General features: G+C 41.2%; 1 protein-coding gene across 2 annotated transcripts; it reads left to right on the top strand.

The window, feature by feature from the left end:
- The first annotated feature begins 3,757 nt into the window (after window positions 1-3,757).
- On the top strand, window positions 3,758-117,264 carry NRP1 (neuropilin 1). Of its 2 annotated transcripts, none has more exons than XM_064505803.1 (18): window positions 3,758-3,936; window positions 4,123-4,577; window positions 7,850-8,024; window positions 48,667-48,848; window positions 53,497-53,724; window positions 61,494-61,649; window positions 64,302-64,468; window positions 81,928-82,083; window positions 85,879-86,023; window positions 87,659-87,990; window positions 92,460-92,604; window positions 95,514-95,618; window positions 98,784-98,843; window positions 105,782-105,919; window positions 109,323-109,594; window positions 110,085-110,178; window positions 112,192-112,248; window positions 113,496-117,264. In XM_064505803.1, the coding sequence occupies exons 2-18, from the start codon at window positions 4,511-4,513 to the stop codon at window positions 113,783-113,785; spliced, it is 2,769 nt and encodes a 922-aa protein (XP_064361873.1). In that variant the 5' UTR covers window positions 3,758-3,936; window positions 4,123-4,510; the 3' UTR covers window positions 113,786-117,264. The 2 variants fall into 2 exon arrangements, with proteins under 2 accessions (XP_064361873.1, XP_064361874.1); XM_064505804.1 differs by having other exon boundaries at window positions 95,514-95,597.
- Window positions 117,265-144,179: the final 26,915 nt, after the last annotated feature.

Genomic DNA, 144,179 nt, shown 5'->3' on the forward strand with positions numbered 1-144,179 from the left:
GCAGTTCAGTACAGTAAGCAACAGGAAGCCAAGCAGTGATTCACATAGCCAAAGCAACAGGAGAGGAGAGGAGATGACACATAAACCTAATTTTGGAGAGATTCTTGGGAAAGATAAAAGAAAAGAAAAACATTAAGGAAAAGGTTATAAATGGGTACCTATATATGAACTATATAGGACTATTTATGAAAATATTAGCTGTTGTCAAGCAAATGTATTTCTGTTTCTCCAGTAAATATTGGTAGGAAGTCTCAGTTTTCAGGAATTTAATATTATGGATGGGTTTAATTTGTTGTGTTTCTTCTTCAAAATAATGCCACATAAAGGTGTCTCCAGCCATGGATTAATCATTTGCCAAACAATTTTTAATTAAATGCATTACTGTGCTATGTGAGAGCATAAAGGAGTAAACATCAAAGTTGTTCTGTTCAGCTATTGTTAAAATGGGAAAACTGTCTTTTCCTTTGGAATTTTAAGTTTTATATTACATGATTTAGCCCACAGCAAATATTTTTTATGGCTGAATTATAAACTTCTTGAGAAACAGGTTTTCTAACAGAAGTACAAACAGTCTTCAAAAAAGCATTATAAGCACCAAGTCAAATCATGAAGCAAAGATGCACCTGAACCCAAACCCCAGAGCTAGCCACTCCATTAACTTTTACATACACTGGATTCAGATTCAGTCTTTGTAACACTAATTCATCCTTGACATAAAATCACATTACTGATGTGAAAATGGAGAGCTGAACAAATGTGTAAGCAGTTGCAGCATCAGGACCCAAAATACCATGACTAAAACGTGAGAAGTGGATTATAAAAAAAGACTTCTGAATGTTTCACTTGATGCCAGTTTATATTCCAGATGATTAAAGATTAAACATTTTCAGATAAATATATGTAAACCAAGGATAGAATGTCTTCACTCATCATTTCAGTGCAGTTCATACATGGGCAGAAACATGTGCCTATGTCTGTGAACCAGAGAGAAAACGGTGGGTAGAAAAAACAGACTAATACCATTTACATTACGATAGGAAAGGACATTAATATAGCAGACTCTGGTATATTTTCTAGGCCTTAGCAGAAAAAGGCCCTACAGAAAAAAATCTCAGTGTCAAACCCAAAATGTCCACACAGCGCTGAGGAAAGGCAGAAATCCTGCTTCACAGGCTGCCTTAGCCACAACAGAGGCTATTCCTGCTAAACTGTCTTTGCAGCCTCACGCACATATCTCTGTGTAAGAGGAGGAAGCAGTGATCTTTTAGACCTAAGCATTTTGAAATAAACCTTGGTATATGGATTAGTGGCTACAAGGCAGGTTGAGCTGATAAGAGCAGCCTTCGTCATTAGACTTGACTATATTATATCATACCATCTTCATTTAATGTAAATGTTCTAGATTTAACTATTTAGTTTTTCTTTCAGAGAACTGAATTCTTTTAAAATACACTATCTAATAATATATTGTGCCTAGATCTACAGAAAATAACTTGCTAATCTGATAGGAAAACAAATGGGGAAAAAAAAACACTTTTTTTGTTTGGAGCGTACAACTGGGAATGGGTATATGCTCTCTTCAGATTCCTATCTGATAGGGCAGTGCTAATCCCAAAATGAGACAGCCATCATTTTCACATGGTAGCTTTAATTTTTTAATATACATACCCTCTGAGTATCTGCTTAATAGTTTTCAGTTACAAAATTAAACTTTGCTTCTGAGACTGAGTTTTTAAAACAAACATGTATGTACACACTCGTGCAAACCCTCCGATAAGCTACCATTAGTAGGCAATTTCTGAATTCAAAAATAGATATACTTTATTTAAATAGCAGTATTGTGCCTCAGTCAGGCTCAGGCTGGAATGTGCTCCAGGACAGTACCAATTTATCTCAAGGACTGTCCAGCAGCATAAGAGTTTTAATAAGCAGACAGCACTGTTACTTCTCCCCTTCCCCCTTGTTCTGGGAATTTCACTAAAAGAAAAAAAATAAAGGGGGCTTAATGTGCTACCCATAAAATATACATCCCAATCAATCAAGAAAATGCATCAGTGTTGTATATGATGATCCAGAGACTGCCTAAAGACAGGGAAGTGAGACTGAACCCAATAACTCAGCCTGACTAGCTGCAGCCAGCCCGACTCCCGGCCGAGGATCACGGCCTGCCCACAGACACCGGCACGGGCAGGGCAGAGGCTGAGGGGAGAGAAGAATGATGGGCACAGAGAATATGAGAGGATCAAACTGTGCTTTAGTGCATGATATTACAGAACTGCAATCATGGAAGAGAACGGGAATGTCTGGCAAAAACTCAGAAAGTAGGGATAAGAGAGTGTGCAGCATGAAACTGGCAGACAGATTTCCTAGGGACTTAGTATCCAGACTTCAGCTGACCTTAAAGTCAGGGCTTCAAAAGGGCAGTGAGGGAGAGTGCGAGTGGAAGGCTTAGACTCCAGGCGGGAGACAAAGGGATGGAGGGGGCCGAATCTGTGTATGATTTCTGAACACAGATGTAACACATTTGTAGTTAATCTGTGCGGCTGCAGACTTACAACTATGTTTGAAAATTATTTCAGACATAGTTACATCTTCGGAGTGGACAGGGATTTACAGCTCTGGCTTCTCCAGGAACATGACCCTGCCCCCTAGCAAAGCCCAGCTTTTCTCCCTCTGATCCTTCAGAAAGTCTCCTCGTGGAGCGGGTCCAAACTCCGCTGTGAGCGAGGAGAGTGGCTGACATCCACCGTTGGCCATAGGTCATTTTCCTAGCGCAAACCCGTCTTTTGGGACCATTTAATGCCATGTTTCAGCTTTCAGCTTCAGAGCTCTTCCTCTAGCCCCTACCCCAGGGACTGGATCAGCAGCCCCCCGGACGCAGAGGGAGCTCCGAGCGCTCCACGTAGGAGCAGCAGCCAGGTGGTAGCTCCCTGGGCGAAGGGGCACCCCGCAGCGCAGGGCGCAGGGCAGGAGGGGACAGGCCCTCGCGCTGGCGCGCACCAGGCCACCCAAGGGAGCAGAGGGATTTAGAGACCGCCGTGTCGCCCCTGTCCCCCGGGCGGCATGGGCATCGCTCAGAAGGAGACACGCACTCCTCAGAGGGGGCTTCAGGCCATGCAGCCTCCCTGGGGTCAGAGCGGGCCAGGGGAGCCCGGCTGCCCCTCGGGCCCCTCCGGAGGCGGCGTGGGAGATGGACAGACTGCGGGGGGCCAAGCGCAGAGGGAAGCAGCAGGGGACAGGAAGGAGAGGCAGGGTGGGCTAAAGGGGGCGGCAGCAGGGGCAGGTGGCAGAGGGTGTGGGGAGGCTCCCCCGGGGCTGCAGGGATGCAAGGGGGTCACCGCTGCCCGGCCCCGCCAGCGAGGTCGGCAGCCCCCGCGCTGGCAGGACACGGTGCTGTCCCACGGGGGGACACGCGTGGGCCGAGTGCCCCCGGGCACGCACGCACTTGCGGGGAGGAAAGGGAAAGGAGCGGGCCGGGGCCGGGGCCGGGGCCGGGCAGTGCGGGGCAGCGCGGCGGGGTGCGCGGGCGCGCAGGACCCGCGGCGGCTCCGGGCGCAGGTGGGCGCCGCCCGCGCCGCCGGCTCTACCTGCCGCCGGGAGCGGGCTGCGGGGGAGGCCGGCCCTCGGCCCCCGCGCCCCGGAGCGCCCCCGGCCGCGGCCTGGCTTCAGGGCCGGGGCGCGCGGTGCGTGTTTGTTTGTTGATCCTTCGGCGCTGGCGCTGTCTTGGGGGGCTGAGGAGGAGGAGAAGGAGGAGGGCGGGGAGGGGGAGGGGACTGGGGCTTGGTAGACGGCGGCTCCTCTGCCTCTCTTATTGCCGCTGAGTTGCGCTCCTCTTCCTCAGGCTGTGAGCAGGAGCCGCCCGGGCGCTTCCCCCTTCGCGGCCGGCCCGAGTCCCCGCGGCGGCGGCGGGCGGCGCGCTCGCTCCCGCCGGGGCAGGTGAGTGCGGGCTGCCGGCACCGGGCGGGGGAGCGGCGGCCCCGCGGGCAGCCGAGCCGCGCCGGGCCGCGCCGAGCCGAGCCGCCGGAGCAGCGCGGGGCGGGCGGGGGGACGCAGTTCGCAAAACTCCTGCGCCCGGCTCGGCCCCGCTCACCGCCGCTCTCTCTCCTTCTCTCCTCTCCGCAGAGCACCCCCGCCCCGTGCCCGAGCCCTCCCGGCAGAGCGCGTCCGAGGTGCCGGCAGCCCCGAGGATTTTTGTCTGTCTTGTTTGTGTGTTTGTTTTTTTTTTTTTTCCTCGTTTTCATTTGGCTTTCTAGTCTCGCTGGGAATGGTAGGGGCAGTGGCGCCTGGAGAAGGAACAAGTGTGGGGAAAGGGAGAGGGAGCCGGAGCTAAATGACAGGATGCGGGCGACTTGAGGCGCAAAACGAGAAGCCAGCCTCTCTCTGCCACGGGGACTGCCCTTGCGGACCGCGCTTTCTGCTCCCAACTCCAGCTGGAGGATTTAAGACCTAGGAAGAGTTGTGTGTGGAGGGCATTTTTTTTTTCCTCCTTTCCCTGCGCTCGGAAGGCAAGATGGATTGGGGACTTCTGCTGCACTGTGCAGCCCTCACCTTCACCCTCGCCAGGGCTCTGCGAAGCGGTGAGTGTCACAGGGGACGTCGGGTCTCAGCGCAGGCAAGCAGTTTCAGCGCTGGGGCTGCGGGGCTCTGAGAGCGGAGGGCGGACAATGGGGCACGGCAGACAATGGGGCACGGCAAACAATGGGGCACGGCAGACAGTGGGGCCGGCACCGACCCGAGCCCGGCTGCGGGGAACTTTCTGCCCAAGGACCGAGGCGGCGCGGTCCTCGCCCGAGTTCCGCCCGCCCTGGCGTTGCCTCCCGACTTTATTTTCCGCTCTTTGGGGCTGTTGTACAAAGCAGGCTGCTCGTTCTCACAAGATCAGAATAGCCAATTATCTTAATAATGTTTCCTCCCATAGGCAATTAAATAAGTCTCGCCTCCGAAATCTGAAAGATAATGAACACTTGAAGGGAAAGGCTTTTTCTCCCTCCTTTCTTTTTCCAAAGGGCAGGATTCAGAGTATCATGCCTTTTGCTAGCTGTGCGTGTACCTGCGGGCAGCCTTCAGACGGAGATCTCTCTAGCCTACCCCTTTCCAAAGTGTGCAGTTTACGTGCAACTTGCACGGTGCCAAGAGAGAAGCTGAGCCTCTGTGCGAAGGCTCAAGGCTCCCTCCTAATAGCGAATTCCCATAACAGATGACTGATCTAGCTAGTTTACTATCAGGCAGCCCTTGAAAACACAGCTAATTAAAAGCAACGTGCTCCTCCTTCCCCGAACAATGCCAGGGCACCGTGAATATTTCACTGCACGGTGCATTTTTAAAGAAGGTCTAATTGTGGGGCTGTTTGACGTTTAGCTCTCGTTCCCGAAACAGCTCGTGCGAGTTTTCCTTTCCCGACAAATCCTGAGCAATTATTATTAACTAATTATCAAATATTTACTTTTGCCTGACTGGGTTTTTAATCAAAGTAATTAAAAGAAGAGAGCAGGCTCCACTTACGCTGGTATATTGTTTTAATAAGAGACCGCAAGTGGAGCGTCTTGGAAGAGCGCGCATTAAAATCGCGTGTTTTATGATGGAAGTTAATCTCTTGTCCAATATATTTTGAGGAAGCTGCTTGATTTGCTAAGGACGAGCCGCCTTCTCCGGTGATGGGGCGCAGGAGCGAGGGCGTTACCAGGCGAGCGCCGAGCCGGGCTGGGGGCTGCTGGGCGAGCTGCCCCGGCCCCCCCGGGCCCCGGGTGCGGAGCCGCCAGAGCCCAGCACTGCTGCTGGCCCTGCGCCCCTCTGAGCATGGAGGGGGCACCCCGCGGTCTTCTCGGTCATCTTCTCCCCCTTAAAAGAAGAGGAGTAGGGCGGGCCGCTGGGCAGAAGCACCACCTTGAGCGGGTAATGTGGTGGCCCTCCTGGAGTCACCAAGGCCATTAACCTCCCCTGTAACCTACCAGACCTACTAATACCACCTTCACCTACAGCCAGTACTAGTGTCTGCCAAATTAATTCATTAACCTCATTTAGAACTAATGGTCCAAAGTCATTAGAAACTGCTCTTCTTAATCAAGTGTGAGGGAGATTGCGCAGAGCCAGGGAGTCTAGCAGAGCGCATTATCTTATTACACTGTCACTTTCCCAGAAGTCGCAGATTAAGGAGCGCTGGTGGTAGCGAGTCCACCTCAGCATCCGCTGAAGTGACTCTGTCAAGTGACTAGAAGCAGCACTGCTTTATTTCAGGCGTTTAACAGATGCCAGACTCTGCCATGTTGTTTGCAGGGCTGGAGGGGACTTAATGAGGCAGGATCACTTTCCGAGGGTGCTTACCCAGGGAGGAAAAGGCAAGGTTCCCTGCGAGCCCCAGCCAGGCGGATTAGAAAGATCACCAGTGACAGCTTTTGAGCTTTCAGCTGCAACGCCTTTTGTTCTGGTCAGAGGAAAACAGCCTGTTTTACAAAGGCAAAGCGGAAATAAATAATAAGATAACCATTCCCAGCAACATGCTTAGCAATATCTGCCTTTTGACCAGACAGCAGAATGCGTATCATCCCCTTCCCTTCTAATTTATGGCAAATAATCCCTGTTAAGGTGTGCAGCTTTATGCATTTTTGATGTGTACTTCCTCTTTCATTTCCATTTGACCTGGTTTTCCTACAATAAAATTCCGTATATTTATAAATTCATGCTGAGAGCAAGGAATGCCATTTTGCTTCCATAGAGAATGTATTAGACACAGCATTGCAGTCTGTACATACAGTTATTGGGATATAGTAGTATATAAGCTTGCTTTTTAGTGCAGACATTCTTCCTGTCTGTAGTTTACTGTCATATTTTATTGCTGAAAATTAAACAATCAATGTGTGAAGAAAGTTTTTCTCCCTGAAGATCTACAGAAAGAAATCCATAGTAGTAAAAAAGTGATAACACAAACCTGCACTGGACTGTGAAGTGAGTGATCATGCAGGTTAGATTTCTTGCCTCTTTTTATTTTTCCAATAAACCTTAAAATACAACCCTGACAACCCTGGCCAGAGGAGCAAGAGGCAGCATACCAAATTTCACACTCACACTTGGTGATTCTGGAAACTTTTCCAACTATTTTGCTATTAGAAAAAAACCTTTGTTGTTGTTGGGGGGAGGGACAGAGGGAAGAGGAAAGGATGTTGTTCTGCTCCATTACTTTGATGCAGTCTCCAAGCATGAACAAACTTCCTTGAAGGAATAAATAGTGGATGATTTCTGCTTCACTAAAACCACTTTGTTCTCTGCTAGCCTGGGTTGGAAGAGCACAGATAATTTCGACCTGCCTAGATTTATGGACTGATAAAACAAAAGGAGGGTCTGCTGCAACCGAGCTGGGATCCCTGAAGACAATCCCAGTGCGCAGTGACACAGACCAGGCTTATCGCAGAGCTGGGCAGGGGGTCAGGCAGCATCCTTTTAGCTCCCTCCCCACACACACACTTTACTTAAAACTTGTTACCTAAGGAGATTATACTTTTTGGAGATAATTGAGACTGAGACACCCTTCTGAGCTGTTAGCGCTGTTGCAGCAGGCAAGGTTTTAACGCTGCACGGGGCGGTCTTTGCCCAGGGGAGCTGTTTAAAGGGGCATTGTTCAGAAGTGGGGTATCCTTTATGACCCACATGTGGATTTAGGCATGGGCAGGCATCTTTCCTTCGGATAATGCAGCAGAGATGCCTTTGGGCTAAAGGTGTAACAACGCAGACAGTTTGCGTAAAGGCGCCTGCAAAACCCCAGCGCCTCCCCAGCCGCTGCCTCGCTCCCCGCTGCCGGCCGAGAGCGGGTGCGCGGCGGGAGCTGAGGAGGGCAATGTGTGTGCTTCCTTTGCAGACAAATGCGGCGACACTATCAAAATCTTAAACCCCGGGTACCTCACCTCTCCGGGCTACCCCCAGTCCTACCACCCAAGCCAGAAGTGCGAGTGGCTGATCCAGGCCCCGGAGCCCTACCAGAGGATCATGATCAACTTCAACCCCCACTTCGACCTGGAGGACCGCGACTGCAAGTGAGTGCGGGCGCCGCGCGCTGCGGAGCGCCACGGCGACACCTGGCGGAGCGCCGCGGAGCCGCCCGGCGCAGCGCCGCCGCCTCCGCCGCCGCCGTCGGGCAGCGCCGGGCCCCGCGCCGGCCCTCGGGGGTCCCGGCGGGGCCGCTGCGGCGGGCGCTGTGCTGGGCCGAGGGCAGGCGGCGTTGGGCCAGGGTAGCGGAGCGTCCTTCGGGGGGAGGAAAACAACGTCGTGGTGACTTTTTGCTCTTTCCGAAGTGCGTTCGGGTTATGTTTGCACTATGGGAGAGGCAAGCGGCTGTTGACACGCGTTACGGGAGTGTGATTAGGGCAAGGTTTTGGCCGTGCGAAGCACCTCTGCATGCTTGTTTGACAGCTTGCCTTCTTAAGCAAGTCTAGAGCTTTCAAAATAAAACCACTCCCCTTCCTTTTGTGCCCCACAGCTGAGCGGCCTGTGACAGACATGGGCAATTTATAAATCGCCAGCTTCTCTTAATGCGGAGTTAGTCTGACGTTTACTCTGGCCCATTATGGGGCAGGGGACTGCAGGTCTGGTGGTCATGTTCCCCCGCTTTTCCCTTTGCAGCTGATTCATAGCTGGTAACTCGTTGTTCCCCTCCCTCCTCCGCTCTACTGTACTGCCCTGAGGGGAGATGGGGACAGCCAAGGCCCTCTGCTCCCCGATACTTGCTCTCCTGTTGACCACCTATTTCCAACAGTGGGAAAGGGAGTCAAAGCTTCCCAGAAGCTGTTCTCCACTTCTCCCCAAGTCTTTGATTGGAAACCACATAGCTTGCACGTGGCAACATGCGGTCAGATCATTCCCCTCTTCAGCATACCCTCTAAATTCAGCCTACTTGTTTCATGAAGAAAGTATTTTAATGATTCATTTTTTAAAAATTGCTTGAGTATCATGAGTTTTTCACCCCCTTTTGACAAATGCAAGAGAGAGTCATTGTTCATTGATGCTGCCAGTCTCAAGGTCTTCTCTGCATGGCGAAAAGAGATTAAACTCAATAGTCATTGATATCTGACATTTCATGGAAGCAGCCAGCATTTTACAGGATTTGGCCCTGTAGAATGATGGTCAGCATCATCAGGAATGGTTGTAACAGACCACGAGGATTAGAGGGCTGGACTTAGACAAAGAGAACGATTGCACTCAAGCGTTTAATTTTTACCATGCTCATCTTTGTTCCTATTTTTTACCAAATTGATTCGTAGATCATAAATATTGATTTCCCTTAAAATGAAATTCTTTAATGGTGGAGTGTGATGCCTGGTTGCTATTTTGTTGTTTTTATAATCTCTTGTGTATCAGCATTTCAGTACCATAGTCGAGTGATAATGTAGGAAAACCGTATGCTCATAAAACTAAACTGGCTCTTTGTGAAAATGAGTTTTTACCGCGGTGTTGGAGCTGTGGCTCATATTCACACCATATGCTCACAAGCTGACTTCCCATTCTTTAATTTTTTATTTATTGTACTTGGGCAATGATTCACTTCCCTGTATCTTCTTGATATAGGCTTTGCTTTCTTTCTGCAGGACAGTGCTAATGCTTAAAAGTGTTTGTATCTCTCTCTTTCTTTACCTGTTACATAGAGATTAGGAAATTAAATCAAGCATATTTAAGTGTCAACCCTTTTTGTTCCTTGCTAGCATACAGGCTTTCCAAGGCTGTAAAACCAACACATTCTTTGACAGCGGTTAAGTGGTGTACAGCATACAATTATTTAAAGAACAAGTAATCTTTGTGGTGTAGGGCTGTACTAAACAATGCTAGACTCAGCTGAACTGGGTGCGGGGAAGGGGTCGCCTCCCTCCCGTCATCACTCCCATCTCGATACTCATTGTGCACTGTCCACGCTGCAGTATTTCTTCCTTTGAAAGGGGGCCCGCTGCCATGGCGGGATGGCAGAGGTGGAAGGAAGTCTCCAGACAGGGTTGTTTGCATTGTCTTTGCGGTGTGTGATCGTGATGACTTTACTATTGTTTGGTCTGCGCTGAAATGCAAATCTTCTAGGCTATTATGAATTACTCAGCTGCTACTTCGCTTATATTTAAAATTACTCTTTTTAACTTGAGAGGCATTGTGTTTGTGCCAAAAACCTTAGGACCAGAATAATAGAAAATGATTTCAGCAGCAGGAATTTGTCAACAAACTCTGTGGTTTGAAATTTCACTGTCTACTTGGGAAATTCACATTCCTTGTACCAAGTATTGGGTACAACAGGAGACTAATGTAATAAAACATATCATGCATCTTTTTGGTTTTGCAATACTAAGTACATTTTGATTTCCTAATATATTTAGTTTATTAGAAGCTCTGTATGCAATCTAGAAATGTGCAATTTAGGTTATGCTTCAGCTTATTGAAAGGTATAGCACTGGAAATTAATAAGTAGTTAAACATGAAATGCAGATAGAAAATGAGAGATATGGGAATACATGTCTGGGAACGAATACTGCCCTGTACAATTATAGTGGACTAGAGGAGAAGATTAGCTTTCTGGCCTAGCTCCCAAAATCCTTTCTCTAACAAGAGTTGCTGTTCTTTGCATCCTATACCTTAATTAGCACTGAAAAGACTTTGGAAAGGTTCTCTTCTTGTTTTGTAGTGCCAACAAGAAAAACAAGAAACTTTACCTAACTTTCATGTATATTACTGTATATATAGGACTAGATGTATTGAAATGTAAAACTGCTAAAAATGTAAGGAAAATCAAAAGTAGAAAGCATTAGCTCTCCTGAAGCTGCACTCAGTCTCTTCGTACGTTAAGGTTTTGGTTTCATATCAAAAATATCCCATTGCATATAAAAAGCATAGCATATACTTATTATGCTATGCTTTAGCTGATAAATATTTCTCAAGTGACTTCTAATAAATTTCAGATATGTATGATTTTCTGATGATCAGAAACATTTGACTTGTTTTAAATTTCAAGCAAACGTGGTGAAATTTCCTGTTTCTCTGGAGAAATTCCAGAGGACTCAACTTTCACACTTTTGAAGAATAAAGATACCCAAATAATTAAAATTATGTCCACACAAGCTAGGTTCATCTAATGGAAAACGTTCTAGCCAGAACTACTGAACCAACATAATGGAAATACTGGGTCTCAGCAGGAGCTATACAGTCATGTCAACCACAGATTGTTATCAAGGACATTAATACATAATGAAAAATATACTCTCTCTTTTAACTTTTAACTTTAATGAGAGTCATGCCTCCTCTTGAGGAGGCAAAGAAACAGAAATTGGGCTTGCATTCTAAGAGAAAAGTAGTTTCTGTTTGATATTTTGTCTTTTCTCAAGCAAGCCCAACAGCCACGCATTTTTGAGTGATGGACATGGTTAAAATGAAGAGAAGAGACAAAACATATGGCTACATATGACTTAAAATGCTCCAGTATTTGTTGCATGTGGTAAATGCTTTTCAGCACTTAGTGCAAGCTGTACAAGTCTCGTGTTGCCGAAGTATCCTACTGTGTAAGTGTAGCCATCTTGAATCTTGTAAAACTTTATACCTAGATAATAAACAAGAATGTCACTGATACAGTACTTTGAATTTATGGAACTTTTCCGGTTTCCCAGCAATGCACACTATCAGCATGATAATTTATAATGGTTTGTGACAAATGTTGCTGAGCAAAGAGGTGTGTGGTTACATTCAGATCAGATGTCATTATCTAGGGAGCAATAAAAATTTCACAGACACTAGGTTAAAAACATTAAGAAAATGAATGTGAAGCTTCAGAAGAAAAGGGCTTAAGAAAGGTGGAGGGTTGGGTGGAGAAAGCCCAATAGTGGTTTCCTTACTGACAAATTATTGACTTTGTTGCCAGACTTAACTGTATTGTTTTACAAGGTTTTCGTAGATATACCACACAGTACAATTGTTTTATTGGCCATCATTTATAGATGTAGAGAGTAAATATCATCCTTGCTTGACAATTATAGAGTGTATACACATTGCTGTCAAATCACTATGAATGGAAAAATTGCCCATTTTGGAAATATTCAAGTTGCAGAAGGAAAGATGTCATAGATAATTATTCTTTATATTGTGTTTACCAGAGATTAGTTGCACTAATGAGATTAGGGCTGTATAGAAACTGCAGTCAGTCATATCATACAGAGCAAAAAAATACCTATTTTTGTTTGTACAGAAGAATACAGCTCCTCCACATCCTGAAGTCTGGAAGGGAGCATAGGTGTCAAGACAAGCTTTCATTTACATTCATCTAAATCCTGGTTGCTATTCTTTCACGCAGCAAACTCTGCTTTCTGCAGGCTTTGTGCTTTGTGTTTCCCTCTCACAGAGTCAGTTTGCACCCGCTGGGTTCAGCTCACAGGAGGAACCTGGGGTGGCACCAAGCCTCTGCGGCAGCGCTGGCGCTGCACGTGCCCCAGCCACGAAGCAAGAGGAGAGCCACGTGCGAAGGAAATCGCTGGGCTGCCCATCAATCCCGGCCTGGCAGAGAGGCTCTTTGAACTGCTAATGTCTGCACAAATTATAACTGCTTTCAGGCTGCCCGAAGGTGCAGCTAGAGTCTGGCTGTGGGTTTACCAGCCCTGACCTGCTCCCACAAACGGTACGAATGGCTGCTCAGGTGTAACACAAGGCCTGGGCCTGGTACAGCCCTGTTGCCATTGAAAGCAAGGGGAGTTTTGCCCTCCGCTTGCACAGAAGCACAGTCTGTTACTCTTTACGGCTGTGAGGAAGGCCAGAACACAGGCCTGGTAAAACTGTTTTATAGCTGTATCCGTCATTTTGATGGCAAGTGTCAATCAGAGCTTCCTAATCCCCTCTCCCTCAGCTGGGGTTGAGCTCAGTAGGCAGTCGGGTGAATGCAGCGAAAAATGTGAGTGAAGCCACAGAGCTGGCAAAGGAATAAATTAATTCACCACTGCCTGACGCCGGAGAGGCAGGAAGCATCTTTGACCAGGGTTAAACTCAGAAGAAAACTCTGAATGAGCCAGGGCCTGTGAGCCTTCAAGCAGAAATATGGCAGTAATAGCCTGGTCTGGCACCAGTGTTGGGCTTTCAGCAGTTTGCCTCAAAACAAGGTGCCTGGAACAGGTGTGAATGCCCCCTCTTCCTCTGCTGGGGGCAGCTGAAATAATGCCCACATTTATACCTTCGTTTTGGTTTGGAAAAACCTAAATCACCCACCCCACATACCCTGAGCTATCTCATAAGTCCTTCTCGTGGGAGATGGGCGAACACTTGAACTGCCCCGGTGGGGAAGCCCCCGCGCTCTGCTGTGAGCAGCGCTGCCCCACGGAGGGGACCTTCTCAGCCGCTTGCCTCTCCAGCGCCTCTGTCCCTAAATGGGCACGTCTAGCAAGTTGGGATCATTAAGGGATTATCTGGAGTACTATCAGGATTGAGGGAATCATCCTTCATTTTGACCCCCAAAATAAGAAACAAGTTGTTTAGAAATATTTTAGGAAGAGAGTTGTTGCAGTGGATTTGGGGAATATGTGGTATCTCTTGGCTTCTGGGTGTGCTTTTAGAGCACTTCTCTGCCTAATATTAAGCGTGTGAAAGTGTTTCTGAGTGAATGTGCTGTTAAACTCCAGACAGTCCTGTTGGTGACCAGGGCTATCTGATACTCTCTGCAAGGCTATAGGAAATGGTGCCAAGGAGCGGAGTCAGTCCAGGACCTGCTCAGGATCAGGGAGGCAAGAAACACTTGTTGCAGTAGACATGAAGCGTAACTGAGGACGGAGCTGTTGCCTCCTACACACACACACACATACACACTCACATACAAATAATGCTTTTCCTTAGCTTAAAGGTTCTGGATCATAAAAATATACACAAGTCTTTGCTCTTTGCTACAGGTTTCAATGGGCATTTGCAAACAAGTATCAGATGCAAGTATCTAAAGATAGTTCTGTCATTTTATTGTGCTTTAGAGACTAAATACAAATTGAAAGAAGTTGAAAATTATATTGTTTTTCTGATTACACAGTGTCATAAACAGACTCTTTTGTTTTTTATCCAAGCAGTTAACTCCTGTGAAAGTCTCTACTGTCTAACTGTTTCATGGTTCTTTCTTTTAGAGTAATGGTTTGACTTTGAGTTTTCTCGGGAAAAGGTATCAGGGAAGGGATGACAGAACTGGTTGTTGCTAGACAGTCTGTGCTCTCCTGTGCTAGGAGAGGTGTTTGGTGCAGGGCCCATTTTCCATCCTATGTATGTGGGTGTATTCCCTGCCACTGTAGAGCTTTGACCTTGATTTGTTTCTCTGTACACTAGTGCATTAAAATTATAACAGTAATCATATCAGTATATATGCAGGTGTTTATATTAATCTAGATAGTTAAGTGAACTGTGAGGAAAATTCTATCTGGAGGTGCTACAACCAGATGCCCTTCAGACAGTAAAAATTTTGAGGGTGAAATATGGATTCCCACAGGCCTAATCCTTCAGCTTTTCAATGAGCACAAATAAGCAAATTCAGAACAGAGGGCTGAGCCCTTTCTAAACTGAAACCCAAGGTCCTTGGCATTAGCCCCAGGAAACACTCAGTATGCTTTCAGTGGACCCTGCTCTGCGCACCTCTCCCCCCACCATCCCCTGTGTTAACATAATTAAAACAAAGACCTATGTGTTACTGAAAATTAGTTTCTTAATTATAGCTTCTTGCAAGCTATAACATTTGATCATAACTTGATAATTAAGATACAGAGACTTTTATATAGTTGATGTAAAACCAAGTTCAATTATTTTCTTTTGTAGTTTTTCCAAAGAATGAAATTATGCCTGAAAACAGGGGACACTTGCACTCACATGTATATGTCGAAACTTATATCATACTCAGAAACTTGGATATAGGCATATCTGTTCTATGCACAACTCTAAGTCTGTACATAGGTACTCATATTTATACTTATAGTATAGATTTGTTAGTTTATGTAGAAGTTCCTAAAGTAAATCTACTAATTAACGTGCTAATACCCATCTTAAGGCTGATAATTAGGTATAAAGAGAACATGAGACAGGATTAGCGTTCAGATCATGTTCCAAATGCCTCTTAATTGGGTGTTTATAATCAATCCTGATTGCAAGAGGCAGTGGTTTGGCAGTATAAAGAATGAAAACGGCTTAGCCCTACTATTTTCCTGTTAGTTGACTTGGCCGTAGTATTTAGGTCAGGATCCAGTGTCAAACAAGGTAATTTTGTCAGCTATGGCGATCCTTCTAAAACACATAAAAATCTTTTCTAATGATATTTTTTCAAGTTAAAAATTCTCTCAAACTGGTGAGTTATTTTTATGCGGAATCTTATAAAGTGTTTTCAAGTGAACCACAGAACAGACTTTGTTCTCCTGGCCTCCATCCACCACTGACTTCTGAAATCAGGTCTGAGTTCACTGTGGGTCTTTCATTGCATTGACCTTGGCACTTTTCTCACCAAGCCACAGTTTTCCATCACAAAGCCACACAGCTTGGTATAATGATTATTTCTTTATCCCAAGTAACCAAACAATTTTTTAAACAGGGTGATAGATTTCCCTCTTGTGCTATGGGAAGCAAGCACCTGGTCATTTCCAAATAGAATTTTAATGAACTTCCTGAAGGAGATTTGAGAGAAGTTTAATAAGTCACCTGCCAACTTTTTGGGAGCATAGGTCATTTGCTTTTCTGTAGGAATTCAAAAAAATGTGAGACTAACCCTTCCCCCCCACCAAGTCCTAAACTTCCATGGAGGAAACTGATTTTCATGGACAATATCAAAGGTTTTGAAAAACACAACCTCAAAAAATCAAATTTCTGATCATTTCTCCCACATAAGAAGCCACAAGCTTCTGCGAAGCTCTGTGAGGCACAAGGCTTGTTGTGAACTGTGTGAGATTTATAATAATTCATTTAAACAGAAAAGGATTGTGCATATTTAGGCTCATCTTGCATGTTAATAGCATTACAAAATAGCATTACAAATATTTTACGTAATGCTATAAAATGAAGAATTTAGATGGCTGAAAAGGACCATTGAGAAAACACATGCATGTATAGAAGGGGCACCCATCTGACGTGGTGATCTCTTCCAGAAGAAACTATGCGCATCACAGCACTACAATAACCAGCTTTTGTACCGGAGGAGCCGGGCTGGTTATCCGCTGCCTTCCCAGCTGCCGGGGAGCTGCAGTGGTGACAGCCCCCAGTTTAATGCAGACACAGAGCCCTGGCACTGCCGTGGAGACCGGGTTCATCCCTTCCCAGCGCTGGGGCCCCGTTGCAGAGCAGCACAGCACCCCGCTCCATGCGGCTGCCCCGCTGCTTCGTGCGTTGGAAAAGAAGATACAGCTACCACTTTTTTCTTTCTTTCTTTTTTAGAGGCACTTCTTTTTAGATTCAAAGTTGAGAATCTAGGGAAAAAGAGAGGTCTGTTCACACCCGTGTGATTACTCTGCCTCAAGCTTTGAGAAATGCTTTTTTACAGCCAAGCTTTTGCTCATCTTATTCACATAAACAGTCCCATTGAAGTCAATTAAAACAACAGACTCGCTTGTGTAGGGCTAACACTGCTTGAAAGCTAAGACATACGTTTATGACACTATACAAATTAATAGTTACTTTTTATAACAATGGATTTCAGATGCTTGCAGCCTAATTTACAATGCACTAGAAAATTCAGCTTCAATTCTTTTTGTCCCATCAGTTCATACATCACCATAAATAACTTTTCTTTTCTTCTCCAGAGTCTTAGTTCATAACAGTAAGGGTTTGGGACAAATTGCCAAGTGCATGCGTTAGAATTAAAGTTCGTGTCATTGTAGGATCTTGTGCCAATCTGTCATTAAGCCAGACAACTTCTACTGACTTTCTTCTGATGTATTCATCTGTAACAAGGGAAGCAGATCAGCAATTTAGAAAAGCTTTAACTTGATCACCATGCAGAAATGTAGGCTACACTTCCTATTTCCATAGTGATCACGCCACTTTGCCAGATGCAAAATGGGAGGGTTACATCCCTCATGCTAAAAACCCTTCTTAGGGAAATCCTAGGCTGTCGCTCCATTTGAGCAGCTTTAGTTAAGTCTGGAAAAAATATGCAAAGGTAGCTCTTAAATAAAAGCGCTTTCTTTTTTTTTTTTTTTTCTGCTTCACAGCCATCTCCATAATTTGTTTTGGAGACAGAGGCATAAGATGTATTAACATGGCAGGCATATGTTCTGATTGCTGATTGCTTTTTAACATTCCCAGAGGACCCCTGAGACTTTGTGTCACGATTCTATAAACTTTATCTCTTTGTATATTCATATGTGGGCTCAATTCCCAAACTTCTTTATATGCATTTACAGCAGACAATTTAGGTTCATCTCCTTGTATTTCAGATGGCAACCAGTTAAAACAGATACGCATTTAAGCCACTCCATATAGTCTAACATTATTCTAATACTTTTCAAAAGTTTTCTGTTTGGTGTTAAATAGCATGTGCGTTATACAATGAAGCAAGTGAAGACAGCTCCACTGCTGTTGTGAGTGTTGCACCTGCTAATAGCTTCAACAACATAAAATATTATAGACATATTGTGTTATGTTCCCTACTGGTTTCCATATTTATTCATCCTCCACAGTTGTACTAGAAGATGGCCTTCACATTGTCTTCTTTATCTCACCTCTCTGACATGATTTTCAAGTTTCTTATTACTCTTGAACAGTGTAGCTAACAGTACCCAAATAGGCTCTCATTCTTCCCATCCTAGGATTTCATTATTCGGGAAACCAGTGCTCTTCAGTCTTTCCCACTCAAATAGCTCTCCCCCAGCCAAACTTAAACTTGCTGCCAATAGCCAGTCTCACATTTCCCAAGCAATCAGCCTTCCTCTGCTGCCTATTTCATTTTTACCTGGTATTTTTTTTGCTTGCTATTAACTGTACTTGTGTGCTCCTTGAAACTTGAATCTTTGTCTTCCAAAGCCTTGTCTTCATGCACTGATTTTTGTATGATTTAACTATTTAAATTAGCGGTTTGACTGTGTATAGTTAACACAATTCAGCAACCACAGGGGGATACATTTATTCTTGTATAAAGATGCCTTATGTCAGTACTTTTGCAGAAATAAACCTTGCTATTGTCAGCAGTTTGTAGTAGGGACTGTACTGCTTTATCTGTAACAGTTTCTAAACTGGCATAGTTAAAGTGGCCATAAAAAAATGTATAGACCTACTTCTGTGTTGTATAACCAGTCACAAATGCTTGTAGAGGTTTTTGGATAGTGTATTAGCTCATTTTTTTTAGCAAAAATTAATGACATTGCTTTACTGCTTGCAAGTAATTGCTTGCATATGTACATATAAATATAAAAATACAAATATATATATACACACATATACATATATATATATATGCATGCATGTAGTCTATTTCTCTCCATCTGGGAGGACTTACCGACATGTCCATTTTCTCCTAGCTTTTAGTCTTCAAAGAAAAGCTTAGGCAAAGTACCTAAGCAAAGCAGTTCCTCTGGCTACTGTAACTTGCACTCCCCAGGGAGGTTTTTTTTTTTTTTTTTTAATTTGCCTCACTAGGCAGATAGATAAATTACTGTGGCATGAACTTCAAGCACCTTGCTTACTCCATGGAAATTGTCCATATGCACACTCTCACCCTGTGATATTTCATATCGTGTGCAAAGTAGTTTATCCATTTTCTTAGTTATTCCTCCCTCCAACCCTCCAACACCACAAAGTACAAACATTCACATAGATGTAGCCACAGCTCAGCTGATGCTTTGAAATTAAACTCTGAGTGCTCTAAAAATAACTATCTGATCACCAGGTAATTCTGGATGTCCCCATATGCTCAGCATAGAAAGGAGGCATATCCTTCCTTGCTGTAGGAATACATGTCCCAGCTTCAGCTCTTTCTCATCTGAAAGATTTTGGATTATTTCAATTTAAATAGGAAGGAAGGTGTATTTCATCAGCCAGATTCTTGATTTGTCCAAAGATCATTCTACTGAAGTTAGTGGAGCTACAGTGATTTATATCAGCCTAGAAATCTACAGTATTGTAGCTCAAGTTGCGTCAACTCAGAGCGAAGGCAGTTAAAGTTTAGCCGTTCAATGAGATCAGACTTTAATACTTATTGCAGAATGTGTAGGATCTTCTTAAAAATAGGTGGAATAAAGACCAAAGTCCTTGTGTCATGTATACAAATCTTTCTTTCCACTAACAGCTTTAAAGAAGTATACAGGATTGGGTGCTAGGGCGCTGTGTCTGTGTTCGTGGTGCTGACAGTCTCACACTGTCACATGATCATGGGCAAGTAATCATCTTTTTTGAGCCTCAGTTTCCTTAGAGTGGATAATATTTCCCTGCTTTGAAAATATACTAAAGATGCATTTGTTAATCTTTGTAAAGTCCTTGGAGACTTCTGGGTGGAAATGTAATGCAGCGTAATAGTTATTTGCCATTGTTCTGCATTTGTTCATTTGCTAGCTGTTAATTTTTTTTAACAATACACCACTGAGTAAAAAATGCATGTGGCAATCTATTGACTTTCAGCGAGAAGTGTTATCCAAACAAAAATAAAGAATAGGACCTGTGCTCACCAGGGACTTTTTATCCATGATGAGAAGAATCTATAACAGACACAGCACTAACTCAAAACTGAACACCAAATAGCATCCAAATGCAAGCAATTTCAAATGTGCGCTTATTGTCGGTATGAAACCAGGCCATTCTGCAAATGCAGTGTCCCCCAAGGAGTAGTGAACCTAACAGCAGCAACACTAATGGCTGTCTTCTCATGTGCAGCCAGGGAAAGGAGCACTTTAGAGCTGCCTTGGGCAGCTTTTAAGTTATTCGTTCTTAACTGACTTCTATAAAGCTGTTATTGTGTGGAAGCAGATGACACAAAGATTTGGGGCCTGCTCTGTCTGTGCAGGAAGCGTTGCCCAACTTTGCACATAGGGTAAAACTCTGCCCCCACTGAAGTCGAGGGGAAATTCCACCCCACCACCGTGGGACTCGGGCTGAACAAAACGCTTTTAGGCTCCAGAAGACCCTTGTGAAGAGCAGTCTTCAGATGCTAGTGTATCTCATAGCATTTTTCTCAGTTTGGATATTACTTTCTTTCCTGTATAGACAGTGCATGTGGGGCAGCCAGGAAACCCATGCTTTTTCAAATGCATTTGTACTGCTTAAACAATGATGAAATGCAACAAATATCCATTTTTTTGTTGTCAGAGTACTGCATGAAGTACTGGGCTAGGTCATCTACCTGGTTTCTTAAGCTGCTTTCAGAACATTTGGGGCTGTTTTGTGGTTTGCTTGTTCCATCTGATGCCTGCTCCTTCCCTATCTCCTTTCTTTAGGTGACATAAAAGCTTACAGTCTCCTAGGGAAAACACAGTAGTTCTCTTTCTCAATATTCTCAACTCCAAGTTTTGCAAATCATAAGCTAGGCCTCAAAGAAATTGCAAAGCTATATAAAAATCATTGTATCTCAAAAACTACTGTTGATTTCTCTTTTATTTTCATTCTTGTACATTTTGGGGATTTCCTCTATGATGATAATAGCTAGAAAATTCCTCCATCTCAAATAAGGAATTTGGAAATACCATGGTATCTGCAGCTGATGCTTTAAAACCTCCCACCAAATTTCATGACACTGGTGATGAAAATAATGACAGCTGCCCATTCTGGATTCTTGCTAAAGTCCCAAATTCTGATGTTTCTGTCCTCAGGCAGAGTCCTGAACCTCCAGCTGAAGTGATAGATTTATAGCAGAAAAATAGACTCGAAAGAAAATTGAAGTATTAATTTCTATTGATTTCACTGCTTGGCTATTCTTCTTCACCCCTCATTGCATGATCAAAACTTACTGAAAGCAAAATTCATCCTGCAAAAAAATTCCCTCTCAGTTTACTACCCTTTTGTCTTACTCTCTGTACAATAACCTAAGTGTTCTGTTGTTATGGAAGCTAAGTGTTTGTATGGCTTCAAACCAACTTAGACCAGTTAGAGAAACGAAAAGAAAGCCATTAAATACAACAACATCACTTTTGGCTCAGGAAAACCCAGATCTGCAAATCACTGGCATGTTTTAGGAAAAGCTCCCTACAGCTGCTGGAGGGATCTTACACTCCCCCCCCGTCATCCCTTGGCAGGCGGCGCTGGAGACGAGCTAGGTGGACTGGCACCGAAAGACTTTCTCGTGCCATGATCTTTTAAATATTGTGCCAGTTTATGTTTTCAGGGAATTTTACTCTTTCAGATATTACAGAAAAAGTTGTGCAAGCAACATTTACTTTAAGGGTCCAATCCTCCACTTAAGTATAGCATTTTTATGCTGGTGTGTTTCCAGTGAAGTCAATGAAGCTGTAAATGGCTGCTTTGTATTTGTATTTGCATTACAGGCCAAATCCTTCACTGGTGCAAGCTGCTGTGGTTACATTTACTGCACTGGAGCTAATGTGATGTGCACAAGCTGAGAAGTGGCTTTAAAAGCAAGGTTGTTCGAAGGACAAAATTAATTTTCAAAACATTTTTATAAAGTCAAGGAAATCTTAATGTCTTTATTCTGTTATTACTTTAAAATAATAATCCTGAACTGACCTGGGAGCTATTACTCAGTTAGCGCTGGCCCCTTGGAAGGTTTCAACTTGTCAAATTTAGCCATTTTTTGAATGCACAGAGGAAGTCATTAAGACACATCAGGCAGCTGATTGCTATTAAATTCTGTGGAGAGTTCTGTGTAAAAATCAATGCCATAACAGGGCTACAAGAATCTAAGAGGCAGGAAAAGCATTTATTTACCCTCTGGTAAGTCAAAAATGGATTAATAGATTTTGTGAAACCTCAAAAAATATCACCTTTGAGCTCGGGGCCAAACGTAAGCCTCTCTGACAAAATAATACAGCTCAGAAAGCTAGAAGCATGTGAAAATAGGATTATAATGGAACTGTCACTGCTGAAACCTCAAATATATGTTTCTGTACCAGAGAAATCTCGCACTTCTACACGTATACCCGTGCACATGCTCATTATTGTAGTCCAAGAAACACCTTTTTTGCTATATTTACACTAAGGAACCTGGAGGGAAAATGCCTTTTTAGCAAAGTATGATCTTGTACAGCTCTTGCCAGAAAAGTGCTACGAGAATTTTCCAGATGAGTTCAGTCTCAGTATCAGCAAAAGCATTACTTAGGTGGCTGGGTTTTTTTGCATGTGAGGGAAATGTACTGAAAAATGTCACGCGGTTTACTACTAGATGAAATTTTTTTCAGAAAAATAGTTCCTCATGGGAAAAACTAGTTTAACTTATACTAGGAAGTTCTACTGTAAACATTTATTAAATAAAACAGGCAAAGACCATTGTCTGGCTCCGAGGTCAATTGGCATGGGATGGCCTACATCCAAACAGGCTGACTGTCTTCCCCCAAAAATGGAGTGGCTCCATTCGATTCAATTTTTGGCATGAATTTCATTCAATTTTTTGATGGGAAAATGTTGAAACATCTTTTTAATTTGATTTCTTTCCTTTGTTTCTTGTATTAAAACACAATTTTACTGAATTGTATTAAATTTTGCTTCATAATATCATAGAATCGTTTGGATTGGAAGGGACCTGAGGAGATCATCTAGTTCAACTTCCTGCTCACGGAGTTGCATTTCATGTAATAGAAAAGCTAAAATGAAGCAATCCATGTAAAACAAAACATTTCAGACATTATCGTTCCAAATTAAGCTGTTTCAGAATCTGTATTTCATGGCATATCCAAGCTTTTCTATTTGCATACAGACTAGTTTCTCACCACATTTCCTTGATAATTTTAAAACTTTATCTTTCATGTTTTTAATAAAAAAACTCTCCTATTTTTCCATTTTAAAATGCATAGAAATATTAAGTAGGGTTTTTTTAAATTATTTAACAACCTGCCTATTATGCATGCATTTTTGCAAGTGCTGAACGGGAATATACCCCACTCCAAGAAATACGCAGTCTGTGAAAAGATGAAGTATCTACACATCAGATCATAAGGCTGGCCACCACAGCTACACCTTTATTATTAAAATGAATGGCATCAGGTCACGGACCCCAGTTCTGGCCTGGGATCCTCCATACTGCTAAATTACTAGCATGGTGCCTGGCACGTTTTGGCGGGCACCAAGTGGCTTTCCTGGCTGATGCCGGGGAGCTGAGCCAGAAGGGACGTGACGGCCCCTGCCACGTGCCCTCGCCTCCCTCCTCGCCGAGGCTGTGGCGGTCCCACGTCTCCCCCCCCCCCCCCCCGTCCCAGGGAGCCTTGGCGTAGGGTCTGGAGGGGCTGAAGTGAGGGGGCAGATTGTGGGCTGTGTCCCCAGCACAGCGCTGGGGACATAGGCTGCTGCGCTCTCATTATAGCCGCGGAAAATCCACTCTTCTTGCATGGATAATTTGGAAGTTATGAATCAGCCTGTTGTTTTTATTTCTGCAGAGCACAGACAAGAGCTCTGTAAAATTAGGCTGCTGCCTGTCTGTCAGGCAGCTGAGGTTTTTTACCCTGCAGCCTCTTTTAATGTGCATTCTTGGCCAGTTCTGCAGAGAAGTGGTCACAACCGGGCACACGGACGTTAGAGCAGATTTCATCCACTAGTCATTTCGCCAGGGACTTTGCTTGCGCGTCACCCTGTGTTTGATGCAGCCATTAAGCATCCTGACCCTGTAACAGGAAAACTGATTGGGTGAACGAGTCAAAAGGCACTGTAAGAGTATGTTCTTGGATCATCTGTATTTGAACAGAGATTAATATTTTCTTGCAGTGTATCTGCTTTTCCCAGGTGTTAAGTAGGCCATTTGCTGTCTGCTGCTTCATAGGGTTTTTTAAAGTAGGTGTTAAAGGCTATTCCAGCCTGACTGTACAAGGTTTAAAGACAGTTATCTGCAGAATAATGCCTATGTCTCCCAAATAATTAGCAATTATCTGTCAAAAAAGCTTCTGAACTGACTACAGTAAGAAAAACACTTTTCATCTTCGGCTTTTTCATCTCCCCCTTCCCCCTTCCTGCTCCCCTCCTCCCGCCTCACTTTCCCGTTGCATTTTCTGAGCAGGCTTTGCCAAAGGAAACGCGGATGAAAGTAACTTTTAGTGGCTGAGCAGTTCCCTCCCGTCACCTCCTCCCCATCCACCCCCTAGATTGCGACAGACATCTGCCTTTGTACACACCATGTCAGAGTCCAGCAGAGACATTTTATGTTCATTGTTTCTCCAAAATAAATAAAAGCAGCACAGACGATACGAACTGGCTGTAGACATCCCATTGCTAATAATGGAGCTATGGTGGTAATTGCTAATAATGATGCAGTGTTTCAGCATGGGAACACTGTTCTAGCTGTAATGTGGATCTGGCCTGAATAAAGTGACACAGATGGTAACATTATTGCATATTTCTTCGTAGGGGAAGTTGAACATTTTACTGTGGGAAAAAAACCCACTCCTACATCTCCTTCCAGTTATTTCTTTAATATTAGCAATACTGGCATGCTTGAGCCATGAACTATGTCAGTGGCACCTAAGGAGCTTGAAGAGGCTTCTGTGAAGTAAGAAGCAATTTTGCCACTTAAAGCAGGAAATGCTTAGATGCTGTTTGACAGAATTGCGTTTGCCTCCCTTGGCAGGGCTGACCCATTCTGATCACACGCAACGGCCAAGCAGCAAACAGCCAATCTGCAGTAAATCAGAGTTTAAACATCTCTGCAGTTGCTCTCTGAAAGCCCGGTTCTGGAGCCCGTTCTCATCAACCGGCGCTCCCACATCTGCGCCTGAGCCCGCGAGGGCCACGTGGCCGCTCGGCGGGCTGCAGCGGCAGGAGTACACGCGCTGCGACCCGGCTCCCAGTCCTGCTGCCTTTGGTGCCTACGACGTACGTGCTCCTCTGGGAGCGCCCGGCGTCTTCCATGCTTACGTACGCATCCACTTCAGCACCCTGCTGAGCCAAAAACAGTGGAAATGCACTGCTACTTTGGCCTGGCTGCAACGTGTTTCCTCTGAAAAGTGTTTGTAGAACGGTGGCAGCACGTCAAAGATAAGAGAGGCAGGAATCAGTTGTATTTGCCAAGTGTCTGCCTTTGTTGGCTCTGTCCACAAGGAGAGCGCCCCTCACTTTTGAACTCTCCGAACTTGCCGTGTGTTCAGCCACAAAAATCGCTAGCTCGCCCGGACCGTGAGTGACAGAGAGGGAGCTGTCCTTCCTGGAAAATTAGGTCACAGCGTTAGATCAAAGTCCGAATATGCCATTTTACACCACGTGGGTGTACTGACCAGCCAAGTTTTGAGTCCCGAGCACAGGTGTCTACTAACTGTGTTGTACGCATATGAAAGTTTGGGCCAGAGGCCAAACTTACGGGCCAAATGCCATCTATTCCCCCAACATTACACCTTTCTCATCCACCCTTGTAACTTCACTACCAGTATAACTTCCAGAAGAATTTCAGTTCTCTGCTGATGTCTAAAGCTTTCCTGCCTCTCTGTCCCTGTGCTGTGGTCCATTGCCATTGTCTCTCTTCATCTGGCAACTGAAAACTGAGCTTAATGAGGCAAGGCATGCTTTTAAACTGTTAAGAATGATCCACAAAAGAGGGTTCTTCCTGGCAAAAGAAGTGCTGCACAGTGTTAGTTACCACGTGGGAGGAACCTGTAGCAGAGTGCAGTGTTAACATGTGTAAGAAATAAACAGTGAATTTACAGGGGAATTGCCTTGTAGCTACAAGGGTAAGGCATGAGGAGACCTGGTAAGTAAGTGTTCATTAGAAATGATTATTTAAAAAATAGTGTGCAAGTGCAGAAAGAGTGGGAAACATGTCACCTAATTATGCCTTCTAAAAGCTAGGTGTCTGCTCGAACCTGGATATCTGGGGTTCTCCTATGGCTTATGGGGAGAGAGATACTCCAGCAAGAATACCATCCTAACTGATCGACAGGATAAATCAGACTTTTGAGGTGCTTCTCTCTCTCCTCAAGACTACCAAGGGTACCTAGCTTAGAGTGTCTGCACAACTTTAGATAACTACCATAAGGTGAGATAAATTCCACCACAAATCCTCAGAAATAGCTGCCTCAACTGGACAGGAAAGCTGGCAGACTTAGATAGCTACAGAAGCTCATTTCTGTCATGGTGCAGACAGAGCTGATTGCCAGTATTGGCTCATGTCAGGAAGGTAAAAAAGTCCTGTGACTGTTAGAAAATTGCTTGCCATGTGCTAAGCTTAAAGCACAGTGAGCATTATAATCTGGTTACAAATAAAAGTGAAAACAGAAAACAAGCACAAGAACTTTATGTTCTGTTTATGGAGAAGTAAACATTTTCTGCAAGAACTGAAACTATTCTTTTAACATATACCACTTGTTGATATGCTTACAGTGCAAAAGTGCCTTTGCCTGAGCAGTGCTGCCCTGTAACCTCTGAGATCCAGCCGGCCACCGGGGCTTGATTCAGAGCCTTTCTCAATCTCGCCGTGCCAAGGTGAAGGACCTCTGCTGCTTGCCAAAGGGGGTTCAGAGTCACTCCTGCAGAGCGTGCCCGCCCCTCAGCAGCTAGAGATCTGCTGTAGCAAAAAAGACACTAATAGAGCATCAGGATATGAACAGCAGCCATGTAGTGGAAGGGAATGGAAAGGAAAATACTGGGTATAAGAAGCACATACAACATAGACTGCCTGATTCAAAAAACACAATTCATTCACTCTATCTTCCTCAGTCTTCACTCAGAGCAAATGACTACCAAAACATATGCTTAAGCCCTATTTAACACATGCTTAAAAGCCCACTTAATTTAATGGGGCTAACAGGTGCTTACAATTAGGCACATGCCTAATAACGTGACTGTACTGATGCCCGAATCTTCGTGCTTCCACACACAAACAAGACTGTTCCTATTAGGATGGGACATCGCATGCTAGGACTTGTAATCTCAGCAGACCACACTGCTTGGAAGGCGCTAGAAAATGCTTCCATTCAGAAGGCTATTCATATGCTTCCATTTAGGTCTGAGCTCCAGCTTCTTCTTAATCAGGGTCAAAGTAATGACCCTGTCTTAGACCGAGTTATGAAGCCTAAATCCTGAAGTTTCTCTTGCTGCAAAACTCCCACAGACTTGAAACATGCAAATTGGATGCAATTCATAGGCTCCTGGCATGTTGTCAGGGCAGCCGCCTTAGCTTTTGGATGTGTTTTGCTAAACTCCAGTAAGTAGTGCTATAGTTTAAAATTCAGGAAAAATAGAAGACACTGTATTTTCTTTTACAAATTAATTTCTTACTAGCTACTCTATGTAGCTAAAATAGGGTGGACTTCAGCAGCAGTACGTTAAGCAGCGATGATACCAGCATTGTCTTTTGCTGAGGCTTTTGCAAAGCTAAGGATGCAATGCTAATCTAGAGTTGTTTCTCTTTTCCCTCAGATAATATTTTTATTGAGCAAGAAGCGGATGCTGGAATGGTCTTTTGATCAGCTAAAAACAACAGTGTCTCTAAGGGAATCTTTCCTGTTTATTGTATGTTGCTGCATTTGAAAAGTGCTAGCCTACAGTAGAGCTAGACTTCTTAACGCACAAGAAGCAGGGCAAAACAGGATGAGGCCAAAATGGGAACTGTATATCACAGGAACTCAGAAAGGCAGGAAGTAGCAAAAGAAGTAGAAATTCTTGATTAAAAGTATAATTGTACCAGCTTGTGCAAGAGGATAATGACTTTAAAATGTCGGCCTTTGTGCCTGTTCATAATGATAAAGCTATTAAACCGTATATACTGTTCTTAATTCCATTTCTCATGGCAAGTCATTTAGGATCCACATCTATTTTGTCCACTAAAATCTAAGTATTTCTTGAGCAGTATATTCAAACCGTAGATTAAAAGCAGTGCTAAGTAGAGCAGTGCCAGCCAGGGCTGCTGCACAGTAGTTTAAAACATTTCAAAGATTCTGTTTTAAGCTCCTACTTTAAGGGATTAAAATATCAGCCATAAAAATTCACTTCCAGGATGAAAGTCAGATGAAGAGTGAATATTTAAACATAATTTCTTAATAGAAAAGGGCATCATTTTTGTATTTCAGAATTTTTATGTGTAAAAAAGCATGAGGTCTTTAAACTTTTTTTTGCAGATGTATAACTGAAAAATAGTTCTATTTCAAAAATAAACCCAGTAAGAAATTTACTCTTAAAGCAAACAATCGCTTTGTTGTTTCAGAAAATGAATTATAACAGAGATGGCCACAACCAAGTTATTAAGTTTAAAACCTGCTGCTGCACAGTTGAGCTTGGTCCAGCTCTCTGTGTTGATAGTGAACAAATCCATTTGCTTCAGTGGTAATTAGATCAAATGCTAACTTCCTCATAAGGAAGTTAGTTTCTGGAAGAAAAACTGGGAGCTCAGTTTTGCAATGACAACATTTAATAAAATGTCTGCCTTTAACTTCAGTAAAGCTGCCTTCAAAGGTTCAAAGACAAACTTTCTGCTGGTGTCACCGCAGGTACTTCAGTCTTCCCCGACCGCCTGGTCAGCCTGTCAGTGCTTCTGCACCCATGCTGTAGAGTGATGGTGCTTCCAGGCTGAAGCTGAAAATAACATATTTTGTAATTATAGGCACATGCCAACAGCAAAGCTACAGCATGAATTGCCATTACCAAATAGTTCAATGTTTCAGGGGGAAAAAAGTGTTAGTGGAGAATTCTGCAGCAGCTTCCTCAAGTCCTACCCAGCAGGTGATATTTATGGACTGTTTGTAAGATTTCCACATATGGCATTCTAAGGAGGTTTGTAACTTTTATATTCTGCTATCTAGTTTGTTTATTTTACAAAAATACCGCTCCAAAGGTCAGCCATGTAGTGTCTGTCTCATCAGCTCTAGGCCTAGGGAAAAAATACTGAATGTAATCTCAGCATGGAGTAGTTAAACAAATGTGCTTTTAAACATGGTAGAGATGTTTGTGTCTTGTTCTCATATATCCTAGGCCCTGTGTCTCTTGGCTTTAAGCATCATTTAAATGAGAGCACTGTTTTGCACCTCTTTCACATTGAAATGATGTATTTGTGTTCTTTTGTGTGGAAACGTCTGTACGTTTTCAGCAGCATTCAATTCATGTGAAAGCAGACAGGAGCCAACCAAGGAGACAAAGAATATGTGAAAATGAGTGAATAATGCTGAAGTGATCATGATGCATCTATTCTTCTTTTCAAAGTCTTCAGAAGAAACACTCCTTTCCTTTTCCAGCTTCCCAGTGGCCCAAGGAAGCTCATTTCAACCCACTGCTAGCCTGACACACTGCTCTCGGTGTTGGGTTTCCACCTCTGAACCTCCTCTGTTGCATCTGATTCAGGTATCAAGGTCTACCCCAGACTTACTCTCTGACCTTTCTCCTTACCTGATAGCAAAATACCTTCTCTTCTTCTGACCGTATCTGATACATATACCTGAATAGTTTCTAAGTAAAGAACTGCAGGTGAAATTCAAGTAATGAAAATGCTGCTACTCTGGTCTGTAGAATTCATTTTGTGGGTGCAAACCAGGCCTGTGCACAACTTTATGAAAATCGTATCCCAAATGTCACTGTAGCTGGGAGTTATTCATACCACAAACAAAGTTTTATTTCCTGCAGACGACCAGTGATAAAATTTCAACAATTGATTGAATAGCTGAATCTCTGATTAGCATAAGTGATATGAATAGGGGGTAGCTCACCAGGTAATATTATATATACAATAGCTGATTTGTGATATATGTGTATAATCAATTGCAAATTATGTGCCTTTCAAACATCTGCTGTAGTTTATTGTGAGTCTATTACACGATATCTAATATCAGCTATCCAGTAAGACATTACAAGTAAGAAATCTATCACCTCTGTTCTGGCAGCAGGCCTTCTAATTTAAACAGAGGCAATCTATCTTCTTTGTTACATCAAGCCTATGGATTTGGGGATCTGAGGCTTTCTGCTGAACCATCACGAAAATACCTTCGCAATATTTTCATTTCTACCATAATAAGCCTCCTTTCTGACAAAGCAGCTAGACGGTATCCAAAAATGGACACAGCTTTAAAACATGCATCAGTTCAAAGCCATGAAAAAGTGTTACTAGAAAAATAATATGTTTTCAAGTCAAAATCACACCATTATTTTCAGCAGCTGATAATATCGCAAGGACTGTTACTTTCAGGAATAGTATCCAGGAATACAGATACACTTTGCTCTTAAGAGTCTAACGTATGCACTTGGGAAGCAGGATACATGGTTGCATGCAGAATGCATAGGCTAATGTGTGTTTTCTGATCGTATGCAAGTTTTGTCAAATCACCGCAAATTGCACATTCCCCGTCCTTCACTGGAGGAGCAACACTGGCAACTTCATCTCAGCTGCAAGTTATGAGGCAGCTATTAGATGTACCTAGTGCTACATGTTTATAGGCACACTAAGGAGGACCTGTGTTTTCACTGCCAAGGCACGTTTTTTGTGCCTGAGAATATGTTGTTTCATCAACGAAACCTGCACGCCGCCAGCCCCTCCACTGCCAAGGTCGGCGGCATTTCGCGGCACGCCCCGGAGGAAAGCCTGGCTGCCGAGCAGAGGGCTTCCCGCGGTCCCTGTGGCGTACGGCATCTGCCCCGGGCCCGCACGCAGGACGGCTGCGGCTCGGTTCCCTTGGAGCTCCTAGGCGAAGCCGCATGGCAGGCTGTCGTGGTCGCAGTTTTTCCCTTTATTTCTCACCCTGGAAAAAGTCCTGTTATCTCTGTGAGAATATAACTTATGCAGAGACCGTGGGATCAGGACCACGAGTTACTCTGTAAAGCCTAATTAACCCTGGGATTCATTTCCACAATACAGAACTGAGGCCAAGAATATAGGTACCTTTAAGAAAGAAAATGAAGGATTTGCAATGAAGATATAGAGCATCCACAATTACATTTCATATGATGCAAAATAATTAAGGCATATATGCCATAGTGGTTCATGGCACACTCCAGGCTCTAACAGATGGGGATACGATGAAATTTCCCCATGGGAAAGTGATTTTGTAATTGTAGAGGTGGGTGTATTCCATTTACTTCTGTATTTATTTTAACTGTGTATTTAGATTTGTATAAACATTAAGAAAAAGCATCAATCTATAACCTCTGGGTATTTTTACCATTTCTTTAAAATACAGAAGTAATTGCTGCATACTTCTTAAGGAATAAAAGGAAAAAAAAATTAAAACCCTCATTTTTCCCCACCCACACATTTCTCTGTGCTCACTTCGCATATCCCAACCCTCAGGTTGCCCCTCCCTCTGCAAAAGCCTGGGAAAAGATTCACAAGCACATGTGAAAAATGATAGTTTCACATGGCTATACTAGGTTCACATCCTTATTATGTAAATGAGTGGTTTTGGTTTAGGCGTCTCTTTTGTGGGTTTTGTGCAGATGGTTAAATACTTAAGCACAGTGGGCCAAATTGTTCCTACTGGAATTTCACTGGCTTTGGCCAAGCTACACCAGGAATCCAAAGAGGCCACGGAACCAAAATCTACTTTTGCTTATAATGAAAGAGCCAAACGGGTAATGGGATTGCGGCACGGCAGCAGAAAGAAAAATGGGACCACGTGAGCCGATTTCCCTTGGTCTGTTCATTAATTAATTACGAAGCTGGTGAGCAATAGCTCTGACAAACCGTGCCTTGCTCCTGTGCTCTGCACTTCCTCCAGACAGGTAAACGCCGAGCCGTGTGTGTTGCAGACTGATTAATTAGCCCCAGCAAGTTGTAAAATCTTTAGGAAGCAAGCGGTGTCTGTTTTCTTTTGCACAGGATGCCAAGAGATGTATTTAAAGCGTGAGAGTCAAAGGTCAGTTTGACATCACGTACTCTAAGAAAGAGCCCTCACTTGGATTCCTGTTTCGTATTAGAAATATTGCTTGGGCGCAGTGAAACTATTGTGCTCGAGAAGAGAAGGAGTGGGATTAATCTGCAGCAAGTAAAATCTTGGTTAAATATTATGAAAAATGTTGGAAGTAGGAGATCACTTAAGCAAAGTAACAGGCTGTCAAGGGAGACAGTCAAGGCTAGAAGTGACACTTTTCTATCAGAGATGGTTTGGAGGATAATTAGTAGGTACTGCTCCGTGCCGGGGGGAGGGGCGCGCCGCTCCGCTAGAGGTCTCTGCCAAACCCGAGGAGCCTGCGAAGCTAGCAGCCACGCTGAGGTTTAACGCGTACGTACAGATAAAATGGAGCACTCCGCAAAGAGCGTTCCAGCCTCTTCTCAGCCTGTGTCACACATTCTAAATGTAAATTGAATGCAAATCCTTTGAGCTGCTCCCTACAAACCAGTTTACAATCTCCTACACTAAATCTGACCCATTGGAAATATAAGGGGCCATAATAATGGTGCATATAATTCTTGCAAAGCTAACTGGGTTACAACAGTGAAAAGGTCTGCTCCAATCTCTGTGATTTCCTATGCTCGTTTCATATTTATTTTCACAAATTTCTTATTAATATACCTACATTTTGAACCAGTTTCTTCCACTGTCCAAGTTAATGACAGTATTCATGTTGCCTATAGTGAGAAAATGCATAAGCTGGATGTGTGGCTGAAGTTCTAAGTATTCTGTTAAGGTTTTTATCTTCAGATTGTTCAGGCTTATCCGCTTGCACTGAAACAGTGATAACAGCACTTCTTTCTTTCTGTCTTTGCTCTGGAAGGATAAAATTTGTCATGTCCTAGCATTATATCCACATGGAGCAAATTGCAAAACAAATGCATTGCCCCTAAATTATTTGGGGGGACAGTGGGTGCTAAATTCATTTTCAAAATCAGGTGACAGGAGGTTAAATCTCAGTCCCTAATTCATGCCAGCAAAATTGGCAAATCATATTAACAAAGTGCCAAGGAATTATTGCCTTGATAATAACCGAAAATTTGAAGCTGGCAGTTTTATAGGTTGGCCTGTGTCTAAAAAGCCGATTCTTTTCAAAACACTTTCGTAAAGGTTGTTTTCCACCATTTCCAATGGAATGGTGCTTCATAAAACTACCCATTCATTTTGCCCACTAATAGGGGTTTTGGCAAAATGAAGTGGGGCATCGGCAACATGAAATTTAATCCCTAGCCTTCCATCTACTGCACCCTACGCACCCGGGGCACAACCCCGGGAACCAGAAGAAAGAGATCAAAAGGCTTTAAAAATGTCAGCCAACAGGATCTTATTTAAATTATTAGGTGAGATGCCCTCTTTCTTTTAACAATAGCAAAACATATCACATAGCCTGTTTTCCTCTCTCCCTTTTATGCTGTTCTTGACAGGCTGGTGCAAATCGTGTGTAGAAATTGTATTTCTGCTTTCCAGCATCACTATGGACAACATCTGAAAACATGAGCATGCCTTTGTAAAACTTAATGTAATATTCAAAGGTATCTGAATCATGTAGAAGCTGAAGGATTTGTAACAGGTTCTTAACCAGTATTGACTGAAATAAAACTAATTTGATGAAAAGCCAGAAACCTGCCTTAGGTGAGGCTGATAAGCACTTAGGGAATATAAGAAGGCTTATCTGTAATTCTGTTAAGTGATTCAACTTAAAGAATTGCGCATTTCTCATTCACATACACATGCGAAGAGGGTTTTTTGAGTTTACAATCATTGAAATTGTTAAAACCATATAAGAAAAGATTTTTTGTTGTTATTATGTTGGCTTAATTGCAGAAAGATAGATACTCTCCCAACTTGATGTCATACTACAGAACTATAACACCTTTCTCTAAAGCTCAGTGTCCAAGCTCTGTGCTGCTAAACCCTTGTTCACGTGAATAGTCTCACTGATGTCAACAAAACTAGGGCTGTACAGTCTAATTCTTGTTGTTATTATGGTGGCTTCTTACCACACCTAGGGATTTATATGCAAGACTCTTAATGCCTTTGGGTATTAAGTGTGTAATCCCTGCAGTCTAGACAAGGTTATATACCTGAGTATTTCTGGGTTATAAAAAAATATTATTGCTTGTTATCATGTGCTTATTAGAGTGGGATTTCGTGTAGTGTCAAGAGTAGCACAATGCCATATTTCACTACAGACATTTTGAAGTGAAGACTCACGAAAACTACATAGTATTGTAAGTCTCTTTGTTCTTGCTACTCATAGTCCATACAAAAAGAAAAAAATTGTAAGCCAAGCCTAAAAAGGGTTAGGAGCAAGAATGCAGTACTGTCAACTATCTTTAACTATTTACAAAAGACACACTAAATCATAGGACGAATAATGGTATCACTAGTATTATAGCCATCTCAATTCATCTGATGCTTTCAAACTCTTTCAAGGAAATATCAATATCTGATTTTCCAGACTGGGAAGCTGAGGCACGGGAAAGTTATCTGACACTCAGGTTCATTGGATAATGATGGCAGAGAAATAGAGCCAGTGTCTTCAGCGTCCCAGTCCAGTGCTCTGCCCACTTTCTCCCATCATTTGCCAACCATGACGACACACCTAAATGATCTAAATAAGCCCTGTAGTACTGAGGGCTATCTAGGTTCACTGTGCTGATGGCATGTGAAGGATGAAATCTCAACAGCCTCTTTAGTCTCCCAACCCTATGGTTCCTTGGCTACTGTGTGAGGAGCACAGAGCTGTAATGACACAAGAAGCTGATCGGTGCCTGAGCAGGTGACCCATGTGTGGCATGGCATTCCTGCACCTTTCTTTTCCAGCACACCTGCCTTCCAGGCTGAGGGGATCTCTCAAAAGCTGGATGACTCTCATTTTCCAAACTGCTGCATGTCAGACAGCCATGTCCAAGCTGCAATCAAAAACATGACTGAGGCATGCATTAGGATGCCAAAACTTTATCCAGTTAGATAATGGCAAAGCTGTGGTGGCATGGGTTTTATTGCCCTAGGTGGGAACATGGCACATGGAACAAAGTATATGACATTGTTAGTACCTCAGGTAGTTAAACAAAACTAGTTCAGGCATGTGTCCCTGTGCTGTAATCACATCTCTAAATGCAAGAATAGCAACTTTTGGTAGAAGTTATCACTGCTCTAAGCATCACCATTAATGAGAAATACTGTGATCTTCCCAGAGCATAATGCTACAAAGAAACCTTGCTCAGATTCTTTCCAGCTGATATATCCTTTTGTTGCTGGTATAGGAGGCTCTCCCATGATCCTTGTCCCTGTGGGAAAGAGACAATCCTTCACTGATTCTTCTCTTCTCCCCCTGCTAGTTCTGATTTTTGTGCGTTCCCATGTGGAATTTTCCCAAGGGAAGGGACAAAATTTTGAAATATTTCTCAGAGTTGTCTGACTGATGTGATTCCTCAATTAGACATGTGGCAATCATGTAAGGCAGGAGAAAGATACTTCACGGTAGCTGTTTTAGGAGAAACGTGCAGTAAATGAGGAAAAGCTGAAATATGGGATGTTATATGCCAAATACGTGAAAATTCAATTCACTGGATCTGTTTCAGGAATCTGTTCATCTCAACATGTGTTGTTACTGTGAGTCAGGCAGAATTTTCCTTCAGTAATATTCTGTTAGTCTCTTAACATCCTTTTGTGCCAAAAGAAAGACAGACAGACTGACTTTACAGTGCCTGTGAGACCAAATTCAGGTTAAAGCTAATGAAGAATGTATACATTTAATTTGTTAAAGGGGTTTTCTGCATGTTTCAGGAAAGAGGGGGGATTATTACCATTTCACCCCTGTAATAAAAAACAGGATCCTGTATCTTAGAAATGTTTACAATGTAACAAAATGAGGTTATGTTACATTGTAAAATTTTAAAGGGAACTATGCAATGACACCTAGGCTCAATGGCATGAAACACATGAGCTGTTCCAACTGGAGGGAGTTGTATGTAAAAAACAATGAAAATAATGTTTCAGTCTGAGAAAAATAAGTGTTTTTAGCAAAATGTTCAAGCTCCCTCCCAACTACACATCCTCCCTCCGCCAAGTACAAACCCTTTTATTCAGAAGAGGGAATGACCATAGCGCATATGTCATCTGGCTCAAGGGCACGTAGGTCGCTATTTTTTACAGTCATGATATTTTGGCACTGAGAAGGCAAAACAACAGGTTTCCCTTTAATTAACATGCCGCGAGGTTTCGGACAGTGCCCGGCTGTACCCCTAGCGGAGGGGGGATGCTGCAGAGCCGCGCACTGCGGCCAGCCGTGCACCCCAGGCGCTGCACGGCCTCAGACGCGGCACAGGGAGGGCTCTGCAGCAGCAGCGTGGAGCCCGCGCTGCCGAAAGGAGTCCCTCATCCCTGTTGTGCAAGCCAGACATCTCCGTGAGCCAGCTCAGAGGACTTCGAGTGAGGAAAGGGATGGGGCATTATCTCATTTCCTTCCCAGACTTCCTACTACTGTTTTGGGCAATTTATACCTTGAAGAATGCCTAAAGCAAACAAACCTTGTTCTCTCCAGTGTGCCAAAAACTGTCTTTTCCATTATTAGATTGCAAAGGAAAACATAGAATATCTGGCTCAGATTCCCTTCACGTACAAGAGAATCTGGCCCAAATATATTTTGCAGCTTGTCTGTCTGGGTTAGCGTGTTGTTTGCTGTGAGCGAAGGAGAGGAAAGAATCAATGCTTAATACCACAGAGCCTTGCAGAGATTCTTACATGCTTATCACTACTAAGTAGACAAACAAAAGTAAAAGCATTAATAGATACCTGACTAGAAGTATAAATGAAACAAAAGCTATCAAATCAGGATTTTATCCATTTAATTACAGAGTAGGTGTTTTTGTCAGCCGTGTAGTGGTTTATTGCCTTTCAAGGCTTATTTATTGTAATCAATTAATGAAGACTTAGAGCACCATTCTCTTATGGGTAACACAAGAAATGAAGCTGCAACATTGTTCCTGTTTGTAATTCATTGAGTTCCTACAGGTCCCCTTGGTATTTGAGTTAATACATTATTATAACTACCTGTCACAGTGTCCCTTTCCCTGGGTAGAAAGCAAGGACAGAAGCCTGATCCATGAAATGCAGAAGACAACAATTCTTCATCATTATCCCCTGGCTTTTTGGACTCAGTAACAGCCCATTCCTGAACACTGTGTAGCTTTCTAGATGACATATCTAGAAGCAGCCAGGACAAGGATGGAGAGAGTGTTTCCAGGAGAACATTACTGTTGTCCCCCAAAGCAGCAATGTGCAAGTGTGTTAGTCCTGAATTAGGTTTTGCATTGCACTGATTCCAAAGGCAGGGGTCATCTCACAGCCCTGCAACTCCAAACAGGATTTGACTTTCCCTAACTATAGATCCAAATGCTCAGCAGATTTAAGAGAGTATATCCCGAGCAGTTACACTGTAGAAGGAGGAAAAGGAAGGGGAAAGAAAGACAAACTCTGTCCAATCTAATGAATTCTTCCTTGACATATGTGCAACTCCCACTGGTGATTTGAGCTGGTGTGTTTATGCAGTACGGTCTCAATTATTGAAGTCCATGAGCTGTGTTTGTGAGTTTGTGTTGTGTGTATGTTCATTATTCTGCTTGCCTTCACAAATAAGCATTTAGTATGAGAAGCTATGCAAAATGCCTTCGTTGACACTTCTGAATTCTGGCAAGTTTTCAACTTTTTTGTTTTAAAATAGCGTAGGCCAATCCACCTCTGATGCAACTCCACTAAACTCTAAATTTATACGAGGGATGATGCTGGTCTGCTGTGTACGTTTTCCTGTCTGTAAGTCATTAACACATGCCTTTCTTTCTAAGAAAGACTTTTATGAGAGGTGGATCACTGGGGTGGGTTTTTTGCATGCCTCAATTGCCCCATGCTCCAGCCATAACAATGCAGTTTCACTACGCTCTGGGTCATATAGCTGACCTCAGCTAACAAGCTGTTCCTGTTTTTAGGCTACTGGGAATGTTTATTGGCCACTGTTTTCCTCCATTCTAAACACATAGTTATTTCTCAAGGCCTATATAAATCATAAGGTCACAAAACTCATAAAAACTGTGACATTCTCTGTGATACAGGTTATAAATGAACTAACTTCAGGCTTAGCAGCTTTAAACGTCTTTGGTATATTTTATCATAATAGAAATACATTCAATGAAGTTAAATATACTTTTTAGTTCAATGATACAATAAAATGGTAATAAAATTGCTCAATGGGACAAACTTTTATATACTGATGTTTCAAATTGGAACAGTTTAACTGTGAGCTCCATTACAAGCACAATGTACTGTAATTTTGTACTAAACTGAGCTTAAGAGAAATAGCGATCTGTTTGTAATAACTGTTAAGTATCCACGTACTTTGTAAGAAAATGATGTTGAGGATGCTATTGAATTTGTCAGTGTAGATTTCGAGAGCATTAACTTATGGGGAGGTCTGTACTAACATGCCGGATTGACACACTGATGTGTGCAAAACCCAAGTACAGCTGTGAGGATAAACACTAAGTTATCAATAGGGGTTTTATTCATGAGGTTTCTACTAAGATTGCCCAACATATTGATAGATAAGGATTGGTAGCAGCTACTATAGTTGAGGTTGCATAATGCTTTCCACTCTTAATTCCCTGTTCCCATTTGTTTTAGTTGTTTTGAATGTAACATCTTCCAGGCTGAAAGTTTCCCAAGCTTTTTATCTGCTTGAGAATAAACTTCTTTGGAAAGACGGAACTAAAATGATTCACGTCTTCTTTAGTATAAAGAATACAAATATATACACACAGAGACGAGCACACATACATGTCTACGCATGTTCCCATTATAAAATAGAAGAAAGAGAACCGTGGGACTTTTTCAGGCAGCTCTTCAGCCACACTTACTGGGAATGGAAGCCTGAGATTTGGAAGCACCCTCCTTGCACTGCTCTTTTGAAATATCACTTAGATGCCACAAAGCCGTGGCTTCTTGAAAGTTGCGTCTATGTGCATTACTTATGCTGCTTCGGGGCTGTTTGCTGAAATGGCGATGTACACAACCAAGCGATTCTGTGCAGGGATACTGGTCTGCCAGCAAACGCACAGGCATGCATGTCAGTGCACTGCCTCCAAACTACAAACGCTTCTTAGTAAGCTCACTGTGCCTTGGGTGCTGGAGAGGGCTTCTAGGTGCTCTGGTCAGATGCTTTGTCTTTCCAGGTTTATATTATGTGAAAGAAGTAAGGAGAGATGGTTTTCATCTCTTAAGTTATACAACAGATTGCTGAAGATCTTCTCAGCATTATGACAGTATTTAGCTAATAATTCCACACGTTTCGAACACTCTAGGGCTTTGTTTCCAAACCAGCAAGGTCCTGAAAGTTTTGATCTTCTTTTTATAATTCAAACTTATTTTTCTTTGATGATAACTTAAGAAAGTCTGTGTCTCCTCATAGAAACAAGAAAAAGCTTTAATATGCGTACATGATTAAGCACTTACAAGTCAAAATGTCAGCAGCGAAGTTGTATGTTCTCCAAAAACTCTGCTTCTTTGTAAGGGTGCAGTACACTATAGACTAGTTGTGTGATTACATATGATTTTTATACACAGCTTCAGCAAAAATCAATGCCCTCATTTACGTGTCACACCTTTTAGGCAACAAGACACATAGGAATCATTTATATCTATGTAATGTGTATACAAAAACACTGATCCCACAGTAGATTTTTCACATGGCCAATGATCTGCCCAAAAGGAATGTGATGCAAAAATCAGGACAGAGGGAACAATGCTGAGAAATATTGAGTTTTGAGTGGCTAACGCTGCATCCTTAATACTCTTTTAATATAGTTCCTAAATGGAAATAACTGAATAAATACCCATCATTTTACTGCATTTACAGAGCTTCAGGACATGGTTGCCATGGAAGAAAATTGCATAACTTGTGTTCTAAAGCTGATATGTATGTCTGCAATTTCCTTTCTCCTTTAGCCTCTTTTAGTTTCATTAATTATGGGTGTTTCTCAGAGAGGCTATAGACAGCTCACAAGGGACAAATATTTGAGTTTCAAAAGCATGGAACTTACTTTACCTTCTGAACTTTCACAGTTTCTGTGAAAAGCTAATGTCTACCTAATACTTTTAAAAGTCAAGTTCCTAAGGTTATGATTAATATACCACATAGATCCCAACAGGATAATTACAAATTAATCCGAAGTTCAAAACTCCCAGATGGAGCGCTATAAGGTTGCCATCACTTTAAAGGATTCCTTTTCTGTTTTCAGGGAAAGAAAAAGAAATCACGAAAGATTCCGGTCTTGGCTGGGTGCAGCCCCTTCTCTGTTCTTTAGGTATTCAGGGACGCAAAGCTGGAGGTTCCATAACTTACCAATTAAGATGGCTTTTTAGTGAATTCAGCAGTACATGCTAACAGTGCTAATCCAACCACAAATCATTAAACTAGTTAGGCACATAAAAACAATGCTTAATGGATATAGTGGCATACGGAGAGCGTCTGACTCCTTGCAGCAGCAGGAGCACATATGTATGCATGAGTATCTTTATGTAAGTCTACTTCTCTTACAGAAATCACGCAAATGTATTTGATTTTTAACAACTGTACTGCGTGAGACTTTGCAGCCCCTTCTCACAGTCACTCTGCCTTAAGAAAACTTCCAAGTTTCAAGCCGCTGTTTTATCCAAAACACATAGAAACTGCTAGGAATCTTTCTGTTATTTCAGGAAGAGCTGGATCAGGCTCTTCCATTTAAAGCACTTTTTATCTGGCTCTCTAGGCTTTGTGCTTGGCTGTTTGTAGAATTTCTGGAAGACTGTTGGCATTCGGTCTCTTCTTTCCCTCTCTACGTACGCACAGTGATAATGACAACTTTACCTCAGAGAAATGGTGCAAAGCTTCACTTATAAACAAATTGGCATATCTGGATGAAGTTGCTCAACTAACAAGAAGTTTTCTGATTGATGGACCTCTCTGGAGAGGTCAAAAAAAACAAAAACAAGGCTATATAATTGAGTTCTTCTGAACTGTTTTTTAATGAAATTTGGAAATATATTTTTTGGCTTGCAAGAGCCTACTCATATGCAAGATGACCATCCGTGCTATCTTCTCTCTCTGTCTTATCACTTACAGTATCTTCCAAATCTAACTATGTCTCCTTAGTGGCTTAACACCAAAGTAAGGCATAGCCCTCATACCTGAAATATTACATATACATAAAATATAAAGCTGGAAGTATAGGGAGTGATAAGGAAATTAGTTAAAAAGAAAGAAATGGATTTTTTCCCAGTTTCTTAAGCATTTAACTTGTTCAAGGTAGATAAAGTAACTATGAAACAATGAGTAAAAATTAGACTGCATTTTGTTTTGTGAAGAACACTGGAAAGTTGGCAAGAGGTAACATTTTGCAGTGAAATAGGGAGGTGAACAAGTTGTAAATGACTGTAATATCTTCCAGATGGCATATTTTACTTGGGAACTGAGTTTAGAGTAATTAGAGGCATGTGAATTTCCTATAAATACTAAACTTCACCAGTTTGACACTAGAAAGCTCCATCGTCTCTGAAGTCTTTAAACTGCTAAGTGTTTCTTTTTCCCCCACTTAAAGTGGAAGACATGGATTTATAAATTTGTCTTATTTGACAGACAGAAACCTTTTTCCATGAAAAGATAGTATTCTTCTATGCCAGAAAGCTATGAACTGAAGTTCCCCACTAAGGAGGCTTAAAATTGATAGTTTCTTCCCAGAAGAGGTTTTCATTTTTATTTACTGGGATCATTATATTATAATTTATTGCACTACCTGGCAAACAATGAAATCTATGGAGTTTGCCCTAACTTCAAGATTAAATCTTCTCATTGGTAAAATGTTTTTTTGCAGACAGATAGGCTGAATAACTTAGCAGATGAATTTTGCTTTTACTTCCCGTAGGACATTGAAATACTCAAATGGCAAAACCTGGTCCACAGCTTCTGATTCTCCCTCATTTTCTACATGACATTATTACATTCATTCCTGGGGTGAATCCTGATGTTCACATTTCTGTTGAAGAATTTTCCAGGTTTTATTTGATGTAAATAGAACAGGACTAAGTAAATACAAGGAAAAATATTCTGTCATCACTCACCCTATTTATCAGTGTAAACTGGCTTAGATCCATTGACATAAAGGGGCTAATCTCATTTGCAGCAGCTAAAGATCTGTCTACTGTTCTCAGTGGAGCAGTATAGATAAAAGTGTAGATGTAATCTTGCTTGTTTAGTTTAGATGTTCAGTTCTGCCTGTCCCTGGTATTCAAAACCCATAAGCCAAATGACCAGAAGAATGTGATAAGATGAAGAATAATCAGATTTTTAAACAGTAGTGATTATTTTTATTACTTCTCAGTTTTGCACTTTTACCTTTGGTCCAGGTCTTTCAGTTCTCTCTGCCTTGCAGACAATTAAAAGCTTAATATTTAAATGAAAGATCAAATCGTGAAGTATTAGACGATTCCAGAAACCAGTGTAATAGCAAAACTATTGGTAGCATTAGTCGCAATCAACTGGTTACAGTGAGTAACTGTAGATCTTCTTCAATGTCTTTGTTACATCTTTTCTCTTTTTCACTACAGCCTTGTCTTCGTACAATAGACCCTCACTAGTTCATTCTTAATGGAGAGACACTAATGGCATTAGTAAATTACTGAACAGTGGCCAAATCCCAATGGCCTTATTCCCAGAAATCTCTTAGGTTGACAGGACCTTTGTATGAGTAACTTCAGTGAGTTTTGGCCCTGGGTGAAGACCATAAAAACAGCGGCTTCTGGCTCACAAAAGACTAATGGAAACAAAAGACCCCCAGACTGACAGGGATTTCAATAAGCTACAAATCGTTAATCAATTGCAAATTACTTAATTAAATACCCATTACTTTAGAGAACTGTGGGGTTCAGATGATACGCCGCCTCTCTGAGGGTGCTTGATTCACCACGAATCCTGCCCAAGCAGAGCCAGCGTGACGGGTTCCTGCCATAGGCGCTCCTTCCCACCTCCATCCTTCTCACGGAGATTACGCTGCCTCTGCGGTGCCTGTTCAACTGTGTGAGCATCCACACTCTGAGAAGTGTTCTGCTGAGTGTTTTAATAGATTTAAAAAAGAAAGAAAAAACATAAAAAATGTGTTGCCTTCACTCATCCTGTCAAATGCATGTCCGCGCAAATGGTTGATTCGAGAGGATGGAGGAGGCTGAGACCTCCGTTGGGAAGCCAGAGGTGGGTGTTGGGAATGAGCAGCTAGGCAGGAGTTCGTCATGCAGGATGATATGACACTGTGCACACCTTGCATCCCAGTGGAAAGGGCTAAAAAAGCAATTAAATCCTTTTTTCCCTGAAATCCCCAAGCTATTCGGTGCTCAGGGAATTCTTATGTTCCCCTTCAGACTGGTCATTTGTCCCAGCTACAGCAGGGACCCAGGATCCTCTGAGAGCCCCATGCTGTCTTAATCACCATCAAAGTGTGCTTTCGGCTGCAGTAGGACTTTGGCACCTCGGGGACTGTGTGCCAGGCATGCCCCTGTGGCTGGCGTGAGAGGCGGTGTATCCCCGGACACCGCTCTGAGAGTCCCCTCTGCCTGGGAAGCCTGGCGTGAACCATGCGGGAGGCTGCTGCCCTTCCAGAGCCCGTGGGGCAGGCAAGCGGGTGGGGAAACGGAGTCTCTGGAGAGCAGCCAGGCTGTGTGAGGGCTCTGAGGGAGAAAAATCTGACAGACACTGAGGTTAAGGGCAGAAAAGCAACCTATTTGGGGTTATGCTTAATTTTTTTTTAACAGCATGTACTTGTTTTTCTTGTTGCTAATAAGCTGGGATTAAGGTTGGTATCCCTTGAGTGCCTGCAGTTCTTAAGCTCTTAGCTCTGGGATACAGACTGCCTTGTGTCACAACCGCTGCAGTAAATCCCATACTGCTAACCATCGCTCACTAATGGGGCACAAATCCACAATGCAGAACAACTCGAAACTCTTTGTTTAGATTTCCTGTTGAAATGCCTTCTGTTTGGCTGAAACGGAGTCGTGCAAGGAATAAAAAAATTCTTTATGTCCAGGCAAAAGAAACAGACATACCAAGAAACAAATTCTCAGAACCACAGATAGTCAGAGCAGGGTGGATAATTGTAGCAGGGAGAGTTTTAGCAGCCTGGTGGAAGTGGAATCGGAGAGGTGAGAGAAACAGAGAGGTGCAAACTCCTTCCAGCTCTTAGCAGCTGAATAACCAAAATACCCATAACCAGCCTATAGATGCATGCAACAGTCAGCTGCAGACAAATATGGCATGTTCAGATGTGAATTATAGTTGTATAGGTTTCACTGATTGTTTCGTGATATAAAATGGCAGATATTTAGATTTCAGTTGTGTTCTGCTGTGTCCTGCAAAGGAATGCAGTATATATTCAAGGCGTAAGATCTTGCTGCCTTAATGACAGGAAAATCTGTAGAAGCTGAGCATGCCTTGGTACAGTGGTGGACTTCAACAGAAGGCAATGCTTTGGAGCAGTTTCACTTTATTTTATATATAGCATGCCATGGTGCATTTCACGGGTCGCCAGCATATTCAGAACTCAAACCAGACATAAGCACTGTAATCACCTACTAGAAACTGGAAATGAAGAATTCACCAAAATCAGTATCTTGCAGCTGTTTATGTTTTTCGTTGCCCAGTGCTCTTTTTTATAGGTATAACTTGGCCTTCTCCTTGAAGCCATAGCTTAACGCTTTCCAAAAAAAGAACAAGCTTTTTGCAATTCCTTCAAGAACTCATAGAGGAATTCTAGATTCACTGATCATTCCAATGGGAATTTTTCCCAGACATTGTTTTACTGAACCATAAAATCAGGACTGTCTAGTAATAACATGTTCAGGCACTGGCAGGGGGGAGTGCAAGATCTCTGCAGAGCTTGTCAGCAAGCTTCCACTCGAGAGAGCCACGTACAAGCCTCACGCACCGCAGAGTGCTCTGCTGCAGCGCTAGCAGAAAGCAAACAGAACTGGGATATCCAGAGAGACTCAGACAAGCGAAAAGAGAATGTTTTTTGCATCATGGTATGTTGCCTTAGCGTAGTGACTCCAAGAAATATCCGCTGATTACCCACTGTTATGGGCAGGCCTTTCCTATTTTCGCGCGTGAACTCATGCTCGGCTCTTTCACCTGCAACTTGAACTAATGGTTAGCGCCACGTTTATATTTACATCTCCGTGCCATAAACCCTAAAGGACTATAATATTACAAGAAATATTTGCCACACCATTGGCAGCAGTAACCGAGCAAAGAATTGCCAAGTGGGAAATCCAAATTTGCAAACTCAGTATTCTGGGCCGTGCGCCAAGGCTGTCTGGGCACTGCAGAGGTGACACATCCAGTCTCCTCGCAGGGGTGCCAGCATGCCAACTGCGTCCCTGGCACGGCACCTTCTCCTGACAAACTTATGGGGGAGAGCTGGTACCAAGTCCAGAGGGAAAGGCAAGCTGCTTTCTGAGCTTCCTTGGCAGCATCTCCAGTTTTGAGTTGTGGCTGTACTTCCTCCTATTTACAAGAACAGTTGTTTGTGATATACTACAGTCTCTGGTAAGATTTTGAAAAGTGCAAAAATGACAGCAGGACTTTGGTTTTCAAATATAAACTAGTAAAATCCAGAGTAATTTGATTTCCCTAAGAAAAAGACACCGTACCCACTTACTGCAGTCCAGATATCGTATGTGGTTGCCAGCATGGGAGAATCCAAATCTGCTTGTTAGTTGCCAAGTAAAAGATGTGATCCGTAGACTATGAAGATTGTAGGGCTGATTTCTGAACTTTTCCTTTTTCAAATCTTGCTTCATACCTCTTGTCTCACAGCTAAACTTCTTTTCTGTCTGTATATATATTTTTCAAAGCAAAAGGAAAAAAATAGAAAAAATCCTTCCATCTTCAATAGGTCTATATGAGCCGTAACTTGAAGACCCATTAGAAGACAGCCTTTTAGTTACCAAATTGTGTCATTTTCAACTGCACAGCAGCCAAAAAAACCTGCTGTAAATTACAATTCTGTCATTATAAGGGACAAAGGAAAGATGCAGGCAGGCTATAGATATAGAGGAGGAAACTCAGGAAAGTGATAGAATTTAATTTGAATATTTTTTGCAGAATATTACTTCATATAATAGCAGAATTGGTACTTACTGGTCAATGATTTTTTTGGCTGTATACAAGAGATGTAGTAAGACCATAGAAAATTGTTTATTTTTTAAAGAGTAGCAGAAGAAAAATGCTGAATTCACACCCTTGTTTTTCCCTTTATACAGGTATTAAAAAGTCATGTTAAAAATTGATTAGCATTTTTATTAAAATTGTTTATATCATTTAATAATTCAGAAGTAGGGTTCTTCTTGATACTCATTTGAAAATTCAGCTATTGTTGAGGCTTGAGCAATGAATGGTTACTGCGAAACTGGTGAAGTAGTAACATGAGAGACAAGAGCAAAGGCTGTCTTTCAGATTCTGGAAGGGGCTTAAATGTCTGAATCCTACTAGTTTCGGATGATGTAAAACACACAAATAACCTTAAGCATCTGCTCTTGAACTAGAAGAAAATTCTTTGAATGAGAGTGTTTAAAATGCTCTGGTTTTATGTGATTACTCCTTCTCTTTAATGATCATTAATTATTTGGAGAAAGGTTGTCTTGTTAAAAACTCTTAACACTCATTTTTTTCCCCTAAAGTCTGAAAACTGGCAGCCTGCATCCTTGAATATATGCAATAGGTCTTCTGGGGAACATAGCACTGATGTTCTTAAGCACATTTCGAAAGGCATAAAATGAAAGAAAAACAATTCTTTTAACAAATCCCCTCCCAACTTTCAGATCCTTTTTTATATATATCAGAAAAGACTTATAGAAAGGACAGAGATCTAATTAAAAAAATAATGAGCTACTTCAAGCATCTGTAAAATTATCTCAGAAATGAACAATTCCTCTTTTATTTCCATCAACTTGAAATGGAACAGTGAAGCTAAGTAGTTGAGCAATTGCTACTAGAAAAATCAAGTACATAAGAGGAAATGCAGTTAACACAATATTTCACATATGTTAATGCTTACAGTTCCATCAGTGTCAGCTTTATTTTCTACTTGATATACACCAAAGCTGGCATACAATTTTAACTGATGAGGTAATGTCATTTTTAATTTAAAGAGCCTTAAGCCGTCCACTTTAACTAGTGATATCATCTTTGCATTTGTCTCACGGGACTTCATGTAAACATAAGTAATGTGCCCTAGACAGTTTGGAATAGGGTTGTTAAAGATGACATTGGTCATCATGAAGACATTTTTTTCCTTTGATCTCTTTAAAAATGTCAGATACACTTAACTGTACTGTCAATTTTAGCTCTTCCTTGTATATTGATATTCTCAGGACATTTCAGTGAACAGAACAGTAGAATAAAAGTCTAAACAAATTAATGGCAACATTTTAATGTCAGCTGTAGTAGGATAATTTAAAGTAAATGAGACTGTCCGACTAACAGCTACTTGTTAAATAAAACGGCAGCGTGGCTGAAGCACAAAGAAATATGGGCAGAGAAAAGCCTTTCATTGCAGTCAGAAAGAGACCCACAGCAGAACCCAGACTCCAAATGCCACCACATTTTAGGAAAAGATGTATCCCTTTCTACAAATTGTATCTGTCCTTCTTCCTGTCCAGGGTCGAGTAAAATCATCTGCTGATAAACTTTAAAGACAGACCTGTCTCTGCACCTGCAGGTTGCGCCTCTCCTTGACTGTCGTTCTCATTTGTATTCGCTGGGCTGGCTCAGTGCGCCAAGCTGCTGGGCGCTCCTTCCTCCTCCCAGAATCGAATCTGTGAGACCAGACCCTGCACGCGGGCATTCCTGGTCACACAGCTGAGGAGCTTTAACATGACTCTTGCTCCCAGGCAAGCTTTTACTGCCCATCATTATTGCACATTCCTACTTTTTCTTATAAATTCCTTAAGACTCAAGCAAGTAACCAGAGGATGATTTAGCCCAGATTATCAACAATCAAACCCTGTACAAGTATGATGAATATCATAGTGTGGTTCAAATACCTAAACTAAGGTGATTTGTAATGGAATAAGTTTTGTCTAAGGAAAATAAAGTGCTGTGATTGATGTGTGGTTTTCGAGATTTGCTCAAAACTATTTGCTCAACTAACAGGGAAAATGAGAGATTTTTCTAGCATTGATCTGAAACACAGTGAGGTTTGAACAAAATCTAATGTTTAGGGATGTATTTGTTATTCTGTGGACATATGTTTGGAGGACAGCATATGGAAATCAAAGTATTGTTCATAGAGAGCTCCAGCCAAAGACACATTTTTGAATTCATAACAGAACTTCACAGTTTGAAAAGAATGCTGTGCATTATGTATTGATAACAACACTACACAGACAAAGGAACACAATTTAATAATACGGAATTGTGCTCGTGAGATTTCCTTTTTTTTGTTAATTGGTTACTTTAGCTGACATTGTCTGCAAGCATAATGGACACCATTCTTCCTAATAGTTCCATGTTGCCAGATGATGTCTACAGACATAATGTAGTCCATTTTAATTATTTCATTTTGCTTACATCTTTCAGCATAATGCATTTTCCAAGCAAGCTAGCATTTTTCTTGATTATCTATGTTGTGTTATGGTTTCTAAATTAATTAGGTCTCCTTCTTTCCTGGAAGTTAAAAGTTTCTTCCTTCCATTTATCTACCAGGTATGATTATGTTGAAGTGATTGATGGAGATAATGCTGAAGGACGCTTATGGGGAAAGTACTGTGGAAAAATTGCTCCTCCTCCTTTAGTGTCTTCGGGACCATATCTTTTTATTAAATTCGTTTCCGACTATGAAACTCATGGAGCAGGATTTTCTATCCGTTACGAAGTTTTCAAAAGAGGTGAGAAACAATTATTATCATATAGTTCATAACCTGTAATTTTTTTACTTCCATCAAAACGTTCACCATTATTCTCGGGAAGGGGGGGAATGCAAGAAATTGGTTGAAGGTGAAAGTTTCATCGCTCTTGTCATTCCAGTGTGGGGCATGTACTCAATGGGTGTAAATCATTACAGATCCAATGAGTCCACTGCAGCTGAGGATTGACTCCTCTGGGTGTAATGTGATAGTCTTCATCAGCTGTTTGCTTAGACCTTCTTAACACCATTAGCTTTCCTTCTTTGTGATAATAATTCTGGTACGATTTAATGTTACTGCCTTAACAGCACTGTAACCTTTTGAGTCCCTGACTTATTTTGGTTAGTGCTTTGCTCGGCATTGCCAAGAGATAGCTGTGGGCTCAGAAAGGACCTGAGTACACATGGGCAGCAGATGATGGAAGCATCAGATTGCTGCTGCTTTCACAGATGGTATTTGGGAGGTAAGGGAGAGGGGAAGCCCACGCTGTTTGTAAGCATGTCCTGCTGGATGCTTGCACCAGGGGTTCGGTACAGCCTGGTGAGCACAGATAGCTGTATGCTGAGCAGAGAAAGCCCAGCCAAGACAGACTGAGCAGACCTACAGACAGCCTCCCTTCAATAACTCTCTGAGTCAAAAGCTAGAAGGGTGGTAGTGAGATCTTTTTTTTTGGCATATACCTTCCCTATAACTGAATAGAGATAAATAATTCAGATATTTAAAGCTGGAGAATATTGGACCAAAATGAGATAAAAATAAAAAGACAATATGCTTTACTTCCTAGAAACAAATATTGCTTTCAACATCAATGTTTACGGTCATCTTTTCAAAGCAGTTCAAAACTCCAAATTTCAAATGCAAAACACTCACAGACGGTGCCACATTTTCAGGACCAGTTCAGCTCCTTTTCATGTACCCAAATCAGAGCCGGATTTTCAGCTGTGTTCAGCACACACGCTTGGTGGCAGCTGTACTGTTAATGAGGAGGGGCACAGTAGTGAAGTCTCTGTTCTATTGCATGCTATCGCTGCTCTGCACACTGCTAATTGGGGCCAGAGACCTCTTGTTCACCATCTTCCCTGTCTGTAAATCCACTCTTGGCTCCCAGAAATTCTTTTGGTGACCCTCAGGGTCACATTTTTTGAAAGAATTTAACATCCGAATGACACCAAGCTTTCCTGAAAAATGTCTCTATTTACTTCTGTGTCTTTTAGAAGCTACATTCTTGTGTTCTGAAGTTTCTCAATGCTTGTATATATAGTACCATTTTTCATAAAGACCAAGGCTGAAATGCAACAACAAGTGGAAGAATGGCCCATGAAACAATCTATTTTAACAAGTGAGCCCTTTCAAGAAAAAAGCTTTTATTTATTTCTAATAGTGTGGTGGCAACTCTGACGGAGGTGTTGTGTTTATTTCCTTATGTGGTCATTTACATCTCTCAGTGATACACATTAACCATGTTAAGATGGCATTATGAATGTGATTTTACACACACAGAAGTCAGGAAACTCAAAATTGTGGCTCCCAGAGCAACTTTCACTCTAGTTCATTCCACATAAACTGTATATTAAGGCAGGAAAGTTATCACCAGGTACAGCATTGGAAAATACTATATGCACACAAAGGGTACAAGGTATGGTTGCTGTGGGAACACAGTCATTTTTACATTTGAGTTAATGCATATATGCTGTTAGAAATTTGCATTTTAATTTCTGTACCAAACAGAGCTGACTAGTTTACCCTTTTATGCAGAGGAAGCTAAGACACTCACAGCAGACTAATATGCCATGTTTTAGCATATTCACATTCTAGTTGATCATTTCCCAGATAGGAAAAGAAGTATTAAAAGATCCTAGTCCGAAGGTCCTGTGGTACTAAGCCTAAGGCTAAGTTGCATTCAAACACACAGTATATTTTTGTCAACTATTCCTGTGAGGCCATTCCTTAGTTTTTGAAAAGAAAAGCTGCATTACTCTCCCTGTATCCTAAGGTGAATTTTAAACCTGATGCTCATTGGGCTGCATGCCGCGGAAACTGTGAGGCGGGACTGGCACATGTAAGGACCATGATAAGTGTAGTATGGGTTTGAGAGTAGGAGTTGCCTTTATTTCTCATCCAGCTTCTTAACCAGAGAGACACTGAAGAAGAAGCTGAGTTCCAGACTAAAAACATGAGATCCATATCACCTAATGTTTAGCCCATTTGAAATATTTGTCATTTTGGCTCTGGCAGCCAGCCTGCCTTAGGGTGGTTGAACAGCCTCATGACTACAAGAGGATGTAGATGATTAACATTCTATATTCCTAACCTTAGATGGACTTAATTAATGGTTTAAATGGAAATAAAAGACATTGTCAAACAGGAAGACAAAAGATTTTCTGGCTCAGTGACACCTCCTGCAGAGATCAAATGAAATTATCTCCAAAATCATCTCTTTCTCTTTCTTTTGCTCCTTCTTTTGCTTACCCTCCCTCTTTCCCCAGCCTATCTCTCTTTCTATATTTCATACACACACAGGCATGCAATTTCTCCATGTCAGAAGTATCTACTTTGATGGGCCTCTTTTATGCCAGAACTCCATGGAGTTCCTTGTAGCCTCAGAGTTTATTTAATTCCCATAGTTTCTTCACAGTGTTAATAAAGGGTCAAAATCTGTGGAGGGCATTTTAGTGAGGGAACTCATCTGAAAATTAGTTTTTGTTTCTTGCACCAAACTGGCTTGAATGTGTTTAAGACAAAGCAAGGTGGTACTGAGATGTCATGGGTGAGCGTAGGGAGCCCGACAATCCTGTGGTCACAGAGCCAGGGTTTCGTTGTATTTAATAAAGCAGTAATGATCCTGGCTTACATTTTATATTGCATCTATTATTGGATTCCAAGAGGAGTACAGAGCACTTCATGCTATGAATGGCATACTCCGAGGTTATTTTATCCCGGAACAGCAGCTACTGGTGGGAGTGAGGAGAAGCAACCAGAATATAACTCTCCCAAATATGACAAGGAGACAAGGGAATGACAGAGAAGAGAAATATCTGGCTAACATGTAAGGGGGAGATTTAATTATAGGCAAAATGCAATTTCCCAAATTGGAACGGGTCAGGATATGTGCCCATTAATATCTACCTCTTCCAAAATATGCTGTGAAGTGTTCTGAATATTAATTTGATAGCTCAAACATTTCCTATCAGTGTCTGCTGAAGGACAAAAATACCTGAATTAACTAGATTCCTTCAGATCTCTCTCTCTCACATACTGAATTTACTTGGGAGGCGGCCAAATATGTGGGGGGTAATATGTTTGGCACATTCACAAGGAAAACATTTTCTATGGTGCAAGAAGAGTATTCATATATGCAGCAAACCAGACTGTTTTCCATCAATGAGCTGTGTTAAGCATTGGAAATCCTCTAAGGCTCCTGACTACGGTCTCTAAGGAAGCTGGGCATCCTCATCTAAATTGAAAGCTACCACACAGACTCATAGCCCAGCACAGGCCTGTTGCAACCAGACTCTTGCCTGTATCATTCTCCTACACCATGTCTGAAGAATTTCATCTGAGCCATCCCTACCCAAGCTCCCCAGCCAGCTGGTATCCACTAATGCCCCAAATCCTGTAACTCACTTTCCGTTAAATTGGGAGTGTCAAAAGTCAGAGAGAGGGAGGTACCTAAGCTGACCCAGGGGGAGGAGGTGTGGGCAGTGCCTGCGGCTTGCTCCGAGCACACCTGCAGATGTGGAATCCAAGGAGAGGATTCCTGAGGGACCTAAATAAAGGAGAAATGTGATCTGTCAACAAGAGATAGACTCTGGTTTTAGACCCCTGTATTCGCAAATGCGCATCCAGTGATCTGGCCTTTTATACCCTTGCTTCTCCACTGCCACTTCCCTGCTTGACCAAGAGCAGTGTTTGGAGGATCACATTATGCTGTGATGGGGACATTGGAGAAAGTTAGTGTGTCAACATTGGCATTAGGTGACTTCTAGCAACATTGCCTGTAATCACACAGTTTATCATGCCTGCACTAACAGCAACATTTTACTGGTGCACCTGTGTCAACACCACTCAGAGTGAGTCACTCACCCTTGGTACATGTACGAATTACCTTTCACATTTAGTTTGTCAAGGAGGCATAGGTCACATCTGGCAGAGTTACTGAGTCAGTGCTCCAGGAATCTGAAACCACTACTCCCTCTACTGAATTCACTCACCCGCTTTCCTAAAATGTTCTATTTCACCAATAAAAGCCTGTCAGCCATAAGATTTAAAGATTTGAGCTTGAAGGGGCTATAATTATTTCTCTAGGGCTCTGTTGAGATTTCTGCAGCTTACGTTTTCATTGTTCCCACATGACTTTGTATTTGTCATAATTTTTTCTAGAGCTGGTACAAGTTTTCATATTGTTCCATACAAATTGAAAAGTGGAGATCACACAGTATATGTGAATTGTGCTTTAATATCTGACTAGGAACAAGCTGGCTGAGTGATTAATACAGCTATTAGAATGAAGTGTTTCATTGGAAAGCCACCTTTGCTGCTAGAAAGACAATATGACCAAATTCATTTTCCAGCTAACTACTTTTCTTAGTAGCATAGTGTTAACTTAGGTATTTTCCTCTTTCTCCTACAGGACCTGAATGTTCCAGAAACTTTACTTCATCAAGTGGAGTGATAAAGTCTCCTGGGTTCCCTGAAAAATATCCCAATAGCCTTGAATGCACTTATATTATCTTTGCACCAAAGATGTCAGAGATTATACTGGAATTTGAAAGCTTTGAACTAGAACCTGATTCGAATACTCCAGGGGGAGCGTTCTGTCGCTATGACCGATTGGAAATCTGGGATGGATTCCCCGATGGTAAGAGAAAAATGGGCTGTGGTATGCATAGCCATTACTTTGTAGTGGGCTGCAGAAGGCATAGTCTCATTTTTTCAAATGTCATAGTAGAGAGGTCCTTGTTTGGTTTATGTGAGATGAGTTGAATTAATGGGAGAAATACATTGTAAATTCATTCAGTAAAGCATATTACAGTGTGAGTGATTTTTTTTAATGAAATATGCTTAATTTTGAACAGTTGGTTTGGGCGAAGAATCTGCTTTTAGAGGTAATATGTGATGGACCTATGCTAAAATAAACTACTTTTGGAAGTCTTATAAAGGTCCCCCAGACTTCTGAAGGCAATACATGCGTGTTGTCCAGTAGTTTGCTGCAACCTGGTTTGGGTTTACTAGATTAGCCCAAACTGGACTTTAGGTAGAACTCCTCTAGCTTGAGGAGGAACCAGGCTGGAGCCAAGCTGTGAAAGCAGAGAATTTCTTTACCAGAGAAAATGTGGCATCTGTACAATTGAAATCATAATCACTACATGATCACCTGGCTCAATGAACAGTCCTGCAGTTAGCCATGCAGCTAACTTAGGCGCACTGCAGGGTTCCTCTTACAGTAGTATAAGCACATCCAAAGGTCTTATCTTAATGTGTTAATTTATAATCTCTGCTGATTAGCTGGGCACCCGTGCCAGGCTGCCAGTTGGGTACCCTTCTAGAACTTACTTCTTTGCCATTTCAGTAATTTTCCACTTAGTTGTTGACCCCACTTGACCTTGTGTTTAAATTCACTAAGTGCCTAGCTAGATACTATCTACATCAATGGAGTCAGTGAGCCCTCATTTCACCCAACACCCAGTCTCGTATCCCTATTTTACACTGAAACTGATGCACACAATAGCCACATGACTTCTCCACTTTTTCATGTATGTCAATGGGTCTGCAATATCCAAGTTCCCTCCAGTTAGGGCCGTCTAGCATTTCTCAAAAGACATTGGCTAGACAGGCTGAGGGTCCAGCCCACGAGGCGCTGTTAAAGCTGAGTACCTAACCTTTAGGATGCCAAAATATCTGTTTGAACTGTACAAGCAGCAATGTTAAGCAATTGCTCTTGATGCCTTTTTTCAGTGTCTCCATGTATGCTGCAAGCTGATAAAGAGATGCATCTTGTGGATCTTCTTCTTTCTTTTGTAACTTGTAGCAAAACCGAACAAGCCAGGATTGATGTTGTTTGTGTTGAGCACTAATTACAGCTATTTCAGTTTTCCACTGGTGCGATAGACCATTTTAATAGATATTTTCTTTGCTTTTATGAAAAGCAGTGGCAGTTTCTTCAAACTGCTAATCCTATATTAATATTTCATTTAAATGAAAACATATAACTTTAGGAACATACTTTAATAACACATTTAAACTTGCCTATTTTCCTAGATTAATCCACAAGATCACTCCAATTAAAGCTTTTATCGATGCAGCAGTAAATAGGTATCTGCTTTTTTACATGTTTGTTTTTTTCCTTCCGTTTTAGGTTTAATAGTTTATCATGGCTCTTTTAGCACTCCAGTAAATAGTGAAGAAAGAGTAGTAGAAAGATGATTTAGTATTTAATTCCTCAGTTAGGAAAACTGTATTGTAACAATACAGTAATGATGTCTGGAACATTTAATAATAGGTTTATTTGCATATAGGCCAAATCTTTCCAAGCTAAATTCCCGGAGAACTTGGATTTAAACTGACATGTGAAAAAATGACTCAATCAATCAATTTATGTGTAATATTATCAGAAAGAAATGCATTATTGTTAGCGTCAGAGGGTTTCAAAGTGGTAATTTTTTGGTTCAGGAAAATGACTGAGCCATACCAAAGAATAATTAACAACATGCATTATCAGCCTTCCAGTTCCCTCACAAACTATCCAAACCCAAACTGATCCTGACATCCGGTATGTTTACACATTCGTAAATAGTCATCCAATTCTGCAGACTAGAAAGAAATGTTTCCTTAGACACAAACCGTTGGAGCTTGTGGCAGTCCTAGGAAAATGTTTGATACGTGATTCACTGTAGGATGATTCTGTAGCCAGAAGTTTCTCTCTCTTGCTTAACTTAGCACTATAAGGGCAGAGAGGACGTCATTGCTTCTCCATAAATATATCACAGGATGAATACTAGAGAGGGAGAAGAACTATTTCAACTGAAGAGCAAAGTTGACACAGGAAACTGAAGATAGAAATTAAAATAAGCTTCTAGATCTCTGAAAGAGAGAATCCAGATAATCTTACAAAAAAGGAGAAAGAAGCCAAAATAAATCTAATTTGCCTACAGATGAAAGTAGTACGTTTCTGAAAAAGATTAGATATTATGGTTGCCTTTGACAAAGGGACACTTACCCAGACCTTTGTCCCTATTTTCCTTTAGTCTGTGAAAAATATTTTGAGGCTATAATGTCTGTGAAAAATATTTTGAGGCTAAAATCTATATTATTAACTAAAACAAGACTAGAGCATCTGTCTGTGGTTGTCTGTACTTCTTCATTGCCAGCACATTTCCTGGCACTGTTTTAGCCCACGTCAACCTGCACTTTCCCAAGCAATTCCTAAGCACAGTTTGGAGGAGTGCAGTTGGCGCTTTGGACATGGCCATTCTGCTTTAGAGGGCAGAGCCATATGGAAGTGAGCTGTGTCATGCTGTTTGTCTGGTCCAAAGAATGGTCCCTGGCCACTGGCCACAGTGTTTCATTTAGTGATATAGACATAGCAATAAAAAATTAATCTATTTTGCTTTGTTATACTGCACTACTGCTTACATGCCCAGTTATGTTAGATGTTAAATGATCCATTTTGCCACATTTCATTTAAACATAGAATAAAACAAGGATTGCTAGTACTAAGGATATGGTAGATGTCTGGATTTAGCAGTAAATCAGTGCACAAAAAGAAGTTTTATATTTTGTTTTGGTTTACTATAAACTATTACTTTTAAAATGTTTGAAAAAAATATATATAACCTTCCATTAAAATCCGCAGCTCCGCAGCTGCACAGCTGTGGTTTGCAGGGATGATGCTGAGCACGGTGAATGGTTTGGCAGAGAGCAGTTGTAGCTGCAACCAGGACAGGATTACCTGGGCAGTCCCCTGGTGCTCTCACCCAGAGCCAAGTGCCAGGCGCCATGGTTTGAGCCAGGCACTGCAAGTCCCACTGTCCTCAGCAGAGGAGAACAACACTTCCTCGCTGATCTATCTTAGCCATCCGGTTTAGGATGCAGCGAATGGTCCTCTGAAGGTGCTGATCTCATTGACTATAATGGGAGCTCTGGGTCACTAACTCTGTAACATCTATAACTTTAGATGCCTAAATTAGAGCAGATGAATCTCACCATATGTGTAAAAAGTTTTTATGGTAGAATATGATCAGCTACAGGCACTAGAGATCAGCAGGAACTGAATTTGCTGTTTTCAAGAAAATGTGCACTTGTGAAGTATTTCTTTTCCCTTCCTTGCCCCCAAAAAGCAAAAAAAAATGTATTTTCTCTTAAATGAAGTTTCAAAATGGTATTTAAAATGAAATGTCAAAATCAGTATGCCTCCACTTACATTTTGCTTCTTCCTAATTGACATTTTCCTGATGGAAAACAATCTTCTGTTGGAAGATTTGCCAGCAACTCCAATGATCATTTGTGAAGAAGTTAATCCTGAAATGCTCCTTCACAGTCATGGAGTCCCTCAGTCTACCTAGTTATCCTTTTAGTGGATTGAATCTGGCAAGTGCTGGGTACTTGCATCTTGATTTTACAAAACACGTCCTTATCTTTGAAGCATGTGAGTAGTTACATGGACTTCAAAAGGAACTCTCCGGGGACACTTCTGTGTCTGAAGTTAAGCAATAGTCTAAGTGTTTTGCTGGTTCATGAGGGGAATGGTAGGCATGTTGTTCAGGAAGGCCTCAAACCGGCACTTTGTTTCTGCATTAACTGCATGCCAAAGGCACCCTTTGGTCTCTTCTTTCAAACGCAGCAATAAGTGAAACAGGCCCTGTTGGAGATTATTTGGGAACTACAGGTGCATTCTGCATATATTGTGCAGAAACAGGATGAGGCTTTGAAGAAGATAGCAGGTGGAGTTGGAACAGGGGAATAAGTAGATCACAGAACAGAAATGTATGATTTTGCATGAATAAATGAGACACCAAAAACATCTTTGCCCAAGGCACAAATATACCTCAGCCAGCCTTGGCTGAGAACAGTCCATTGATGACTTTGAAGAAAAATAGCCCACTCAAACCCAGGACTAGCTTAAGTGATGAATTGCACATATTCATCATGCAGCTTTCTTTGAAGCTCTATAGATCGTCTACTAGGGGCTAAAAAGTAATTTAAAGAAGTTTACATATGGTTTGAGAACAGCAGGCTAAGCATTATTGTTCTGGTCAATACCAGAAGAGCTTGCACTGAATTACAGAACAAAAAAGAACACTTTACTTTGGTTGTTAACATCAATGCAAATGAAAGTTGCTATTAATCTAGGTGTTTTTCTCCTGTGTTGTGTTTGTCTGCTACCCTCTTGTGAGAAACTATTAAGGCATAAGAATATATACAAGCTCAGATTAAGTGACTACTGGGCTAGGACAGAATTCATTTTGCAATTCTTTTCTCTTTAGCATCCTTAATTGTATGCAAATGTTTTGTCAATAAGAATCACACTGCTTTGAAAATACTGTTTACAATACACCAACACACTTTTATAGACCAGCTTTAAAATTCAGTGAAATGCCTAGTTAATGTAACACTTCTTTTAATATTTTAGAAGTCTGTTATACTGTTTTTCCTTGCTTATGTTTTTTTAAACTGAATTACAAAAGCTAAGATTTCAGCTGGATGGGCAAATATGTATTCCAACAAGTATCGCAATTGCCTGACAATAAATTTACTCTTTAGTCAGAAGGGCAAACACTAGATTAGTAATACATTATATTTTTTATGCCATCAGTTGTCAGGAGCAAAAGAGGAGAGGAATTAGTAAGGATAAGGTTTCTGTTTAGTCTTAAACCACAAGCCATATTCTGTAGATATTATAAATCAGATTCTGTAATCTTGACCTGTGCATACTCAAAATAGTCCAAGGATTTATTCTAGCTCTCAAATAGATTCTGTGTTTTGCAAAAAGTTTGCCATACAGGTTTCTTAGTTGCCCCTCCATCCTTTAACTTGAAAGGAACTCAGTTTGCCACTGTACATGCTATGCCAGTGGAGAGAGGAGGCAAGATCCCAGAAAGAGCTGGAGCATGGGCAGTCAAGCAGAGTTGGCTGGCTCAGAGAAGCGTCCCTGTTGCGTGGTGCTGGAGCTGACCCTGAGCGAGGCCATTTCCAAGTGACTCCTGTTCGGAGCAGGCCTCCCTGGGGGAAGCCGACAAAGTGACGTGATGGTCTGCCCATAAGGCTGCAAAGAGCTTTCTAGGCCTAATCACATTTCAGTACCTGCTCGTCTAGAATTCCCATTTTGACCCATATATAGTCTTTTATAGCAGTGTGAGAATTTATGAAATTCCCCCCTCAATTCATAAAGAAGAAGGGTCAGGAAGACACTACAAAAAAACAGCGTCAGAGTCTACTCAGGCAGCCAGCGGTATAATCCCCTGGATTATTGCTCAGACAGTGTCTCCCACACTGCATTTATTTGGTGCGGTGACACCTGAAACAGCAGATAATTTATTACCATTCAAAAGTTTTTGAGACTTAAATGGAAAAGGAGAACTTTAAGTGTGTTAGCTATTTATATAAGACGAATAAGAATCTCTATTTCATCCAGTTCTGCTCAGATCAATACCACATTAGCTCAGTAGGCTAAGGTTTACATGTTGTGCAAAAAAATTCAGTACCTCTTTGTGTCGTGTTCGCAAAGCTTTTGGCTCTTACATCTACACAAGCCGGTAAAGGGAAGAGGACCATGATAGCAGGGGCAATCTTTAGGAGGCTGAAATGCAGAATCATTAAATGTATCTTAAAAATTATAAACCAGTGAGTCATGGGGAATCTTAAAGCCCGTCTGCTTTAAACAAAGTTCCCTTCTGTCTGCTGTTTCAAAGAGGCCTTCCCTGCAGCAAATGGGAGGAGGGAGGCTCGGCGTGCCGTAGCGTGGTGGCCTCATCCTCGTCTCTTGCAGTTCAGAGCAAGATCAGTGGCTCTAACAGTGAGAGGCCATCATGGGAAAGAGCAGGGTCAGAGCTGTGCGCACATCCAAAATTAAAAAAAATACAGCTGGGGCAATTGGAGCCTGAAGGGGGGGCGTTATTTTATATTTTTGAAAAGACAGTAACGCTAACACTCCAGAATGACGACTTTCTCACTTCAGATAATAGAACCATAAAGCTTTAATGATTTCCAGGATAAGAAAGAATCCAGCTCATATCCTCTGTAGGGTGTTTCATTCCAGCAATACTGCATTGAACAGCCCTGCTGAAAAAGGGTTGAACTGGCAGGTATTTTAAATGCCATGGGATTGCCAAGGCAACTGAGGACTAACTGTGGCCAGAACATGGATAGAAAAATGTATGCTGGCAGAAAGAGCTATATCATCTGATCTTCTTATTTCTGGCAACACTGGGGTCTTGCAGAAATGTGTAGCTTATATAATAAAGCTATTCCAAGTTGGAACTGTTTTATTTGTTGGAAAAGGCCAATAAATGACTACAAAATTATGTTAGCTGAGGATTTTCTTTGAACTGTGAATAATTAGGATATATAAACATTTTATATTTTAAACTGAAAGTTAAACTGACTTCCTAGAGAAATGATGAGGTGTTAATTTAAGCCTGAAAAGCCAGTGGTTTAAGCATTAGAATGATGTCTTATGATTAGCGTTATGATTGACTCTTTGCATGGGTTTTAGCATTATCTGTTCTTATTGTTTGTAAGCACAGATGTATCACTATTCAACAGCCTAGGGACCTATCTGTAGGGAATGCTTAAGTGCTAGAAGGCCACATATGTTGGTTCTGAATTGAGTAGCTTAATTAAGGGAACAGATTATCTCACTGCACAGGCAATCCAGAAAAATATCAGGAACTGATTTATATATTATTAAGAGGCAGAGAGATCATGTGTGTGTGTATGTGTGTGTGTCCTGTGAAATGGAGATATACTTAAGAAATCCTTGCTCTTTTTAATGGATTAAGATTTTCCTCAAGAATTCTTTTACAGTATTCTTGAATACTGAGCATATGGGAGAAAGATCCATGAGGATGTGCTGAAAGCCTAAATAGGAGGGTATAAAGAGCTGTTGCTCATTGCGTCAATATGAACGCAAAAACATTTTTCTAAATTTGCTATGAAACTAACAGATTATCTGCAGCATTGGGCATAAATCCTGAAAGGTGCTGTTTGAACTCCTATTCCCAGAGCTAAGGGTGTTCAGCATCTTGTAAGCTTGCAGGTAAATTGGACCATTCAATGTCCTTATCATAATTAGGTGCTTCAATCGCACTTTGGAAAACACTTCTGCTGTTTTATACATGTAATTTTGTGCATCATTGCTCACTCTGTGCGCTTTAAAAGATATCTTTTGAAAATCTAGTTCTTTACCTCTTCGGAGGTTTGTGGAGTGCTACCTGTAATGTAGAAATGAGACTTCCATGGTAGGATAAGCAATTTATTGTTCATTGCTAAGTTATTGGTGAGACTGTGATTTTAAACTGTTGTAGAGGCTTGCTATTTCCTGCTGAGGGCATCTCTTTAGAAGGCTATTGTAGTGGCATCTATTGTTGCGGGAGAAGATGTGGTTTACTACTATATTTTGTCTCTTTTCAGTTGGCCCGCACATAGGGCGTTATTGTGGGCAGAACAACCCAGGCCGCGTTCGCTCATCAACAGGGATTCTTTCAATGGTATTTTACACCGACAGTGCGATAGCAAAAGAGGGTTTCTCAGCAAACTACAGTGTGTCACAGGGCAGCGTATCAGAAGGTCAGTATTTATCCATCCTGCAGAGCTTCTTGTAAAATATTCTCTGTTATGTCTTCTTGCACACCAGGTAGCACATGAAACTTTAAAGAAACCTTAAATAAATAAGATGGTTGGGGAGGGCTGGTTTTGTTTTTCTTTTTCCTTTTTTTTCTTTTCTCAAAGAACAGCTACCCTTTGAAAATCAATGCAAAAAGCAGATTTCTCCTCACAGTTCTATTTCTCAGTATTAACAGGAAGTTGGAAGAATTATTGTGAAAAACTGTGCTGACCAAGGAAACCAGGAATGCAGACCAACTGAACAGTTGCATTAAAACAATGAAATATGGACAATGAATGCACTATCCAAAGCTTTCTTTTATTACATGGAATAAGCTTTGATGATTGATTTTTTGAGTAAAAAGAACACATTTAATATACACGGTCTTGTTAAACCATTTCATAAGCCATTTAAGCTCTGTTCTCTGTCTCTGATTTTTTCTCCCAGTTGCCTCATTTTCATGCTTACCCTTTGGACAGAGAATGAAACCAAGTGAGGGAGGAGCAGGGGGAAAACGGGCAGTGTTATGCCATGCCCTTGCCGATTTCCTTGCTTTGCTTGATGATGAAACACTTGGACCTTGAACCAAACTCTCTCCTTTTTGTGACTTACTGTACAGATTCAGATTTGCCCAGATTTAATATACGTGTTTAGTCAAAGGAGGCTAACCAGAGAAAAATCAGTAAATTGAAATTATCCCTCCCTCTTTCCCACCTCTCCTCTGCACTCTTCTCTCCAAAACCTTGTAAGCACATAGGCTGGAGGAGGGAATGGGATGTACCCCAGCCTGTATGGATGGGAAGTATCCTCCTCCCTCTCTCACAGACCGTACCTCTGCCTAGTTTGGCTTCTCCGTAGGAGCTGCTGCTCCTGCCCCTTCAGCAGCTAGCACAGGCAATGCGGGTCCCCATGGCCACCTGCTGCACAGCCATCCTCCCTCTGTGCTGCAGAAGCAACATGTTGGAGCCAATATTAATAGTATCTGCTATGCTGGAATGCCTCCAGCTCTTAAATAGGGGCCTACAGAACAAGAGAGGCTAGTGCATGTGCACACAAATTCCCTCAGCAGTGAAACTTGTTTTAACTGATAACATTTTCTATGATCATTTTCTTAAAGAGAGGAGTGATTCTTCTCACTTAGTTTCAGCCACCTTTGGTCTTTGTGTTGTTAGTACAGAGACAGTCCCCTCCAGAGGATAACTCAACCTATCTCAGACACCTGAAAGGCCTCCAGAGGTACCTGTCTCTCTCACTAGCCTATAGGGGAGGCCCACATTTCTAGCTCAGACTGGACACCTACTTTTAGGTTGGTTTTAGATGTTATGACTCGCACCTAGCAAGTCCTGAGTCCTTCATAGTGGCTTATGGCTCTCCTTCTGATTCCAAGCAGAAGTTTATTTACTTTGAGTCTTACCCTAAAGTAGCTCAGCTTAGATCCCAAGGACCCTAGTACATTGAAGCAGTCGAGAAATGGGTGAAAGGGTAGTACACTGTGGGAAATGCAGTTTCACCAGCAAGCTTGGTAATTCCCTTACGGGGCAGCCTAGCTACAACTCCTATGAGGCACCCTGATAGCACTTCTGTATAGAAATTTTTGGTTCCACTTTAAAAGTTTTCAAGCATATTTTTTCAGAATATTTTAATTTTCATTGAAAAATCAAAACTTCACTTATTAAAAGCTCCTTGGCCAACTCATATTAGTCTTTTAATTCATTACCTTAAACTCTTAGTGAAGGCAATTTATACTAACATATACTGGAATATGGAGTGCCCAGACTGAAGTGTAGGTACATGTCCTTTCCTTCTGTCCCTGCAGTGGGGGTGGTAAACCTCTGACAGAGGGGTGCATGAGTGGCATTCGTTGCTTCAACAGGAGTTGGAGCTTTAACTTTTTGTAGGCATGAGAGAAGAATTTAATCTCCATGCCCTCTCAGCCTTTGGACTCAGTATATTGACTAGATTGTCAATTGATTCTGAATTATCTAGGCAATTTTTGTGTCAATAAAATGAGATTAGATGGGGCTGATCAATTCAATTAAAATACAGCACGTTACAGAAGAGACAGTAATTCCCTTAGGTCAACATTCATCTGGCCTGGATTCAAATTTTTTTGGTTTATTTCCTTCCAGTGTCCCGGATCCAGAGAGAATAGCTGGATTTTTAATAGTATTTTTAAAATATTTTATACTTGTTTGTACTACAATAAATAGTTTTAAAACAAAAATTATTTTGTTGAGTCATCTGGTTTGTCTTTCCCACTTCTGTGCAGAATTATAGGTTGAACATACATTGTTTTATATTATGAATCCACAGAAATGCCTGTGCTACCCTAGAAAAGAGAATTCTATTGTCCTATATTGAAATGGCTACAATGCTGGGCTAAAAATATTGGTATAGCATTATTATTGCAGGAATTGCCATGGCAACTCGAATGACAGTATTAAGAATGACACCCTAAGCCCAATAGTGCCTCACTTAGAGTTGCTAAAGAATTCAAAGTCACATAAAAATAAATTCTTTAGATATTCATATTCAAAGCAGGAAAACGTTCTCATTATTCAAAGTCTAAATCAGAAAGCTGACCACGGTAATGATGGTAATTTATTTTTCTTCAGATTTCCAGTGCATGGAACCACTAGGTATGGAGTCAGGAGAAATTCACTCTGACCAAATCACTGTCTCCTCCCAGTACAGCACTATCTGGTCTTCAGAAAGGTCCCGACTAAATTACCCTGAAAATGGATGGACCCCAGGGGAAGATTCTGTCAGAGAATGGATACAGGTAAAAAGATAATGTTTTAAAGATATTATTAATAATACTCTGCGGAGTTCGTTGAATGTGGAGAAGGCAACAGAAAGAACAAAATAATACAGTTAAAGGACTTCTACATAATCTAAGAATCATTGCAAGTGAATAGCTCACATTCCCTATTAGACACACACACAAAGGCTGACTCCCAAAGGTATAAAAAAAGAAAAGGTCAGGAAGATTAATTCTTCTGCTTCCCACGTCTATTGTTTTTTCAGTCTTCTGGGCACAAATAACAGAGATTTTGGTTCAGTGGAAAAGTCAATATTAGTTTAACATGCACTTAAAGTGGAATGTCCCAGTAAACTGAGCATGTGCTATGTCTCAAGCTGATTATAGTTAAGCATTAATATGTGGCATGGTGTTTTAATGCACTCAGATTTCACCTTAGAAGACCTAAGTCCCTTCTAGAATATGTTGCACATGAAATGAGTTTACTGGTCTCTGTCTAGTGGCTGTTCTTCCATATCATTAAACATAACATTCTTCACCAAGATTGGCTGTCTTGGCTTTGTTCTGTTAGTACAGCAGAAATCTGCAAACACTTGTGTCCATGAGGAGACTGCTTGAGTTCAGTGGGTCTACTTAGGCTTGTTGTCTGCTATTTGTTATCAGGCCTGTAGCTTAATTATGTACCCATGATTCCTGAACAGATTGGAATTATTCATATGAATTACTGTTTGCAAATAACAATTTATCCTAACAGCATAATTAATTAATTTCATTAGGTGAAAAAACAGAGATTTATCTTAACTATGTAGGTTGACTCACACTTCTTAATTGTAATGTAGATTCTATTTGTATTGGCAAAAACTGGGAGAAACTCTTGAGCACATTAGATAAATAATACTAATACTGAAAACTCATTCATATATTTAAACATTCCTTCTGCTTCTGTTGCTTTCTATAGGAAATTACTAACTGACGTATAAAAACAATGCATCATTAGCCGTCAATAAGAATGGTCACATTGGTGTTTCCTGTGAGGTTTGCTGCCTGCAAGAAAGCTTAAAAACATGTTGAGTAGTAGTTAGCAAAGGGAAGAAAGAGGGGGAAATCTTTCATTTCTGATCCTTTGCACACAATGGGACTCTCAGGTGTCCTGCTTAGGGGCCCCTACACATCCTGAGCTCTTGGCAACTTGATAATCATGGTCAAGGACCTAATCAGGCTCCAGAGTGGCAAAAAAAATCTGTTGATCCTTTTCCCTTACTTAGGAATAAATGTAAAAATTTCCCCAGCCTCATCTAAGTGCTAGGCTTGTTATTAATCATTGCCGTTTGAAACCTGTGGAATGCACGTGGAAAATGGGTGGAATGCATCAGAATCAAGTTCCATGTGTTTCAGCTGGTCATATGGCTGCCACTTTTTCTTTATTTCCGTCTTTCCTGCAGTCACTTATGCATTTATTACTAGATAATTAAAACAAGAGAGCCAGTCAAATCTCATTTGTGTGCTCTATGTGCTTATTAACTTTATTAAGTTATGATAACTACATACACACATATATATATGGCTTAATTCTTTCAGTTAGAACTAGATCTTTCTGAGGAAAAGTTTCAAATGACTTTTTTAACCATTAACCTTTTTAACAACAAACACAACAGAATCCAAGCTACTCTGGTGTTTATGCTTAGAACAGCTGAGAGCACCTCAAGCCTCCTACCCATGAATTTCTCAGCCTCCTTTGCAGGATGCTTAGGGTTGAAGCAACCACCAAGCATTAGTTCTCAGCAGCTCTGTGCTGCCTCTAGCTGCTGACATAGCCAAGGAGCTGGTGGAGTCCTTCATACCCTGTGCTGCTCACACTACAGCTCCAGCCTACTTCCCCCAGCTCCTGCTTTGCAAGACGCTGTGTGAACTGTTTCCCCAAGCGGTTGAGCCCTAAGGCATCTCCTCCATGGCCCATAGCCCACGTCCCAGCATCCCTGGGGCAGACTTCATGCCAGAGCCAATCCAGGCTGTAGCAGCCTTTGCTGCAGAGTTGGGTCTTGTTTGCAAGACTGAGCCTAAAAATCCTGTGTGAAGACTGCATGGAATTTGCATGTTTTACACCAACATGCATGTTGTAGAAGAGTTATTAATCGTCCTTGTCACTCATCCTATGTAGCAGAAACAGCCAAACTGTCATGTTAGTTTTGGGCTGAGTATGCCATCCCCCAGCTTTCACAAAGTACAACACTTGAACTCATCTTGGTTCCATTTGTGTCAGGAGAATACTAATTTTTCTAAATATTTATTATAGTTTAATTCAATACTACAGTTGCTCATTTAAGCCTCCAGAAGTGTTCTAGGTGCTTTTATGTTGAAGTCAATTGACAGTCTTGAGATAGGTGCTAAGCACTTCACACCATCAGGCACCTCAGTAACATGGTCCTTGCACATAAGAACCAATATCTATAAAAGCTTGACACCACTGGCAGTAGGCACATGTTGCAAGTTTGTATCTGGATAAAATATTGAAATCCTATGTTTCCTCTGTATAAATATCCCCAGGAACAGATGTTCATCTCCATAAGGGCTTACAGACAAACAGCCAAGGACATGCACCTAATAAAATACTCTGAAATTATCAGTTGAAAAAAATCATAATATTTTATAAAAGGAGGAAGACCCTTGTATATGAAGGACCAAGGTCACTTTGTTCTGTTTTGTTCTGTGTGCTACTTGTCATTTATGTGAAGTATTTGTTTTTATGCATTACAACATAAACAGAGTTTAGTTGCACAGTGCAAGAGCTCTAGAAAATATTCCACTGCAAAAAGCAGGCTGAGTGATGCAGCTATGCCAAACATGGAACTTTTAAAGTGGAAGCACTTTTCTTCCTATATGTGCCATTGTCTGAGAGACAGAGATTTTGCTTATGCCAGTATTTATTAATCTTTCCACAATTACACTTTCCCATATTTGCACACACCCTGTAATTGGTTAAGCAGTGGTCTGCCTTCAAACTGCTCATATGCATATGCAATTTGGGCATATATATGTATGTTTATATGGGCATATGTATGGTCATGCATGGGCAAGGCAGCTTGAAAATTCACCTCCAAATGCTAGTTTCCTTAGCGTGTCATTTTTTGTATAGGGGAAATATCACAGTTCTCCTTTCCCTTCCTTTTACCCCTCCCTTCAAGGTTAATGTTTTTGCTAAGACAAAAGAAACAGAAAACCTCAGTTAAGTATCAGCAAAGGGAGATTTGTATCTACAGGGGACGTCTAGAGGGCATGCGATATGATTGTCGTCTTTGAGGTGTTGACGTCTTTTGGGCCGTTTCACTGAAAAGAATTAGGAAAATAGTGGTTGCTTGTTGTTGGTAATGGATTTGCATGAATCCCATCTGTGGACATGAAATCCATTCTTTGGTGGAAAAACTAGATTGCTCCTTTGGCTGGCAAGATGCTAACTCCTGAGTTCATCTGAATGCCGTCTGCCTACCAGTCTCTGCTAAACGAAAGCTGTCTGTCCTTTCCTTTCCTTGTTTGTTTTGAAATAAATGTCAAAGCTTAGATTCAAAATATCAATACCACAATCACACCATAAGTCTGCCTGGTACTTTCTTCATTTTTTTACCCTCAAACACACTTTTTTAAATTGCTCAATGAGCTTCAGGTTTCGAGTGACTCCATAATCAGGAACAGAGTCACTCCAGATTGAATTTCTTCTTTAAAAACACATTAATAAAGTCTGTGGATTTTCTAATATGACTGGAATAAAGATACAAAAAGAATGCAAGGCAAGGGTTGCCAGAAATAAGCCTGAAGTTAGTCTATTGTCATGTGGGATGTTAGTAGCTCCCCAACCTTCAGCTAAACTCACTTGTTCATTACACTTACGTTTCACACGCTCAGTTGCCCTTCAGTGTGAAACAGCATAATTTAAAATAAAAAATAAAAACAGCCCTTTCATTTAATCAAGAGCAGGGAACTGCCATTGAAATATAAGTCATTGTCACAGGAAAAATAGTATAGTGTTTCCATTTCTGTAATCTGAACAACAAACATGTTAATAGGTATCAATTACCAGCCAGTTCCAGTGCTTAGAACCAGTAAGGCGGCCAGCGTGAGGCTCTCACATCTGGTTTCAGTGAAACTGTTCCTGTCTGTGGTATTTAAAATTTAAAGAACTCCTGTTATTGTGCAATTGGGAATCCTAGGGGAGTACAATGTTAATGAAATCCATAACGTGCAGGGATTTTATGATTGCATTTTCAAGGCATTCCTTCAAAAGGGACGACAGATTTCTGCCGTGGCAGCAGTAATTGTGTTTTTACAGAGTAGATTTAATGTTCACATTTAAGAACAGCAGTTATATTTACACTCATGTGAAAAGTAGCATGTGAAATCCTGATATTCAGGGAACAGTCTGTACCTCGTTTTGGAAGCCTTCGAGCAGGAGCCGTGGCCTGCTCCACGCGGCAGGCCCTGGGGCTCGGCGAGGCACCGAGCGCTCGGCCGGCTCCCCGGGGGCCGCATAGGCGCGTGGCGAGCGCCAGAAAGAGCCCTGTGCCAGGCCGGTGCGTCAGACTAAACACACCTGAGACCTGCGTGTGTGTGGTTTTGCAGGGAGACTGATTGCCTGTTACTCGGGTCACTGGTAACCTGCGCTACCATCAATCCTCCTAACGGCATGGGTTTGCAAACCCACAACGAGCAACAACTTCTGGGTACTTTTACTGCAGAATTGGCATGTTTTCTATCAAAATGTTTCTTCTAATGCATATAACACAAATCTCTACCCTCCCACGGAGCTAGATGAGAGCTTCTGGGTGGTGCAATTTTTCTCTCATCACGTACCGCTGAGCGAGACCTCCAGCTTGCTTGCCCAGGAAGCAAAGCACGCTTGTTAATAACCCGCAATCTTTAGTTCACATTGTGGCTGGGGCTGGACAAAACAGTAAATCTAGCCTTAAGAATCCTAGTGGCAGATAAAAACTTTGCAGCCAGAGACTAAAAAGCACCAAGCTGGTATAAACACACTCAGCCAGTTCAAATTTGTTTCAGATTTATGGGGGTTAACGTTGCAAAAATAGACATTACACTCTGGACTGGGTATTATCTGTCATTCTGCAGCGGACCTAAGGCCATACCACTAAGATGAACTGCATACTGTGCACTCTGGCTAATTTGACAGAAATGGCTAATTTGTACCACTGGGTTTTTCAGCAGGGCGCAGATGTAGATGGACACCAGCCCGAGTCAGAGGCTTTGCAGAGAGGGCAGGTCTGGTCTGGCCCCTCGAGCCTCTGCCTGCCCACCTAGACCTTTTCCTACACCCATCGCTTTGGCACCTCTGACTCTTTCATGGCAATTTCTAGACCCGTCTTTGCTAGGAATATCAGCTGATCTGGTACAAAATTAGCCCTCTGCCTCCCGCAGCATTTCGGGAGAAAGGCCAGAGAGAGGTGAAAACAAGCCTCTGCAGAAGGCAACCTGGGAGATCCCGCTTGCCTCCACTGATGGAAATATCAGTTGTTTACTTAACGCTAACTCTCCCATGCAAGGAAAATACACTCCCATTGATTTAAAACACTTCTATATATACACCACTTCATCAGAACACGAGGGACCTCTGAGATGGAATTTGCCTTCCACATTTGTCTTCATTCCTTTACGCTCATAGTAACCTGTATTTGGTGTTACTCATTACTTTGGAAGGGAAACCCAGAAGCATGCATCACTGATGTAAACTGGTATATAGATTAATACAGATTTATTCCTATAGGAGATTTGAAAATGATTGCAGTTCATCATTTGGTGTCTCAACCTTTTATCTGTGTCTTAGCTTATTTCCTTATCAGGTATTCACTTAAAAATATAGTCACTATTTATATAGGCTGCTGCACAGCACATTTATTTCATTAGCAGGTTTATTCTTACATCAGGCAGCTGCTTAGGTTGACTTTACTGAGCAAGCTTATCTGAATGTTTCACATGAAAGCTCAAGGAAGTACAAGTCAACAATGCCTGCTATTTTTATTATTATTTCTGTTTCTTTTGGAGTTTGATATTGCAGTGAAGTGCATCATATTACTGCATATAATACTGTGAAACCTCAGCCCTTAAGTTCTCCTAGTCTTTAAAGGACTGCCTAAGAGCTGAGGTTCACAGGCTTTAAGGTGAAGCTTTATCATAGTTAGGGAGTACACTGACATGAAAGCACAAAAACTGTTGGTTCTTCGTCTTCTCTACCATTTTAGAATATATGTTATCATGGTTTTGGTTCATGTCATTTTACAGTTCATAACTGCACTCCAGAATTTATAAAAGGCAGAGTTAGCTTTGTGTGGAGAAGTGTTACAGTTATCTTATGGTCTTAACATATGTTTGCACACGGGTAAAGAATGACAAAAGAATATTCCTTTCTGGAAATCACAGCCACTACAGACTGTGACACAGTGCAGAACTGGGGTTAATTGACCCAGCAGGATACATTCGTACCTTTATTTGTTGTGACGTGGGAATAAATGGTACAGTTTCACAAAGGCAAGTACTGAAATCAGACAGGAGGGAGAGGGAGATATAAAAGGGCTCTACAAAGTATGAAGTTTTTTTGATTATTCAAAGTACTTTAAGAGCTATTTTAGTACCAGAAATTTCCCAGCCGTAGATTTATCACTCTGGGGAGCCTGAAGGGATGCTCGGAGAACTGTGCAAAACCGCTGGCAGCCTTATTGCTCCACAAGTGCAGGTGCAAAACGCAGTGGAGAAGCAAATCCCCTCTACATCCCTCTGACATGTTTCAGCGTCAGCCTGGATGCGGAGGGGAGTCCTGCGTGGCTTCCAGCACTCCCGCCCGCGACAGATGGAGGCGCAGCAGAAGCAGGACCCCTCCGAGCCCCCGCCGCCAGCCTCATCAGTACAACCCTTGCAGCTCTTCCAGGGGATCCATTAAGCAGAGCTCTGGGTAGCTGGTAGGTAACGCTGTAATTACCTCTGCATCCACGTCCCCGGCCAGCCCTACGGCCCCGCCATGGTTGCGAGACAGATGGCCCTTTAGAGCTGAGATAGCAAATTAAAAATGTGTCCTGAGAAAGCAGCAATTCAGCAGCTACTAACATGATTTTGCGAATTTATCTTTCACCACGTAGTTGGTTCCAGGGGGAAAAAAAAGTTTTTAATATGTTTTTAAACTAAACACCACAGTTATTTTTTTTAATTTCAAAAACTTTTTTTGCTGCTTTCTTTCACAGAAATTAAGGCCACTTAAAAACAGGTAATTAGGACAAAATTTTTCATTCCCGTTTGAGTGAAATATTTCATTCAGTGCAAAAGGATTCTTCTTTCTCCCTTTTTTTCCCACTCACTGGATTTGTGCATTTTGGCTCAGCTCAAAACATTTTTTATTGCTCGCCGTTTTTAACTGCCATCGAACCAAGCAAGTCGGTTGTTTGTGCCGTTGTGCTTCGCAGGGGCACTGGCTCGCCGGCGGCTGGCAGAGCCCCGTGTGGGCTCGGGCGGCCTTGCCCACCCGGCTGCCACGCGCCGCACCCGCCTCTTCTGCCACGGCCACTGCTTTCTGCAGAGGTGAAGGAAGGCATCTCAAAAGGAGATTTTTCTGAGTCCAGCAGAAATACATTAATCTACAGGATTAGGCAGGTGTCAAAATGCAGGTGAGAGAGAGCTCAAGGCTAGACGTTAGACGACTAAGGGTAGTGGTGGCAAGCACAGTTTTGGGTAGGAATGCGCAGCTGAGGCATGTCATAATAAGCACAGTTGTTACTGAGCTAAAGATCTCGGTTCTCGTGGGGCCGGCCCTGTGCTGGAGATGATGGGTGTATTGTCGAGTGCTTTGCAGAGACAACTGGGCTTTTTTATTCACTCTTTCCACACCTGCATAGTAGCATCAAGCTGAAAAGTTCACAAGCCCTACGGGTCCATCCCCATCCCTGCATCCATGCTCCAGATTTTCTGTTGCTGAGCTATTATTTACCTCCCCCGCCCTTGTGTTATCCTGCTTTTCTGTCCCAGTTTAATTCTGCTCTGCCCATTAGGTGACATTTTCGCAGCAGTAGCAAAATAGGTAAAGTGGAAGGATAAATGAGATTTCCTCCAAGACGTGAATACCTGCCCTTCAGAAAGCAATTTCTATTCTCACAAAAAGGAGAGTATTTCAACAAGGAAATAATTCCATTTTTGCTTCTCTCTAATGTTTTCATTCAAGATTTTAAAAAAAATCTTCAAAATGGCATCAGTGTAACCTTCATAGCTATCTGATAAACAAAGCCTACTGGCAGAGAAAACACAGTTGACCAAACATTAAAGTGAGGTTTGGTTCATCTGTTTTCAGGAACAACTGGCTTTTCATCAGAGAAGGACTGTTTACACATAGCTTCCAACAACCAGCTGTACCTGTGGAGTCTGGTCTTTCTCTTCTCCGCAGCCTCCTGTGTTGAACCTTTTGCGCCACATTCATTTCTGGTGTTGATCCTCAGAAGCTGCTGAAAAGACTGATTTGTCCTATCATGTATAAAACCAGGGCATATTTTAACTAGTCATATGTAGGTTGTAGATTATTGCATACTCACTAAAGTGGCTTTCAGCCTTAACACGGACAAGAACAAGCCCTTCCATTGCAAATTCTATTAAAATCAAACCATGGGCTGAAGAGCAGACATAGCATTGAATAGTTTTAAAATGCTCTTATCAGGCTTAAAAATTAACTATCCATAGTAGCATTACTCCCTTTCATGATATGCTTAACTAAGAAAATACATCCTGTGTTTATTTTAAAAAGCAGCAGCACTTAAAAATCAATAGCTTTGCCCTTTGCATAGCTGGAGATAGAGTGACATTGAGCGAGACAGCATAGGGGGTGTGCAAACCAGGCACCGCTCTTGGGCCAAAGAAACCCTGACAAGGAGGTCGCGGAGGCTGAGCAGGCTTTGCTGGAAGGAGGGCAGAGCTGGGGCAGCCGCTCTCCCAGGTTCGCTCCAGCCGCGGAGGGGAAATCTCCTTGGAGGCCGCTAGCCTGGCCCCCTCCTGCCGTGCCCCTTCCTGCTCCCCTGCTCTGGCCTGGGACCAGCAGAGGTTCTCCCAAAGCACACTCAGAGGCCTTGAGCCTGTGCGTGATGAGGGACGTACTAAAGAAGTGAAATAATGCTTGCGTGTATATCCTTTGTCTTTCATTCTTCTCCGCACATTTACAGTACACCCACCACACCGTCTAACTACAGTTACCTGACATTTTTCTAGAAGGTAGCAGAAACTCATATTTTTAAAACAAGGGTGACTTGTTTGGTGACCCAGTAGTAAATTAAAATCATCATACGCAATGTGTATGAAATAGAAAATCGAATTTTGGTGCAACAAAACTGACAGTTCCATTTAACAGAGAATAAATGAATACAGACTCCTGTGGATGACTGACTGATTTAAAGAGACTGTGCCGATTTCCCAAGATGAGAGAGCTGATCACAAGAAAATACTTATATTTCTACGTGACACAGGTTATACACCTACTTGAATTGCGAGTGAAATTAGGCTTAAAAGGGATTAAATCTTAGACAGTGGCAGTCTTTCCCATTTTGTTGCTGTTTCTGATAGAAAATCCAGAGTCTGAACTTTCAAAAAAATCTAACCATAGCAAATCCCAGTGATTTCGGCAGCGCTCTGTCTGACTGGGGTAATGGCACGGTCAGATTTACACCATCAAAGCCTGAGACGGTAGAGGTTTAATTCGCCACAGTATGTCATACTGTCACTTACCAGCTTCCTACTGAATTAGCGCAGGTATGTGGAGAAAGGAAGAAGCAGAGGTTATTTCTGTGCATTTATGCATGGGTAATATTGTACTTGCATTCAAATGCCAAAATTTATTATCGGCCAAGCCCTGCTGCCTGTGCCCTCTGATTTCAAAAGGACAGCAGCTGGCAAAATGATGCCATGGAAGAACTTTATAGGCAAAATTCAGTGTTTTCCATGCAAAGCACCGTTATTCATATGTGAAGCAGTCTGATAGAGAAGCTTTGGGTTACTTGTTTTCCATTTGTGAATGTTAGTTGCTCAGTACAGTGGGGGGAAAAAAGTCCTACAATTATCCCCTGCTCTCAGAAAAGAGTGGTTCTGCAAGTATTGCTATAGAGTTTCCCTTTTCTATAGTTTCTAACACAGATTGGGGAAGGTTACATTCAAACTGCACTAAATAGCTGTCTTCATTCCAGATCAGAGGATTAAGCTCAGGTTTAAAATTAAATGTAAATTACAAATAAGTATTCAGAAAACGTTAATTAAAAGTATTACGTTCCTGACTCATTTATTGCTCAGCAAGGGTTCCTAAGTATCTTAGCTGGAGAAAGGGGCCATTCACATTCCTCCTTTTTTTGACCAAGTCATTGTAAATGTCTTAGGTTATCCATTTGCAAGTTAATGTAGTGCTGAAGCAAAGGTTTTCATTTTAAAGAAGTAATATTTCACAGCAAGATATGCTCCTGCAAGATGTAAAACAATCTTTTTCTAAAGCGCTGGGAGTTAATCAGCCTTTCTCTTCATTGCTACAGAGAGGTTTCGAATGGCATAAGATGCTGATTACTTAGATCCTGGAGTCTATAGAAATCCCAATACTATTACATTTTCCTCTCTTTGTTATCAGAGTTTATTGTGTCTTGGTGTTCAGGTTTTAAGTAGTTTTCAAGTAAAAAATAAATTAGGAAGAAGGTATTTGCTGAGTCTTCTGAATAGCAGTTATGTTACATCAGAGCACTGTAAGAAGGCTTAAGGTGGAGCTTGAAAATGAATAGCTGGAGGACCGGTCCCTAGCACTCAGTGTGCAGTGGAGACATTTCATAAAATACAGTGAGCCTGTTTCAGGAGAACATTGCATTGCCCTTGCTTTTAAACCAAGCTCCTTCAAAGACTCGCACTAAAAATATCACACACAGCTAATGTATACCAGTGGCAATGCTTCTCCCAGCCCACTCACCGCATTTCTCTTTCACATTTGATCTTTATAGTTTCCATACTGGAGCGATTTGGTTTGCTGAATTCTGGAAATGTCTCAAGTTGAAATGCTAGTGTATTAACCTGCTGTACTGAGTCTCTTTTGTTTCTCTTTACCAGAGTGCTGCTTGCCAATTTTTACAACTACAGCAGATTTTACTATTCAAACAGAACCAGATGGAACACCAGTTCAAAGAACATGTCAGAATTAAATATTTCTTTTTTAATTAGTTGCTTCTGATTTATGCAAAAAAAATTAACATAAGAGTGGGAGAATGTGCCATGAATCCAGATGCAATACAGCCCACACAAGCATTATCTTTTCTCTGTCAGAGACACAGAGGCCTTTTCTTTCATTTTTTCTTGTCTTCCTTCTTGTTTTGTTTTGGGATTTCATTTTCTTACACTTTCTGCATTTTTGCTTTCTCCAACCAGCACCATAAGGATGACTGAGGTTCTTTTATGTCTGTCAGTCGTACTTTTTCATCATTTTCTTGAATTTTATCTTATAGAAACTGGCTGACCTGCCTCTAAAAAAAAGTTGCTGTACTCAATACTGCAATCGCAGCATCAGTATCTCAGTGTGATAGCCTGCTTTGAATCAATTCCTTGTTTTCAGATGGGGAAAGCTTTACATTTACATTTTTTCTGCTGCAAGAAAGGATTTGGGTAGAGGGCTAAGACTGCAAGAAATACTTCAACTGCTAAAGAAAGTTCATTCCCTTTCTGCTGCCAAGTGTTCCTATTTCTTTGGCATGAATGTTTGCGCAGCTTTCTCTTTCATACTTTCCCATTTTTGCCAACTCACATAAGTATCAGTTCAGTAAAGCATACCGATTTAGGACAGTTTCTAAGCACAGACTAGAAGTCAAGCATGTGATTAGATGCTTTCTCTTCTGGGGCCTTCGGGATGTTCCTGTCAAGGTCAATGAGAAAGACTTCAGTGACTCAGGAGAGATCCTACTAACAGCAATATTTTCTCCTCCTTTTCTGTATGTGGCTGCCACTAATATCACTGAGAATTTTGCAGAGAAATCTGAAATGATTTACAGCCTTAACTTTTCACTTGAATCCAAGATAAATATTTACATCATGTCATTAATCAAGACATTGTGCTATTGTAATGACCACTCATTTCAAGGACAAAGACTATTGGAAGTAATTTTCCACCAAATTAATGAAACTTCTTTCATTTCAGAATTTCTACTGAAGTCTGTGCCACTTTTACTTAGCTTTGTAATCTTTTTTACTTAAAGGTCAATGCATAAAGGAATTAAATGATAGCTGTACATACATCATGGGATAATGTGATTGGTCAAATCCACAGCAACACCTAATAAAAAAATATAGGTTCTACTAATGAAAAATATCAACTCCTGCTTAATTAAAATATTTGATAGAAGAACAGTGAAGCATCACAACGGTTAATCTGGCTCAGAGCAATGTATGCTATCTAGGGAAATGACACAGTTCTCCAAAAATATTTACTTTGGTATGTTGTGTCAAGTGATGGATTATACCGCTTTTCAAGCCACAAGAGATGCCCACAACAAAAAGCTTCCTGTTGTTAATCAAACTCCAGCACTTTGTCCTTTATTTTCTCAGGCTGTTGAGCAGACCTACAGTAGGAGTGTTAAAAGCTGGTAAAACTGCTCCCTTGCTACAGCTGCCTCAGTGACTGTATTTTATTCAGTAAGGCAGATTTTCGTTCCAAAAATAAGGTCTTGCATAGTATGACATGGTTACACATAACTACAGGAAGCAGCAATATTCATTCCATGTCTTGCATGTTGTGTGTTATTTTTTAACCAGCAATTAGCTAAGTTTTGCTACCCGATACACTGTGCTGAGCTAAGTGTTATTGTTTTTGCTTCTTCTTAGCTGGTTTCCAGTAAAATGTGCATGCCAACCCTTGCATATCTATGCCTTAAAAATGTGTCACACACACCCCCTTTTTTTGGAGACAGCAATAAAAAATATTTTTCCTGGATGTAGTATTGAAGAATAAATAGGAAGGAAGTAATTCATATGTAGAAACAGCTAGCATCTTACAATATGGTGTCACAGGAAATAAATTGACTTTAGAAGCAGAAACAACTGTGTCTTTTTTATATGAATGTTTCTCTCCTGGAGAAAATATATATTTGAGACGTTCCTCTTTTCTTGTAGGTTAGGGCCCATTCCTATAGGCAGGTTTGCTCCCAGTGCTGTACTTACAAATAAGGACAGTTACATTGCAACCCAGGCAATTGTCAAAGGCTGTGTGTGTTGGATAGAGTCCTAAGGCATCATTTGCTAGAGAAGATATACTTTTTAATCTGAGTGAACGTAAGAGACATTTGAAAAAAACTACCAGCATACTACAGTTAGTTAAAGCTAAAGTCCTGGTCACGGAAGTGAAATGTCATGATTTCAGGTTTGGAGACAGCTGCCTATTTCGGATAACTGCCATACAGCATGCAACAAGTTACAAAATCTTTTGCATCCTGTAAAATAAATACCAGATGTTTGTTTATCATACGTGCAGAAAGTTAAATGTCAAATAGTTGTAGGGAAATGTATTTGATGTTCATTTTCAAAAGTACGGTATTTCATCACCACATCTCTCTGCAGGTCATTTTAACATGAAACACAGGTTCTTAAAACAAAAAGGACAGCTAGTACAAAACAAAAAGCTAGCTGTCAAGGGTTCGTATTATTATCTCAGCTGGAGGAGATGGGATCTGAGAAAAGTGGGCTACCTCTGTTCATGTTAACACTTGGAGACCTTTGTGCAAAGGACATACTAACTTGACTGGCACTTACATGAACAGCTGGACTCTATAAGTAGAAGCTCCAAAAAGCAAAAGAAATCCTATCTATCTGTTTAGTGACACAGTCATCCTAGAACCACTGTCCTCTGCGTTGGTTCCTCTGGATATGGCAGTGTGAAAGAGCTGCATATTACCCCAGATGCATTTTGGTACCTTCAGGCTCCCGTTTGTAATAGAAGTTAATATGGTTGAGTTTCGGCTCTGAGTAACCCCTATGACATTTAGAATGTGCATTTTATGCACAGTCTTGCATTTTACAGACGGTAAAGTTTCATATAGCTTCACGAAACATGAGAAAGAAAAACAAACTGCATCACAAAGTGATTAATAAGCGTGAGTTTCACACACCCGCAAAATGTGTCGTAGAGTTTCCAGGGTAGTTTTCTACATAATTGTTTTCGATCACCTCAGTTAGAGAGGAAGATATGTAAATTTAGAGCTTGATTTACAACTCCGGCACCACAGAGAGGTGCTCAGTGTTGCAGTTCTGGTTTTGTATGCCTGGAGAGGAACAGCTCTTGCAAAGGCCACAGAGAAGAGCTGTCAAAGGGAGCAGTATGCCTTGAGCTCTGCCTCTCTCCTGGACTTCTACTCCGAGGTTGAATTAGCACAGACAGCACCAGCCCTTCTGCTCCTCAGCTGCTCAGCCCCACCCTTGTTGTGTGAACAGCTCCTTTTTCCCAAAGCACTGACAGAGCTGGGTTATTCCTCTTTTCTCTGTAACTTATGAGCAATACTGCCTGGAATGCAGGAGATTTGGGTTTATATCTTGCCTTTGCATGACCGGGTTTAGAGCTGTGGCATCCAGCTGAACACTTGAGCCATCAGTCTCCAGGCTTTCCAGGATGGGCCTGTTGTTGACATAGCTCCTGTTTTCACAAAATACATAAAGATTTGCTGATCTGGAGGGAGAGTACATCTGTGTGAAGAGGCCACCCTCCTCAGCAACAGGAGACGTAGGTCCCAGCCCTCCTCCTCCACTGCAGTAAATAGTTCCTGGCACCAGGGTCTGCAGCTGAGCTTTCCTCCTCGCAGCCTGCAGGCAAGAAACGGCAGACCCATTCAGCTTCTTGCTGTCCCCGTGAACTGTTGCCTTCTGACAGGAGAGTTTCTACCTGATTTTTCAGTCCTGTCAGGTTTTAGACATGAAGGTAGACATCTAAATCCAGAGCATGTTTGGGAGTGAGTTCTGGGCAGTGGCACAGGTGAAAGTGCTTCAGGGCTTTCTCAGGAGTTGAGTGCACTTGGGCCTGGGCAAAATTCAGACCTCTAAATTTCTTTCATTGGAAAAGCCTGAAATGCCTGAATATTCAGTGACTGGTAGCTGTAATTATTTGCCTGGACATCAAATAATCAAATCTACCCCTACACCCTCGATGTTAAATTTTAACTTGGCTTCAAATATCTAGAACTCTTGTGATAGGCCATTGCTTGACTTTATTCACAATGAAGTACTTATTGTATATTAAAAAAAAGTACTAGAATCATTTCAAATCAGTTGGAATGGTACAGGCTTGGGACCCTAATCATTTCAAAACTGAAGAGCTGTTTCAAATTGTAAGAGAAGCAGATCATTTAAATAACTTAGCTCTGCACTCCCTCAGACTTCCAGATTTTCAAGTGCACTTCAGCCTGGAAGTGAATGTGGTATTGGACATAACTCAGTGCAGCACACTTTACAATCAGCGGAGTACAGTTTGGAGAGCATTTGAAGTTAAGCTGAGATTGCTTAGTGCAATGATGCCCAGATTCCCCCATTAACTTTCAGATTGCAACAATCTAACATCTGAGACTCTCCAGTTACTTTAAATCAGTTGATTGTTTTTGTAAGGCAGTGTTCAGATTTCTTTCTTCTAAGACTGATTTTTTTTTTTATCGTGACAAAATAAAATGGTGCAGTATTTCACCCCCGAAGACCAGGGCTAAAATGTTAAGTATAGCCTTTACCAGCTTGAAAATTACGGCAGGGACAGGAGCTTTGCACTGAAAGCTCGTTCTATCTTTTGCACACAAGGCTGCTATTCTTGCGTTGGGAGATTTCAAAATGACTTGCATATGACATGAGCTTTGAGAGAGCAGCCAGTCTGTCCCCAATAGCACTTCCTTCAGCCCTCTGAGAGAGAATGCAGAGCATGTTGATTTAACCGCTCCAGCGCCTTTGGACATATGACAGACATCCAGGAAAAAGGATGCCTGTGGGACACAGGGGACATATATTTTGCATCCTGCATACTTGGGAAATAATGAAAAAGGTTGAGACATTCATCGGACATTCGCATGGAAAGGGTTAATTCAGCCTATTATTATCTTATTAAAGTCTGAGGAACTCAGTTTTAGAGGAATAAATTATTCTGATTAATATTTTGTGAATAGTTTAATTTTATATTGAAAATAAATGGTTTGCTTTAGGAAACAAAGAAGGTTCTAGCTGTGGAGAAAGCAAGGTAATTGATTTTATTTTAATCAGATTTGGGGGGGGGGGCGCTAAAGAAAGATTATAAGAAAACGGTAGGTGTTTCAAATCTGTTATCATCAGCCTGGCTGTGGGAAAGTTCTGTGCCTAGTTTCAACCTTTGGGCAGCTGGACTTGCGCACTGGGACAAAAGTTTATTTCGCCGGCAGAACCGATTTCGGTAGCCACACTCCTGCACCACACATCATCCTCCCAGTTATGCCAATACCACTTTTATGATGCCACACAATGAACTAGATCAGTGAATTGATCTGGATTAAAAATAACATTTTTTCTGGGTTACCCTGGATCACTTCTCCATTTGATAACTCCGTGAGGGAAAGAGGGAGAGCGAGAGAGTGTGAAGAAGAGAAAATGCCTCTAACTTGCATTCGCCTGCACACCATGGTGTTCATTTCCCCAGCAAGTTCAAAATGTCATTCTTTTCTCATGACTAAAGTTAACTTCATTTGTCAATTAGAACAGAATTATTGCACTTGTGTTAATATTTCCTTCTCTTTTCTGCAAATACCTCATTTGGTACAAACTGGAACTCATTTGCCTTTTCCCAACAAAATTACACAGTGGTTCATAATTATCTTGTGACTAACAAATACACCATGGGATTCTTTTCTCCTCTTCTGTTTGCAAGTGATGAGCTCCTGGGTTTTAGCAGAAATTCTTGTTATCATTCCCTAAGTGCGTGACTTTGATATTGCACTATTAAGTTTCATCCCCTTTCTAATACTCCAGTCCTCAGGGTCACTCAGTTCTCCCTGCATGATTCTCCTCTGCATTGTAAATGCCTTGCGGCTTTGTATCCTCAGCAAATCTCATTAGCATCTCTGCAAGGTTGTTAATGAAAGCATTAAGTAAGATTGTTCATAAGACTGGTCCTTGAGGAACTTCACCAGTAACTTCTCTGCAGACAGTTGGCCCCCACCCACACTGGTGGAGTCTCTGGTTCCTCCTGATGAAGGAAAGATAATTCTCCAGCATGTCAACAGCCCTCCTGACTGATCAGGCAAATGTTCTCGCCTCCTGCGATGACACTGTTAAGGAAAGAGGAGATCGTGACCACGTTATCATCAACAGTGTGCTACAATATTCTTTGCATAAAGCCTTACTATCTCTGTAAAACACATTTGAGCAGGGTGGGGGAGGGCAGTTCACTTCTGCAGTATTGTCATGCTCTAATCTGGTTGTCCTCGTGTCCCAATTCACTACCACAGGTAGATCTAGGCCTTCTCCGCTTTGTTTCTGGAATTGGGACCCAAGGAGCCATCTCAAAAGAAACTAAGAAAGAATATTATCTGAAAACATACCGCGTAGATGTCAGCTCCAATGGAGAGGACTGGATTACTCTTAAGGAGGGAAACAAGCCTGTCGTAAGTCTTTTTTCTTTTGCCTCTTTTCTGTCAAGAAGTAAGCTGTTGAACTGCTTAGTTACTCTTAGTCGTTTAAAAAAAGGATTAAGGTATCACAGGTTTAATCAGCACAATCAGGATTAACAATATCTCAAATCTGAAAGATAACAATTGTCTTAGGACTAATGGTCACACAAACTGTTTGTGCTCAGCCTGGAGAGCTGAAAAGGGTGCAAGGTGCCTTACTTGTCTGTCGTGTTCACAAGACCTGGAGTAGTTTGGGTCTTTTCCCTGGACTCAGCTTCTGTTTCCCAGTTTGCCAGAGATTTCTGATGTGACCTTGAGAAAAACATTACAGGGAACATTTTAAAAATTATGTAGGTCCCTTCTCTTCAGTGCAGCTCTGGATACGCAGCGTTTCAGTGCTTCATTTCCCCATACATAGCCGTGCTGTCTGGCAAGAGTGCTAGTAAGTCATTAGCAGTTTGTTAGATGTTCTCAGTGATGGGGGTCATACAGACAGATAATTAGGCACATCTTTCCATCCTTATAGATTTTTATCACCTTTCCATTTATCGGTGGATTTGGTCTCTGTGACCTCCAAATGAAACAGCTTTAGGCACTCGTAAGAAAAATCTTCATTATCCGCTACCATGAGCGTAAAGCTTTTTACTGAGAAGTCAATTCTGTTCAGGCTCTCACATGAGTGGTCCCAGCCACTCTGTGCCTCCCTTCCCACCTTGCTCAGGATGTGCCCAGGAGCAGCATCCCCGGCATCTGCTAGGAGCGGGTGGAACGGGAAAGGTTTTGTGACACCTCCTTTAATAATAACTTTTTTGTGACCCTTCTGTGAGGAGCCAGAATATCTGCATCATATTAAGTTCTATCAGTGTAAATTTATCTAACTCTAAATATTTAGTTACTGGTTTGTTCCTCAGCATAGCACTTACTTACATTTGTAAGTGCTATGCCAAGTTCACTAAATTTATCTAATCAAAATGGTAGCAGTGTTTAACACATATATTTTTTGTCTTTGAAGCACTTTGTAAAACAGTAACACATGAATCCTGAAAGCCTCTCTTTGACAGGTATTATCCAGTTTTACAGATGAGAAGAAACCTTAGAAGGTCAAATGCCACAATGTGGGCACTGTATAATGATGTACAAAGGTACCATAAGTGACTTGCCCAACGTTGCAGGCAGAGCCAACACCGCGGCTGGTGTGCGAACACAGGGTTTCCTGGCTCTCGTTCCCATAATCTGAACAAATGCCTCTTTCAAAATTAGACCATGCCTGATTTTTATTATCAGTTTCAATCTGTAAACTCTCCAACAGTGTATTTTGCATGAGTTTCTATTGTATGTGCTGTCCTTAATTAGTGAGAACGGTTCCTTGATCTGTCTTATTTGTTCAAAGAGTTTATAAAAAATTCAGGTTTCTAAAATCATGATATTTTGTTGTTGATCAGGGCAGGAAAAATACACACCAGCCTCCCTCTGATATCTTCATTCAAAATCAAAAGTTAAGGAGACTGAGCTACTGAAGTAACAACAAAAGCACAGCAGCCACAGATGTCTCCAAGGAAGCCTCACATTAATGTTGCAAAATCACATACAAGGAGTTGTGTGCTTTTGAGACAGAATCAGTTCCTCTGTCAGATGCAGTCCCTGAGAAAACTAGAGAGGGTCCTCCCAGAAAAAAAGTACTGAAAAGAAATGTAGATTAATTTAAAATCACTTGCTGGATATTAACCTCCTATATTAAATTATTTAAGAAAAAACTATGCTTGACAGCTGTGTGCTTCTGACCTCCACTCCAATTAGTGCAGCTACTGCAAGTGACAAACAGGAAAGTACACACCATATGTAAGAAAAGGCCCATAAAAGGTGAGGGGTTTGTATCCATGGAAAACAACAGGAAATTGGTCCTCTCTATGTGAGGAAGAAGCAGGAAGCTGAATCACCTTCTTTGGACTAGAGCTTTGCAAGGTTTCTGCTCTGCTAGGAAGGAACGTGCTTGCAGGATCCTCAGCATGAAAACATAGCACAATACTGTACCTTCTTGTGGAAGTCTTATTGTTCATTTAATTTGACTGTAAGCCTCAGAGGATGTAGAGAAAATCTTTGAATCTGCTAAGTAGATTTTAAACATGCTTCCATCTCAGTGTGCAAGGAGAAAGGGAGGCTGACTACTTGCTAAAAAGGCTTTGCACAACAGAAGGTTAATAAAGCAAGGTTTGCAGGTTACACCCTGCAAAACTCTTAAGCCCAAGGACAGCAAAGTAATCTACATTATGCTTACTCCTCAAAGGAATTTTTACATGGTCTAATTGAAATCTAAACCTTTAATTTTGATTCTGAGGTTCTGTAGCTTTTTTGCATCATTATACAAGTTTACAAGCTCCTCTAGTTGGAGGCCTGTAGCTAGCGGTGTCCCCCAGGGGTCAATACTGGGTCCAGTCTTGTTCAACTTACTCCTCAATGACCTGGATGAAGATAGCGTGCATCCTCAGCAAGTTTGCTGACGATACAAAACTGGGAGGAGTGGCTGATACCCCAGAGGGCTGTGCTGCCATTCAGAGGGACCTCAACAGGCTGGAGAGTTGGGCAGAGAGGAACTTCATGAAGTTCAATAAAGGAAAGTGCTGGGTCCTGCACCTAGGGAGGAATAACCCCATGCTACAGTACAGGCTGGAAAGCAGCTCTGCAGAGAAGGCCCTGGGGGTCCTGGTGGACAACAAGTTGACCAGGAGCCAGCAATGTGCCCTTGTGGCCAAGAAGGCCAATGGTATCCTGGGGTGCATTAGGAAGAGCATTGCCAGCAGGTCGAGGGAGGAGATCACCCCCCTCTGCTCAGCCCTGGTGAGGCCACACCTGGAGTGCTGTGACCAGTTCTGGGCTCCCCAATATAAGAGAGACATTGAGCTACTGGAGCAAGTCCAGCAGAAGGCTACTAAGATGATTAGCAGACTGCAGCATCTCTCATATGAGGAAAGGCTGAGAGGGGATCTTATCAATGTGTAAAACTATCTGAAGGGACAGTGTAGAGAGGATGGGGCCAGACTCTTTCCAGTGGTGCCCAGTGACAGGATAAGAAGCAACTGGGCACAAACTGAAACATAGGAAGTTCTGTCTTAACATGAGGAAAAACGTCTTTACTGTGAGGGTGACTGAGCCTAGAACAGGTTGCCCAGAGAGGTTGTGGAGTCTCCATCCTTGGAGATATTCAGAAGCCGTCTGGACACAATCCTGGGCAACATGCTCTAGGTGTCCCTGCATGAGCAGGGAGGTTTGACTAGATGATCTCCAGAGGTCCCTTCCAACCTTAACCATTCTGTGATTCTGTGATTCTGTGAAAACTGTCCAAATTGGGCAGTAAGGGATTTTTCCAGGACACAGCAACCCTTGGACAGGAAAGACCTAAAGTATGTCATTCCCCTATATAGATCCCTGTCAAAATAGGCATGGAGGGTCAGACCTTTGTTGCACTCAGGTGAGCTCTCATGAAGGTCCTAAGGCTCTCCTGGTGTACCTAGCAGCATTACGAGGTGTTATGGGACTCCACAGGTAGCGTGTATTTCATTTAATATCACTCAGCACCTTGCATCTTCTTTTTTCCTCCCTAAGGAAAGCTTACTTCTCTGCAAAAATTGTTATGAGTTTAATGAAATAGTTCCCTACTCAAGTTTTATGTCTCAACCCCCACAAAATTAACCCTGTTTAGATCTGGTATAATTAGTATCTGTAAAACTTGGATTTATAAACAACACTTAAAAGAAAACCTAACAAATACATACTTTTTCTTTTCATGTGAAGGTATTTCAAGGGAACAGCAATCCCACTGACGTTGTTTATAGACCTTTTGCCAAACCAGTTTTAACACGTTTTGTGCGAATTAGACCTGTATCTTGGGAAAATGGAGTATCACTGAGATTTGAAGTTTATGGCTGCAAGATAACAGGTAGGTCGTGGGAAGAATTTTAAAACCAATGAAAATTCTCATTTCTTTATTTGAAATTATTTATTTTTGTTAGTGAAATACAGGTTCACTATTTGCACTGAAAAGATGCAGTCTCAACATAGAAATATAAACAAAATCAGGAAGAAAATAGACCCCAAAAACTCAAACATCCAGCGTTATCTGAATGTTGTTCTGGCATTATCTTTCAAGTGTTCAGCTTTAAGAAGTGAAAGAAATAAAGTATAATTACTTTTCTTGCAATTATTTTACAGCTTCACGCAAAATAGTTGAGATGCACAGATTTCTTACACATTCCTCTCTTGTTTTTCCTTCATTACTCTCCAGTCCCTCTCCTGCTTGATATTTGCAGTTACTTCAGGAGGTCTCAGCAGATTTACTGAGGAACAGCCATGCCTACTAGGTTTAAAAACAATGCAAGATACAAACACTTAGATCTAAAGCCTATTCCAGCGGCTAGACTTATCAATCCACATTCCCACTGGTGATGAGTATTACTTTGTCAGAATGTAATTCCTTTACATCACACAGATAACTACCAAAATAGCTCTCCTAAATACTTTCTGAACAGACTGGTATTTGTTATCATCAAAACACTATCTTAAAAAAAAACAGGCATAATCACAATTTTAGAAGGTTTTTTTTCCTGTTTTAAGTTTTCCGTATTTCCTACAACAAATTTGTTAAAAGATTATATGTAAAATAAAAATAATCTTCTGTACCAAGATCTTGTATGACGAGTTGTAGAATAATGAAAATGTTAATGATTGAATATTGTTTTTAAAAGCTGATTTTTCTAAAAATGTCTAGTGTCCTTTTAGAATTCTTTATACAGTTCATTGACACTAATTTTTAAAAGTTTTGTGGATCTTTTTTTTTTTCCTTAAAGTGTTTGTCTGGCCCTGAAAATATTTCTTATGATTGGCTTCCAACCAGTAGGAAAATAAGATTGCTGATTGCTGAGTTAAAGAATTCTAGGTCATTCTATGAAATCTTTTCAGGTTAGATGAAGGTAATATCAGCAAAACTGTTACATTCTATATCAGAAACCTTCATTCCTTGCTAGTAACTTTTCATATTTTTAATCTGTATTTAACTGGGACTGTAAAAGAAGCAACTATTTAGTTTCTGTGTCATTTGAAAAGCCTGAGAGACCAAAGAAACAGAATAGGGAAATCTCACATATAGCAATAAATTATATTGTACAGAATAATACAATAGTTTCATTTCCAATGTCCTCAAAATTAAGTGATCTGTAGCCAGTTTTTGGCTGATCTGGGGAGTTTTCTCTGGGGAAAATATCCACAAATTGAGATGTGACCCTGTTCTCTTTGACTTAGCAAAAAGAATGGAAAACAAGAATAGAATAGGGTTTTGTGATACTTTTGTTTCCCATCAAGCCAGATGTGGTATTTTGGTACTTCCATTTCCTGCCAAAACGAGGATGTGCAAGTTTTAACAAATGAAAATTATATAAGAATCCAAAAAGATTATTTTGGATATAAGAAACAAAAATAAGTGATTTCTTACGGTATTTGAACTGACTGATATGTCCTGCTTCACTGTTTTGGTGCTTCTTGAGATTAACTCTTTAATTTATTTGTTTTCTCTCTGCAGATTATCCTTGCTCTGGGATGTTGGGAATGGTCTCTGGGCTCATTCCTGACTCTCAGATTACTGCATCTACTCAAGTTGATCGAAACTGGATCCCAGAAAATGCTCGCCTCATAACAAGCCGTTCAGGCTGGGCACTACCACCGACTACTCATCCATATACAAACGAATGGCTTCAAATAGACCTTGGTGAAGAGAAAAAAGTGAGGGGCATAATTGTTCAAGGAGGCAAGCACAGAGAGAACAAAGTATTCATGAAAAAATTCAAGATTGGCTACAGCAACAATGGATCAGATTGGAAAATGATCATGGATTCCAGCAAGAAAAAGATAAAGGTAAGGGTGAAATCTCTGCACAGGAAAGAACACGCTTAAAAGCTTTATATATATGTGACCTGAAGAAAGGTGCAGCATTGGGATGAACTTAAGCAGGAGGACTCCCAGGGCAACAAACCTGAAGTTTGCCACTGGGGCCAAGTTTTCGCATATTCAACAGCTAGTTCAGAGATCTTGATTTCCGACAAGTTCAGTGGGCATCCGTGGTCCCTAGGTTACTCCAAAATCCCTTGCAAAGGAAGTATCCAGCACTGCCAGAGAGGTGCATAGTAGACTTCCCTCTACAGTTTTGCCACTGACAGGGAATGAGCTTATTTGAGTCACTGGATCACTCGTCCTTTGCTTCTTTTTTTCTGGGCTGTGGAATGAGGATGGTGTTATCTAGCTCAAAGGGGTACCTGCTGGATTTCTGACCTGCAGGTAGAGCGCTGAGATCATCACAGACTCTTTGTAATGGTCCAGTCCAAGTCCCACCAACAGAAATAGAGCGATGGCCTTGTTGACATGCTTTCCCATCCCAAATCAAAAGTACAATTATACTATTACAAGTGACACATTTGGGAGCATGTTTGGGGCTAGAGGGCAGCTGCTTCATAGGGCCAAGGAAAACGAGTGTGGCCCAGCAGAGTTTCCAGGAAAGTATCTGCTTTGGTTTGTCTTTGGAAGTATGCTCTGCAAGACCTGCATTGCACTGAGGAATATTATAGCCCCAGATCCCATTCATTAAGCCTTCCATCCCATTTTGCTAACACTGCTCACAAAGTATATTTAGGTGGTTTTGCTTCAAGAAGCAGAACTCTTGTTTTAGTCCTCCTACCCTGTTCCTTGAGGAAGACAGTGGACACCCATTCCCTATGCAGAAAATGGTGCTTCAGTACTGGAACAATCGGGGAACCATATACCAAAAATGTGCCCTTGAAAGGCAAACGTGTGAGGTACTTGACTGACAAGAACTTTCAGATTTGTTTGGTATCTCAGCCATGTTAATCTGAAAATTAGATGTAAAGCTGTTTTGCTGTATAGCCTCATCCATTGGGCAAACCTGTGTTTCTTTAAGGGAAAAGCTGAGTGGGCCCAGGAATGTAGCTTTTCCAGGCACATTTGGTAAATATTGGACTTCATTCTCTCCTGTTTTAATCTCACTGAATATGTCTGCATTTTCTCACTTCTCATCACTTTCCGTCATTTGTTTTGGGGATTAAAACCAAATGAATTCAGCCTTTGCAGTCAGCTCCTTTCTCTTGTTACCATGAGTTTTGACTTCATCATAAAGTGTGAAGAGAGTGTAAATCAACAATGGGATCTAACCACTTTCTTTCTAAAATAGATATTGTTTTGACACGTACTTCTACACTGTGGCTCAATGAGGAAAAAAAATATAATGCCATATGCTTTCAAAGCAGTGCGCCGTCTGCTGCATGGCTTTCTGTTTTTTAATACAAGCACTTGCCATCATTGTCAGAAGTTAGCAGTTTGACAAGAAAACTAGAATGGTAACTAACACATTCTGTCCATCAGTGCTTTCATCACTACCAGAAACCAACTTTCAAGATTAATGGAACGGGGAGGTTGGAATCTAAATCTCTTGTGGCATAATTATAATCCTTCCCAAAAATTCAAAACATTTAATAAACTTTCTTCCAAAGCATGAGTTTTATTTAAGGAGAATCAGATAAGTCCTATGATTTGGGAGACTAATGGATTTAAAATGTTAATATCAGAATGTAGTATTTTAAAATGTTAGTGGAGTTGGATGGGACAGAAAGCTATAATGAGCCACAGCAGGAATGTGGATTAGAAGCAGGCCTGTTTTATGAAATGAAACACATCGTTTCACTTGGTTAAAGTCTTGGCATTCAATAAACAAACAACTGCATGTCAGGAAAAGAAGGAGCTAGAACAAGCTAAACATAACAGCAAAATACGTGCAAGGGATGAAACATCACCTTCTGTCTCAACTCCATCTTATCCTCCATGCCTGCAGCTCCTTTCGCTAGGACTGTTATAACTGTTTTCTCTTTGGTTGACCTAATTTCTGCTCTTCCTGAATGTGTACAATATTTCCACCTTTAGCCTATCTCAAGCACACGAAGGGGTGAGCGTTACTTGAGCCCTCAAACAGCCATGCAGAACCCCTAGTCATTTCAAGATCCAAATTGTGTTTGTTCTCCATGGTCTTGCTCAAGTTTACTTCATAAAGTCATCTTTCTCTTTCGTACTTCTTTCCCGACTTCATCCACTTACCTATAGATAACACTCTCTTTTGTCTTTCCACCCCTTTTGGTCATTTCTGGTGCACAAAACTTCTTCTCTGAATATGCTGCTATCTGGAACAACCTTTTTAAGTTTTTCTGCTATGTTTATTTTGATTTGACAAAAATTGGGAAGATGTCTTTTTTCCTCTTGCCAGTTTAGCTTATCTTTTGTTTAGCTATTATTTATTTTAACTTATCTTTGTAACAAAGTAAAGCATTTTTTGTTACAGCCTGTATAAAAGACACTCATAAAATGAAGTTTTACTGTATACTCCTCCCTCTTCCACCACAAAGAATATCAGTACGTGTTTTAAATGAGCAGTCAAAATTGAATCACAGGCAGCTTTGCACTACAAAGGACAATGATTCAATATAATTATGATTCAATATAATTCTAGATGCCTATTGAATTCTAATGTCTATGTGTCAGTATTCCAGTATTGATGTCTGTTATAAAACAGTTTTCATTATTATATGTTGCTATTAAGACTACTATTAAAAAGGAAGCAAGGATTCCTCAGATACATGTGTCTGTCTACTTTTTACACATAAAATAGCATTCATCCTTTCTCTTATGGTAGGTAGCTTTTCTGATCATTTGTGCTCTATCGCCATTCAAACATAATAAGAAAACTTCAGTATTTGCATATTAATTAGATCTAGCAGGCCATCCGCGTGTGATTCCTGACAACTGCCTTCCAAGCACTGGCAGAACACTTTGTGAACCATTGCCCCTTGGAGCCATCTCAGAGAAACAACCTCCCATCAGAAACAGGAGCAGAAGCATTACTGTTGAGATTATTTAAAGCCAGTTGGTGGAAGCACCCATCATCGTTGGCTCTTGTGACTTGCATTCTGAACAACAGTCCAAACGGGTTGTGGACCATTAGTTCACTATACAGCAAAAACAAGCAGTGTTTCTAGGATTGCACCGAAAACACAAGCAACAATCGCTTTTACCCATGTTCTTTTTGTGCTTGGGAAATACAGTCACTTTTTCCCATGGGCTCTGTTTTCCCCTACATCAATAGGAGGAGTTTATTTCAGGTTGGGGTTTGTTCTCATCCAAAATGAAGGACATCTGGCATTTTCTTCCTGAGGGAAGCTTCAGGCCTCACAACTATGAGTCAGAATTACCTTAAAATAGCCTTTTAAGCTCAAATTTGAACTTCACTTCAAAGAAGATGTCATTTAATATTTTGTCATTTAACAAATTCATACCAAGTAACATTGAAAATACTTTACTTTTATTTCTTTGTAATACAGATTTTTATATTTTGTACTTTGGAGCATTCTCTATATGATGTTGTGAAATCATTTTTACTGCAAAATGGCTAAGAGTTACTTCTTTTGCCTACCTTGGGCTGTAAAATCTTCACAGCAAGGACTGTTACCTAACATGCCTTTTGTACAGTAATTCATTCTAAGGACCCATCATCTCAATGGATGCATCTGAGGTGTTACTCTAAGTACAAATTATAACTTATTTCATATGCAAAACTCCACTGACAGGAGAAGTTGAAGGTATCAAACAAATGCCATTGAGAGCTGCATGATGGCTAAAGAACCCACAGTGCAACTCAGAGAAGAGGTTTTTGTCTGAAATGCACATTCATTGACCTGCCTTACCCGTTAGATTATATTGCAGTTTTGTCAGGAAGTAGCTTTCTTCTTTCTTTTTTTCTTTCTATTCTTATTCAATAGCAGTCTCACTGGAAGAACTCTTGCAGCTACTGTTCCTGGAGTTTAATTTATGCCTTTTGAAATGACTACAACTTGTGAAACTCTGTCACTGGGGGAAATCAGATTGAAATTTTCTCTTGAATAGTTGGATTATTATTGTAACCACTTAAAAGGTGACAGGATCTTCACCTCAGTCATTTTTTTCCCCAAGAAATGTTGAAAATGTCACCCAGTTAAACCCCAGATCAGTGTGTCATTTAAAAACATGTCTCATTAAACACTCAGCTCTTGTTATGACCCTGATGGATTGGTTGCTACTGAGTTTATGAAAAATGAAATGCATTACTTTTCAGAGAAGCTTTAACTATGTATTTTCCATTCTTATTTAAGACAGGAATGTCCGACACTTATTAAATGGTTAGAGTCTGGCCTACTTCTCACCTAATTCAAAGACTGGAGAATGAAGGAAAAAAAGACAATTGGTGAAAATATCTTTTCTTTTTCACAAGTAGCATTTGTCATGCCTTGCAGACTTTTGAAGGCAACACCAACTATGATACTCCTGAACTGCGGACTTTTGAACCTGTATCGACTAGATTCATCCGAGTCTACCCTGAGAGAGCCACACACGGAGGACTGGGACTGCGAATGGAACTGCTGGGCTGTGAACTTGAAGGTAATTGCTCTGCTAGAGATGAATGCATTTTATTATTTTCATACATACATTCTCCTGCTTGGACTGCTGCTGAACACTGCAGTTCCTGTACAGGCAGCACATTGGGCTGTCGCTTCCGTGACTGCCATTAGTGCTATTTCTTTGGCCTAATCAGTCCCTTCACTGAAGACATTTGAATAAGCCCAAGGCACAAATATTATTCTTTCTCCTATCCCTTCGCTGAATCGCAGTGATATTATCCACATGCTTTTCTGTTCCCTTAAGCAGCCTTATGATTATACTTTGAAGAAGCATAGAGCTATTAGGAGAGAATAAAAACAGGATCTTATATTTTATGTTGGCCGTGATATAGCCCAGGAAGAGATGTTTTCTGAGACTGCAGAGGGAGCTTTGCAATAAATACAGAAATTAAGTCTTGTGCTTTTGTAAAGGAAGTGAAAGTCACACCACATGGTATGGTGGGCAATGATTACTTGGCTGCATAGTGTCCGTGCTGTTCATTGCACAGGGAGGAGGGGAGGTCGCCTCTTTGTTCCCTACCAAGTTTTAATTTTTAAAAAGTATGCAGGAGATGAAAGACCAGGAAAAGCAAAGTTTAGACATTTATCCTTGGGCTGTGACATGATAATGCTTTGATTCTTGCTATATAAACAATAATTATATAACATCATAGATAACTACAGATAACACCACATGAATTTCATAATTTTCTCTGGTGGATGATAGTATAATGGAACGGCATTACAAATCACACAGCTTAACAATACACACAGAATAACAGACCATCGTACTCAGGGTTACATATGGTACTTCCTCTAGAAGTAGCTAAACATGCTCCAAAGATAAATGAATCCGACTACTCTGCATCCATTTCTTTCTCACCACATCTTTCCCAAGGTGGAAGTGTGGGAGGTAATTGCTGCGAGAGCTGATGAGTTCTGTGTTGTTTTTAGTGAAGGCCAGATTGAGTAAGTGTGCTTTTTACTTGGCCCGGAAAGTGGGAAGGTTGGAAATACTTCTTAGTTCCTGCAGGAAGTCTTCATTTCCTGTGCAAATTCTTAGTTCCTGCAGACTATTGTGCTACTTAGAAATGAGAAAAGAAAACCCAGCACCTGCCTCATGTAAACTTGCAACTTGTGGGCAAGGTCCTCCTGCCACTGGGCTCCAGTAGCTGCTCAGATATGAAGAAGAGAGTCCACCTCACAAGAACACTTTTTTCAGTGGGATGGAGGAGCCAGAAAGGAGACTGAGCGGGCAAGTTGCCCTTGCTTTTTGGCAGACTGCAGCAGCAAGTATAATGCTTCCCTGGGACATCCGCTTGCAGTTGTCCTCCCACCACGGTGCACTTCTGAAGGGTATTCACCTGTAAGTCACCCATGGACAGGCAGGGTCAGTTTCCATTTAACAGTGGGAGAAGGATAGTAAGAAAACTTCATTGTATAACTGTATTTTAGGAGGCAGTTGAAGGAAGAGAAGTCACTGGAGACCTACTGAGGATAGGAGCTGCAGTGAGAAAAGTAGGCACAAAGACAGCAGTAGAAATCAGCGCTCTAGCAATAATGAGCAAGGGGAAGCTGTGCGTGCTCAGAGCATCCCAAGGGGAATGTATGAAATGATGGCAGAGATGTAGGCAAGCATGAGGCTATACAAGGGCATGAAGATCAAGATAAGAAACTTAACTTGATGTAGAAAGCTAGAGGGAGCTCCCAGAGGGATTTTTTTAAAGAGATGTGGGAAATAAACACTCTGCATAATTCATAATAGGTAGAGAACCATTTCTCTCTTTATCTAGGGCTATTGTACCTGTAAAACATAGGCTGGCATTCTAAAGAGCCATGTTTCATCCCAGAATATTGCTACTTAAGACACTACTGTTTGTCCTGATGTTTGCCATCCTAGAAGTCAGCGTGTAAGATCTTATCTGGCAAGTCAGCTCTGAAGGCAGTAGAAGGGCAAAGAACAGTCCAAGAAAGACATGCATTATTGTATACCTTATAATGATACTAAAACATTGCTAATGAAAAAGATAGTGGTTGAGAACAGACAAGAGCTTGGATCAGATTCCCAGACTGGTTATCTTAAGCCAGGGAACTACACTTCCAGCATTAAATATAAACCTAAACATAACACCAAGTATCTGTATTCTATGATTTTCCAGATGCAATATGTGTTTGCTTTGTGGATACTAGGGTTTAGCTATATTTTCTGGCACCTTGCACAAATCACAAGTTCTTAATTGTAGTAACAAAGACCAGATTTTAGCTAGTTATGTGACAGGCAAGCAGGTGGGCAGGAGGGATGACTGACATCATTAACGTCTTATTTATTTATAACTTCAACAAAACAAAAGAAACCTCTTCCAGATCTCCTCAGTGAGCACAAAGTGATTCTACATAACATCGCCTTCCTGCCACTGTTAGCGGGACTCTGCTCAGACGTTTCCGCTCTGACACCTGCCTCCTCAGCAAGGCGGGTGTGCTGTGGAGTTACAAGCCTTGAACATAGACCACTTCTGCTGCTCTGGACGGGTCCGCTCACGGGTACTTTGGCCTGCAATGAAATGATGCTTTTTCTACCCCTCCACAAGACTCGCATTCTGTCTTGCCAGGTTTTTGTGCTTCACTGGTAGCAACAGCAAGCACTTATGAACCAGTGAACAGGCTTTCCTGAGGTATGCTCTCCAAATCCGCTCAGCACGTGAGTTCAGACACAGCCAAATGCCTTAATGCAAGGATGTAGAACAGAGACTTCCCATTACAAAGAAACACTAACTAACCTGCAGAATAGAGTTGATCCTTTTCATCAGCTATAACACATGAAGAGAGCATATGGTGCTCATCAAAACGTTACAGCCAATTGCATGCTGACTCTCAAGCACGTTTTAACTGAATGACTGGATTTTGTTTCAGCTCCTACGGCTGTCCCCACCGTTTCCGAAGGCAAACCCGTAGATGAGTGTGACGATGACCAGGCAAACTGTCACAGTGGAACAGGTGATGACTACCAACTGACAGGTGCAGAAACCATCCTCATTCCATTGCAGCTTCATTTTAGCTCATATCCATCATCGGTTACCAGCTAAACGTTTGCACTGATTTAATCACTCAGCATAAATGGACATTGGTATGCAGTTCGTATTGCCAGTGCTGTCAAAACATAGGCATCTGCCTTTTACATATGACAATACTTTTGATTGTTTTCCCAGCTATGTAATTTTTGAAGCAAATAATAGTGACTAGCTGGAGGAGAGGGTATCTTTTTTGAATAGGAATTGTGTCTAATCAAATATCCTAATCAAACTTTCTCTTATTAAGAAAAAAGCTGGACAAACCTTTTGAGGTTTATTGTCTGAGATTGAAGGATAATTTAAAATGACAGTATTACTTAGGTTCAAGATATATATGCTGCTCTTCCATGCCTAAAATCTAGCATAGGATTCACATCTCAGCCCTGAACCTTTCCCAGGCAGAAACTGAGCAGATATGTTGCATCAAAGTATGCTCACACAAATACCAACAGAAAGGTTTCCATGAGCTTCTCCATCGGCACAGCATTACAGCCAGAGGGGCTGAGCTTCTCCAGGCTGCCACCACCAGCAGAAAAATAGGAGGGAGAGACGTGACTGAAAAGCAAAGGTTTACAATAGGCTACATACAGATATATATGCAAACATATATATATTTATACACACATATGTAGCCTAGATCTGGAAGGGAGGAAGCTTGTTAGTTTTCATGTCTTTTCACTTGTGCACAGAACCACTATCCTGAGAGTTGACACTGCATCACTACATTTTTGATCTCTTCCTGGAGGTCATTTGCTCCACAAAGTTTTGGGCCTGTTTGATGAGGTCTTCCCATAGCAGATCTATACCTCTAAAGTAATTGAGCTTATTCTTGGACATAGCGACACAAGCTATTTCATCTCCTCTCCCTGGTGTGCTTGTCTAATAAATGTTTATTGCTTCTTATATCCATGTCATAAAATATCATTAAAATCTTGCAATAGCTGTCCAAGAGGACTTTGGGAAACCTTAGGTAAGAGGGAGGTTGGCTTTTTGAAAGCAGCCAAGTAGAACACCAGATGCAAACAAAAGTGCAGTTTCAGCATCCAGCTCTTTCTGAGCCTTTTCAATGTCTCCTGTAAAGGCAAGTTGCAAATACACATTTAAAAACAATTCTTAAGTGGAAAAGACACTGTACAGTCACTGTCACTGCTTTTCAAATCAGTGTCCCAGATGAATCTTATTCTTTTTGAAAACAGCTACACAAGGAGACTGATAAAATAGTGCATATTGTGTTAAGATAGCTCAGAAAGCTTTCAACATTAGTAATCATTGTAAAACATTTATTTTTCTGAAAGCATCTCCAGGTCCAGGTCAGAAAAAGCTGGCACTTCCTTCAAAGCCCTATATTAAGGGCTGGCTTGTAAGGCCCAATGGGTATAGACATAGTTCACCTAGATACAGACTCTGTGAGGGGAAGGAGAGAGAATTAAGCACGCATGTTCCCTGTTCACGCATCCACAGTCCCTGCGCTTCCAGGCACTCAGGACTGCATCCCACATGTCCCTTAGGGAAAGCTTACTGAGCAGAAATTCCCTCCAGCAATTTTTGTAGGCTGTGCTTAGAGAGCAGTCTATAATCTCCAGGACAAGGGAGCGGCCATCAGCCTTCCCAAGCACCAGCCCTCTGGGGGAACTGAACCCATTTCACTAGTAAAATTTAAAATTACAACACTGCCCTTCTACAGAAGTGCAATAGGTGCTTGAGTTCTATTTATTATTGTACCACCTAGAAACTCTGACCACTGCGTGCCCCACTGTTCTGGACACTGTAGAAACACTGCATTTTATGTGTGATGTTACGTATTATACAAATACGCATAGATATGTGATTTTATCACTAACATAATTATGAGCATTCTTTCCTTCCTCCAAAATGCTCAGAAGGAAAGTATGTAAATCTCGTGGCCCATTAAGGACAGCAGAGCAATACGGAGGTGATTTCAGTGAGGGCTTTAAGGATAGCAGAGGAATACAGAGGTGATTTCAGCAGTGGCTTACCCTCCTTTATTCATTCTCATGCGAGTGCAGAGTGCTGCATTCTCGTGGGTGCAACTGTTAGAGTCACTTGCCTGATAGTATTTGCACATATGTGAGTATCACAATGAAGCCTCCCTTGCAATTAACTGTAATTGTGCTGTAGGCCAGATTCCTTCCTGCTCTATTTGGACCCCATACAGAGCTACTCTATTTGCGTGGCTTATAGCATTTCCCGTCAGATCATTCTCACAAACATAAAGCTGATACAGCTTGGGCATTCATTCTCATTGGAAGTCATCATAGTCATCCTTTCTATAATGCTCTAAGCACTTGCTTACTGGAGAAAGAAAAGTCATTGACTAGTAATCAGCACCCTACTGCGCATTTATAATTGTGCTAATTTACTTTTTGTTTCCTTTATCAATATGAGGCTTACTTGAAAAAGTCAAGTATTTTAGAAATATCAGTTAGTGAGCTTAGGGAGAGGGCCATGACCCCACTCACCTCTTGTTCATCTGCTTCAAGAAGATGACAATTGGCAAGTTCTTAATTCCTCCTGCTCTTTGAGGCAGAAGTGAAATCTGCCTTAGACTATAGCCTGAAGTCAGGCGATTCCCATGCACGTCTCTTGTGAGCTGGTCTCACAGTGCAGCTGCACAACAACGCACACGGAGGACACCATAGTGGCAGCGGCTGGAGGAACTTAGCTCACCCTCTGCAGCTCTCTTTCATCTCTGATATGAGAAGCAACACATCCTGGGTGAATGCACAAGCTGGTGAGTGTTAGGAGACGCTGTGGAGACCAGTCACTGACTTCGCCTGCAATTCTGAGCAAATCACTATCTATAAAACCAGGACAGCCATAGGGACATTGTGAGGATTGATTAGTTGGTGTTTGCAAGGACTTTAAAGATGCAAAGCTCTATTTAAGTGATGATGATTAGTTCTAATTTTCTTTTTTGATAAAGGAAACCAGATCTTTAATGTCATATTTGCATGCTTAAGCTCACATACTCAGTTACCTACATGCCTGATAAAAATGATAATACTTCAGATTTATATATAGGATATTCCTAATGATTGCTATGTCTTTTGTTCTGTCCCATGTATCATGATATGCACTATTTCTTTTCCAGGTGGTACTACGGTGCTGAATACAGAAAAGCCAACAGTAATAGACAATACATTACAACCAGGTAAAAAAAAGATTTTTCTTATTAAAAACCATATACCAAAACTAATAAATTCCATACCCAAATTTCATGCCAGAGACGAAATAATGAATTGCAGCACTTCCTGACTTCCCATTCCCTAAAAGTCTCTGAAGTAAAGAAGCATCTGGTCTCTCAGCTCTGTACAGTAAATATTTTATTCCTTTCATCCACACGTAGACACAGCAGAGAACAAGATTTCCTTCTGCATCAGCAAATGCCAAATGCTGACAAAATTAAACTAACTTAATCACACGGTGCACTCTGTTTAAATGTGTCATGGCAGTGACACAAAGTGTGTTTGCAAACTCCAGGAAAACAAAAACAGAGCCACACAGGCACTTTCACTATTTATATCCATGGTTTTACAAAACTAAGACAAGCAAAGTTTGCCAGTTTTCTCCACCAGAGAGTTTTACAATATTATTTTCTAGGAAGTACTTTCAAAGTGGGGTTACATAAACTGCTACCAGGAACTTGAAAAGGGAAAAGCAAGTTGTCACTGGCAGCAGGTCCTCTTTACTTAATCAATACAGTAACTAGCAAGTTTGCTGCTTCCATAGCTTTCATTGCATCTTTTAATATCTTGTATAATTTACTGGAGGTGGGGGAGAGGATGGATTTGGGCAGAAAATCCCAGCTCCAAAAGGTAAGAGCACCAAATTAAAATGCTTTGCATTAAAAATTGTGGAGCGGTACAGAGGTCAGTTTTCAGTTACTCCCATTTCCTCCGTTAAAGTACAGTCAAGCACAGTCTTGCAAGTGATTTATTATCAGGGTGGGTAAGTGTTTATCATTGTTTCCTCAACCATATGGCACAATCCACTTTTGCTTCAAGTAGAAGAATGGTACTAATAACACAAAAGTTTTCTAAAGGACAGTGATGGTGTTGACCTGATTAAGCAATAGACTTACCTAAGACATTGTTCCCATTCTCAACCTCTGAATTCTGATATTGCAGAGGTGAATGCTTTTACTCACCTCAAAATTTGTTGCCAGGGTCATAAATTTTGGTTAGTCAGCATATATTATTTCAAGCCATGCCCTGCTTTCTGATCAGGACAAGATTGTGGTGTGCCAGGGCAGTTAGAGACACCAAGGCCAGCTGGCGTACCTTTGTGGGACGCTTCTCTCAGAGTCAGCATGCTTCCTGAAGTGGCGAGCCCACATTTTGGAAGGGGAGGGAAGGGAAGAAAGGGTATTGCAGCAGTTTTAGAGTAAAATGATTTAATTTTTCTGTCTAATACCCTTTGACTTTGGATTTTGCTGAAATGAAGGATTTTGATAAAGGTGGGGTGTTTTTTTAAATATCTTCTTGCATTTAAACAGAAGCTAATTACAAATTCACAAAGTCCCTCTTCGCAATGCAACCTCCCTTCCTCCTCCCCAGTGGCAGTCCTATTTGCAGGCTGGGTTTAATCCCTCTGGCTCGGATGGGATTCTTCAGTAACAGATTGACTGTTTCTGCCAGAAATGAAGATATCCTCATTTTCTCTCCTTACTTCCCTCCTGCACTGCCTTCATTTACTCCACGGTGAGCCAAGTTTTTTCTCTAGTAGAGAGGTCTACAAGGTTGCCTTCGGAGCATGCCAACGTTACTTCCCTGCATTGTGCTGTTAGGAACCGTTTCCTTCCGGGAATAAGGGACAAGTTCACATCCCAAACTCCGGGCTTCCACATGGCAGCACATTACAAAGATCACAGACAGACATCAGTCAGATGTTAATAAATAAGGATAAGGCTTCCAGAATCTCCAGTTTAAGACATAAAGATTTCCAGCTGCTTTGTAATCCCTCACTGAAAACCAGCCAGAAAACTCCCAAAAAGGGACAACCAGAAATTCTCCTCCGCCTGGGGAAGCCCCAGCTGGTTTGAGGGCGGGGGGGGGGGGTTCCTCCTGCCATGGGGCATGGCTGGGTGTGATGGAGCAGACCAGAGTGAGAGCCCACGGAGCAGAGAGCAAGCATCCCCACTACGGCAGCCCCAAATAAAGCAGTTTAAACTTGCTGTGAAGTTACTGAGCTGCCCCTTGGCCCCAGTCGGCAGCAGATCGGGGGGCTCCTGTTCTCCCTTGGCTATCCTCAAGCTGAGAAAGACACTTTTGCAGTACACGCTCATGTCCTGTATTGCTGTCCTCCTGTCTGCATTGCAAGACTGCAAACACCCCTAATCTCGTTATCCCGCAGTAACATGCTTGTGTGTGTCAAAGCCTGAGCTTATCCTATTTCAACCAGCTTTCGTATGCTGTGGAAACAGTTAAGTAAAATAGCTGCTCAGGAAAGCCTCCATGTATAAACAAGCTCTCCCGCAAAGAGAGTTTTACAGTTCATTTCAAGGGGACTGAATTGTAAGAAAATAAAAAAGAATCACGATTTCAAACTGCTGAAAATGTTTAAAGGTTTGGATCTTCTCAAGAGAGGATCTGTTTTGCTCCTCAAACTTAAAAAGATGCCTATAGCAAACTTCTCTGTCAAGGTAAACACCTATCAGACCTCAGTCCTAAGACTCACCAGCATCCAGTCTTTTTGAACACATTTCTTTCAATACCAAAGAACTATCTGAACTGCTTGACTCTTAGCTATTTACATATATAGCAAGCTGTTCATTTACATTACATGCTTTCAGCCTGTAACCTCAGTCCTTTGTAAAGTAGACTGCTCAAGAAGTATCTTGTTTCTCACACGTGCAACACCTATTTCAGAAAAATATAACTAAGAAATCCTGAGGTTAAAATCTATGCTAAGAAATAATCTGAAGGTAGAATAGGTCTGATTCTTATTTATGGTGGGGCAAATTTACATCAGTAAAGGGATGTAAAGGGATATTAAAGCACTAAAAACAAAATTTACTATCATTTAAAGTAATTCTATGCTGCCAGCATAAGTGGTATTAAAAGGCCAAATGCAAATAAGAATCAAACCCAATATATTACTTTAAAGTGGTCCAAATTATGTTTATAATTTCCCATTTTAATGCTGATTTACCCTTTGGCAAGAGCATTCTATAGAGAGTTTTCCTAGCCTCTTTAATGCCACCATGCTCATTCTTGCCTCTTGTTGGAGGAGTTATAAAAACATGTCAAAGTCTGTGGGACACGAAAGATTAATGGACTTGCAAGAAACTCACTCAACTAGATTTTCAAATGGCTTTCTTGTTCATGTGCAGTAATGGTTCCAGCTGTGAGCAAGATGTGGTCAAGAAGTACAGCTGTTGGTTATTCTTTGAGATGATAAATCTGTTTTAATTCAGTATCACGTACCCTACGTTTTCAAAAAGGCATATGGGATTTCATCACACCTCCCTCTCAGATTCTCATCTGAATTGCTGCTATTTAGTTACATAATAGCTGGTTTACTTCATCTTCTTGATTCACATAAACCTACAGACCACTCACCTATTGACAGGAGAATTATCCAAGGAGGGGAAGGGGCTAGCACTGTGGAGGGAGCCCACCAAATGCTACTCGTCCATCCTTCCTCTCCACTTTCCTTCCTTCCTTCCATGAGAGCTGCCAAGCTATAGTTCAAGGACAAAGGAGAGGACAGATTGTCTGTAGCTTACTGCCAGCTACTGTATCGGCCCCTCGGGATCTTTAATAGCAGTGTTGAACTAGTCTGTCTTTTGCTGGGGCAGATCCAGTGTGCGTACAACTAAAGAACCTATCCTGATGCTACAAGTGTCTATTATTAATTGGCTAGCATGTCTATTTTTCTTTTAATGGGTCCCTGGGAGAAGCATTGGCAGAGACATGAGAATAGACAATAAGAGATGGCATGTTTAAAGAGCCCATAAAATGAGAGCGGTCTGAAATGTCTTGTCTTTGACTTTCACTCCTGTTGTTGTGATTGTGCAAAGCATGCACTGAGGAAACAGCAGGGACCTAGCAAGAAATAGCTAACTGAGTTAGCCTGGTTACAGGCCAAATCCTGCTCATTTTTGGAGGATTCTGATTAATTTCTGCATGGCAAAGAAGTTCATTTTTATACTACAGCATGCTGTCTGTTAGACCAAAGCTTAGGAAGACAGGAATGGCTAAAGCATATCAGACTCATGCTCTTTGCCAGTTTCCTGGACTACATATTTCAAATTAAAGTGCAAGAAATTCTTTATTAGATACTGCTGTGAAATTTAACCCTCCTTTGAAACTCTCATTCTAATCCTGATGTTTAGAGCTTGCTTCAAACCATGAAACAAGAAGATCTTCTCACTCCCTGCACTTTAGAATTAACAATTACATTCTGGCTATTTTCCTTATCTACTTCCATGTCCAGTTCCAGTGTCCTATGTCCAGTCTTTGAATTGCCTTAAGCCTTAGCAGGGTTCTAGGGAAGCATGTATCGCTTGCATCATATGAGAAAGTTTTTCCTTTTATCAGTATTGAACTTCACTGGATTTCACATAGTTCTCAGGCTATGAAATGGAGAAAACAGAATATTATAAGCTTTCTTCTCTAGCTTCTTCACTCATTTACATACTTATCCTGTGTCCTCTGCTATTTATTTTTATTCAGAGTTGAACAATCCCAGTCCTTTCAGTCTCTTTGTGCTATGTGCTCAGATTGATGTGATCTATATACCACTGTTCTCCTTTCTTGTGGTTTGAATACCATGCAGGCTATCACAAGCTTTGCAAGATATAATCCTTTGGGATTAATAAAATTAATTTTGTCTTAGGTTTTCTAAGACTTTTTTAAAGTTCTGTTTCATGGCTCTGATGTCAAAGCCATGCAATATAGCTCTCCCTGGGCCTCTTTGACAGTGAAAGGATATTTTTCATGAACTTAAAACCCTTTAATTCATTTCAATGTGACTCTGTTTCTTTAAAAACTTCCCTTGATTTTCAGATGTCCCCTTTAGGGCAAGATCTCTTTCATGGGGCCCCATTGTCTAGGGAAAAAAAACCCATATATTGAAGAAAGAAACATAATGGATTGCCTTTCTGCACCCATGTGTGCAGAGGCTGACTTCTGCTTCTTCAACATTTTGAGCCTGAAGGTCCAAAGAGAGATTATTCACCTCAAATCCACAATCTTCCACTTCCCCAGAAAGGGCTACGGTCCTACAGGAAACATGTTTTTGCCACATTAAATTCCTGTGACAGATTGTATCTGTTTTATTCATTTGCTCTCAGTTAGGATGTGACATTCGTGACAATGCCATGTAGACCCTTCTGGAGGAGAAGCAGAGATGGCTTCTGCTCGGAGGAGCCACGGAGGACAGAGGGAGGGAGAGGGAGAGGCAGCGGCTGCGGGAAGCAGGATGGGGGCAGATGAAAGGGAGAAACAAAGAATGAGGGCTCAGTGCAGAGCCATCCTGCAGCACTGCCAAGGGACTGAGAGCCCGAGGAGAGGGACAGGGAGCAGCCATGCAGTCAGACCTCGCTGCTGACAGGACATTTTCGAGGGGCCCAAGGGGAGAGGGCAAAGCTCCTGCAATGCAGGAATCCAGTGGGTTGAGTGAAAACTATGTCTGAGAGCAAGAACCTGCCATGTAAGGACACAGTGGGCAGGATGAGAGTGATATGAACCCTTCTTATAAAGCGTTCTGTCTTAACCTACTCACTTGAGGTTTTCTGTGTTTTCATAAAACAATTTTCTAGTTTACTTTCTATGAAATTCTGGGATTTGAGTTCAAAAGCCTTTCCGCTCTTACCTGGGGAGCTCACTACATGGAGGCACTTTTTGCCTTTTCGGACTGGAAGAGATCAGCCTCACATCTCTGGCCAGCCTCAGGTCCCAACACACTTGCCGTCTTCCTCTGTATTTTCCCACAACAAACAAAAGACATTCTAGGGGTTGTATCATCTTCCACTGGCTTTTTCTTTCAATAATGGGGAAGAAAGCAAAAGAACACAATTCTTTCCCCAGAGCTGATACTGATGGGAGCACAAGGTCCTTTGTTCTTAGTTCATATTTGCACAAAGCATCTCATTAAAGTAAACCTAAGTTTTTCCTTAATAAGGAGTGAGTCATGCCTGAGAAAAGACTTCAGGATTTGGTCACATTGCTGTGGGAAGGATATTGCTCTACTGGGAGTTGCCGTTGCTCAAAGTGAGGTAAAAGTTCATGCCAATGGGGCAGGAACCAAAAATCCAAAAAGGTTTCAAACGGGTTCTGAAAACGAGAAATGCAAGGAATTTATAGGCTATCTTTGTAAAATCTTTCCATTGAAATTCCAAGTTCCATTGAAAAAAATAGGCTACTTTGTATTAAACCTTTGGGCAGACTTGAAGAGAAGCTGAAAACAAGATATGATCTCATCCTGACCATAATACCAGACTTCCCCTGTTTTACGTGGAGCTTGTTTTGAAGCTTATTTTGAGTTCATTTGGCAATCAGCCACATTTGTCCCTTTTCATTCGCAAGTTGTCCATTTCAATGCTGCCATCTTGTGGGCCTACTTAACTGTCTGGAAGATGCTGAAATAAGTTATTGCCAAAGCCATGAAATATATGTCTCACCAGAAATCCTTTTGGATGTCCAAGGACATTCCTTTAGTGTTTTTGACTTTCTTCTTATTTTTATCCAAATTGTATTGTGAGTTGCTACATAGCATTGCACAGTTATGGCAAAAATAGATATTAGTAATCAGCAAATATTTCTGACAAGTAAGCCAGCACTTTTTTTTGAACCATAGATATTACAGCACAGTTATCAGATAATGCATGTAATTCCGAAGAATTAATCTAACCACATAAAATCACAAAATATGGTTCATAAAGAGATAAAAATAAACATGTCATTTACTAGAAATAGTCATACTTCCTCTGTTTCATAGCAAGGCTGCTCTTGTTATGGCTTGTCAGAGTTTCAAGTAGAAATGGCTCTCTTAGTGGCCAAGTAAAGGTATTTGGTGCTGAGTACAATATCTGAATTACACAGTTAATAATCACTTTTCCTCCTTCCTTTTCCTCTTTTCCTGCAGAATTGCCGGTATACAATTTCAACTGTGGATTTGGCTGGGGTTCCCACAAGACTTTGTGCCACTGGGAACATGACAACCAGGTGGATTTAAAATGGGCAATCCTGACCAGCAAAACTGGGCCTATTCAAGATCACACAGGTAATCATGAGTTCATGTTTTAGCCATTTTACATGGGAAGAGATTGTTTAATACCAACGTGTGTTCCAAAACCAGAGAAATTACCTGTTTAGTGAAGTAATTATAGGTAAAATATGTATATTCAGGAAGGTGATTCTCTAGGCAACCTACCTTACTGACCGTAATTGTCCCTTCTGCTGGGGCATAAAGGTCATTTATTATCAGGAATTGAAGATACTCCCTACTCCCAATTACCCATTGGATAAACCTTCCTTGGTGGAAAAACATCTGAATGACCAAATATTCTGCAAAAGTCATTTAAAAAGTGATACAATCATGAAAAAAATCTCATAAAATTTGTTTGTAGTTACAGGAACTGTACACCATAGAAAAATATTATAAGTGTAACTTCCCCGAAGAACTTATCTCATACCCCAGTCCTCTCCAACGGGAGCTGGAGATTCCAGCCATTCCTTTGCTTGCACACAGTTTTTCCAGAAATATCACTTCAGGAAATTGATTGGTTGGTTGTGTAGTATCTAACTCATGCTTCTGCATAATAAGGCAATAAATACGCTGCTGGCTAGTGGAGAAGGGAGAATGCTGCGTGACCTGCACATCCTCTGGTTTTAGTGTTCTCTGGCATACGTGCAGATTAATCAAATGTGCTAGAGATGAATCCCCCTTCTCACTTCTGCAACCCCTTTGCCTAATGAGAATGACAAGGTAATTAGACAAAATTGGACTTCTTAAATTCTGAGACACTTTCAATTGAATCTTAAGACAAGTACAGTAGTTTTAGAAAAAAAACTTATAATACTTTGACTATAAATGGCATTGTACAAATAAATGGCATCAAATTAACTAAATGCAGTTAGCTGAAGTGAAGGCTGTAATGGTGGAAAAATTGATGTAAAGTAAAATGAAATCGCTCAGTAGGATCTGACATTGAAAGGAGGTTAAAAGCTATGTTAGCCAGAGACTGACAAAATCTAAAAGGCATGCATAAGTAAAGCCCTAATTAAGACAATGAAGACAGAGTTCCTGACCCAGCACTGCAATAATATTCTGGAAATGAGAGCTATCTGCACTTTGCCACCAAGGATTATAGAGAGACTGAACCTGTCTTTAATCAAGAGATGAAGAAATGATATTCTTTAAATGAGATTTTGTTGTTTCTGCTGGGTCCTGCTACTGTAGAAGACTCATTCGTTCTGTTAGCTGTAGTTCCAGTAAGTCTGCAAGGCAGCCCTATTGCTCCCTACTGCACTAACTTTCAATACTTTCCAAAATTTCCTTTCAACTCTAAAATGAACCTTACCTGCTGGATTTGCCACTCACCTGCCAACATATACAGGATAAGTGTGAAAGCAGATCACGAGCAGTGTGAATGGCACTGCTATGATGAACCAGCCCCTCAGTGTGACCATTTTTCAGCAAAAGCCTGCTTATATACTGGAAGAACAGCAACGAGCAATTCCCAGTCATATTTTGCTCCCAGCTGCAGTTGTAGAAAGCTGAAGAAACTCCACAGAAATGATTTTCAACAGCAATTGCTTTAAGACAGCAGGATATGCTGTATGCCATTTCAAATTACACATGTTATGATTAAATCTGGCTAGAGTTAGGTTTTCCAACTGAGACAGCCATCCTAATGCTCTGATTGTGTTCCTCTTTTCCTCCCTTTGGATTTCCCTATCACCATTCTTTGATGAGATTTGCACATGTTTAATCTGCTCTCTGAATAGAAGCAAAGTTGGAAAGAACATATAGGCGCAAACACTCCTGCTTAAGAAGTTGGACAAGATGTTATTGCAGTAAGATGGAAAAAAATCGCTACAATTTTTTGGCAATTTACCTTTAAGTCCCACAATAAAATACTTCCAAAGGCCAGATACTTCCACATATGTATTGGCCAGTGTACCACTGACTGCCCATAAATGATTCTAATAAGAGGAAATGTCCTTGTCTCACATCAGAAGAATTATTTATCTTTCTTTCTCTTTTGTTAGTCCCCTTCCTGCCAACAACTGAGTTTGACCCACTCCTCTTTGTTCCTGGTTCATCTTTTACTACCCTGCCCTTCTTAGACTTCCCGGAGCGGCAGTACTCATCTGCCACATGAGCTCTTCACCAGTGCAGCGCTATACCTTTACTCCAGCAAGTCTCACTTTTACGTTATTTGAAAGGAAATTCAAGAATATCACACATAAGCAAAGACCAATGCTGAAAAAACACCACCCTTCCAAAATGTCCTTTTTGCCTCTTGTTCCTTTTATTTTGTTTATGCATTGGTATAAGCAGATACCTATACTTACTTCAATACATGACAAATAGTATTCCTCATTATTCCTTTTCTTCTTTCTACTTTCAAAATAACTTTACACTAATGTCCATAAATGCTGTCTACATTGCTTTGTGTGAGAATGTCACATAGGCAATCTACTTTTACCAACACCAGGATGAACCTTGTATTTTTCCATTGCAATTCTCTGCTAAGAAGCTGTTCAAAAGCTGACTATGAAAAGGATGCCTGGCTGGTGTTAATCAGAAATGCTTCGCTGTAGTCAGTATCTTATCTAGCATTATTTTGTTACCAAACTAATTACGTTCTCACATTGTTCTCTTCAAATATCATTAAGCAGGTAATCTTCAAAATTAAGGATATTAGTGGTTCAGATTTCAAGATGCATAAATCCATTATGCTCTTCAGAAGGTAGCAGTCAGAATCTTCATCTTTTGGGCGATGGCTCAAAAATATGCAGAGCCCAGTGTGTTGTTCCTCAAATCAAGGGAATAACCACGGAGGTGATTTTCCCCGAGCGTGATCTGTGACGGCGCTAGGACTCTATTCAGCAGCACTGTTTAGATTTCAGTCCCTGATCTCTGACCGTGGCTGTTCAAAGTTATTTTATTCTTCAGTGTTCCTCCCATTCCAATTTTGCCTTCTCAAACACAGATTACTTTAAACAGAGATTAAAAATAGCTCTTCGCGCAATTAGTGTGGAGTAGGCCCAGGGGGATTTCTGTCTAGCCTGCTGAGCTGGGAACAGCTCCCTTTAGCAGGCCCACACTGAGGAACAGAACAGATATTGTTGTAGCAGACATGCTTTTGCCTCCTTTCCTGAGCAAATGAAACAACGTCTGTGTGCCATGCAGTGAACACAGCGTTACAGCTGCCTATGGGCGCAAAGCATCCTGGCGAACAGCACGGCAGACCGCCGGGAGAAATAAACTCCCCTTAGAGCACATGTGCTTTCTCGGCACTCCCAAACCAACCCCCTCCGGCTCGCTCTGTTGTAAGACTCTTGACGGATGAGTGTGGAAGGGAGGCAAAGCGACTGGGGACGCCTGGGGTTTCTTAGGTTAAGAGAGAAAATGCAAGCCGGTCACTATTCCTAACGCAGTCCTTCTGTCACAGTAGGAGATGGCAATTTCATTTACTCGCAAGCTGACGAAAGCCAGAAGGGCAAAGTCGCCCGGCTGCTGAGCCCTGTGATTTACTCGCAGAACTCTGCCCACTGCATGACTTTCTGGTATCACATGTCCGGCGCCCATGTCGGCACCCTGAAGATCAAACTGCGATACCAAAAGCCCGACGAATACGACCAGGTGCTGTGGACCCTGAGCGGGCACCAGGCAAACTGCTGGAAGGAAGGACGCGTTCTTCTTCATAAGTCTGTGAAACATTATCAGGTGAGCTTCTGCACTGCACCGACCGAGCCAATGCCATTAGGACCTTGCTGGTCATGTTTCATATGTCATGGCAGAAAATGTCACTGAGGGATTTATACAGACAGTATAGAGATGAGGTGCTGTTGCTGTGACAGTAATAACAGTGGCATATTTCATGGTATTTCAGATGACAGTGATACAAGCGATTTATAATAGAAAGCCAAATAATACTTTAGAAATCATTTCTCATCTGTCACAAAACTGCATCCTTGCCACAGCTTTGTTGCTGATGTAAAAGTCTTTAATAAAGGAATAAAATTATGTAAATTCATATTTGCATATATAAGTTCATGAGGGCATACAGTGCACATTGGCAGGCCACAATCAAAGTATATGAAGATGTGGCATCATGACAACTGAAGATGCGTGCTTAACAATTAATTAAGATCTCCTGAATGCTGCAGTCGGGTGTTAACATGAAAGCAATGTGTAAATTATCTTATTTCATCAGGTGGTTATCGAGGGAGAAATTGGAAAAGGAAACGGAGGCATTGCCGTGGATGATATTAACATTGACAATCATGTAGCACAAGAGGATTGCCGAAGTAAGTATGAATAGCAGGAAGGAATAGAAGTCTCATCCAAAACACAATTTATTTTGTTTTGACAGCTGTTATTTCTGTGACAAGGGGATAAATATTGGTTGACTATATTGGAAGTTTTGCACTGGAAACACCATGATCTGGCCCATGGCTTTATTCATTACTCAAGCAAAACTCCCAGTTTTATCTATTACTTCCCGTGAAGTCAAGAAATCGTCTACAGAATCACTTCTATGGCACTTCCACTCTGCATTTCTGACCATTACTGACATTAGATAATTCATATTTTGGTAACGTTAGGATAGACTAGGAAGGCTGGTTTTACTTATCATCCAGAGCACACGACCGTTGTGTTTGAAATCATTTTTAAAATGCCAGTTCCTAGCAAGGAATAACCATCCCAGAAGAAAAACGGCCATAAAATTGCAGAAGACAGAATTAAAAGACTTAAGAGATTGTCCGTGCAATATGCTGTTGCTCGTGGGAACTTGCAGTGCCCATGCTCCACACTGATAGAAACCCTGGGATTGCTGTAGCATGGCACAGCGCCTGATAGTAAGCACTGCTGGGAGTCAGGCTGGCCTCAGTACCACAGCACTGCAGTCTTTTGGATGGGAATAGACATCCTACCCACATGGGTCAGTGCTCAATCTCTCCCTGTATGTTACTTTACTACTCCCTCTGATTTCCTCTGCTTTGCCTAATGCTCTTCCTAGTTTTAACCAGTGCTCAAAATTCAAATTTCATTTCTTCACCACTTTTAGACTGCTTACCACCAAGCCCGCTTGAATTCTATCTTAGGTTTTTCAGAGCATTATGTCAAACACTTTATGGACAACTTGATACGGTGCAATGGCCCCTTCTCTATCCTCCGCTCCTTTTATAATTCTGAGGTTGTTGTGACTCTCTCGCTGTAGTTACCAGCTCCTAGACATGTGCGACACTGAGTAATGTTAGAACATGGCCTGTTCCACATCTCAGCCAAACTATTCCTACGCCACTACTTCAGTCCTTTTATTTCCAGCCTGTCTCGAGTTATTTCAGTCACTAATGATCACACGTGCATTGCATACTGCATGTAATTTGGCAGCAGCAACCGCAGATAAACACAAGCAGCTAAACCCTGTCCTCCATGATGGAGATGGAGTAATGACCTTTATAGAGGAGAGGGAATAGAACCACGAATCTTCAGCATCAGAAATATAAATCTATGCCGTTTGCGTTGGTAGTACAACTGTGAACAATAGTGGAGGGTGTTCCTCACCCTTTGTATCGAATTGCCATTTCAGGGTAACATGACAGACTTCAACGACACAATAATTTCACTGCAGGATAAGACTGTACAGTCTCTGTGTATTGTTCAGCCCATCTCCCAAGGTTCGCTGTATGTCATCAGAGTGACACTACCAGGAAAGTGAGGCAGGACACACTACACAGGTCCTCCTGCAGCATCCTCAGCGCAAAGCAGGATGCTGGGACCACAGAAATGATATTTGCCAGATTCTTCTGCAATATTGCTACCGAAATAGCAGAGGAAAGTAACTTCTTTCTTATCTCCACATGCTTCAGTTATTCAAACTGAACACAAAGATTTTGGCCTGTGGGAGCTGAAGCCAAAAGCTCAGTCTGCAGCCCCAACACAAGTGGTCTCGCTGCAGTCAGTGAAGCTATTCTTGTGATTAACTATGCCTTCACTGATGAAGTGTTATGGAATTGGGCTCCAAAATTGTAAATACAATGAATGAGATGCTAATTTATCACACTGATTTCTCTTTCCCAGACATGGAAAACCCCTGCTGATAACTCTAAAACTGTGCCAAGATTGGGCGGAGAGGAGTTTTTAAATCTTTCTTTTTTCTCCATTAATTTTCAGAGCCCATCATAATGAACAGTTCTGTCAAGCTAACATAATGATGCTCTGACACAGAAAAATCTGCTATACCATTACTACCTGCATGATAGTCAATCAGTGTTTGTATCCCTAATAATCAATGTCAATTTTCTTTGCTTCATTAGAATCAACTGATGTGGAGAATGAAATAGATGAAGAGGACCCAGAAAGTAATCAAACAGGTAAAAACTGTGCTATTGTTAAGAGGGAATGAATTTAAAAGTGCATTTTCATGTGAATGTGTGTATTCTATTTATTTATTTATAGATTAGTTCTCTAACAGTGTATGATATTGAGATTTTTTGATTTATCTAGATCAGATACTAAGAAGGCTTACATTTGTTCTAAGGATTACATCTTTTTATTCTATAATCTTATGGATTGTTATTCTGTATAGCTATTTCAAACCTTTCAAATCTTATATACACATATTTGTTACATTATATACAGACACATGCATGCTATAGCTCCTTAATATTTTGTTATCAAGAAGGCATGTTCAAAGTTGAAGAAAAAAAATCATTATATCTTATAATTTTATCTCATGCAGTGTCTACCTAATAAGACTCAAAACTCTTCAGACTAATCATTTCTCAAACCTTGCTGAAAATGTCATTTATCACCAGTCTACGAAGGCATTATCATTTTCAATGATGATAGCTGTAAATGGATCATTAAATGGATCATCGTCATCATATTGTCCCAATAATAAAACATACTCCCAGTTTTCAGGCAAAGAGCTTAAATTTTTTTCTGTTAAATTCAATGGGATTGTTATCATTGATTTCAGTGATAGCAGGATTAGTTCAGGCAGATTTTGTTTTTTACTGCAACAATTAGCAGGGTGTGCAAGCTTATCAAATCTTTTTAATAAACTCAGAAAAAGTTTGAGGGGAAACATTATGATATCCAGCAACAAACATTTTACTTGAGGAGGCAGAATGCTCTTCTGTGTCGGTTCTTTCAGTGTTTCCATTTCAAAGTCCAGTCCTGAAGCCAGTGAAGTGGAGATGGAACAAAAATGCCTTGAGAGTCCAAACTGATGTCTAAAACTATAAACATTCACATTGAACTACATAAGATTTAATTAAGATTTTGGAACTAAATACTGCAAACTGACAAAACATGATCAAAAGGTCTAGTCATTCATTACTGGTCTCCCACTTAATAAAAGGCAGATTCAGACCCCCTGCTAACATACTGCAGAATCAAGGACTGGAGAACAATATGAAAAAATCAACAACTATTTGAGCAGTATTACAGTTTTTAGCCATTCATGACTGCCTCCAAGAAACTAGGTTTTCAAATTATGCAGCTATTTGTGTCAAAATCTTTGTATATTTTCTCCAAATTTCCAGCTCGTCAAACAAAGCATGGGCTCTAACCAGAACCAGTTCTGAAAGTTTTGCAATTCTTTGTTCCATTTCAGGGTTTACACCTCCATATCATACAGATGAGGACTACAATGATAACATCTCCAGGAAACCAGGCAACGTCCTGAAGACCCTAGATCCAATCCTCATTACTATCATAGCCATGAGCGCACTCGGGGTGCTTTTAGGAGCCATCTGTGGAGTTGTCCTGTACTGTGCCTGTTGGCACAATGGGATATCAGAGAGGAACTTGTCTGCACTGGAGAATTACAATTTTGAACTGGTCGATGGTGTAAAATTGAAAAAAGATAAACTAAACACACAGAATTCTTATTCGGAAGCATGAAGGTATAAAGCGACTAGAGAAGTTTCAGAGAATTGGAATGGAAGGACATAACTCGGTCGTGCTGGGGAACTGTTGATATTCTTTTACTGTACAGGCTGAAAAGTGCATTGATGACACTGAGCCAAGCTATTCTCAGGAGCTTCAATGAGTGTGTAACGGATAAACATGGACAACAATCTGTGTTAACAATCTGAATCATGTACAGTCTGCTTTTTCTGTTGGTTTTATTTGAAATAATCAAATGCTGGTGTTGAGACCAAGTATGATTGACTTATAGTTCATTATGTCTTTCTTTCTCTCCCTCTCTTTCATTTTCTTTTAATGGATAATTTTGATTTTACTGTGCAAAAATCCAAGATGCTGTCACAAACTGTATTCAGTGGGGTCCTTTGGATGGACATGCTGTCTGTAGCTCAGTGCCCAGAAAATGTTGGAGTAACACCAATTTAGTGGACTCCTGCACCTGTATTTGTGTATAATTGCTCGTGTTGTGCATAGGCAAAGAAGGGTTAGGATGTTTTTGAAAAGTACTGCTGCATCAGTACCGATATAGTGTGTCAGCTCTGTTTACGAAGCAATACAGTCAAATTTTATTGATGTTTTTCAGTGTTGTACTAAATTTTGTGCTTGTGAACTCCATAAAAGAGTATGTGCCATCATCAGACACAACTGGCAACCGAGTGTACTGCCTAAAATCTAAACAAAAAAGTCCTTGGCACTGGCTAGTGTATGTCCTCTCAAGTGCCTTTTTGTTTGTACTGCTTCTCATTGTGTTAACACTAACTACAGCTCTGCTTCTCTCTAGTTAAGGCCCTTGTCTTTAATCATATTCTGATGCTCACTGACTAAAAAAAAAAAAAAAAAGTATATTTTACTTTGAGAAAGTAGCCTCAGCAAGGCAAGGACTAATTAGACTTGACAACTTGGCTCGATTGTTCTGCTTTCTGTATTTCAATTTCATGTCTCTTGACCCTTTTGTATAAAGCTGCAATATCCCCTTTTATTGTTCTTTCATATAGAATGTATTTTCAAATGTAAAATCTCTCTCCCTCGCTCTTTCTCTCTCTCTTTCTCTCTCTGAGTAGATTGCATAAGCATTTGCCATTGCCAAGGAAAGAAAACTGCAGCTTTAACTTGCTGGTAATGGCAAAGGATTTTATTAGAGTTTGTGTTAAAAAATAAGGGAAAATTTTAACTTTACCCTCCAAAGTCGAACTTTGGGTTTCTTCTTAACAGCATAAAGTGACAGTATCTTTTTTCCTGAAGTCATGAAATATGTCTTTTATCCTGAACAACTTGCCTGTTAGTTACACTAGGGAAAATGATTCCCTTACTGAAAAGATTGCCTTTAAAATAAGAAACTTTCCTCCTCCTGCCCCTACCTGAACTAAGAGCTCTGTTCTCTCAGTAAAGTCTGTATTTTTGTGCTAATCAATGCTAATTGGGCTTACGCATGGGTACTGAGGGCAGGATAAAGTCCCACCGTGCACATCGGGTATGTCCTTACAGCTCTGTTACATCCAACTGGCATTTCTCCCCAGGTGCTTTCTGTCTGACCGAAAGTGCTCACGGCTGCCTGGTGCCCCTGCTCCACAGACAGTGTTAGATTCAGTGAATCAAATAATTTAAAGTCACAAAAACGTATTTGACAATTATGTGGCAATTTTTAATATTCTTGGGCAATTATTATCGGATAAAAAATAGTAACAGCCTACACAGCTAGTGCAACAGGGTGAGAAGACACAAGTTACTGAAGGCAAGGCTGTGTTGCCCTCGGGTGTCCATAGGAGAAGGCGAGGGAAGCACCCCAGTTTTTTTGCAGTGACCCATAGGCTGCCTAACTGTAATTTGGGAGGCTGTGAAAGAAGGCAACTTTAACCTTGCCCAGGATATCAGCCAGCAGGAAAATCAGTGCAAACACTGGGGAGAGTGATGCCCTGTAAAGTGCTGCGCTCATAGTTTTTCTCACTGAAGTGAAGTGGAATGAGGGAAGCAGTCTGATTTTTTTCAGTTAGTCTTTTCCAAAATTGCTTTCATAGTACAGCTGTGAAGTGTCCTGCCCGGGGTTAGGACTGAGGAAGGGCTAACTCAGCCCTGAATTGCCAGAGCAGCAGAATCCACGACTGTTTCTCCATTAAATGTTTTGAAGCTTACTATTTAACCAGTACAAACTATAAAAGAGAAAATCCTGCAGAAAATTCCTCAGTTGCTTAGAAATTCAGGAAGGAGGAGGGAGATTGGAGATAAAAACATGAGTTCAGAAGGTGAAAAAATTTTACAGGAATACAGAGCAGAAAAACAAGTGGACAATTGCTAATTCAAAGGACTCCTAAAGGCAGAGACTATGGTGAATATTCAAAAATACCAAACCTTAGATGCCTAAACTGGAAGAGTGGCCTCCACAGGCTCCTTGGGTCCCCCAGAAGGGCATTTGAGCACCTAAGGCCCAAAAGTTAGGCTATGACACTTCCCTTCTAGAGTAAAAAAACTGCCCTCGCTAGCACAAGTGACAAACTCAGTTTGGTTGTATGTAATCCAACCATATTGGTATCGCAGCAGCTAGTTAATTAACCCAAAGAAAAAGAAAGATTTTTCAAAACTATTTTCAGTACACCGTCATTGCGTGATTCAGTTGTGTTAGGATCTGCTCTCCTTAGCTCAAAACACATCTAGTCCATTAACCTGACAGAGAGTTTCATGCATATATTGCCTTGAAGAGAAAATCCCTTCTGGGGAAGCCTGGTCCAAAACCTTTTGAAGTGTTCCCATGGATTTCAACAGATTCTGGATCAGCTCTTGGTCTTGGTCTTGGTCTATTTAAACAGTAAAGGGTTTTTTTCTGCTTTAAATACTGAGAATAGTGAACGTAAAATGAAATATATCTCCTTTGTGGTGTTCAGCCCTTACTATGATAATGAAGATCTAGCACTGAAGATTTGATTTCTCTGAAGGTAATAGAATGAAAGTTACCCTTCAATAAAGGAAAAATGATACTGCAACTTTACATTGAAAAAGTATCTTGCACTGATAAATATATTTAAAAAAATTATATGTTTATAAAGTTATTAATTTGTAAAGGCAGTGTTACAAAAATGTTCGGTTTATATTGTTTTAGATTGTTTCATAATTTTTAAAGTGTAAAATAACATATTTTTTTCTTTATTGAAAAACTATAAAAATCTTCTGTAGTAAAATGATTTCATTTTACTGGTATATTATTGCTTCATGTTTTGTACCATCATAAAACTTTGTGCAAATTTTTTTTACAGAAATTTTTATTTTCTATGACAATATGACACTTGTAAATTGTTGTTTCAAAATGAACAGCGAAGCCTTAACTTTAAATGACATTTGTATTCTCAGACACTGAGTAGCATAAAAAAAAATCACATAGAACTGAACTGTAATTTAAATTTCCAAACTATGACTACTACATTCCAAAGAAACAGTTGAATTAAACATTTTCATAAAATATCCCATACCTGATGTATTTTATTATATTAAAAATGGAGGGTTTTTTTAAATGGCTATTTTTCTTTAGCACCTTGCAGCAAGAATAATATTTTAATCATGGTCCCATTTGCTGGAAGGTAATTAGTTAAAATGAAAGTTGTGATATGTTTTGCTAGATTTAGGTGGAATTTATTTTACCTTCCTAAAGTTAAGCTTCTGGTCTCATTGGGCTGCCTAGACTATCCTTATACTCAGTGGTCAAATAGACACCTTGGTAGGACAGGTCACTTTGGCTTTCTCAGAAATCAGTTTAGGTAGAAGTGTCACCCCCGCATGCCCAGCTCTCTCCCTGAGGGCAGGCAGCTCCTCTCCATGCCTAACTTTTAGATACCTAGAATTAGGTAGGAGGGATCCCACTCAACTCTGTGCCAACAGACTTGGATTTAAGAGGACAAGTCTGCCACCAGTGTCCACACATGGTGATTGACATCATTGCAGTGGGAAGCCCAAAAGCAGACCCTACATGGGTCATATGTGCATCTTGTGGCACGCTCTTGCGAGGTGTGACTTTCACCAGTGAGCAGTGTTCATTTCTGACAAGTTGGCCCACTAAATCCTGCAGCTCTGCTCCAGCCATAAGGTTTGTAATGGTGAACTCCCTGCAAATATCCACTGGAGTCAGCAGGCTTTACCCAACTATGCCCATCTCCCAAAGCAGAGCCCAAGCCACTGACAGGAGAAAATGCTGCAAGGCCCAGCCATCGAGCCTAACCAGTATGCAGTCTGGTGCCGAACTTCCCTATGGAAGAGCTAATCATGGGTAGGGAGGGCTGCAAGAAATTTTTATGCAGATCAGAAGCTTTAGAAAGCAAGTTTCCTATTTTATGCAATACTTACCTACATGTTTCTTTTTAATACTGATTAGTGTCTCCTACTACTCCTACTGCACTTTGCACACATGAACTACGCATGTACTGTCACTATGGCATTAGGCTGCATGCTCATGGACAAACATTTTACTTCAGCTATTTTGCTACTCCAAGGAAAAATATTGTAACCATTATCAATTTGCTGCTGATTGTGAAGCATCAGATCTTCCCTCCTTGTGGGAACAGCATGGTGGGTACCTGTTTAAAATATGAGATGCAACTACAGGAATGCTTCTGAGCATAACTTTGTTTTGCAATAGCCACCATGGGGGTTGCTCTCAAAAGCTCACTGTGAAAGCTGTTGTCCATATAATGACCATACCCAAATTCCTTTAAAATGTAGTTCATTACTACATGTTTCTGTGATAACTAGCCGCAAGGCTTTTTGAGGGCAAAGAAGTGAAATTTATTACTGAAAAATGAAAATCTCAAGAGTACATTGAGGATCAAGTTGTGAAAAGAAAGACAAGTATTTCAAATTAAGAAGAAAATTCTTTCTTTACTTTATGGGAAATTAATTAGCCTAGAAGGTGATAGCTACTTAACACTAAGCCTTCAGTTTTCCACACTAAATACTGGTAGGTCAGATGGAGCAAGGACAGAAATGGTGCAATGGGATCTGGTAGTCAAACCTGCTTGTACAGAATTGAAGCTTTCATTTCAGAACCTAATTTGTAAACTTGAAAGAAAAAAATGGGTCTTTCCCCAGAAATAACAGATGGGTCAGCTGCAGACAACCACTGCCAGCGGTGCATAACCCTGGGGCTCAAATATTAGGGTCAGGGTACATAAACAGGGTGTAAGGCAGGGAGAGACAAGCAAACCCTGCCGTTACTCCACCAGTCAAGCACGCCAGCTGAGAGAGCAGCCACGCATCCACAGCGCTGAGCCCAATCTCACTTCCCTGCCTTTCAGCAGGACATAAAATACAGTGTCACAGCAAAAGGCAGGAGTACAGAAGAGGCAGGGACAGCACAGCTGACACCGTGGCTGGGTAAAGCCCAAAATGACAGCAGTGTACGAACCTGTGCAAACCTGCCTGCTGGACCAGAGCTACTGGCCCCGGTGGAAATAAAGGTCCCTCAGAGGTAAAACTACCCTTTGCAAGGCATATGAGGACTTGACAGGCGCATACTGTCCTGTCTCTAAATTTGATCCTTGTGTCTTTTATTACACACAACTAGTGTATTTTTAATTCCATTCTCCTAATCAGCTCTCCCAAAGCCAAACATTGAAGTTGATTCTGATTTTCAGATCACTGGTAAATTTGCTGGCATCATGGATGTTAGAGCCCAGAAGTAATTTCCTTCCCATTCCCTATTTTTCCTGTTCTGTGCAATGCACTATGCCTAACTGCATATTGGTTTAAACAACATTAATTTATTAGAGCTTTAATTTCTTCTGCTATAACATTTTATGCATCAAGTCACCCACAACCACAATTTTATCTACAAGTGTTTGTTAAATTATAACAGCGTGTATCTTATTTTTTTGTTATGGGATACTTTGTATAGCTCTTTTATTTGCCCATTAATCCCCCTGTAGACCCTAATTGCTTTGCTACAGTAGGTCAGTTCCCTATATAAACTTCTATTCTTACAGTCACACACAATCAGACTCTAATCTTATCACCTCAGGACTGACAGTGCCTCAACACTTATAACTGAAAATCTCATTAAAAAGTCTTCTGGCATTTTTCACAGATGGATGGAGTCTTATCATGTGTCCTAACCTAATTCCACCTTCAATAATCATATTCTCCTATTTAAATTTACATGATTATTATTTGTCTCTAAGACATTTGATTCATGTTCCTGTCACTGTACAGCATCACTGTACACTGTGCACGGTCTTTCCTACAGACAGTTGTACTTCCATAATGGATGAGACGATTCCTATCGAGAAAGGAACTATAGTCCTCCTGGAGTACCTCTGGTACCTGGGAGAGAGGTCAGGGGGTGTTCACAAGGGGAGCAGGGAAGGAGGAGGTCTGGCAGGGCTTGTCAGCTGTCATCATGACAAAGACGGTGTGTTTTAGTAATGAGGGCTGGAGGATGAAGGGCTTCTCTGAGGAGACATAAGCATTTCGGATGACATGAGCTGCAAAGAGAACTATCAGAAAACTCCCATGTTCAGATCCTTCATTTTTCCATCACAAAAAACTTCACAATTCTCAAAAAACTGCTGCATCACAGAAACCTCTGGCAGTTGCCATCCCCTTTTAAATCCCTTGGCATGGAGGAAGGGAATGGGGTACCCAGAGATGACAGTCTGTCAGCTGAATCTAAATAGTGGACTTAGCACTCAAAGGGGCAGACAGGTGCTGATGTGTCTTTGAAGACCTGCTCAGCATCTCCGTACTATAAGATTGGTATTTTTCATGCATCATTTCAATCTTGAGAGCCTTTATTTCCTCTTCTCTGTGACATGTTGCTCTACGCCTGTTGTTTCACTTGTGAATTGCCCCAGTTGAACTATTGATTTTTATGATTTCATACTGTTAATATATTTCTCCTGAGGGTGATTTTTGCTTCCCTCCCTGTCCAAATACCTGTGTAGAGCATCTCCCTTATGTATTTCAAAAGCTTGTGTAGCATGAAACAGCCCTGGCCAGTGCCATGCATACTCTGTGTCATATGAAAAGAGAAAAGGCCACCCCATCCTGCCCCTCCTCTTCCACATCCCTGTCATGGCCGCATCCTGCCGCAGCACCCCCATGTCACAGGCTCAGACTGTACATCTTTAAAAAATTATCTCCCTTTCAGGATGAGCCTCACTGTTTTCCACATCAGACCTGATATCTTTGCATTAATCCATTAATTAAATATTGATATCAATCTTCCTACCTAATATTTACATTCCAGCTTCATAATTGTTAGCATACCAGAGTGGGTCACTTTCACTTTGTCTTTAGAGACTACTATCTAAACACCAGTGTTTTATCTTTCTCTCCTTTTAACCTTCTAATCTGACTCTGTCTCCTGCAGCTCAATCAGTGAGCAAAAAAATATGAGAAAAACTAAAACAAAGGCATAGCAATGTCCCTTTTCTATCTGTCTATGGGAATGAAAGACCCATTGAGTAAGTAGAAAAAAATCAATTTCTTTTCATTTTGAAATGTGCTTTTGCAAGGTGAAGAGGAAAACCATCAGGCTGGTTGGAGGTGGTATTTGAAATGTCTGGGAAGCAGTAAGGAGACTGCCACTGGAGTCTTCTGAAGACTACCATATAGGATCTGGAAACGCTTAACAAGACCACAAAGTGATGTAAGCACACAAGTACCAGCATAGGCAGGATGTGAAGGTATAGGTTTTTTCCGAGGGTGGTCGGCAAAATGGGAGAAAGGCAGGAAAATAATTAGTGTTAGAAGTAGATCAGAACAGACTTTTTCTATTCCAGACTCTGCTAGGTTCCCCTTTAATCAGTCCTCAGAAGACGGGAAGTAAAACAATGAAAGAACTCACATACAACTCAATCCCGTCTATAACTCATGCCAATTAATTCATGATCCACAGTTAATGAAATATCAAGCAGCTCTGAGACTGAGGCTAGGAGAAGTTGGTAGGATTGTCACCACCCTTTGTCTCAAAGGTCTCTGACCCTTAACACCAGCTCCAGCATAAGATGTCTCTTTTGCATGGCCCCTGAACTGTTACACACAGGCAGGGATACCGCTTTGCACCCATTGCCTGCATACTCGTATTTTTCCTGCTGCAGGCTATATCGTCTTCCTCTTGCATTTCTTTTGCCTTTCTTCTTCTTAAAACAATATTTGTCAAATAAGCCAGGTTCCTCCAGACTCTCTGTCTTGCTTGGTGCAAGGGTGCCCTAATTCCCACTTGTCAGCATGGGAAGCGCACTGCGGGATCAGACCTCCCAATTGCTCTGCAGACACTGCTCTGCTGCCCCGGCCCTTCATGGCTGGTTGAATTGTTTTGCACTGCTATCTTGTTTGCAGTAGGAGGTCACTGAAAGTTCACTTCAAAACTAGACTCTTATTTCAAGGCCATATTCTGCCAGTTACTAAGGATCATCTTTGCTACTTTTAACAAGTCTTTTCACAATCTATTCCCTTTTCTTCATGCATACTGAGGTCTTAAAGTAGTCAACTTAAAACCATATATCTTGACAAAGTGGCTGAATTACTGCTGCTGAATGGTAGGCCATTATCCACAATTAGTTTATGGCTCTTAATAGCTATTATTGCAAAAGATGGATTTCTCTACAGCATAAGTGTCTTACCAAAGATCCTGTTAGTACTCCTGCTTACGAAAAGTTAAGTGGTAGCTGCTTTCTGGAAAAGATCAGGTTACCCTCCAAGCTAAAATAAATTGGTATCAGCTTATTACTATGGGTAATAAATAGGTAATGTGCATTATGAGGACTCTTTGGTTCTTCTTTGCTAGGTACTGTATGTAATAACGCAGATGTGTGCAGCACTATATAGAGAAATGGACTGCAGAAATGCTTTGAAGATTTCACCATCTAGCTTAAGAGAAAAATACTAAACATCTATTAGCCACAAACAGAGCATAGCGTAACTTCACTAAGAGTAACAGCTTTTCTTTTTCTGTTTATAGAGGTATGGTGGTTCGAACAGACAGAATAAGTGTGTGTCAATTTATTGGAGAAACTATGGATTTATGAGTCTCCTTGAGGAAGTGCCTTCTGATGAAGGACATGAAGGAGCAGAGAGTAGAGGCAAAGTAGATGGGGTCATGAACTTCATTTTACTTCTCATCATGAGTAATAGTGCTAAACTGATAGTCAGTCAGATCTCTCATTTTCTTTAATTTAACGCTATTCTTCTTGCTCTCTGCATTACTGACCCCACATTATAACTGAACCATGTGTTTTACTACAATGCTAAGCACTGCTTTAAATGCACATGAGAAGATTTCAGTGCTCTTTAAACTGCACAGTTACGTGTGGTGAGTTTTGTTCCTTTCACATAAAGAACCATCTCAGAGCTAACAACTTGTATTATTTTAATCAAGTCCAGTTTCACATAGGTTGTGAACCTTAATACAGATTGTCATTTCTTCTGGGCTTCAAATATAATGCACAGCTCAGCACAAGTCTGACCTTTGTGGTTTCATCTCGGCACATACTTGCAGAAGGCACTTCATTAGACATCAACTGTGATAGAGCTTTCAGACTTTTTACTGGTCTTCTTTGGAGCTGCTGCTGATTACTAGCATATACTTTTTAACCAATAACACATTGTCTGTGTATTAAATAAAGTAAGCACAATATGTACATATCTGTTGAGATGCAACTATAATTCTGCGACAGAAGATGAAGAAAGACTAGATGTACTAATATAGAGGGTTTGCCGAAAGGTAAAAGTCTGTATGATTAACAAACAATTATTAAATATCTGAAGGTTTCAGTCAGGTTTGGAGCTTCCTTATGAAAGTGCAGTGCACTTAGAAACACAAACAGTATCTCTATGGGCAGAAGTATTTTCAGGCCACTCTCAGGTTGTTCTTCTAGCTCACTCCCTCATTCAGATTTTGCAATCTAAAGGCAAAGTCTGTTCTTTCTAGGGCTGTTGCTGTTTTTTATGATCAATGCATCAAAAGTATTCAATGCTAAATGAATGTGGTTGTTAGTCTTCAGGGGTAACATTCACCTCATCTACTATCTATCTCATCTATCTATCTTAGATGTCATCTACAAAGTACAAGTCATATCTACTGTTTCAGCCTTCGAATGGGTTGGATTTTCCACTTGGAGTGTCAGTTTCCAATGTGTATAGAATAGCATAATGGTTCAGATTTAAAGGCTTAAATTTTAGATGCAGAAAATGGAATGAGATAAATTTCTTAACTATTTCTAGTTATGAACTCACTAGTGCCAGTTTTGTTTGGTTTTCCCAGGGACAAAGATCTGAATTGCTTTGATTGATTTTGATCGTAGTTGATATTGACATCTTAAGTATTGGTCCACCTGCTAATGAGCTAGCAGAAGCAAAACTTAACCACTTTGGTTACGGTAGGGTCCACAATAACCCACAGGTTTAATTTCAGTAATGAAGGCAAATAAATACTCAGAGGGTAGACAGAACATTACCTTCTTTATCTTTGTGTCATCTGCCGCCTGCAGAATTATAATATGCCTTGAAGAAGTCATATCCTACCCTCCTACTTGGGCAGACTTGGGTCTGACCGTGATTCTTCAGAATCTAGAACTGAGAATTAAACCTGGATTTTTGTAGGCCTGCTTGAATTTGCTTCTTAAATTTGTTTTCACTCTGGCTGCCACAAGCTAATTTATACTACATTCCTACAGTGTTGCAGTTTATGTTGATCGCTGCCTACCTCACAGTCATCTATTCATTTTCTCACTTCCTCATCTTGCATTTTGGTTTCATTTTGATCTACATGTATAACTTTACATGGTGCTTTTTTTTTTTAGTTAGATACTTGAGCTGCCTACAGTTTTATTGTTTGACACTCCTACTGAATTCTGAAATAAAAAGCAGAAGTGCTGTTCTCTGCTCCCTCTTGGAAGTCTCAAGCTTCTGCAACATATAGCTGTATTTCATAACTTGCCAGACAATTCTGATCATTATTTTAGAGGGTTTGTTAAGTATTTTTCTCAGCAAGAAACACACTTATGTCCGTGACAGGCAGTATGAGGCATAACCCAAAATCACTGTCTGCTTTTGAAACAGAAGGAGTCAATGTGAACATATTAATGAGAACTGACAGAGCCTTGAAATTACCTGGAGAAACTGCCAAAAGTGTTATTAAGCATTATTATAGCTATTGTTATTGACACCAGTGTGCTGGCAGTGAACCTCCAGGTCTTTTCTGATTACCTTTCACTAGAGACACCTGTATTTCTTATCTCAAAGTGCATTTTAACTAAAGGGTCATGACATCTCTTGCTTCTTTCTGCATTTATATGGGCAAACAGAACAGGCCACAGTATATGCCATGCAAATCACCATCTTGGTGAAGTCTGTGCTGATTTTTTTGTACTTGCTGCACCAAAGAGAGAGAGTTCCCACATTATCTCTATGTTACACTTCAGATATCAATTTGGAAGTCTCCATGTTTTGCAGAGGCTTGATTTTCATCTCTTCCAAGCCCATTTGCTGTTCCTCCAGTTTCATTGTGCAAGGCTAACATAAGGATTTACCATGTCTCTTTTCAATCATTCTAAAAAATACCTTTTTCTTTTGTAATTATTGCCTCAGGTCCAGGGCAAGTTCTAAAGCAAATATAAATGCATAAAAGAGATCTAGCGTGCATATGTATCAAACGGCTGGAAGACATTAGAAAAAAATACATAACTGACAGAGGAACAGGAATTGGCTCATTATTTCCAAGTCCTTTAAATAGGAGTGATCAGATGTCCTGAAATCCACTAAGCTATGCTGAAGCTGAGGAAAGCACTGAGCGATAAAAATTTCCCTCCTCCTCCTGCTACCAGTCCTCCCAGAGTCAATTCTACATGCCTTATTCAAGTAAAACAGCCCTGAAAATTAGAGAGCTTTGCATGAATAAAGGGGGAAAGTTCAGGGCCACTGTCCACCATTGCCAGCTCAAAAGCAATGCCAGTGTTTTAGAGGACTGTTAGTAGACAAGTAATAATAAGTACTATAGTAAAAAGAAGGCTGCAGAGTTGCTAGAAAGATGCAAAATAAATGTTAACCAATTGCAGAAACAGAGAAAACTGAGCATTAGTAATAAGCACAGACTTTCAAATATGAAATAATAATCATCATATTTTGTGCAGAATGTAATTTTAGTTTTTATCATTACAGCTTGAATATAGCTCCCTCACACTGAAGGTATTTTTAACACTAAATCCTGTATAGCAGTTGATGTTACTGTATGAAAACCAGGCCCTGTAAGTTCAGAATGTGCATTCAGAATGTAAGAAAACCCCAGATGGCAAGTTTCAAATAACTACTGTTGCTAACAAATACATAAAGCCAGTTTTTATGTCAATTCCTAAACTTAGTAGCTTCTATTCCTCAAGTAGCTGAAATCTAATTCCTAGATACATTGTTTGGTGCATAACTACATACAGATACTGGTTCACCTTAGGCACATAACTCAAGAGACCTCATTAAAAGTCCAATTAGCTGTTCTGAATTACTGTCTGGGAGAGCTTATTCCTCCTTCTGTACAGAGGAGAAGAAAAAGTCTCCTCCTTCCCCCAAAAGCAGTTCTAATGCTCTACGCCTGCTGTAAATTACTATTCAATGTAAGCCAAAGTATCAAGAACTCGTTATTGCAAACAAGTCATGATCATTCAGCAGTTTTGCAGTTTTACTGAAACTCTTCTGCTCTTAATTTCACTGGAAAGAATGAAAACAGAGGCGACTGATTAATATGCACATAGATTCTGTCCAAGATTTTTGACCCAAGACCCTGGCGGCCACCATGTGCAGCAGCATAAATAAGCAGCATTTTAAAATATGTCTGTAAGATTTGGCATCATCTCAATATTCCACACACAACAAAACTATATTACTGTAAAATGTATTTGATGGCCATTGGTAGTGACAGGAGTTGTCTTTTTAAATTCTATCTCATCTCTAGAGTAATTGAACACTGGTGCAGCTGCTAGAAGCTGGAGTTCAACTTTCCAATACATCATTATCATTTGATTGTAAAGCCATCACTCTTCTCCAAACACTGAGAGCAATGCTGGACCAACTCTAAGAATGAATGTTTCAAAGAACGTGGATTTTTTTAGGCCTTTAAAGCAAGCTACCTCTGTGGACTGAATAAAAACTTATCTTGTCAACTGATCAAGATGAAATGATCCCCTGTAATAGAGGTTTGGCATTGTGAGAGCATTTTTAAAGCTTGGTTTGAAACGTGCTTCAACACAAATCCAAGTATACTGAAATAGTTGCTGAAGAGCACTTAAAATACTATATATTTTATATCTGATCCTAGAGTCTATGTGTATAGAATGATTAAATAAAAGTAAAGAGATGTACTTCATTATGCAAAGAGTGCGATTGCAGGGTTTCCTAACATTTGTCTTCATCTCCATGTGGACGATGGTTTCTGTTGTGTTTTTTGGCTTGTGAAATAGAAGCAGTTGACACCAATGCCTTTTTCTTTTCAGTGAAATAAGAGCATTTGGCTGTGGCAAATTGTCCAATTTTTCTACCTATTGAACATACAGGTTCAGTTCTCTCTTTCTGAAGACTTTGCACTGAAGGCCTAACAAGAAGAAACACAGCTTAGTCATATTATTGCCTTCAGCACTTAATTAAAGAGGGTGCTACTAGAAAAGTGGATTTAATCACGGTGTTTTAATTAAATTCTAGCTTGGCACAAGTCCACCTGTCTGGATTCAATTGGATATAGTTCTCTTTCCTCCTTACTCCAAGCATTACTGTTGCCTGCTCCCACTGAACTGCAGTGATTCTCCCATTGCGTTTCAGTGCAAATGAAGCCGATCCTTAAATATAGAAAGCCTCTTGTATAAAAGGGACAGTAATATCAAAGTTATTACTTAAGACTAAGGTATCACACCATTTACATGCTTTAATTGTCTGAGCCAGGCAGTTGTGTTCACACTCTGATCACATACTGTTTGCAGTGGGGTAGCCAGGCAAGTATGAAATCTGCTAGCATGCACAAGCTGCAAAAATTAGTTTGGAAAGGCACCATCTATACTGCTAGCAAGAGCCAAATTATCACTTCAGAATTAGGCTGGACATGTTTATACAAGCAGCAGCGACTTTGTTATGAATTATAGAGGGAACACAGAATTCCCACTCAAGAGTTGGAGAGATGGTGAATTCAAAACCCTGCACAAATTGAAGATGGCCAGTATTTTTCAGCTTAACTTTATTTTCCTCCAAAAATCCTAACTAGTTAAACACAAATTTTTTCAGAGATATAGATCACTGAAAAAGGGATACAACAAGAAAGTTACAGAACTCATAGCATTAAAACTCCTAAGTAAATAGTCTAGAGGTGGGGAACTTGCAGCATAGAGGTGCTGAATATAACCCAAGGTCACGGATTGGTTGATCATATGGTGAAAAGGGCTCTGAATCAAGTGGATAAGTATACTCACCAGACTATTGCTCTTTCATCAAAAACAGAACAAAGCAAAACAAAACAGAGATCTCATTTTGTTCCACTGTGGGATAAAGAATTTCAAACCCTGACGTAATTCTTGAAACCAAAACCTTGATTATTTGCTGTCTCTTCCCAAAGAGTTGCTGAGGCAAATAGTGGAGGAGGGGGCAAAGATGGAGGGAAGCAAGGAAAGAAGCTTGGAAGGAGGAAACTGGAAACGACAGAGTTAACATCCTCCTGCAAAACACCAGGAAAGAGTTCAAGCTCTGAATCACAGCAGTGAGATTCAGCTTTATGATCCCTAGTCATCCAAAAACAAGGTGTCAGGTCTAAGCAAGCTGGTCAGTCTCCTGTGAATAGAGATGGGCATCTCCAGATGGCAATTCAGCCCACCACGCTTGGATGTTTATCTTAGAAAAAGATGAATCCTTGGTTTGCTCCACCGGCTATGTAGCTACATGCCACCACTGATTCAAGGCTTCTCAGTTAATTAGAGTTGAAATGTCAACATATGCATCGCTCACCACCCCCACAGCCTTAATCCTCTCTCACATCTAACTGTTACTGCTCATCTTTTTACACCCTTCTTCAGGCATAGGAAACAACTGTTGTAAGATATTTGACCTTCTAGAGAGGATACTGTTAGTAAGGAGAAAACACAGAGCATGCAATCTCCTATTTTCTAAGACTGCTGGAAAATAGACCAATCTCAGCACAGATACTGGTCTGTACTAGTATGATGGCTGTTTTCCCTTAGGTGGCATATGCGAAATATTGAGACTACACCCCTTCCCCACATGAAAGTAAATACCAAGAAGTGCACATGTTTACCAGCCTAAAAGCCGGGCCGCATAATACCGGTACAACCTATCAAGCATGTGCCAGTTTCACTCTCTGAAAATAGCATTCTGCCTCACTCTCGGTTTGTCTACCCATTTTGCATTTAAGAAGACTTTGTCAGCTATGAAGAGTAGTAGTGCCCAAGAAGGAGATATTAAGGAAACAAAATGAAAAGACATTTCTTATTGAAAATAACTGCGTAATTAAGTAGTAAACTGTACCGCAATGTGCATTCGTAGACTGAACTTACATGACTCTGGCACATCATGCAACTAAATGCTTTCAGTTGCCTGGCAGGAGGAGAACACCTAATGCAAAGTTGCATGTGCCCAGATCATCTTGCCAGAGGGGTGTTTTGTTCTGTTGTTTTAATTGAGGGTTCACAAAAGCTGGTAGACCCACAAGGTTTCATACCGAGCAAATTCTGGAAATTAGAAAGCATCTTTCAAACTCATCTCAGTCTCAAGTGCCCAATAACCTCATGCTGCTAAGAAACTCCCAGATCTTGATCATTGAACTGGATGGTTCGGGGAGCAGTTTGCTCGCTGCTCCCTGCTGTGCTTCGTGCTGGATCCAGCAGCTCCAGCCCAGAGTCCTCCCAAGGGTGAAGAAACGATTCATTTCTGTGTTTTCACCATTCTTCTCTCTTTCATGACTCCTAATTTTAAGAAATACCAATGCCACTGGCAGGCAATTTTCTCTTCCTCAGTGAGGCAGTTCCCTTCCCTATATCACCTTGCAGACATCTTGTTACTTTGTGAGTTAACTTTACTGTTGTAATTAGTCTTCAGCCTTTTGGAAGGCTGGAATAGGGGCTTGCTTCCCTTAGAGATAAATGGTTTGGAAGTATTTTTATGTTCTAAGATTCTCTAACATTAGTTGGACTATTAGTTGGGCTATTTTTCATTTTATAGTGGTATGGGGAGGTGTCACAAAAAAGAAACTGATAGCCCTAATCAAATGAGGACCTGAGAAGTCCCTGTAATCTTTCACCCACTGAAACCAAAGAATGGAGTCACAGATTAAACATGAGTCCTGGCAATTTTTTCATGGGGTGTTCCTCCCTTGCTCATGGACTAGCTGTGCCATTTTTCCACTCTTTCCCTGTCTATTGATCCCAATATCTCTGTGGAAGAGTCAGGTTTGCTACCATACCTTCTGTGGCAGTACTAACAGCACGAGAGGCTCAGGGACAAGCCAAATTCCCTGCCTAGCACAAAGACAGTGCTAACTATGTCTAAAAACGAACGGACTCCATAAAGCCCAAATAGCCCCCTCTCTTCCAGAGCGAACATCCTGCTGTGGTGCCTTAGCTCCGCGGTCCCCGTGCGCTCGGACCACGATACTGGGTGGTCAAGCCACTCCTCATGATCCACACACGGCTCGCCAGCCTCCCCAGCCTGCTCTCATTTTCTTACGCCAGATGTGCCAGAGCGGGGAGGGGGAAATAGCAGGTCAAACAGCAGGAAGGCGAAGGCTGCAGCTCCCAGCAAGGCCCCTCCGCGCATGGAGGCCTGCTGGAAGCGGGATGAGTGACGCACACGCGTCCGCCTGCCTCCCACGGGGGAGCGACGTGTGACACGCACGGAGCCAGCAGGCCGCAGAGCACACCTCTGACGTCTGGCGTCCCGGGGGGGAGGAAGACGGTGGTAGAGCGGGTGTCTGCGGAGGCAGAGGGCAGGGAATCAGGCACCAGCGGGAGCTGGAGCAAGGCAGAAGCTGGAAGGCATCACCATGGGGTAGTTCAGAGAGCTGGGAGTTTGGGATGGATGGTGAGGAGTTCAGGGCGGATTCGGGGAGAGGAAGGAGGATTGCAGCAGAGTTAGGGCAGTGGGACTCGGACAGTGGCTGAGGCAGAGGCTCTCTGCCAGATGAAGATTTTGGATTGTGGCTTCTAGGGCCTGGCAATTTGGGCACTCTTGTCATAAGCATTTAGAGGCACTCTGGGTTTCGTCTTTCCCAAATGAGTACTTGTAACTTGCCTTGATGTTAATGAGAATTACACGCACACATCAATGAGAGAATAGTACCTCTACAATGGGCATGTGACAGCTAAAGTGCATCAGTCAGCAGGGAAACAAAAGAGGTCATAATTTATGTAAAAGGTTCATTTTTAATGTAAATGCTGCCCCCAAATGCTCTGCTTACCAGCCTGAATCTGTGGTATTTGGCAGTGGAAAATGAAAGGGGTGAAAAACTCACTGCTGGCAGGTAAATGCATAATGTGATAGATTGATTTAAAATCCTTGTCATCTTCCTTTTTCACGTGCATACATAACGATCCTCTGTTACTCATTAGGGCCCCTTGTACCTTCAGCACTCCAAAAAAATATTGGCTTTGAAATGATACCTCATTGTTAAGGAATTTTTGTCAGCTAGCTCCATTTATCGATGTATCAAAGCCATTTTAGAAGAGATAGTCTCCACTTTGGCACCGCTACCGCATACATTACATGCCTTGTGAGGGCTTGAATCTCATTCCAGCACGGAGTGGAAGTGCCAAGTGCCAATGAGTTACATAATGAAACATGTCACGGGGAGTTTGAAGCAACAATGAGCTGTTGGATGAATGGAGCCCCGGCGTAGCCTGATGGCAAGCGACGAGAGCAGCGGCAGCGTTCAGGGTCGCGGGCAGACATGCGCTCGGGGTGCGACTGCACGGGAAGAGGAGCAGAGGGCTCCGCTGCCAGAGCCCCCGGGACGGATGAAACATATGCCACGAGACAGAATTTTTCTGGTGATCTATTTACACCACCTCTCCAGATAGCAACAGCTACGCCAGCAAACACTCTTTTCTGTAGCCATATGTGCGTCTGCAACAAGGGTTTTTGCGGCATACCGGTGGTAACTGGGGGTGTCACACTGTTTCTGTGAGCACAGTTTTGTAGCATAAGCCAAACCACAGAAAGAGGACTATGAAGTCACTACCTCCAAAGCTGTTCGGGCTGTTTTGTGAATTAAGTCATTTTTCTTTGTCCTTCTGTTTAGATCTTTACCTTGTGTTGCCAAGCAACTGCATGAGAAAAGTTAATGGCAAAGCTCCCTTTTAGACCAGGCAGGTAGGAGGTCTTTGAACTGAGAGGATCCTGTGTGGAAAAGACAAGGACTGAGAGAGGAAAAAAAGCTCATGGCTGCTTGGATCATTTTGTCTTTTCCATACCTCCTAGAAAGAGAGGATGCTGCAGCAGAGAGAGCCCAAGAAGGGCTTTCTTGTGCACAGTTTATTACAATGTCAGTCACGGAAACTGAACCCAAAGGCAGTCTGTGAACAGAAAGATGTCAAAAAGAAAATATCGTAACACCAGTGATTTCAGCTCCAAATTATCCTGCCAACATGATTTCTGCTCTGAAGAAAAATCTGACCAATTGACCCAATCTGCAGCCACTCAAACTACTCATAGCCTTAGCCTCTGCGACCCAAGAAAGAACCTCTACCTGGATTAAATCATACTAAGATATAAAGGATGCCACAGCTTCCTACCAAAACTACCTACTACATCTTTCAGATGATAAATTCAAAGCCCACAATATCCTTGTGATTTGGGATGTGTATTTTTCATGCTGGAAGTTTCAGAGTTTTAATAGTAAAAGGAGGCCCCAAGACATGAGGAACCTTCCTCCTTACGCACTGACTATGACTGAACAGTCTCAGCACCTGAGGACTCCTGACCAGTAGGCCTTCTACCCACCAACAGCTCCTGAGCCTGGTCCCTTCTATTCACTGCCTCTTCTTTCAGAAATTGTTATCATCCTACTCCTCTTTCCTAGTTATACCACATAACATCCATGCCTCCTCAACAGTGGGATTTCAAAGGCCTTGTATTACTTCTAATTACATGCTTCATTTTCTAAACTCTTGGCTGAGAACGTATTAATTAGATTGGCCTAGTTAGTAATATTTTCAACTCCTGATGTTACCATGTCTTGTATATTTGGCATTTCTCCCAGGAGCTCAGCTGCTGGACTTTGGACACGGCACAGGGACATTTCTAGCTCTCTTGGCAGAGAAGGCAGCCTGGGAAAGTTGAAGTATTTGTATCTGAAGATTCAGAAAAGCACCAAAAAGGTATTAGTTAAAAACAAGCCTCTGAGGTGTTAAGCCAATCCAATGATATTGGAAGTGTGGCTTGACCTTTTAATACCTGTGACCAGCATTACTAAGTTGACTCAGTGTAAATTCAAATATTTAAATCATGGTCTAGACAGAGCCTGTGAGGCCTTGCCAAGATAGAGGAATTCACCTCCAAAAGCTAGAGGTGCTATTTGCGTCTCATTAAGCCCTGGAGGCCACTGAATGCATCGGCTGGAACATGCAAGAGGTGTGTGTGACAGCCAGACTCAGCAAGGAGATGGTCTAGAGTCTGCTGGGTAACTATAGGAACTGGCAGGAGCATAGGAAAGACATGGGAAATGCAGAGAACTGCTGAGGGGTCATGAGATGAGCTTAGCAGCCCTAAATGGAGGAATCATGCTTCATAAGGGTGCAGACCTGGAAACAACCTCCTCTGTCTCTAACTGGGAAATACATTTTCCAGTGAACATCATTCTATGCTCACCCTTCTCCACATTTGAAGAAAAATTACTATTGCAGACAAAAAGCTATCATGCTAAATAGAAACCAAAATCAAGCCTGGTTTCTGTTACACAGTTTTATGGGTGCAGTTGTGAAAGTTGGCAAAAATAGACAGTTGGCAAAAAATATATTCAGTACAGTATTTTACAACATTTAGAGGCCGATCTGGCATGGCAGTTCCTGTGTTTCTATCTAGTCTAGTACCTTGTCTCTGAGAAATGCTAACACCGGCAGCTTCAGAGGGCAAGAGAAGAAACCTCCAACATTCAGGTGACACAATCTACCCCATAAAAATATTTTCCAGATTTCTAAAAGCAAAAGACTGATTACTGAAGACAGAGTTGTCTGTAACACATGCCCCATATGCAATAATAGCATACTATTTACAGCTTATATGCATTAAAGATCAAAATGTCTTTGCTTTATCACTAATGGCATCACAGAAATTTAGGAGCCACAGAATTGTACACAACAGTAACAACTGCCTTATCTACTATCATTCATCTCTCTCTCTCTCTCTTTCTCTCTACCTTTTCCTGAATAGAGTAAAGCTTAAGTTATTTAACCTAACAAGGTAAATTCAGTTTTGAGTTATAAGAAATAGGAAAAGCTACTGTAGGTTTAAAGTCAGCTCCAATTACAGAAAGTCATCAACGTGCCAATATGACAATGTAATTGTACCACACTCCACTTCACATTATAATATGGTGTGTTTCCTACTAATTTTTGTCTATTTGTACTAGTTTTGTAATTTTATCAAATATTTTATTCTATTTTGATACTGTTCGGGGGTTTTTTAAATAAAAGTGGCATATATATTGTGTATGTATACATGTACAATTATATATACGTATGTTATATATATGACAGCCTCTTAGTTCTCCTACTTGTAAACAGGAAATCACAGCGTAGATATTTCTTCTAAGATCTCAAATAAGGTTCACACATATGTGCATATATAAATATATATATATGAATGCATGTGTTTTTGTATATATATATAGTTGTTAAAACTTGTGGTTTTCACCGTTCTGTTTCTGTGTGACAAGAATATTCACACCTGACAAGCCCCTTTAGCAGAAAAGGCAATAATATATTTTTCTCTACAATCATTCTGTTTCTTCTAACCACTATCATTCTAATCACTCTCAGGAATCATCTAACCACTGTCATAGCCTTCCTGGGCCGTTGCATTATCTTGATTAATATTAAATATATATTAATAAGAATATTCTGTGACAGAACAGAGTGATTCTAGTTAAACAATAGGCAGATCAAATTGGATCTTTAGTTGTACTTTAAAATATGAGAAATATTTTATATAATGCTATGGAAGCTAAGAGGGCTAGGAGTACACTCTGCTGGCCTCTGTCCTCCCCTAAGAGACATGAGATAACGCACTGACAGGAAACCACCATGCAAATACAAGCACAGAGCTCAAGTGAACCATCTCATGAGTTTCATGTTAATCTTTCTCCCTCTTCCTACACACTGGCTCGTAATGGACAAACAGATCAGCATAGATAACCACATACCTGTTAGGCGTAGGTTGCTTGTTGGAGGTGGAGATGGCAATATTAGGCTTCATTGCTAAGCTAACCTCATGAGCCAGAAGCATCGAAGAAGGTCACCTCCAAAGAGATCTAACTTTGCTCAGAGATGCCCATGCACCAGGGCTGTTGCCAGAAGAGCGCAGAGAAAACAGCAGATTACCACCAAAGTAACTTCTGAAATAAAACAAGAAAGAAGTCCCTGTAAAGGCTGCCATGCTATTGCTTTGCTCTTCCGGCTGGCAGACAGCAGTTAGTGGCCCATGTTCCTGGAAGCATGAGCTGGAAAGCCTTATGGTGCTTAGGAGATAAGTGCAGCTACTCAGCCTGTGGAAAAAAAATAAGATGCAGCTTCTCTAACCTAAAGGATTCATACTGATCAATGAAATGTGCACATCAATGACTGTAGTATACTGTCTTGGCCAGGCACATTGCAAAACACTACGGGAAACTCACAGTCTCCTCTGATGGACAAGATACTTTCTTCAGGTGGTATTTGGAGATGAGACTTTGGATTGCGAGAAGCTATTGGGACCCTAGGGATAAGATATGGAAAAGTGCCTGTATCTACATGCTGCACCTTTTTGTGTCTGCAGAGAAGAATTTTATCCGCCTCCTGGTATGTGCTGCACAAAAAACCTCAGTGCTCAGTCCCTTTCTGCCATTTCTTCCCACTGATTTCTCATGCCAAAATTTTAAATTTCTCATAGGGCACCAATATGAAAAAAATTTGCTCCTCTACTGCTATTTGAACCTCCCAGCTACCTTTGTTGCATTTTTCCCCAGAAAGGCAGTTGGTTAATACATAATGCTGTAGCCAGGGAATCCAGGGATTTTCTTTCTGTTCCCAGTTGTGCCACTGCCTCCCTCAGTGCCTGCGGCACTGTCTCAGGCCTCTCACTTGCCTTCCCCAGGCACACGAGATTGTAATGCCTGCAGACATTTGATGGGACTCAGTGGTAGCACTTGATACAAAAACAACCCCGTGTAAGTACCAAGAGTTTTATTAGCAAGGAACTGTCTATAGGCCATATGGCGTTGATATTGATATATCAATAAACTCCTCCCTAACTGCAGCAGATGCTCAAGTTTGTAGTTTAACCATACAGTACAATGTACTGTTGTGTCCTTTATTTGTGAACAAGAATAAGCCAGATGCTTTCTCACAACATACTGGCAGAAATATGGTGCTATATAGCCAGAGAAAGCAAAGTCTACCTCCACTACAGATAAGCCTCTACAGCAGTGCTTTTTAAATCTTAGTTTCTTAAAGCTGACTAATTTTTATAAAAGATTTGCCTACTGATAGCTACTAGATGATCAAATATTCCTGGAACTGAGGCTGATCTATCACCCAGGAATATGAAACTTCCCTAATGTCACAATTATATTTTTATTATTTCTTTTTACAATACCATTAGACAAAGGAAACAAATTAGTGATTTTCATTTTTCCTCCATTAACTACTTTTTGCCTTTTTATCTTCTCTATTCAGTCTCATTCATCACCTTTCTCATTTCCTCAGAGAGCAAACAGTGCTAACCTGCTTTCCTACTTCCCTCATTAAACATAATTTTAATTATTTTTACTTCACCCCTACCCATTAGTTCTCTAAAGTTCCTTTCCAACTGCATAATATTAACACCTCACTATTCTAATCATTCTCTGTTGCAAATATCACCGCCTAATTTTAGCACCTGAATCTTTGCTCTTTGATCCTTTAATTGGTCGCTACTGTTGAATCCCTGTGCAGCTGTGCTCTTTTATTACTAAACCCCCCAGTAACTCACACCACCAGCTTCTAACTCTCCCCATCTGTCTGTTTTTCTGGGTGTGCTTTCACAAGTGGCTTAAGCCACCTGAAGACTGTGGCCACCGCAAAAGGCTTACCTGACCATCCCCACATCTGTGGTTGCCTGTTCCCACCCCACGTGCTGGTGTTACCACTTGTGCAACCACCCCGGCAGGCAGACCACAGAGCTGCTCTTTCCATTCTCTGTGCCTTTCCTTTTCTTTCCTGTGCAGGGTGAATTTTCAGGCAGATCAGTTAATAGCTGCCCAAGGGAGATGTAGGGCTACAAGCGGAGGGAGACAGGCAGGATTGCCTCCTTTGGCCTCGGGGTGTACCCATGGATGCATAGCGTGCAACTGCTGCCTGATCCGTGCAAAGGCTGCCCAGCGCCAGGGAGAAAGGCGCATTTAAATGCTCCCCAGCTACCACTTTTCTCTTTTAATCACAATCAGAATTTTATGTGGGGAATGAGCTACCCTTTGGGGAAGGGGGTTGCTATTTGCTCCACTGAACTGTTGAACTTAGCCAGGCCTTCAGTTCAGGCAGCAGTAAAACACCGCTACAAGAAATGGACACATCTTCCAGTCCTTAGTCATCCACTTCAGTGGGAGCTCGTCTGGAGGGGGAGGGAGAACTGTTAACGAATATGTCTAAAAATAAATACAAGGGTTTCCTGACATTGTTTTCTGGTCTTCTGAATTCCCTTTATGAGGGAGAAAGCAGTGGGATTCAAATTGCATTTTAGTTTGTTGATAAACTTCAGATCTCCCAAAAATATGCAAGTTACAGCAGGATTCAGAAATAAGAGTGTCGTAGTTGTAGCCGTGATGACCTTCACTTCTGTTGTTCCTGGTTTTGTGAGAGAGAAAAGAAATCGTTCACCATCACCAATACCTCTTCAAATTACTCATTACAAAGTTAGGTATCCAAAATCTTAACACTTACAGGGTTATTTTTCCTCCAAAAAAGTAGACCAGTTTTGTAAGAGAAACCAGTATGCCACATTTATAGGTAACATCTTAAACTCCTACATGTCAGGAAATACAATGAAAGCTCTAATTGTTTCTTTCAGTATCTTCAGGGGATCTGTCTGGAGTAATTCTCCCACATCTGCAGCAGCCAAATACACAACTTCTCTAGCAGCGTATCTATCTATGTCATAGGACAGGCATAAAAAAGGAATGACAATATTGATCTTTCAGAAATCTATACAAAAACTATTTAGGTTCATCTATCTTGAATACCATAATTATAGAGCACAGCTCTGGCTGTTAGATTCCTTGATCTATGCTGAAAGCTAGTAGTCTGAGTATTTATTTTCTCTTTCAGACAAAAGTATTTCATCGCAAACTGCCCTAGAGATATTTGGAGAACTCTGCAAGCTTTCATAATGGTTTATAAAAGTGAAAATTCCTTTTCTAATTGTCTCCACTTTTCCCTGTTGTAAAAGATACATGTAATGGGCAAGTTCCACTGGGATCTGGAGATATCTGGGATCTGGCACACTGGTGTAGCAATCACTGGGGAGATAATATGATGAAATGAATAAACCAGAAAAAGAAGGTGCTGGGCTAGTTGACGCTGATGGCCCCCAAACTTGGGCTGACACTGCTACAGCAGACTGCCGAGGTACCAACTGCTGTAATAAACCTGGGCTGCTTCATTAGAGTAGCAGGAAATTCTCTTCTGCTGCATCTTCTCTCAAAAGAGAATGACTACAATTAAAAACAAAACCAAAATGAATACAATAGAACCAGCAGGATGCACTTATTTGAGTTGTTTTGCTATTCTTATCACTCTTGACTTCATTTTACAGAGTTTGAGATCCCAAAGGATCATTGGTTCACCTTGTCTGACCTTCAGTATGCTGGAGGAAAATATAACTCACTCACAACCTTAAGGCAGAGATATTTGCCAAAGATACTTGGATGAAGGCTTTCCAGTTTGAGGAACAAGGCGCAGTCTAACTGATGTGATATACCGGCGTGTGGTGCTACTGGGACGCTCCAACAGGAGCATCCCCCAGCAGGACACCTGCTTCCCAGGCGATGGCTCCGCTCCTGCACCTCTCCCCTCCGCTGGCAGCGGCTCCCCACGGCGCTCCCGGCCTTCCCGCTCCGCGGGGACACGCGCAGCACTGAGACACGGACACGGGCCTTCAGCTCACAGGGGAGTGCTCAGCAGTCTCACCCACTGCCTGCGCCTCACAAAACACAATTTCTTCCACCAAGCTTTCTGCCTGGCCTTTCCTTTTCCCACAGCCAGCTTCACACGGCAGTCAGAAGCTGCGTACCTCTGCCACGCTTAGGCAGTTAGCTGGATTTCTACACACTAGTGCACCTACACATTGTTCTCCACTTACAGGGTAATGGGAATGACTTTCTAAAGCAGTAATGCAGCAGATGAAGACAAGCATATTTTGAGCATGCCCAGGGGTCTTTTCCATTTGTCTCCCCTTCCCTCTGCTGATGGCCACAGACTGTGCCTCCTTGTTCGGGCCCCTTTCCTCTGCAATGTTTTCCTGAGCAGAGGGAGGGAGCCGCTTTCGCACCAGGCCTGAGCCAGAGGGCTTGCACGTCTGTTACTTCATACTTGGCATTTTTTAGAAAATACTTTACTGGACCAGTTCATGAGGTGATTCAGAAAACCTTGTAACAGCAACATAAGATTGTAAAAAAAGGTAATAGTGGCCATCTAATCTGGTATCATTATCTCTCCCAGAAGTTTTGTGAAGATCCTAAAGAGAATTAGGAATAAGATAGATTCTTCCGGGATCCCACATCTTTTTGGCCTGGGTGAGCAACTATCTATCACTGCTCTGATCTCTGCTAGGAAGGAATTGCAGAAGCCCAGTGCTATAGTGCTGTTATCAGCTCCTCCTTCATCCTTCCGTTCCTATCCGTTGAGTCACACTGCTTCTGCTGTCAGGGGGTAGAGTGCCCCGAACACCAGGTAAAGATGCTATCAGCATCATTTCTGTCTAAGTATCCTGTTTTGTCCATTTTTCTTCTAGGTTCTGCCCTCTCTGTGACTTTTCCATGACCTTCCGACTTGCTCTGTGCGAGTGCCTCTGGTTATTGTGCATCTACGCTCAGATGCTTTTCTGTTATTACTTTACCTTGACCTGCTTGGTGTGCTCCCAGCAGACAAAATACAAATGGGATAAGGCAGAGGTTGTGGTCAAAACACTTCAGTTGGGAAGAACAGTCTATCTGAGGGACAGGGGAATGACAAAGTCTCTGAACCCCAAAATAGTACTGGAGAAAACAGGGTATGTCCACACCTTCCCATTTTTCTTCCGATGTAGTTTAACATGACAGTTCAGCTTGCAGAGACGATCTGAATGCTGTCCTTCACCCCTCTGTTCTGTGAACATCAGCTCAGACAAATGGATAGATAGCTATTAGTTATAAACTGTTATTAGAGACAAGTGTGGATAATATTCATCTACATAAAAAAACAAGTGACCTGGAAGTGAACAAATTCTAGTAGGCAATACCTCTTTGGGTAAAACACAAAGTCTCTTTCCCCTGCCTTCCTGCAGAAGGTCCTACAGCTGCCATCATCCGTTTGAACTTTCACTCTATCTCACCAGCTACAAATTCTTCGTTTCACGTGGGTGTAACTTGTATCTGGATGACAGAGCTAGTGTATTCTCAATGAGGGGTACAACACAAAGAAAGGAGCCAGCCAGCCCAAGAAGGAGCTGTCTCCTTTACATGGATTCAGCCACCAGGCACAAGTTCAAATCCCTTCCCTGGCTCCCGCTCATCTTCTGACAAAATAATTACTTGATCAAACTCCAGCCACATCAAAGACCAAATTTGATCTGTGAACCATGGTGTGCTTTTGGGACAGTGAAATGTTTACAGTCAGGACAAAGTGCACAGAGCTGGGAACAGGATTTTTTTTGATGCTGGGCACTGGCTACAGATATTCTTCTTTATGAGAGGAGACCAGTCCAAAATCTGACCATATTCAGCAAACATTGCGAAGTTTCCATGAGAAAGATATCATTCACAAAAATTCTCTTCTAGGCCCACCTCCCAGCAAAAACATAGCGTCAGAAACACCATCCCATATGGATGACTGATTCTGTAAAGGCAGAAATATCAAAGACTTCAGGACTTTGCTGTTGATTTTGAATAGAAGATGCTTAAATAGTACAGCATGGAATAAAATGAATGGATACATATACACATCCTGGCCTGGGGACCAGAAAAACAGGTTCCATTCCAGATCACCCTTGCCCATCTTCAGGAATGTCTTGCCGCCTCCTTGTGCCTCTCTTTCGCTTCCTGCTCTGGCTGTTAAATACTTTGGTTCTGCAGGGCCAGTAAGAGGCCTTAGTTAGATCTGAAAGATTAGTATTAAAACTAAGAATACACATAGACAACAGATCCACAGAGAAGATGTTATATTCTCTATTTATAAGTTTAAAAATTTTAGAGCTAAACAGAATTTTGCTAAAAAGCTATGAATATAGTTCAAAGCTGCAATGGACCACTGTGATCTTCTAATTTGACCTCCTACAGGGCACTGACTATTGGAATTCCCTGAATTAATCCTTGATTTAAAAATACAGTTTGACAACATTTATTATAAGTCTGTGACTAATTATTCTCCCTACTGAATTGCACTTTTATCAGCTAAAATTGAGACAAAATATTGTAGTTCTATATAAAATGGAACACAGAAAAACATTTGTTCCTTCTCTCAGCAAAGATTAAATTTACTGGTTAAAATTCATACCAAATTGTAAATAGAGATTTTCATTGCAGTGACAGCCTTTAAAAATAGACAAACACATATAGTGTTGGCATTACTGAAAACTTGTTTAGAAACCTGGTTTGTATGCAAAGTCAGTTAATCTCTTTCCAAAACGCATTATAAATAAGCATTGATTTGGTAACATTTTAAAATTGTATTATCAAGAAAGCCAGGTCTAAACGTACCATTTTAACTTGATTTGCCATTTCTCATTATCATTTTACTATTTATTTTGTCCCATTTTTCAATTGAATGACTTAAGTATTGCCCTTGAGATGCTCCTATTTATAGCATATCTTAGAATTTATTAGGTTCACAAAAATTCAGTCGATGATGTTGACCTTTACAAGAAAGAATCACTCAGACTCCTTAATTCCATTTCACTGCATTGCAGTAGTAGCTATCTTTCTCCACTTTATCTACATTTTACTTACTAATTTCACTATTCTAAGGCTGTATCAAATCAAAGGCTATTTTTTAGCTCCAGCTTTTTTGTTGCTTCTTTAATTGAATGCAAATTTTCTGCTTTTGTCATTTTCCTTTTCACTGAAAACTTACTGTAACAGACAAATAAGTTATTTAAGAAAAATAAGCTAGTTATTGAACTCCAATTGTAAGGTATATTCTGCAAAGACAGAGAAGCCTAACCTTCCAGAAAGGCATGGCCACATCCTGTCTGGTGCAAAGAATCAAACTGAAAGAATGATCATCTGAGTCACCTTACAATAATATGAGTTCTCTATTCCAAAATGATTAGAAAGACTGGGAGCACTGGAAATATTCAGCATACAAAAAGAAAAAAAATAGGCAAAACTGAATTAACTTAGCAGATTATGAGGAGGTTAAATAAAATGTCAGAACAGGGAGGAACATACATCACTGAAAAACTTCAGCATACAGAATAGAGAGTGTGACTACTGATTCACAAAAAAGAAGGTGATGGCAGGTTAATTAACCACATTTCATGTATCTGTAGAAAGATCACAAAAGGAGCACAGACTCAAAAATGGTAGTAAAAGCTGCTATATTTTAATTTTCAAAGCAGGAATTGGCATAGAGTGTGTGACTGTTGTCACTAACTGCTGACTGTTTCTTTCTGGGGTTCAGGAGCGTGAGGTCAGCGAGCGTAGCCTGAACACAGAGGCTCCTTTAACAAACCAAAGGAAGCTAGATGGACCGCAAGCCCAGACAGAACCAGAATGTTTACTCAATCAGAGCCAAATTCAAACACAAAAGCTCCAATGCAGCTGCAGAATGCACAGAAGAGGTATGTATTTACCCTGGTCATAAGGAGATTTTGTCATGTGAGACTGTGGGAGCATCAGGGGAGCTCATAATGCCAGACTTTCTTCCCACTTTCTTACTGATTGTTTAAAAAAAAAAAAAAAAAAAAAAAAAAAAAAAAAAAAAAAAACAGCTCCAGATGAGTTTTCTCTCTGCAGGCATAACATCCTTTCTGTCTTGCATCTCTGCTGCCCAGAGTTACCCCATGACCATGGACACTAGGACATCTGTGGAGCATGCCACTTAGGACATGGGGCCAAGGGGTTGGACAAGCATCCCAGCCGCACTGTGGCACCACAATGTGAATGAAGTAAGGTCCAGACCCAGAATCGGGAAACTCTCTCATCCCCACCAGTTCAGACACAGCCAAACTTACCATTTTACAGCTGGCCTTTGCAGTCAAATGGACACTGCCTTACAGACTGAGGAGGAGAGTCATAATCATGTGTAGTGTGTGGTGCTCTGAGAGGAACCCAGTATTTGTAATAATCAAAATTGCAGTTCTCAGTGTCTACCGGCTAACACCAAATCCGTTTTACTATAAGACAGGGATAAAAGATAAGGATCGTTCCATTTGGTCGTACTCAGATTAAAACAGATATCTGCAATAATGAAATTGCAATAGAAAAATACAAAGCAGGAATATACACTTCTAGGTTATGCTTATCAGCCAAGGTTTACCTGGTTGCTGGCACACAGAAGAGAGCTCATGAGGCTGGGCCATTCGCCTCCTCACACTGAGGGCTGGAGCATTTTAGAAAGGACATCATCTTCCGTGGTCCTACAGCCTGCCCCTACATGTCACCTTTGGGTTTGCCACTTCATTTTCTGTCATTAATCACATGGCACTGTGAGAAACTAGGTTGTTTTCCTTTCCATTTATTCTTGATGTTCCTTGAGTCACATATCCATTGGATCTCTCAGCTGGTTTTCCCAGGAGGAGCATCTGTAGGGGACTGAAAAGGAAGGGAAGGAGAAATTTGTCATGTAATGGACCAAAGCCTCTGGAGTGCGCTATTTATGGGACACGTATGCCTTCTCACTGACCTTGCCTTCTTTGCACATTTATATATCCATTGGAATTTATTAACTATGAATACATTGGGCTCCAGGTGCATTACAAAGTGTCTAGAAAA

The sequence above is a fragment of the Dromaius novaehollandiae genome, chromosome 2 (assembly GCF_036370855.1).
Source record: "Dromaius novaehollandiae isolate bDroNov1 chromosome 2, bDroNov1.hap1, whole genome shotgun sequence".
Classification (NCBI taxonomy): Eukaryota; Metazoa; Chordata; class Aves; order Casuariiformes; family Dromaiidae; genus Dromaius; species Dromaius novaehollandiae.

Excerpts from the sequence above, each read along its gene's own strand:
- NRP1 (XM_064505803.1), top strand. The coding sequence starts at position 4,511 with ATGGATTGGGGACTTCTGCTGCACTGTGCAGCCCTCACCTTCACCCTC. Across the intron at positions 53,725-61,493 it reads CTGGGATGGATTCCCCGATG|TTGGCCCGCACATAGGGCGT; the intron begins GTAAGAGAAAAA and ends GTCTCTTTTCAG. Across the intron at positions 110,179-112,191 it reads AGCACAAGAGGATTGCCGAA|AATCAACTGATGTGGAGAAT; the intron begins GTAAGTATGAAT and ends TTGCTTCATTAG.